Genomic DNA, 121,896 nt, shown 5'->3' on the forward strand with positions numbered 1-121,896 from the left:
CAACCACATGGTGGCTCACAACCACCTGTAATGTGGTCTGATGCCCTCTTCTGATACGTCTGAGGACAGCCATAGTGTACTTACATATAATAAATAAATAAATCTTTTAAAAAAAAGAAATATCTCACAGTCAGCTATTGGATGGATCACAGGGCCCCCAATGGAGGAGCTAGAGAAAGTACCCAAGGAGCTGGGGGGATCTGCAACCCTATAGGTGGAACAACAATATGAACTAACCAGTACCCCGAGAGCTCGAGTCTCTAGCTGCATATGTAGCAGAAGATGGCCTAGTCGGCCATCAGTGTAAAGAGAGGTCCATTGGTATCCTGTCCCACGGGATTCAGTTATTCATGGGTGTGAGGGGGACCGCAAACCTGGAAGAAAATGAGATTGGAAGGGGAAGAAAAGCCGGAAACCAAGTAGAGTGCACCTATCAAGGTCTCTGTTTATTAGGCTGAGATGCCTGGTTTTAAAGCATACATCGCAGGGAATAGGGAGGGGTCGAGGGGGAATTTAACAAAGAACAAAGAAGTAGGCATCAGGAGACAAGAGGGCAGAAGTCAGGCACCAGGTGGTGGGCACTCTGTGTCTTATCTCCGGAACATAGATCCTCCTTAACAGCCTTGAGGTGTCAGGCCGGGCTCAGGCGTAACTCATGTCCTTGGAAGTCATGGGAGTTCAGGAAGAGATAAGGAAGAGGGAACTATAACTCAGCTTTTACAGCCTCAGGTGCCAGGAAGGGAACAGGGAGGAGGGAGTGCTCCTAGCACGAGGCCATTTGGCTTGTCAGGGTGGGAGATTGTGAAGGGCTCGCTTTCTCACGGTATGGTCTCTGACACATCAGTTGTGCAAACTTTATATTCCTCAGTACAGGGGAATGCCAGGGCCAAGAAGTGGGAGTGGGTGGGTGGGAGAGGGGGTGGGGAGCATGTGAGGGACTTTTGGGATAGCATTGGAAATGTAAATGAAATAAATACCTAATTTAAAAAGAAGAATATCTAAAAAAAAAAAAGAAAGAAAAGAAATAGACTGAAAAAAAAGGTTGAATCTTAATTTGCTATACATAATTCAACTCTTATTTAGAAAAATAGATCTACTTACCGTATATGTGACTTGAATTTAACTCTTGTTTAGGAAAGTAGGTATTTTTAAATAGTAACCATGTGAATTCCCTCCATCTTGGCCAATGACTTCATTAGAATAGAAGCAGCCATATGGCTAGCAGCCATCCTTACCAAGGTTAAAAGGTGCTGTGCCATGTAACTTTAAGATGACCATATGGTTTAAACCAACTGTAATGGTTTGTATATTCTTAGACTATCGAGTGGCACCGTTTGGAGGTGTGGCTTAGTTGGGATAGGTGTGACCTGGTTGGAATAGGTGTGTCTCTGTGGGTGTGAGCCTAATACTCTTACCCTAGGTGCCTAGAAATCAGTCTTCCACTAGTAGCCTTTGGATGAAGACATAGAACTCATGCTTGATGATAATGGGCTGAACCTCTGAACCTGTAAGCCAGCCCCCAATTAAATGTTGTTTTTTATAAGACTTGCCTTGGTCATGGTGTCTGTTCACAGCAGTAAAACCCTAACTAACATACCAACTAACTATAGAGCAACTATAAAACTTTTTGTCCAGGTGAACCCCCTTTTTATCATTATGTCTCCTTTTGGACAAAGAAAGCAATAGCAGGTCTCCAAAATATTTTGAATTAAGTTTCATTTTTATATTATAAATTCTTAAGGTTATAAAGACATACTCAGGTTAACAGAAGCCTTTTAGATATGTATATCTAACTACTTATGTCTTTGATAACTGTGTCTAATACCAGGCTTATGAAAACTTTAAATAAGTAACAACATGTGTCTGGTGACTAGAGGGCTTTTGAAAAATAAGTTTTATAAACTCCTAAGGTTTTAAACATCTACTCAGATGGTCTTTGCTAACTGCTCAACACTAGGCTTCTAGAACATTTAAAATAAGTAACAACTCATGTGTGATGAGTAAGGTATGTGTCTTACTTAGGGTTACTGTGCTGTGATGAAACACTATGACCACAGTAATTTGGAGAGAAGAGGGTTTATTTGGCTTACACTTCCACATCACAGTTTATCATCAAAGGATGTCAGCACAGGAATCAAACAGCAGGAACGTGGAGGCAGGAGCCAAGGCAGAGGCCATGGAGGAGTGCTGCTTTCTGGCTTGCTCCTCATGGGTTTGCTCAACTTACTTTTTTATAGAACCCAGGACCATGACCCCAACCATAGCACCAACCCAATGGGCTGGACCCTCCCCCATCAACCTCTAATTGAAAAAAATGTCCTACAGCCAGATCTTATGGGTTTCCACAAACTGAGGGTCTCTCCTTTCAGATAACTCAGCTGGTGTCAAGTTGACATAAGACTCACCAGCACAGTATGTTTAGTAATTAAGACTTATAAATTCCTAAGGTCTACTCAGGTTAACAGTAACTGCTGCTGCCAGGACCCTGCCCAAACTGTGGACACTATTAGGTTGGCTGCTCTACTCTATCTGGAAAGGTGGATCCATTTTTTTCTAGTTCCTCCTCTATAGGAAGATTTCTGAGACCTTCTAGGTCTGGCAGCCGAAACCTAAGGCTACCCTGTGTGACAACCAAAGACCTATGACCTTTGCCCCCCAGTGAAGCCATTGAGATCATGGGAGCCCAGGGTAACTAACTGTCCAGGCAGCGGTAGGTCTCTGTCACTTTTCCTGATAAGAGGCTATTGGCATGATAGCTTCTGCTATCATTCATCCTCTCGGATCTCTGATGGCCTTGATGGCTTGCTGCAGCTCTGCCAGTTCAGCAGCAGCAGGAACAGGAACCCAGCTCTTTCTCTAAGGATCCTCCTCTCACAGGCAAAACGGACTCCAGATAAGTACTCCAGACAATCAACATTCTGAGTTAGGACGGAACCTCTCTCTCTCCCTTGGTCTTGGGACTTCCCCCTAACTATCAGGACCATAGGCCTGGAAGCCCATGATAAAAAGTTTGCCCTATGTTCCTTAAATTTACCTTCTGTCCCCAGTCTATCTTTGTTTCAACAGATTTCCAATCAATGCAGACTGCAAGCTGCGCCAAAATGTCCTGCCACGTGCTAGCTGCAGGTGTGTAGCCGCAATCTGGGCCACACCACTTTGTGCTCCTGATGGGCTGGCCCTTCCAGCCATCCTCTCAAGAACTCTTTGGATTTGAGAATAAAACATATGCACACACACACACACACACACACACACACACACACACACACACACATCAGCTTATTTTTGGAATGCCTTGGCTAGCTCAAGGTTGGGCAGTTCAAATCCTTCCTTCAGCTATCACAGATTTCCCTCTGGTACTACCGACTCAACACCCTCTAAATCTATGATCTGTCTGCTGCCCTGCTCCTCCTGGGTGGCCCCCTAGTCTTTGCTGCCCAGGGTGCTTCTGGGCAGCCCCTCTGTGGGCCGCATTCCTTCTCACCTACATTTGGGATGATTTTCCTTCTGCAGCTCTAAGTCTGATCCATCTCCCTTCAAAATCTGGCAAGTCTCCCTTCTTCTCTTCCAGTTCCTAGCCCGAATAATCTAACATCATTATAGGACAAACTAGTTTGTTTTGTTTTTTTGGTTTTTTTTTTTTTTTTTTTTTTTGGTTTTTTCAAGACAGGGTTTCTCTGTGTAGCCCTGGCTGTCCTGGCGCTCACTTTGTAGACCAGGCTGGCCTCAAACTTAGAAATCCGCCTGCCTCTGCCTCCCAAGTGCTGGGATTAAAGGCGTGTGCCACCACCACCCGGCTTGTTTTTTAATTAAGAAAAATGAAAGTACTGATTTAGCACTAAAAAAGAAGGAATGAGGAAAAGAAAGCAAGCTAGAAAGGAAGGAAGGGAACGATGGTTCGATGGTGCCAGAAGCAGTAGTGAGAGGAGAGTAAGCGGTGCTGGATAAACAAAAATGGCAGAGAAGGGGAGGGAAGAGACAGGAAGGGAGATGGGGGTGGAGCAGGAGAGAGAGAGGGGAGGTAGAGAGGGAAAGAGAGAAGGAGGGAGGGGAGGGGGAGAGAGGAGAGGGAGAGAGGGGGGAAAGGGAGAGGGAGAAAAGGGAAGAGGGAGAGGAGAAAGGAGGAAAGGGAGAGGGAGAGGGAGAGAGAGAGAGAGAGAGAGAGAGAGAGAGAGAGAAGAGGAGAGGGGAGAGGGAGAGAGAGGGAGCTGGAGGGGGAGTTTCTTAGCAGCAAGGGCACTTTTGTCTTGGGGGTTGTTAACTTGGATGGGATGGGAGAACTGGGAGGTAATAAGTCATTCTCTGAGGTGCAAACAGGTCAGACCAGAAAGTGCTGTTTGCAGGCTGGGTCCTGCCTGACTTCCTCACCCTGGCACACAGGCCTCTACAACTGCTGCAGAGTTGAATTCTTTCCAGGATTCTCTGTGTACGCAGGTTTAGCCATACAGTGAACATAGGAGCCCCTGTCTTTATGTTTCTCCTGCCAACGAAGTCTAGGAACTGCCTGCTTGGCTGTCCCTCCACCCCTGGCACTCTGCCAGTGCATGTGTGGGAAATGCATGGAGCATGTCACTGCATGTCTGCATGCATGGTTCCTGTGTTTCCACCCAGAGCCTCCTAGAAAGCCATTGAACCAGAGTGAAATTTTCAGTCAGGAGGGAAAGGCACTCCCAATACTGGCTTAACTGCACAGGTCCCAGCCTCTATTTAATGCACACACCTCAAGCCTCATTCCATCCTTTTCTCCACAGGTCAGGTTGTAGTTCCCAAATGGAGATGGCCTCTGCTTCCCACAGCAGCCAGCTAACACAAGACCTGTGACCAGGGTCTGTTTGTAAGTTGCAACCAGTTTCTTGGTCTCACACTCATTCCCACAGTGGAAGCTTAGTTAGCCAAGGCAGAGACTTCCGCAGCACCAAAAGGTTCAATGAATGGTAAGACCTCTCTTAAGATGTCCCCACACCATAGCACCGATGCGGAAGCTACAGAGTGCAGGGGCTCTTCTTAGGGCCAGTTTTCTGTTCAGGTCACAGGTCTGCTGACTGCATTTCTGCAGGCTGTTATTTGTGCCTCTGTGGAACTCCTCTGAGGCTCCCCTTAGTTCTTTGGCTCAAAGCTCCAGGGAGGGGAACTCTGCCTTCCCTATCCTGTTGCCTGGACTCTGATACGTTTGGTTTGGATGGTCTCTGATATATTTTGTTATTTGGTGGCATGATGCAGTGGGAGGTGGTCCCTTAGCGGGCCGATACTGAGGCACCCGACCCCAGGTACCACCAAGGCCTAAGGATCTCAGACCCTGGACAGCAAGGACGCAGCCAGCTCTCCTAGGACTTGACCACCATCCCCATCCTAATTTTCTTAGGTTACCATCACCCCAAAGTCAGCAGGAAGTAGGTAAAGATCGCCAAGACCCCTTCCTGCCCCACTGTCACCTCTTTCATTCCTGCCCCACTGTCACCTCTTTCATTCCTGCCCCACTGTTACCTCTTCCTAGTTTCTCATCCCCCCCCCCAAAGATTTATTTATTGTATGTAAACCCACTGTTGCTGTCTTCAGACACCTCAGAAGAGGGCATCAGATCTCATTAAGGATGGCTGTGAGCCACCATGTGGTTGCTGGGATTTGAACTCAGGACCTTCAGAAAAGCAGTCAGTGTTCTTATCTGCTGAGCCATCTCTCCGGCCCACCCTTTTTTTTAATTAAACCAAAATGGAGGAATTTTAGCATTTCTTCTAGGCTCTGCCCAACAGTTACCTAACAACAACCTGGCTTGCTATAAAGTACTATTTGGCCTCTCACCCCTCTATTCTCCCTGTCTTCTCTCTTTCTCAGTCCCCCTCCTCACCCCGTCCGTGTGTTTCTGACCTGTCTCTTCCCTTTCTTTGTTTCTTTCTTTTATTTTTTTATTTATTTAATTTTTTTTTGAGCTTCTTTTTTGTTTTTTTGTTTTTTAATGGTTTTTCGAGACAAGGTTTCTCTATGTAGCCCTGGCTGTCCTGGAACTAACTCTGTAGACCAGGCTGGCCTCAAACTCAGAAATCCACCTGCCTCTGCCTCCCAAGTGCTGGGGTTAAAGGCGTGTGCCACCAACACCCAGCTTGCCTCTCCCCTTTCTTCTCTCTTCTCCCCTCCTGTGCTTCTCTGTCCTCTTTCTTTCTCTACCTGCACACTTCCTGTGCCCCATATAAACCTCATTTTATACTAGACCCATTGTACAGCTGACACCTCGGGGCGGGGGGTGGAGGAAGGGGGTGCCTCAGCCTGGGCCCATGCATCTCCCTTCTGCTGAATCACGCCACCGTACTGCAAAAACATATGGGAACCTCATGTAGCCCAGGGGAGCTCTGAACTTGTTATGTAGCTGAGAATAGCCTTGAACTAGTGATCCTCCTGCTTCTACCTCCCAAGTCCGGGGATTACAGGTGTGTGCTACTGAGCTTTGGTTCTGGTAGTGTTGAGAACCACGGCTTTAGGCAGGGTAGGTAAAGCACCTTCTCAGTGGAGTTGCATGCCCAGCCCTCTGTTAATTCCACTCATTCCCAGCTTTTCTCCTTTGCTTGGTGTCTCTGTTCTCTTTTAGCTCACGGAAATCGTTTGGTGGTCATTTTTGAAATGTTTGTCAGATAACCCGAAGGTCTTTCTAGTCCTCTAAGAGAAGTTCCTAGAAACTTGTTGCACCAAGTGAGCCCTTCCCTGGTGTTCTAATGCCTGATGGTCTTTTGTGGAAATTTGAACACCTAAGAAACTGCAACAGCAACAGTGTAGTAGCTTCTCCCAGTCTCCATGTCATGGCGCTGTTCAGGGAAAGACTGTTATCAGTCAGCCTGGATAGAAACTGTGTGCCCCTCAAACCTGCTCTGGCTTCTGTGTGTAGTTTTCCACTTCAGTTTTGCCTAAGCTCTTCTTTGTGGCCTATAATGTCACCCTCACCAATGGCCTGGTGACTGTTGACTATACAGCCATGCCTTTGGAGCTGGAAGAAAACCTAACCCTACCTTGTGAAGTTTGGTTGGCTCTACAGTGATCATCTACCGAATGCTGTTTGTCTCTCTACCCAGTCCCTTGCATTATTACAGACATAGTCTCCTCCATGGGTACCCATCGTCTCCATCTCTTTCCTCCACAGGGAAGAGCCTGGAGAGCTCAGAGTTTGTTCAGTCAGGATGTTCCCTCCTGATTATAGAGCACGATCCAGCATGGCAGGAGCTTTGGGTGCAGGCTCTGGCATGCTGGGACCCTCTAATCAATTCCTAGAGGTTCCACAAAGACAAGTCTATATTATTATTGAGTTTGTCCCTGTAATAATGAGCAAGAAAGGCCACGGGGCTTCCTGTCCACCATCACACTGATAGAACCACCTCCAAGCCTGAGCTTTGGCTCCTTAACTTGTTTCTGGGTTCACTTCCTTCCTACTGAGTGTGCTGAGGGTCTGCAGTTCCTGTAGTAGAGGCACCACAGGTACCCAGGAGCAGCCATGCTCACTGAATCCATACAGAATCGTGTCTGTGAGAAGCACAAGCTACTCCTGTGCATTGCTCCTTCTTCAGCATCCTGTGCAGGCTGCCCAACAGGACAGAGCCCTCTCAAAGCACAAGAATATGGAATGTAGGGCTGGAGGGATGGCTCAAAGGTTAAGAGCACTGACTACTCTTCTAGAGGTCCTGAGTTCAATTCACAGCAACCACATGGTGACTCACAACCATCTGTAATTGGATATAATGCCCTCTTCTGGTGGGTCTGTAATGGGATCTGATACAATCTTCTGGTGTGTGTCTGAAGACAGCTACAGTGTACTCGTATAAATAATAAATAAATAAATAAAATTTTATAAAAAAGAATATGGAATGTAATTTTCTGGCTGGTAAGATAGAGAAGCAAATCTGAGCTGGGCAGTGGTGACACATGCTTTTAATCCCAGCACTCGGGAGGCAGAGGCAGGTGGATTTCTGAGTTCGAGGCCAGCCTGGTCTACAGAGTGAGTTCCAGGACAGTCAGGGTTGCACAGAGAAACCCTGGCTCGAAAAACCAAAAAAAAAAAAAAAAAAGAAAGAAAGAAAGGAAGGAAGAAAGAAAGAAAGAAAGAAAGAGGAAAGAAAAGAAAAGAAAAGAAAAGAAAAGAAAAGAAAAGAAAGAAAAACTGAATTCAGGATAATGTGCAGGAATTCCTGGGATACCTATGAGAACGAGAAATTGCTTCCCTGTAGCCCTGAGATCTGAATTGGGGGTTAGGACCTACATCATAGTTCTTCTAAAAAAATCATCTAAATTAAGTTTATGTTTCTGACATCCTTGCCTATTAATGTAGCTTCTCCATTTATTAAAAACACAAAGGAAGTTATGCCAGGTGAGGTGATATATGCCTTTAATTCTAACATTTAGGAGGAACAGGCAGGTAGATCTCCATGAGTTTGAAGCCAGCCTAGTCTCTATAGTGAGTTATGGGTTGGCTGGGGCTGCATATCAAGACTCTTGGCTCAAACCAAAACCCAAACCAACCAACCAATAAACACAAAACCCAAAACAGATGGGGCATGGTGGGCTATACTTTTAACTTTAGCACACAGAGAAAGAGACTGACTTCCAGGCAACTAGGGTGAGGGTCTTAAGTCCACACCCACAGAGGCACACCTATTCCAACCAGGTCACACCTATTCCAACAAAGCCAAAACTCCAAATGGAGCCACTCTATAGTCCAAGAATATACAAACCATCACAGGGGGGTACACCTGTGAGAGATTTTTTTGCTTGGTTGGAAGTGGGTGTATCCACTTCTAGTCTGGACTTTTGAGGCATGATAGACACACACCTTTGATCAGGTTTTTGAGGCCAGAAGACACACCTTTAATCTGGGCCATACCTTCTATTGGAAGCCTATATAAGAACATGGAAGAAGGAACATTTTGCTCTCTGCCTGCTTTCTCTTGCCTTTATAAAGGACAATTCCTTCACTGGCATCAGAGCCTACTTCTCTGGTATTCCAGCATCTACCTAAAACAAGCTAAGACATCTAGCCCGTGGTCTGAGCAACTTCTGGATTCTTAGCCTGTCGTTGTTGCAGTTAGACTGTAGTCTTTTTTATTTTAAGATTTATTTATTTCATGTATATATGAGTATACACACACACACACACACACACACACACACACACACACACACGTTGTCTTCATGAACACCAGAAGAGGGTATCAGATCCCATCACAGATGGTTGTGAGCCACCATGTGGTTGCTGGGAATTGAACTCAGGACCTCTGGAAGAGCAACCACTGTTCTTAACCTCTGAACCATCTCTCTAGCCCCTGGACTGTTGTCTTTAAGTCATTCTAATAAATATATGTGTGTGTACATTCTATAAGTTCTGCTACTCTAGAGAACTAACCCTAACACACATCTGAAAAGACAGCTCACCTGACAGCTCTCTTCGGTGTAGGGTCCCAGGAAAGTACTTTGGAAGAAAAAGGTTCAGAGATCTGGAGACCATTGGTTCCAGGCTGACCATGGGCTGGTTCCTTTTGACAGGGACTGTCAGGGTAAGTAGAAAGGTGAGGCAGGGCTTTCATAAAGCTCTATGGTGTAAGAATTATAGTCTTTCCTCTTGCCTGCCTCTTCTCTGCCCTTCTTATGTTCTTCTTAAATTTTTTTTTTTTTCAAAACAACTGGCTTGCAGGGTGAGTGCTTACTCTTTTTTTTTTTTTTTTTTTTAAATATTTATTTATTATATGTAAGTACACTGTAGCTGTCTTCAGACTCTCCAGAAGAGGGAGTCAGATCACGTTACGGATGGTTGTGAGCCACCATGTGGTTGCTGGGATTTGAACTCCGGACCTTCGGAAGAGCAGTCGGGTGCTCTTACCCACTGAGCCATCTCACCAGCCCCCTTTTTTTTTTTTTTTAAAGATTTATTTATTATTACATGTAAGTACACTGAAGCTGTCTTCAGACACAACAGAAGAGGGAGTCAGATCTTATTACAGATGGTTGTGAGCCACCATGTGGTTTCTGGGATTTGAACTCTGGACTTTCAGAAGAGCAGTCGGGTGCTCTTACCCACTGAGCCATCTCACCAGCCCCTCTTATGTTCTTCTAATGGATGTTGTCCCCAAAGCTAGCAGTGCCACCTTTTCAAGAGTATGCAAATTGTCACAGGTGGCTCCAGACCAGGCAATTTGACTTTTGTTTGTTGGTTATATGGTTATGGTTCACCATAGTAATACTCTGCAACATGTTCTTCCTACGACTCTGTGCTTTGTGTGTTTGGATTTTGGTGTGATTTTGTATCTGTCTCTGTCTCTCTGTGTGTGTGTGTGTACCCATGTGTCTTCCTATTCATGACGCTTCTCCATAGCCCAAGCTGACCTCTTACTTGCCACTACTCTGCCCTCAGCCTCCTGATTCCAGGTTTGGTCTATTATATGTTTTCTGGGAATGCTTGCTTTTGATGTTTGATGGCTCAACTGGACTGACCCAGAGTGTGTGTGGTTCCAGCCAGACCGGTGAACAGCTCACTACAACTGCACTAACAGCCTCAGGGTTAGAGTGAGCTCAGCTGGGGTCCTGGGGAAAATATCCATCACTATGTATGTGATTTCTCTTTGTTTTGACTTCCCCAAGCTGTAACCATCCAAGAATTTTTCCCTAGGTGCTTGTTCACTCCAGTGGCTCCTTTCCTCCTCCTCTTCCTCCTGACCTAATTTCTCAGCATCCTTTATTTCTCAGCATATTAAGTATGGATCTCAAGGAGAGAAAGAGCCATTTTGAGCAGTGTGTGAAGCAAGCCTTCAGTTCCCCACAGATGAAAGGTTTCTAATGAGTCAGAGAGCTGTATTTCTGGCTTCGAAGGGAAGGGATGTTGAAGGGATTCCCCTATGACTCAGGAGAGACTCCTAGAATGGACACCTTGGCTTCAAGTCAACTTGGGATGAGGTAGTTAGCAGGGAGGCAAGGGCTGTACCATGTGACACCAGCCATCCCTTTCCTGGCCATTCTATTGTATCCTGGAGAGCCCTGGCATCCCTTATGATGTCACCTGTGTTGTGGAGATACCAACTGCCACCGTGTGGGGTTTACTCAGTACTTTTACAGTTCACCCATAGACATGTTGGCAAGAATGATGAGCAGGCTACTTGGGCTAGAGAACCGAAGCATAGAGACACCACAGAGAGGCAGAGGACGCTGGCCTTTGGTCTCAGTGTAAAACAGGAAGGTGGATAAGGTGCCGTGAGTCTGCGCAGTGGATGGGAAAAGGTGCCGTGAGTCTGTGCAGTGGATGGGAAAAGGTGCCGTGAGTCTGTGCAGTGGATGGGAAAAGGTGCAGTGAGTCTGCGCAGTGAATGGGGAGCTTCCTGGAGAAGGTGGGCTTGAGTTGGGTCTTCTAGTGGTGGGACTCTGCAGCTGGGAGCATCTGGGAAGCAAAGGGTTTATCCTGCTTCTCTGCATCCCTAAAGAGCAGACCCAGAGTCAAGAATTTTTGACCAGTTTTGCTGAGTCAGGAATTGACATGGCAAAGCTGCAGCTATTTTTCTGAGAGATCCTTAATTTCTTTTTTAAAAAAAGATTTATACATACACACACACACACACACACACACACTTCAGACACACCAAAAGAGGGCATTAGATCCCATTATAGATGGTTGTGAGCTACCATGTGGGTTTTGGGAATTGAACTCTGGACCTCTGGAAGAACAGTCAGTACTCTTAACTGCCGAGCCATCTCTCCAGCCCTGGGGTCCTTAATTTTATCGAGTGGCACAGGAGGCACAGAGTAACTAGTGAGATGCCTCCTCTCTGGGTAGGGTGTGGATGTGCTTCATTCTCAGCTGTAGGCTCCTTACAACAACAGGGAGGAACGCTCCTTGAGTTTGCATGAAGGTCTCAGACATTTAGGTCCTTTGGTCTTAAACACACATGATCAGGGATTGGGTGGTGCTAGGCACTAGGGACTCCACGACTTACCTGTGTCACATCAGATCTGAGCTGAAATTGTCCTCCAAATCTTCATGTCTGAGTCAGCTTATGCCTTTCAGGGCTAGGAGGACGGGCAGTAGGTGTCAAGAACCAGCCTCGTCTTGGAAGGGGTGTTTGGAAGAGGCAAAAGTATGACTCAAAGTCAAAGTGTGGGTTCAAGCTGGCAGCCTGTGTTCAGCTCGAGACAGCTTTCTAGACAGTTCTCTCTTGTTCAAAAAAAAAAATTCTAAAATACTCTCTGGATAGCTCATCTTTTACAGATAAAAAAGCCCAGTCTTTTATTTACATATCAATTCATTCGTTCACCCCAGGTTTCCCCTTGGATTATTCCATGGATTAGTATCCCCTAACACCAGCACCCTGGTTCTTAGAAAAAGGCAGCAAGTATGTTTTCTACTTTTTTCCCTTAACATTGCAAATGAACTCTGAGATCTGCCTACCTTTGTAAGCACAGATATTAAGCTAGCTGAGTGGATCTGGATGTGAGATTGCCATGCCTGCCACGCCTAGGCCCAACCTAGGCTGATCAGTCCCAGGCTGATCTTGAACTCAGGGAGGCTGGTGAGATGGCTCAGTGGGTAAGAGCACCCGACTGCTCTTCCGAAGGTCCAGAGTTCAAATCCCAGCAACCACATGGTGGCTCACAACCATCCCTCTTCTGGAGTGTCTGAAGACAATGTACTTCCATATAATAAATATAATAAATAAATAAATCTTTAAAAAAAAAAGAAATCTGATAGACTTTGTAAGCACAAACACGTTACTTGGCAATTAGGGAGTTAGCCATCAATAGAGATATAATAGGGGCCAATGACTTCCAGGTTCTCACAGCAGTCAGTAGAATTCATCATCCTTCAGAGGGAGGGAGAGCCACCAGCCATGGGAGATCTTGGGTGCTTCTTGGACTGGGGCTGAGGGAGCAGGCAGGAGATTAGAAGCTAACTAAGCTGAGGGCAGACTTAGCTGTGTTAAGCAAGGACTAAGCTAAGTGAGCAACTAGGTTAAGGGAAGAATTAGAGGTGCTGAGCTGGGAGCAAAAGGAGGGAGGGTATGCTAGGCACACGAGGCTTAGAAGTGTCTGCCATTGAACTAAAAGCATATTAAAAATGAGATAATATGTGTGTGTCTTTCATCTGCAGATTGAAGGGAACCTGGGAGGGGCTGGTAGGTGGTAGTAGGAACTACATGCTTCAGACATTTGAGAAGGGTGACTGTATTAGTCAGGGTTCTCTAGAGTCACAGAACTTATATAGTCTCTAGATAGTAAAGGAGTTTATTGATGACTTACAGTCGGCAGTCCAATTCCCAACAATTGTTCAGTCGCAGCTGTGAATGGAAGTCCAAGGATCTAGCAGTTACTCAGTCTCACACAGCAAGCAGGCGAAGGAGCAAGAGCTAGACTCCCAATGTCCTTATATTGTCTCCAGCAGAAGGTGTAGCCCAGATTAAAGGTGTGTTCCACCACACCCTTAATCCCAGATGAAAAGGTGTAGCCCAGATTAAAGGTGTGTTCCTTAAACTCGGAGACTTAATCTTCTAGACCACTATGGCTCAAGATCTCCATACCAAGATCCAGATAAGGATTTCCAAGGGTCAACTGGTGAGCCTTCCAATTCTGGGTTGTAGTTCATTCCAAATATAGTCAAATATAGCCACTACAGTGACCAATGTTTTATCCTGGCCCATTAAACAAACAAGGTTATGAACAACAGGTAGTCATTATGCCAAGCACATTCTTGGCTATGTTGTCTCCACGATGTCAAGCCCAGCTGTCCTCAGAGACAGGATGCTGAACCTCCAGGGCGTCCTCATGCTAAAGGTAATTTTCCTGAGTGTGTGTGAGAGGCAGATCTTGAAGCCTGGGTAGGAGTGATTTAGGGACACAGAGTGTATCCTCAGTCACAGTCTGGGGACAAGGACCGTAGTTGTGTGAGCTGCCAACATGCACTTTAAGATGCATTGGCTGGCATTGATTTGTGTGAGATGCTAGGTCCTATGACTTTATGATAAATCTTTGTATTTAACCAGCAGGTGCTTGGGTCCTGGGTGCTTTTGGCAACAGCAGGAGACACCTGGCTCCATTTGGTCCATCTCAGTGTATGACCAGAAGGCCTAGAGCTCAACACTGCTCCTCTCTGATCTTGTTCCTTGTACTCGGAAACGACACTACCTTCCTCCATTTCTTTGACATCCTAATTGTGTGTGTGGTGTGTGTGTGTGTGTGTGTGTGTGTGTGTGTGTGTGTGTATGTCCCTGTCACTCTAGATTTTGAGAGTTGAGAGTGGGAGGTGGGGTCTTCAAAGTTGCCAGTCTCACAATTTCCAGGTGTCAGTGCTGACATCTAGAAACCCAACTTTGAGCAGCAATAGACTTCGCCCCTGTACTCACTTGGTGGCACATTGGGATCTCCTGGGTGATTTATATAATCATCATGATGTTGGGTCTCCACCCTGAAAATACTGATTATGTACTCTGGGCATTTTTGTAGCAATAAGAACCCAGAATCAAGGGTCTCTGTCTGGAGATAGGAGAAATCTCAAATTTTTGGTGGGCCCAGACCTGTGGCACAGACTCCAGGGAACTTGTTAGAGAGCGAGTCTGCCCGCCAGGCCCACTAAGGGAGGTCATGCAGGCCTGGCCCCCTACCTTTGGACTTCCACCTCTGCTGGCCTGGGGCCAGGAGAAGAGATTAGCAAGCGTCAGGGCATCCTAGTATGTAGGATCCAGGGTGTGTCATCCACTGGACTGGGAAAGTCCAGGGCACAACTTGAAATCATGTGATCCTTATGGCTGCTCTGTTCGAGGGGTTCTTTGTTCCTGGAGCCAGACTCTACCACAGGGTGAACTTTGAGCCTGAGATGCAGAGGATGGGGCATGAACAGGTGAGGTCAGACTTGAAGAAACTGCCCAAGGAGATAAGAGAGGCCTTGGGCAAGTGCAAGGGGCTGACTGGGGAAACTGTCTCCTGCTGGTGAGTGACTGACTTGCCTGGGACCCCAGCACCTGGCAGGAGCTGCTTCTGCCCTTCTTGTCTTTGAACCAAAGCGAGGGCTCTGGTTCTCCCTTGTCTTCCTCTCAGCAAGCAGCCTGCCACGTGGCTCTTCACCTTGTGCCTCTTGGACTCAGTTTTGCTAAGCGTGAAAGAGACTGTGAGTCAAACAATACTGTTTGACCATCCTCAGGTGTCTGTAGATAGGGAACAGTTTGTACCCTGAGGGGAACGTCAGGCTGCCTTGGACCTGTGAAGCTCTGGCAGGGGCTTTGCAGAGCTGATTTCCAGGGGACCTGTATATTCCTGTTGAGTCTTCTGTTTTCTTTTAAAGAATATTTACCACGTACCTGCTGATGTTTTCCAATACCGTGGCCCGATAAGCATAGGTCAGGGCCATTTCCTGTTCTGGGAGGTACATGGATCCCTTTTGATGTTGGGGATTTCAGATAGTACTTTGAGTCTTTCTGGAATTCAGCTGTTCCCTGACTTTAGCCTGTGTATTAGGATTCTCCAGAGTCACAGAGCTTATGGAATGCCTCTGTATTGCTCTACATTGAGGGAATCTATTGAGATGACTTATAGTTTCTCGGCCAACTAACCCAAAAATTGGCAGCTGTAGATGGGAAGTCCAAGAATCTAGTAGTGGCCCAGTCCCACGAGGCTAGTTGTTTTGACTGGTCTTCTGTATAACTGGCATCCTGAAGAAGCAGGTTCCAGCAGATGTGCCGTCAAGTAAGTGAAAGCAGGCAAACAAAGAGTGAATTTTCCTTCTTCCAATGTCTTCATGTAGTCCTCCAGGAGAAGGTGTGACCCAGATTAAAGGTGTATACCACTATGCCTAGATCTGGGACATGCTTTGTCCCAGGCTGACCTTGAACTCAGAGATCTCCTTGTCTCGGTTTCCTGGGATTAAAAGTGTGTAGTACCTTTCCTGGGCCTAAGCTTTTCATGTCTACTATGTCTCAAGATCTCCATGTCATGATCTGGGTCAGAAACTTGTGTCTTCCAGCCTCAAGATCTGGATCACATAGGTGAATCCTCCAATTCTGGATTGTAGTTCATTCCAGATATAGTCAAGTTGACAACCAGCAATAGCCATTACAGCCTGCCTTTAGGTGATGCTGGTATGGCTACAGTGGGTTCCGGTCTTTGGCTCTCTGGGGACCAGGGACCTTGCAGGGATGGTGGTACTTTGAGGTGGGGAGGCAGATAAAGCCTGGCTGGGGATCACCATTTTTGGTTGTGGTTTAGCATTCTCCACAGCTGGCTCCTGAGTGAGGAGACTCAGCTGAAGAAGAGAATGTACATGCTGAGGCAGGAGAGCAGAAAGCTGCCGGGAAGCTGACTGTGTGCCAAGAAGCCCAAGAGGAGGCAGAAGAGGATCTACAATCTCTTGGCTAAGCAGCAGTAGGTAGGTTTAGGCGGCAGGGGCAGGCTGTTTGCCTGTCTAAGCATACACATGCACACACACCCATTAAACTATCTACCCATTATATAGTCACCCACTTATGTCCCACCCAGTTGTTCATGTCTGTGACCATTCACAAGTCTTTGTGAGAAACTGGATGATTGACAAGCAAATCTTCCTGCTCTGCTAGAAGCTGCAGTTCATTAAGGGAGATGGGTTGATCACACATCACACACCTACCTGCCATTAATGGGTGCTATGTGGGAAGTCACCTAGGAAGTAGCACAGAGCTTTGGGTGACTGAGGGCAGTGGCCTGTGGCTCATTTTCTTTGCAGGAGTCACAAGGGATCACAGGTGGGAAAGCAGCTTGCAAGGAGGACACCCCTGTGCAAATGTAAAATGAATGGTTCTCATTGTCATTGTTTGGGAGTGGGGGGAGGGATGTGGCCTTCTCCTTTCTTCCTGCATCCTAATGCGGTCTTTTCACTATACTCAGCTCTTGGTCACACTGAGAGAAGCCCAGGTAGCAGCTTGCCAGCCTTGGTTTCTGTGAGTGGTGCTGGAGTGCTCTTCTCTTGGAGCTTACAGTCTGGAGCTGACTAGATGATCAGGGATATGGGAAGGGCTTTGACAGGCTGGGGGCTGGGGTGGGAGACTTGGAGCTTCAGGAGAAAAAATTCTCTAACCACTGGAACATAGTCTGGCCAAGCTCAGTGTGCTCCCCACAGCACTTTTATTTCTCAAGGGATGGATAGCAGAGTTCTGAACCTCTTCGGAAAGAGCTGGCATGCTTACGATAAACTCCCAATGCTTGGCCCACATGAGGCTGTCTTCTGTTCAATTTGTGTGTGTGTGTGTGTGTGTGTGTGTGTGTGTGTGTATTGTAGGCATGTGGGTGGGGTGACGCATCATTTATATGTTTAATGGCTAAAGGAGATGACCAGCCCAACTTTCTTTGTCATTTTCTGCATTGAAACATGGCTTCTTACTTCCCCAGAAGCTTGCTGTTTTGGTTAGCCTGGCTGACCAGCAAGCTCTTGGATGAACATCTGTGCATGCCCATGTCCAACCCTCCACCAAGAACGCCATCTTCTAATGAACAGGATCTGGAAAGAATGGAGGAATTGATGCAGGACAGACACACGCAGAAGGAGCTGGGCATCCAGGAGAAGAATTTAGCAGAAAAGCTGCAGTATTGCTTTGAGGTCCTCCAGAAGAGGTAGAGCCCAGGATGGGAGGAGAGGATAGACCTACCTGGGTCCACTGTACCTGGGTCTCTGTCTTTAATAAGCTTCTGCTCATCAGCAAAGCTAAGAGCATCTGCGAGGTAAAGAACACCTAAGAGTTTTGTGCTGGTCTAGCCGACAAGGACTTCTGTCCAGGAAATCATATGTTTGATACTCTGTGTGTCTGAGACATTGTGGCTTCCTTCTGTGCTCTCTAGTATGTTCCAAGCAAGCTGTCCTTGAACTCACAGAGCTCTGCTGGCGTCTACCTCCTGAGAGGTAGGATTTAAAAGTATACACTACCACACCTGGCTGATAATACATTTTTAATATGGAACACTTCCTGTAGAGATGAGATTCTACTCCTTGAACACTGCTTTCTGCAGTATTTACCCATTTTTGCATGAAACGTGTTCCCTGGATAGAATAGGTTCAGGAGTTTCCAGGATAATCCAGGCAGATGTCTCTGCTGCAGGGGTGACCAGATCCTTCCGGGGTGTATTCTGTAACAGACTCCTGTAGACAGGCAGGATGGGGTTTTCCAACTAAGGAAATTCGGGTTTGTGTTGCCAGAGCCTGTGCAGGGCCATTGTTCTGACACATCAGTGGAGAAACGGCTCTCTAGACTGACAGGCTCTGTCTTACATATTGCCTGGTGTGATGGTTTGTATATCCTTGGACCAGAGAGTGGCACCATCTGGAGGTGTGGCCTTGTTGGAATAGGTGTAGCCCAGATTAAAGGTATGTTCCACCACACCTTTAATCCCAGATGACTTTGAACTCAGAGATTTAATCTTCTGGAATCCATAGCCACTATGCCTCAAAATCTCCATACCAAGATCCAACTACTATCTCCAAGCCTCCAGATAACGGTCACTGGTGAGCCTTCCAAGTCTGGATTGTAATTCATTCCAAATATAGTCAAGTTGACAACCAGGAATAGCCACTACACCTGGGTACAAGGTGTATCCTTCCTGAGCAGGAGGACTGAGCTGGCCTCATGACCTTGATCAGGTGGCCAGGTTGCAAGGTTGCATTAAGTCTCTCTATAGGATGAGGTGGTTGAGTGTTCATGACTTGTCATGAACAATGTGTGCATCTCTCCTGTGTTGTTGATTATGGTAGTAATATGCTGTTATGTTTTACAAAATGATGTCCCTGGAGTTTAGGAGAAAGTCCTATTCTTTCTAGTAGAACAGAGAACATTTAGTATTCAGGTCAAATTCTGATACTTCTAGGCCCAGCTACTGCATGACTCTGATTCGTTGGGGGTACAAACAATGACTTCAGTCTAAAGATCAGCGTTGATCATCCAGAAGGATTGAGGTGGTGAGAGGTAGCGGCTTGACAGGGGACATGGCAAGTCCCCACCAGGCCTGTGTCCTTTTTTTGTTTTGTTAACTTTATATTGATTCTTTGTGGGTTTCACATGGTGTGCTCCAGTCCCGTTCATTGGAATGAGTCATTGGTCTGGTTTGAGGTCTCTGGCTTCTGTGACACCATCAATATTGGATCCTCACCAGGACTCCTGGTTATCCTATTGTTTCTCTGTGTCATAGATCCTATCTATGGCTTTGAATCGGCAGGACTGTCTCTTTCACACATCCCAACTTTTCACGGATGATATAGATTTTGTGGTGGGCAAACCCAGAGCCCTGGATCTGGGCCTGGGTAATAGCTGAGCTCTCTCCCTTATCAGCACCACCAAGGCGAGTTCTCCAGCACTGCTCTGGCTAGACCATCCAATGCTTCCAGGAGGCAGAGTCAACTCTCTTGTCCTCATTCATGCCCTTGAGGCCAGTCCACCTCCACCCCCACCTCCACAGTGCTGCCCAGTCAAGGCATGGGGCCCAATTTCCCAAGTGATGCAGCCATTGAGGGAGCAGGGTTAGCTTTCCCTGGTCTCATGACTGCTTCTGTTGGTGAAAGGCAAGGAGGCAGAGGGCATCTCACCCCGCTCAGGTGACTTCATCACAAAGGGATGGCAGGGTCAGCTCTTCCTAGTTCACACCCTATGGGAGGGGTCACCTGCCAGGCCTTTGCCTTAACTGTTTTCTTCTCCCAGGTTTGAAAGACTTCAGCATGAGCTGGAAAAGGCCCCAGCCCAGGAGGAGAGCCTCCTAGAAAAGGGGCTACTGCATAAGGAGCCACCTGCTGAGCCCCACTCCCAGCAACCACAGAATTCATGGGATGGGGTTTTCTTCCTCAAATTTGGTTTCCTTATAGGTGAATAGGCCCTGATTTTATCTAGCCAATGAGCCTGTCAGCCTGCTTCTGGGTCTGATTTCCTTTCCTTCTCTGACAACACCCCTCGAGAGAACTGAGGAGACCAAAGGAAGCCATAGATCACTTGAATTGCATGATACTCTAGAACCAAGGCACCAGGAAAAGAGCATCCTTGTAGCTGTGAACTGACCAGTGAGGCAAATACCAACAGACCTCCGGGTGGTCCAGCTCTAATCTGATCCATAGGTCTGATGGCTCACTATTCCATGAGAAAAGAAAGCATCAAAAATAAGCTTGAGATATAGAAAATCCAAGATAACAATCACTCAGAACCATGCCATACACCAGCAAGTGGTCCTGATGAGGGTACAACATGGGGGGAGTATATATTGGTGAGCAAGAGTTTCTCTGTCAGTTCACTGTTCAGGGCTTTGGGAAGCTGACTGAGTCCTCAGCCCTTCACATGAGGTGGAAAACCTGTCATGGAAGACCTGTTGATGCCACAGTCTTCCAGGTAGATCACACCCCAAAGCATAGGATTCTCTCCAAGGCAGTGCTGAAGCTCTCAGGCTCCGTGACACACACACACGTGTTGTTGAAGATCATTGCTACAGAGATGATATGATGGCAGTCCCCTTTCCTCTCATCATGTTTTTCCACAGGAAAAGGAACAGGGAATCAGTTACACACCCGGAGAGAAGTGACCCTTCCTGAGAAAGGATTTGTAGAGAATATGTCAGAGTCATCTTCCGCATGTATGGGAATAAGATGCTCACCCTGGATTTCTAAGCTCTCAAATAAATGCACACAGGCATACAATGACTGTAGGAATCACACAGTAGCAAACACGTTATAGGATCAGCCTGCTGTAGAACTTATTCTAGCCAAGGCTGTGAGTATTTAACCAGCAGAGGGCAGTAACTCACCATGAAACCATCCCATAGTGTCTCAAAAAACATGCTCCATGAAGTGGCAATTCTGGCTGGTAGAGGCCAGCAGTCTTTTAGCTGGGAAACCTCAGATGATGTAGAGAGCTGTGTTAGGTATTGCTGGATCATGTGAACATCAGTTGAAAGGCATGTGTACAGAAGGCAACATTCTAAAATTATCCAGGCAGAGTGGAACCTAACCCAGGGCAAAGGTGTCTACTCCTAGCCCCTTGCTTATGATGAGATTCAGCTGAGTGTAAATGAAATATACCTGGGAAACTCGTGTCCATTGTGTGACATCCCCTGCAGGGAGCATGGCCTGAGCTTAGCAGCAGTGTTGTTCAGGCATGACCCTCAGATAATTGAGGTCAATGATAAATATGATTTTCAGCTCAACTATCACTTGATGAATTTTGGGGAAAAACAGAACCCAAGGACCCTACAAATTATTTACCATGTAGCCTTGAATCCCAGCAGAGAGACTCATAATACATAACAAGGTTTATCTTAGCTCCAGCGGTGACTACAAATGGTCTGATTTGGGGGTCATGAAGTGTGCAAAAGAAATGTGTTTGATAAAGAGGCTACCTGACGTTATCTTCATAAGTGTGTGCTTCTAAAACATGGAGAATGAGTTAGTGTGAAGAAATGTGGATGCCCACACACATCTGATCAATGCGTGACTTGCTAACTATGTGGGTGACCGAGCAGGATTTATCCAGGATCTGAGGTGTATCTTTCATGATTAAGTTAAACCCATTTCAACAAAGAGGACTCAGGATTCATACTCCTCTCTGGATAAAACCCTTGGTTTACAGAGGGATGGTGGCATTTTAGAGTCCCAGAGCGATGACCTTGGAAACAGTAACAGTGAATCCTACTGCGAAGGTCATTGCAGAGACTTCTGCTGCCTCAACATGGACCCCATCTGGCTTTCCAGTCTCGTGGTTGTAGATTAGGACCTGGTGGTTATTTGTACATCACTGTGTAGAGACGGTGAGAGTTTCTATAAGTCTTCAAGCCGAGAACCTAAGAACCTTCACTATCAACAGCTTAAGTCAAAAGCAGAGAGTTGTGAACTCACCAAGTGGTAAGTGCTTCAGGCTCAGAAGCCAGTCAGAGCTGAGGCTAGGTACAGACCTGCATGACTGTGTGCAGGATGCGACAGAAAAATGAACACTGCTGTGCAGTTCAGGGACAAAGCACCAGGGTGACTTTGGCTGCTAGAAATTGTATCCAACAAAAGTATGGTGCAATTAAGATGAACTTTCGTATGTTCATCCCCTTAGGAATGGAATAATTTGAGCCAGGGAAGTGCCTTGGCTCAGGTAGATGTGGGGGATGCACTTCCTCACAGAAACTGGGATTCTCCTCTTGCTGGGGATGCACTGGGGAGGACTTCAGAGCATTGCTGAGGCTCATCCAGAGCTGCTGGCATCCAGGAGGAGGCTGAGAGTGTAAATTAGCGCTGTCCTGGTGGACCGTAAAGGATACGTTAGTGTAGACTAAAGAGAATTCAAAAGACTTTGAACAAAAGCCTGTAACATATCTCATCTTTGGCCTTGGGAGGGCTTGACCTACAAAGCCCCATAGAGGAATGGCTATATTTGCCTTGATAGGAATATTACAGTCTGTGACTGCCTTCCTACCCTGTGCCCCCAGGCCAGTCACAGAGTGTAGGTCAGTGTCTCTAAGTCTTCAGTGAGAGAATGCTGCTTAATTTTCAGTTGGTTTGTGTTTTTGGTTTTGTGGTTTTTGTGGTTTTTGTCTTTGTTATTGTTTTTGACATTTTGCAAAGGCTATTCACTGTTTATGTTGATCGCCTTCTTAAAGTTTTTCTTGAAAAAAAAAATGACTGTAGTTTTTATGAATAAAAAGCAGTTTTCAACTCTTTACCCTTAAGACCAGCTTTTTTATTTAGGTATGGTGTCACAGTCCTGTAACCCCAGAACTCACAAGCAGAGGTGAATGCCTGCAAGTTCCCGGTAGCCCGGGCTACAGAGTTCCCAGCCAGGGATCTTAGGACTACACAGGAGGATTGGGTGTGGATAGTGAGGCTGACTGCATGGATACACACTTTATGATGAAGTACCATACTGTATGCATGTCATCATGTATTTAGCTGTCCCTAAAATGTGGTACTTTTTATTTAAAGAAATTAGGAAACCCAAAGCTATCTGCCTCTGTTTTTCTTGCAATATGGCACCAGTGATAGCCACACAATAGAGATAACTAGTTTCCAAAATTTGTTGGGAAATAGCTTTTTTAGATGCTGCTGGCCTTAACCATGCATTTCATTTGACGACTCCTTCTCCTTCTCTCTCCTTCTCCTTCTCCTTCTCCTTCTCCTTCTCCTTCTCCTTCTCCTTCTCCTCCTCCTCCTCCTCCTCTTCCTCCTCCTCCTCCTCTTCCTCCTTCTCCTTCTCCTCCTTCCTTCTCCTTCTCCTTCTCCTCCTCCTCCTCCTCCTCCTCCTCCTCCTTCTCTGTCTCCTTCTCCTCCTCCTCCTCCGTCTCCTTCTCCTCCTCCTCCGTCTCCTTCTTCTCCTCCTTTCTTCTTCTTTCTTCTTTCTTCTTCTTCTCCTCCTTCTTCTTCTTCCTTCTTGTTCTTGTTCTTCTTCCTCCTCCTCCTTCTTCTTCTTTCTTTCTTCCTTCCTTTCTTTCTTTCTTTCTTTCTTTCTTTCTTCCTTCCTTCCTTCCTTCCTTCTTCCTCTTCCTCTTCTTCTTCTTTTCTTCTCCTCCTACTCCTCCTTCTCCTCCTCCTTTTCCTCCTCCTTCTCTTCCTTCTCCTCATCCTCCTTTTTTTGAGGTTTATTATTTTTATTTTATATATATGGGTGTATTGCCTGCTGTGTGTCTGCCAGTGCCCCATATGCATGTAGTTCCCTCAGACACCAGAAGAGGTCATCAGACACCTCCTGTAACTAGAGTTACAGATAGTTGTTAGGACCCATGTGGGTCCTCTGAGCGAGCAGCAAATGTTCTTGACCTATGAACCATCTCTCCAGTTCCTGCACTTGGCTCTTGTCCTTCTAATCCCATACGCTGCACTAGTTGAACTTGATCATACCCAGTCAATGGAGATAGGTCCATGAGGTTTGCTGGCTAACTTTCTTAGGATGCCAGGCATCTACTCAGGGCTCAGAACTCTCTACTGTTCTCTGTGGGTTCAGGATCCTGCTCCAGCATCACTTATAGTCAGGGTTGGAGCAGATCTGTCACCTCTCATCTAGGATGACAATGCAGATTAGGCCCAGCATCTGAAAAGTAGAGTTGAGAAACTCTCCTGAGGGTGGAGGTGTGGGAGGGAATTCATGTTGGTGCACCAGCTAAGCAGTGTTAAGAGGAAGCTGCAGACTAACTAGTCTGAGTGGATGCAGCCTGCAGCAGAGGCCACATGGCTCTGGAGGAGAGCTTGTGTGCTCAAGGCTAGGAAGGGGGAGGGATGGTTGATGCTGCTCTTGTACCACAGCAGAGCTCAGAGGATATTAGGAAGTGTTTCTTCCAGATGACGGTGCTATTCTTGTAAGGCTACCCTGTAATGCATCTGCCTTCCTAGACTGACAGAGTCAGAAAGTTAGTGTGTGAAGAAAGTAGTCCTGGGGGTCCCCAGACTGGTGCTGTCAGACCAAGGGTAAAAAAAAAAAATCTACTCTTTATAAGTGCAAGACAGATATACACAGAGAACATAAATATAGATATATAGCTTATTAAATTTGTGGTTGAGGTGATTGGTTGGCGAGATGTTTCAGTAGCTAAATGTAATAATTCCAAACCTAAAGAAATTGGTTCCTTCCCTGGGACCTATGAGGTTGATGGAAAGACCAAACCTGCCACAAATTGTCTTCTGAGCTTCATGTGGATGAGGGTGCCAGGTCTTGACCCACAAAAACTAAGACATCTGGTTTCCCATTCCTCACTTAATGCTAGAATCTCTCCATATGATGCTCTCATGTAAATATGTTAACGGGTGCTCCATTTGAGGGATTTTGTTGGAGGTTGGTCTGGTCCTGTGTATGCAAATGCTAAATTTTGTACCCCAAGATATGGCTGCCCCCAGATGAGAGAATTCTCACATATACAGACCAGCTTTTGCGCATCCTGGCTCCCAGTTTAAAGTTAATTGGTTAATAAAGTCTGTTATTGAGCAGTAGAAAGAGAAAGGTGACTCTTTGTGGTCTCTTTTCTCCCAGCCTGAAACCTGTTTGTTTAGGGGTGGAGCTTTTTGCTCATTTGTTTTGTCACGCCCACTGCTGGAACTTGTCGCTTTGCTGTTCGGAGCCACACACGTGCTCACCTTTCTACTAGATTCGAGATTATTCGGCGGAAATCGGGTCCCCTCCCCCTTCCTTCATAACTAGTGTCGCAACAATAAAATTTGAGCTTTGATCAGAATGAATTTGTCTTAACTCTGTTTCTTCTTTCGCCCCGTCTAGATTCCTCTCTTACAGCTCCAGTAGCCTTCTCAGTCAAACCGTTCATGTTGCGAGCTGCTGGCCGGCCACAACAACTCTTGAGGGGGGTCTCAGGAGAGACCAGAGAGAAAAAGAGAAAGGAGACAGGGAGAGAAAGAAGCCACCTCGTGAGGAGAAGGACCAGGAGCATGTGGCGGAGAACTGTCCCCTGAGGACAGACTGATGGAGCAGAAGTAACCTGGGTGAGACTCAGACAGCCAGTAACAAGGGAAATATGGCTGGGATGTAAGTTAGACTAGCTCACAACCTGCCCAATCTAGGCTTACAGCCTGTAAATAAAATACCAGGATTTTGTGTCTTTTGTACGGGCTAGCTGGAATAAATGATTCATTTGCAGGAGTTGGCATGTTTGTTACTTAGCTTTTGTTACGGAGAAGCTATGGAAACAAAGAAGGCCAACATCATTTTCAGACGAAGGCAAAGCATCACCTGCAAAACAGATTGAGGGAATGTGGTCATCTGGAATTTGTAACGGAGCTGAGACCTCCGTGAGGGGCAAACTGCTTTCAAAGATCGTCTACACATGCCTGGTGTCTGCCCAGTCTTAGGCCAACCTGACAAACTAGAGTTATCTGAAAGGAGGGAACCTTAATTGAGAAAATGATTTCATAAGGTCTAGCTGTAAGGTGTTTTCTTTATTTGCTATTGGGTGGTGCTGTCCCTGGGTTGGTGGTCCTGGGTTCTCTAAGAAAGCAGGCTGAGCAAGCCACAGGGAGCAAGCCCTCCATGACCTCCGCATCAGCTTTTGCCTACCAGTTCCTGCTGCTTGAGTTTTTGTCCTGACATCCTTCAGTGATAAATATCCATATGGAAGTGTAAGCTAAATAAACATTTGTTCTGCAACTTGCTTTTTGGCTATGATATTTCATCGCATCAACAGAAACCCTAACACCTAAACACCTGGCTAAACATTTTCTGGGTTTTTGTTTTGTTTTTTTAATTATCTACTTTGATTGTCTTGAAGAGTTGAATGCTGTGATGGAGTAACTCAAGTCATTCCCCATGGTTTGATGAAGCCTCACTGGAGCTTGGAGCTTACTTTAGATGGCCTGAATGATGCACAGCTGCTACAGGTCAGCTGCGCTGCCTTACACTGTCATCCATATTCCTCAGGTGTGAGCAGTTTTTCCCACCACTCAGAGCCAAAGAATGCACAGTGCTAGCACGCCTAGGCTCAGGCAGACACCAGCAAAATTGAAGGAAGAGATGTGAAGATGTAGGTGTTTGCCCAAGCTGGCAATCGTCGACTTTTCTAAGAGTAATCCGTAAAATATAGCCTTTGAGGGGGCTGGCAGAAGATAGGCATGAATTATTCAATGGCTTCTCAGGCTTCTAACAATGACTGCCCATTGCCAGGAGCTCTTTGGATCTGGGATCGTAAGTGAAGACTTCTCATTGGTTTGAAAGTCAGTTATGTCAAATGCTGGTTTGCTGGGGCACACAGGTGAAAGGATGTCTTGCTAAAGCAGACACATGAAAGAATGTTTTCCTGAAGTGACATAGGTGAAAGGATGTTCTGCTAAAGCAGACACTTGAAAGGATGTGTGATAAAGGAGTATAAGTATGATCCCACAGGTTTGGTTTGCTCCACCTCTTTCTAACAATACACATGTACTGGTTCACCTTACATAGCATTGTTGAGCTTCACTTGTGGTAACGCCGCCATTGAGAGAAACTGGCCAAAGAACTGCTTGAGAGGTTCCTGTAGCAACTCGCTGCTCCCCTGGCCTTGCCTTGGGCCAGTTTGCAAGTCTTGCAGTTTGTTCAGGATTGAACTACGGCTGCTGGTTCACATGTGGTGTGTGCCTGCTGAGAGGACTGGACTGAAGCTGCTGATTTGTATTTGGTTTTTGCTATGGGACTGAACTGCTGCCCAAGAATACTGAGCTCAGCCCCAAAGAACTATTGCCAAACAGGTCCACTTCCCCCATATCCTAATAACTTTTCCACTTCCTCTTCTGAGTGATGGGGGAGAGGAGAGGGTAAATGCTTATTTAAGTTGGTTGCAAAAAAAAATTTATGCCTACAGGAGTCCATGCAGCACAGGAGAGCAATGAAGGCTTCTTGGAGGTTTTGTTCTTGAGACAATGTGCACTTTATGGCAGATGTGCTCAGCAGGGCTGGCTGGGACCACAAAGAAATGGCCATGGCCACAGCTTCCCCTCTGGTGAGTACTCCTGAGGGCCTTCCCTACCCAGCCCACACTGATTGCTCTTGTTCCTCCTTCCTTTCTGGGAATCTATATGACAAGACATAGTAATCTGATCTCACCTGGTTGTTCTGTGTACTCCAGGTTCAGTTCTGTTGCAGCCCAGGTGGTCTAATTCTTTTGATCCTTGCAAGAAACGATAGTCTAGTGGGATGTGGTGGCACACGCCTTTAATACCACAGGAGGCAGAGGTAGGCAGATCTCTATGAGGTCAATGCCAGCCTGGTCTACATAGCAAGTTCCAGGATATGAAAGCCACACAGTGAGTCTGTCTCATAAAAACAAAATAAAGTAAAAGCAATCAACTACACAAAATGTTTTTTTTTTCTTCTATGTTATCTTCAGGGTCTCATTCTCTAGCCCAGGCTAGCTTAAGTCCCAGCTTTTAACTGTCCATTTGGTCACTAGAAATGACATCTCCCAGTGTTTCTTGAAATGACTTAACTCAGCAAGATTAAGATTTTGAAGATGTAAGAAGTCCTGATAATCAAATGTGGCATGCAGCTTCAGTTATAGTACTTGGGAGACTGAGGCAGGGACAACTTGAGTTTGAGAAAAGGCATACACTATATAGTTATTCTTTCTTCTCAATAAGCAAACAAACCAAAAAATGGTAGACAGGAGAAAGAAAAGAGAAGGGAGAAGAAGGGGAGGAGAAAGAGGTGAAAGGAGAGATGGGGGGAAGGAGAAATGGGGGGGGGGAGAGGGGAAAACATCCTTGTGTTAACCTTTTAAAAATGTATACAAAGACAAAACTTTTATTTGTTTTATTATATATCCAGGGTGTTTTGGCTGTGTGTATGTGTGTGCATCACCTCTGTGCCTGGTGCCTGCAGAAGTCTGAAAAGGATGTGTGTCTGTTAGAACTGGAGTTACTGGAGGTTGTGAGTCTCCCTGTGGGTGCTGGAAACTTAACACAGATAGATCCTCTGGGAGAACAATCTTAACCATTAAGCTGTCTCTGCAGCCTCAACAACAACAACAATGTGGGGCATTGGGCTATGCACAGACAGCCTAGTTTCTAGTTGAGGCTAAATGTTGAACCCCAGGACCCACTGGTGATAATTCACCTACATAGGATGGAAGGAGTTTTCTCATGTCTCCTGGAATCCTGGCTCCTGTCGAAGTTACTGTCTCCTCAGCCCCCACAAGAGAAGCATAGTTAGTAGTCATGTAGACAATGTCCCAAGCTTCTGACCTTCAGGCTAGATTCCTCCCCGGTTACCTAGCAACAGTAAAGATAACAACATACCAAAAGGGGCTGATTGGCCCCACCTCATTCTCTTACTCCTCTTACTCTCCTCTCTCCTCTCACTCTCTTCCTCTCTCTCCCTCTTCCTCTCTAGCCTTTCTTCTCTCCCTCTCCTTTCCCCCTTCTCTCCTCTTGGCCATGGCAGGTCTCTCTCTCTCTCTCTCTCTCTCTTACCTTTACTCTTTCCCCCTGTCTTTCTACAATAAAGCTTTAAAACCTTAGACTGTCTCTGTTCATCAAGGCCCGCTGTGCTTGCTCTCACCTGTGTGGGAACCTCTCTCCCTCAGCCCTCTCTCCCATAACCCCGAGGCTACAGGGTGTCACCCCAGGGCCCTCAGTCAGGGGCTGCCCCTTGTCCACCCCCTGTCGAGTGGAGTCAGTGGCTTAGATGCCCACCCAGGGCCAAGTGGAAAGTCCTCCCGCACCTGCCTGCCCAGAGCATAAGAACAACTCTGGCCAGACATGGGCTATCCTCCCTCCCCCCTTCTTTCCCCTATACCCCCTTTTAGTTCCCACACAACAACAAAAAACAAATTAAAAAAAATTATTTTTCTCTCCATCTTCCTTTTGGCCCAGTGTTTCCCTTTATAGCCTAGGCTAGCCCAGACTTTTTCCTCCTTCTCTAAACTTCTGAGTGCAGGCGTGTGCCAGACTGTGGTCCCATCTTGTGAGCCAGACTCTAGCTCTGTTGCCTGGAGCTGAGGCAGCTCAACTGGTGTACAGAAGACAATGGAGGAAGACCAAGGAAGTTGACACAGGAGTAGGCTTCTAGGCTTCGCTTATGTAGGGGAAGACTCTACTTGTATTTTGTTATTTGAGAATTCTGTCACTCAAACAAAACATAATTTAGTACTCACAGTAGCCACCAGACTTTGAACTTAATCACTCTGGAGCCATTATCGCTCCTCCTTTCAACATCACTTACATTCACCCTGATGAAGGTGAGGGAGTCCAGGCTATTACAGTCCTGTAAAAACAGAAGGCTCTGGTGCCACAGAGTAAGATGAACTTCAGATGAGAGCGCCCAGAAGCAGAGATGACAGATTCCCTCAGAAAACAATGAGACTTCACTTGGAAAGTGAAACCCACAAATGTCCTGACCTGGGAATTTCTCTAAAACACCCTAGAGCTGTGAGCCTGGGCTTCCCTGAGAGCAGCACAGTTTCCACAAGAGATGGTGGAGGGTCAATCAACTGTCAGCAGGAGAACTAACTGCTACGGAACTTGTGCTGTGCCTGTACAAGAGAATGGGTGTGCTGCAGGTCACCAGACGCAGCCACACAGGTAAAGCAGGTTCTAAAACCAGGCAATTTAAAACACCATATTGTCTACTGTTGTAGATGTGGAGGCTAATATTATGTTGATGGCTAAATTTATTTTTAAAAATTTAAAATCACTGTATTTGAGAACTACAAAGCAAAATTGGTCTTCCAGACATTAAGGGTTGTTTTTTTGTGTTTGCATGGTCGTATATATGATTTTAACAAAACTGTTGTTTATGTAAGATACTAGGTTATAAGGTTAACCGCTGCTTTTACTTGTTTTGCTTGAGATAGCCTTCTGCTTGCACATAAGCAGAATGTTCTTTGCCTTTATACACCCCTGACTGGTGTGGCTGGGCACTAAATTGGGCCTGACTCCTAGGTGGACCTGTTGCCAGTATCTGAATATAAGTCTCCTCTTTGTTAAAATTTATTAATGATCAGACTGGTTTTTGATCCCAGACCTAGAACATTCGGGGGCTCCTGCTTGTCTTCACATATTTTCAAATATTATTTATTTAATGTATATGAGTACACTGTAGCTGTCCTCAGACACACCAGAAGAGGGCATCACATTCCATTACAGATGCTTGTGAGCCACTATGTGGTTGCTGGGAATTGAACTCAGACCTCTGGAAGAGCAGTCAGTGCTCTTAACCATTGAGCCATCTCTCCAGGCCCCCTGCTTATCTTTATTGATTTTATTATGTATATTGATTTACTATACACAAGACACAAATGCTGTTTCCAGGCTCTGAATATGTTTTTAAAAAGCAATAGACAATAACTCAGAACTCTTAGCATTCAATCTTTCCTGAGCATTTTGACCACTTAAAGCTACCCTTTTATCTCTGGCAAAGCAAGAATATTGGACAGTTCACATGCTTTTAACAGCGATTAAATGTGATAAGGTAGAGTTCCTGCCACAACAGACACCATACATGCCAGCCCTCATCCTTTCTCTGTACTATGCCTTCTTCCTTGTCGAGGAGGCTGGCTTCTCTCTCCACAGCCCAGTCAGGACAAGCCTACCACTAGTCGCAAACTCCAGCAGCACCCTCCCCCTACACACACTTACAAATCAGTCACTACCAAGAGCAAGAACACAGGGGTTCCAAAGGTCTCAGCTCTCCTTCACCAGGAACTCAGAACTCTCCAGGAGGGAACCGAGCCACAGCAACCACTACTAAGATTTTCCCATGGTGCAATGCAACTTCCTCGACTTTTCTAAACCACCATTTTCTAAAGAAATCCAGGAAAGGTGTTGTGCATGATTCACAGCAAATCTGGGCCAACTAGAAGACGAACAGGAAACAAACAGAAAAGAGCCACAAAGAGAAGAGGCACTAGTGATCTAACCTGGGTGGCAGGCAGGGATCAGAACTTAGGGGATCTGCCACTGGCCTAGAGGCTCCAGAGGGCTAGCAAATGGTGAGGAGCTTAGAAAAGGGGGATGAATCACAGCCGTTCAAGGTGCCCCAGCCATTACACATGAAGACCCCTGAGAACTCAGCGGCTGTAACAACCACATTAGGAAAGGCAAGGAACAGAGACCCTGAGGACAGACAGGAAATGTGAATTCAAGTAGAGGCATTTGTCCCTCCCCTGATTGGCTAGGAGAAAAGTGTCATCCTTGTCATACAGGCAGAGCAATGGCCTTAATAAGATTCTAGCCCTGATTAGTGAGGGGCTGAGAGAAGGGTGGCTGTAGGGGCCGAGCAGGAGTACCATTCACTCGCGCCCTCTGCCCCTCTGCGACAGTGGCAGTAGAGAGTGAGCAGCAGGTGAGGCTGCATCTTCATCAGTGACAGCTCAGGTCCTGTTCCCTGGCCAGAAGCTGGAGCAGCAGCTCTGCCTTGGCGCTTCCTGCCTCCTCATCCAGTAGCTGTTGCCCCAGGCTCAGTGCCCTCGGGGCCACGACCTAGGTTTCATGCTGAGGTTCCATAATGGCTAGCCTGCCCCATCCCACCTAGTTCTGTGGGATAATAGCCAAAACTCTCTGAGACATCCTGCATACTGAGCTTGGCAGCAGCCTAGGACACTGTAGTCAAGAGGTGGCAGGGCTCACAATGAGAGCAACAGAGGGAGATATTCTAGTTTATATGAGGAATGAGAAACCTGATGCTCTGCTTCTGTGGACGAAAACCTAGCAGCCCCATCCACATGAAAAATAGAGGACAATTTGTGGGAAGTTTGTTTTCTCCTTCAAGTCAGTGAATCCCAGGGAAGAAAATCAGGTTTGTAGGCCTGTATGCAAGTTCCAAAACCTGCTGAGCCATCTTGAAAGCTGAACACACTAGCCATGGAATTGAATGAACTATATATGTATGTTGATGCTCTCTGTGTGTAGATATAGCCTTTATTCATAAAGAACAGATTCTTTTTACCATTGGTTTGACAGCATGATTCTGGTGACCAATAGGATTACATCCTCTAGACATTAACTCTCTGACCCAGGTTTGTTACAGAAGTCATTCCACACAGATCCATTTCAGGGTTGTTTTACAGGAATAAAGCACTCATTGGAAGAAACACTTCCTTAAAACTCTCAATGTACACTGAGCATTCATTGGGTAGCATCAATCATCCCCCTCCCCTAAAAAGGGGGGCTACCTAAAAAGGGGGGCTAGAAATGAAAAAGGACGGGTGCAAGAGAAGAATGAAGCCAAGACAAAGTTTCTGATCAAGGCTCAAAGTTTAATATTTAGCACTGGGATATATAGGGAAAGCCCACAGACCCATCCTTTGTTTCAGCTGGATTGAGTTGCAAAGCAAGCTCAGCAGGTCAACTCCTCAAAGATCCTGTAGGAAATTACAAATGCTGTGAGGCCAAATGACTCCAGCAAGGTTGTAAAACCATCCTGGTTTTGTTCAGCCTACTCAAGGCTCAGGGAAAGGCACAATCACCCCTCCCTTTTTGTTTATTAAAGATGAACAGTTATCAATAGCTGGACAGGGGCACAAGATTCATTTGTTTTCCATAATCCTGTCTAGGGAATAGACTGGCTAGGCGACCATGCCTGTCTTAGGTGTCTATATTGCTCCTTCTTCCCTGTCATGGATGACAAACATAGCTTTTTGACATATGTCTGTCTTAGGTTGATAGGAGCTAAAGAACACTCTTACCCAACTCTGACTACTGGCCTTCAATAGCACACTCTTTCCCATTCAGACCGAAGCCACGAAGGACATATGACTATGCACCCAATGCATTTCTTCATAGCGATGAATGACTGCCATGGTGAATATCTGAGCTTCCTGAAAGTGATCCTGTGTGAAGGCAACCAATTTGTTTAAGACACAAGGTCCAAAAGTTAAAAGCAACAAAATTATAATTAATGGTCCAAGCAGTGTAGAAATTAAAGTTGTAAGCCATGGGAAAGTGGAGAATCAGGATTCAAACCATCCTTGATGCTATCCTTTTTCTCTTTTCCTTTTGGCTAGTCCTTCTCAAACTTTAGCCGTAGAATCCTTTACTACTCCTGAATGATTGATGTAAAAGTAACAATTCTTCATGGAGGGCTGTACATAGTCTTCCCTGTTGAAGGAATAAAAGGTTAGGAACTTAAACACATGCACTAACTCTCCAGCACCATTCAGGGAAACAGGCCCAAGAAGATGCTCTTCAGGTGTCTCCAGTGTGAACCAAGAGCTGGGCCAGGTGCAGAGAAAGAGAGCTGCTGCTCTGTCCTCCTCATCTCACAGATCTTCTCGTGGCCTCCTCACAGAGCCTCTCTGCCTCCTCACAGGACTCTTGCACCATGCTCTGCTTCCTCTGCACCTCTGTTTTCCTGCCTCAACGTCTTCACTTCATCTTCAGCTGAGTCCACTCACTCAGGAGCTGGGGGTGGAGGATGCTGAACCACAATGAGAAATAATGAAGCCCAGCCAGCCTTTAAATTCCTTCCCATCTCCAACTACCACCATCCCTGCCAGGTCCCTTGTCCTCAGACAGCCTCAGACTGGAGTCCACAGTAACTATGCCAGCATCACCTAGAGGCAGGCCAAATCCAGAGAACAGCCACATTCCAGAAAGACTCAAAGTACTTCTGAAAACCCTGACACCCAAAGGGATCCATGTACGTCCCAGAACAGGAAGTAGCCCTGACTTATGCTTATCTATCCATGGTACTGGCAAACATCAGCAGGGAAAGGTCATACACCTTCTGAGAGAGGACAGGAGACCCAACAAGAATACAATCCATCTACGTGTCTCATGGAAACCAGCTGTGGAAATCTCCAACCAGAGCCCCAGACACCCAGGGCTGATTGACATGCCCCTCATGGCACAAACCTTTCTCTCTAGATGCTCCGACATTTGCAGGACAATGTTTGGAGGAGGCTGACAGACGCTTCACACTTAGGAAACCTGAGTCCAAGAGGCACAAGGTGAAGCCACAAGGCAGGCTGCTTGCTGAGAGGAAGACAAGGGAGAACCAGAGCCCTCGCTTTGGTTCAAAGACAAGAAGGGCAGAAGCAGCCCCTGCCAGGTGCTGGGGTCCCAGGCAAGTCAGTCACTCACCAGCAGGAGACAGTTTCCCCAGTCAGCCCCTTGCACTTGCCCAAGGCCTCTCTTATCCCCTTGGGCAGTTTCTTCATGTTTGACCTCACCTGTTCATGCCCCATCCTCTGCATCTCAGGCTCAAAGTTCACCCTGTGGTAGGGTGTAGGGCCTTGAAAGGCAGCCTGGTTCCTGGTTGAGCTAAGGTTGGAGACCCTGGTGACCCTGAGGGATGGCAGGTGTTTCACCTGGTTCCCAGACATTAGGCTCCTGGCAGGAGGCCACAACCCTCCATAGATTTGTGGCCATCAGTCATGTAAGGGCAATGCCCCAAGCCCTTCACAGGTAGAGGATGTGACCTGTGGCCTCAAGACAGATCTCCATTTTAATGAGGTACCTAAAGGTTGGAAGGGCTTAGCCAATAAGCTTTCCTTCCCTGACACTCCTCCCTGCAGAAGGTGTTTAACCTCAGGCCCACAGCTGAGAAGTAGGGTACGGTTTTACTCATCCACTTTCTGCCATGACAATAAATGCCTTAAAACTGGGATCCACCGTGCGGAGCCATAGAGAAGGCCTTTGCCTTTAGAGCCTTGTCTAATCTCTCGTACAAGGCCTCTCTGTGCTCCCAGCCATGACCACCAAGCCAAGCCAGCTGCTCACTGACAAGCCAAGGACTCCTCCTTGTGGGACCCAGCTAGAGTTCCCCCCTTTCCCCTTGGGCCCTGGGCTAGATCCAGCCCACGTGTCCCCACTTTGTTCTCAGCTCTTCGGATCTCAGTGCCACCTGGGTGCCCAAGAGCCTGAGAACCATGTGGCCCTGGCCTCCCTGCAGGACTGGGGACCCTCGAGCCAGCTCCAGTGGACCCCGGATCCTCAGACTGCTCTTCCCCAGCCTCAGAGTGGTGTCCAGCAGCTTCCCATAGCCCGACACCTGCCCGGTGCTGGCATGGGGTAAGAGCAGTCAAAACTCCCTTGTTCCACCTCTCCAAGCAGCCCAAGCCCTATGGCAAAGCAGATGAGGGACCATATCTAACCATACACTAGGGCCTGGCCCCAGGAGCAAAGAACCCCATGAACAGAGAGGCCACAAGAATCATATGATTTCAAGCTGTGTCCTGGACTACAACAGTTACGTTCTGGCACATATACACACCAGGGGACATCCTGGTGCTTGTTTATTAACCTTGCTATTCTGGTCCAAGGGCAGCAGAGACAGTGGTTAAAATTGGTGCAAGCTAGGTTTCATGAGCTTAGAGAAATAGACTAGCTCTCTAAGAGAGCCCCAGGATTCTATGTGACAGGTCTATTGTCAGCACCCTACCACCACCACCACCACTACCTAAAACTGTGATGATGTGTCTGTCTCCTGACTTTACAACACAGATTCTCCATCCTAGGTTTCTAATTTACATGGATGCCAAAGTGCATGATCCAGGAAGCAGACCAAAAGTAAGAATGCCTTATATACTCTCCAGCTGATTCTATTGTTCCACCAAGGAGATCACAAAGCTCAAAGGCACAGCAGCTCACAGTGGGATCCCAGACTACACACATATACACACACAACCACACACACACACACACAATTAGAATTACAATGAAATGCGAGGTGGCATTGTCTCACAGTATAAGGAACAGGATCAGAGAGGCACACTGATGAGGTCCAGGCCTTTCCTTCTTCTTCTTTTTTTTTTCTGAGACAGGGTCTCTCTGTGTAGCCCTGGCTGTCCTGGAACTCACTCTGTAGACCAGGCTGGCCTTGAATTCAGAAATCCACCTGCCTCTGCCTCCTGAGTGCTGGGAGGGATGCCCGGCAACTCCAGGCCTTTCAATTACACAGTGACATGAGCCAAATGGGGCCAGGTATCTCCAGTTGTTGCCAAAACAACCAGGACCCAAGCATTAGCTGGTTAAATATGAAGGTTCATCATAAACTCATGGGACCTAGAATCTCCCACAAGCCATTGCCCATCAAGGCATCTTAAGGTGCATCTTGAGAGCACACACAACTTCGGTCCCTATCCCCAGACTGTTATTCGGGATACAGGCTCTGCTTTTAATTTGGAAGAAGTAAAACAGCCTGTGTTCCCATTTTATTCCTAACCTGGCTTCAAGTTCCACTTCTTAGACACAGGAAAATTAGCTTGCGTATAAGGACACCCTGGAGGTTCAGCCTCCTGTCCCTGAAGAAAGCAGGGCTTGACATCGTGGAGACAACATAGCCAAGAGTGTGCTGGGCATAATGACTACCTGTTGTTCAAATCTTTGTATAATGGGCCAGGAAACCACACAGCTCATTCCTCTCACAGGTCGTCTTCTGTAGCTGAGGGATCATTTCTCTACCTTCTTCATGTGCCGCTGCCCTTCAGTGAGGGGGGGAGGTACAGATGACTTCTGAGGAACCCCTGTAGGGAGGTAAGCACAAGAGAACTTATAAAGTTGAATGGCACAGGGCCAGAAGAAACCCTGCAGAGCCCTAAAGAAGCCTGAGGGAGAGGGAATACTGGGACCCAATGATGCCAGGAAAGAGCAGGGAGGGAAACTTGAGCTGGAACCCTAAGCCATGCCCCTGTCCCCAACCACCATGGGGTACATGTGCCTCACTCCCTACTGTAGTTGCCTTAGCCACGGAGAGCAGAGGCGGACCAATCAGGAAGATCTGGTGGACAATGTCAAGTCATATCTGATATGATGGAGGTTGTAAGACTGTGGCAAGTCTTAGTTTACTGGGGACTCCCTGAGCGAATGACACAGAACCAGGAATCAATGCAAAAAGCAAGAGGAATTTACTGTTCTAACATGTTGGGGTCTTCCTGCACATGGGGAGAGAGAGAGAGAGAGAGAGAGAGAGAGAGAGAGAGAGAGAGAGAGAGAGAGAGAGAGCGAATGACCACACACAGCCCGTCCTGTGAGCCTTTATACAGTTCTCCAGGCAGCAGCCATTAGGCACAATGTGATTGGCAGAACAGTGTGACTTCTAAACTGATTGATCTAAAGGGATTGAGGTGGGTGGCCAATGATCTCAGAATGTGTCTATGAGCTCTAGGGGTCAGTCCCTCCTCCCTGTGGTCTGAGGAATGTCATTAGCCCCTCCCTTCCACAGGGGAGGGGTGCCTGAGTTCTTTATGACCATTTGCTTCCAGGAGGGGAGGGGTCTGGTAGGATTTCTAAAGTTCCTGAGCTGACCTTTTCAGAGGTAAGTCCTGAAGTCCCTTAGTATATTGAAACCCCAGCCTTAGAGAGACATATCCTTAATTTCTCCCAGCCTCCTGCTGGCCTGTTTGCACTCAGAATGAAATTAAGGGGGTCCTAGAACAGCAGTGGCAGATTCCTGACAGATCCAAAAGAACCATCCGAAGTCTGTGACCTGGGTCTGCACTCTAGGAAGCCAGACAAGCAGGGTAGGCCTGTACCTTCCCAGAGTCTCTCAGCTGCTGAGCCCTACCACAGGAAGACCAGCTCAAGCCCCTCCTCCTTCAGCAAGTTCCTCTCTCCCACCCCACACCTTCTCCCTCTCTCCCTCCCTTCCAGGACTCACCATGCCTTTCCAGAACCATTTGTTTCTTCCTGTTATACACTGAGAGTGAAGGACAGCTTCCTTCTGCTTCTCTCTGGTCTCTCTAGGCCCTCCAATATCTATCCCAACTAGAGTCCTCAGTCTTGCCAACATGTTTATAGGTAAAACCTGTAAGCACTAACTGAGAAGGCTTAAGGCAGGTGCTGTTGCCACAACACAGATGACATCACAGAGAAGTCCAAGGCATCTCCAGGATACAATAGAATGTCCAGAGGGTGGATTGCTAGGGTCGCCTCCACCAGCCCATACCTATCTACCTAACTAAACCACCAGAAGCCAAGATGCCTTTTCCAGGACACTTCCCTGAGATCCAGTCTTCTACCCCACTCCAAAGCCAGAGATCCCTCCCCTCACTAAGCTACTTGCACTGCTTCGCAGATGACTCACTTGCCAAGCACAGTCCAAGGAATGACTCCTCTTCATGTCCTTGATTTAATAACATGGGAAATGCATTGGTAGGAAAGTAAGTCAAGATGACAGAGAGGAAATATCAGTCCCCCGAAGCCAACAAGCAGCTTGGGGAGATCCACAGGGCTGTGTGTGGATGGTTGGTGACTGAGGGTGTCCTGTCATAACAAAGATGAGTTCTATAGGCAATGAGGAAACTTTCCTAAAGAGCTCTAGCAGAAAACATTCCAGCCATCATGATGTTAGCAAAGGTGTGATCAACTACCCACAGGAGAGCCTGCAGGACACACTAGATGATGTTAGCTATCTCAGGAATGCCCAATTCCAGAGGCAAGGGACAATGCATGGCACACAGAGCTTCATCTCAGCCCAAACCTGGCACACAGAACGGTGTGCACACAGTAAAACAACACAGGAGGCTTTGTGCTAGCTCATTCTGAGAGTCCAGAATTGAGTGTCCCATTCTGGATGTCAACTCTCCCACCTCTCTAGAGCGAGGTGAGTTTCTCAGAAGAAAACCCTGCCTGGTATTTCAACACAGTCTAACCAGAGCACACAACATTTAAGAAGTCCTTCTCTTCCTAGTGACAGTCCCTGTAGATGAAACGGTTGCCCGTGATCAGCCTAGAATACAAATACTCCACAGAGCTAACATACTCTACCCTACACATGCCTCCTGTGCCCTTCCTGAACTTTGTACTCTGTGATGGATGCTTGGACTGTGCTTTTCCCGTGTTGAAGCCCCAATCCAGTAAAAGGGAATGTGACCCTGGTTTGTGAATAGGATCTTTAGAGGCCAGGGTGAGGCCACAGTGCAGTTTGTTGACCTTCCCTGTGACCAGTCAGGCTAAGACTCTGCCGATCAAGGGACATTCTAAAGACTCACATGGGATAGCAGGGAACTCAGGGCTTTTGAGATGAAGACCAATGAAAACAAACACTTCTCATTTTTATCACTCAAGTAGCCTGTGATGGCAAGTCTTGGTTGTCTAGTTGTCTACTTCAGGAATTTACGACAACACAAATACTGGGCACACCTCAGAGGGCTTTTTCCTTAATTAAACCATGTGAAGTGAGACAATCCAATTCTAACCTGGATCTTTGAGGTGGGAAGATAAACCTTTAATCTCTATCTTGAGTGAAGAGCCAACTTTAATCTGGGCCACACCTGGTGCTGGCAGCATATATAAAGAACATGGAAGAAGAAAGCTCTCTCTCCTCTGCTTGCCACCTCTTCACTATTATTAGAGCCAACATCTTCAACATTCTGAATTATAGGCATATACTGAAGACCTGATGAGACATCCAGCCACGTCGGGAACTGCAATACAATAGATTCTTGGATCTTCCTTGATAGGTAACCATTGTTTGATTATACAGCCTATTATTCATTCTAATAAACTCTTGTATCTTTGGGTTCGAGTCTGACCTTTAAAGGCTGAGGCATCTTGTCAGCCCTAAAATGTGTACCTAGGCTGGCCTTGAACTCATTGTCCTCATGCCGCTGGCTCCTTTAGCAAATCTGATTGGCACATGGCACCACAATTAGCCAGATAGATTCTAATACCCCATATACATATACATGGGGTATTATATATGGAGAGAGAAAGAGAGAGAGAGAGAGGGGGAGGGAGAGAGAGAGAAGAGAGAGAAGAGAGCAAGAGAGAGAGGAGAGCAAGAGAGAGACCTAGAGAGAACAAGGGAGGGAATGTGAGACTATTTCTCTAAGTTGTTACTCTAGAAAACCTACACTAACACATAGCAAAACGTGAGGTGAACTCAAGCTACCTCAAGCATATCCAAATACACTGAGGGAATAGGCCAGGCTTATGGTTAAATCTGCTTGGTTATGTAAGAAAATCAAAAGATGCTTCTCCCAGCTCTCTTCTTTTCCCACAGAGGTAAAAACAGTCACATTTGCTTCATGTCCTTGCTTTCAAATACAAATAATGACATCACGGTTTTTGCAGCTCTTTCTAGAAGGCCATCTATTGGGAAGAACATTCTGACACTGACCCACGGGGAGTCATAGCTTGCCCACACAGGCTTCCACAGGAGTTTAGCAGCAAGGTGTCCCTAAAGTGGCATAAAACTCAGTCAGCAAGTGGCATAAAACTCAATCTCTAGTGGAGGAAGAACTGTTCCAGCCAGTCTGATTGTCTGTGCTGGGAGTCAGGTGACTTGAATCCAGTAACTGTGTCAACACACCAAACACACACACACAAACACACACACACAAACAGACACACACGAGTGTGCACACATGCACAGAAACAATATAAGGGAGAGAAGATAAAGTAGGATAGACTAGTGAATCGAGAAGGCAAGGTGTGGAGGATGCCTGCAGAGATGAGAATTAAAGAGGGAGGCTTGGAAACCATCGTGTCCTGGTAGTTTGAGCTAACTTGCCAATGTGAACAATGAAGTGTGTGACAACACAACTCTATGTGCTAAGCCCCTGCTACACAACAAAGAATCCATTGCATGTGATTGTTTCTCAGCTCTTTGGCCTGTCATGAAGACTTGAAGCGTCTTCCCTAGAAACAGAGATGCAACAGCCGAGGGACAGCACCTTCTCTACACTCCACTTCTTCACAGTCTAACCTGAACACAGTGAGGTATGATGAGGAGTAAACTAACAGATGAGACCTACCTGGATGCTTCTGAAAACTCAGGCTGTGGAGGTCAATTTTCATATAGGTCTGTAGAGAGGTGGACATGGTTTCCTCTGGCTCCCATAGCACATGCTTCAAGAGACCAAGGCCGCAGCCTCCTCAGACATATTCACAGCTGCATCGGCTCTAACTTGGCTTCAGAACATTGAAGAATGTGCTTTCAGAGAAACACATGGCAAAGTCTACATGTGTTCACATGATATAGATGCCCTGATTCCTGTCTAGGCCACACTGCACATGGTTGTAGACAGAGCAGCCATGTAGAGGTATACCATGGTCACTACACTCATGAGTCATTCACAGCCCAGAGATCCAGAGGTGACAGCTAAGAGCAAGTCTTTGTGCTGGCCACTGGCTCACCCAGTGCTTTCTGCACTCAAGAACTGTCTGCCACCCAAATCTGGTGACTCAGAAACCTAAGGTCATAAGACTTGGACAGAGCAGTTGTCTTGTCCTCTTATTAGTGTCAGATAGCCACTGCTCCTAAAGGAATCCACTGGGCAGGAAGTACAGTGATTTCCTGCCCTGAGTTGAGGCCACTTCACTAACCTGTCCCTTCTTCATGGCTTCTTCGCCCAACAATAAGGATAAAAGCCAGGAGCTCTCAGCAAACATCTGTGCCCTTCCCAGCTCTTGATTTCTGAGATAAATGAACTCATGTTCTGGATAAGTTGACTTTCTGCAACTATGGCAAGGACAGAAGTCCAGTTGCTTCTCAGAGGACCCAGCTCCTGATTCCCATTTCTGGAAAGCCCAGCTCCAGCCCACCTCCTCCAGGAAGCTCCCAGGTTTTGCCCAGAGCTCACTGCACCCTGCCACCATCACGTATCTCTTGCTGTTTATCATGCGTCTGAAGGCCAGCACCCGTCTGCTCCTCTCTGGTGTCTCTGTGCTCTCTGTCCTCTCTCCCAAGTAACCTGCTCAGTGTTGCCAACGTGTCCATGGCACTGAACAAACACACCAAGAGCAGTTGTCACTACTACACTGTGACATCACAGAGTACAACAGGGCCCCACAGGATACAGTAGAATCATCAGGACCTCAAATTCCTAGGTGCTTTCCCAGTAATGCTTCAGGCAGGTTTCCTTGGTTCTATAGCTCCTGGTTTCAAATACAAAATAACAACAAACACTGAAAAATCTCTCAAATTGAGTAAAGAAATAACAGCAATGTATTCCATGACTACATCAGTGGAGAGTTCAACATAACTGAGCAATGGGAAACCAGGACTGTGTCCTGGCCTCTGTAGTCTAGACCTGTCTCACAGGCAGGTGTAGGCACACCTTGGAATCCTCCATAGAAACAGAGTGAGGAAGAATGTCTGCTGAGGAGCCCACACAGCGCTGTTGAGGCCTCTCAGTGCAGGTAGCAATGGACTCCAAATTCCCCATCCAGGGAGTTCCTGCTGAGGACATTGGTCCTGTCTTACTGTGGAATCCGCAAGTTCCTGCAGGCATCTGTCTAAGGGACAAAGACTCATTCTTCTCAGCACCAGAAGGACAGGAGGACAAGGTCAGGAATGCTGCCCTCCTGCAGTGAGCTATGTGACAAAGGCCATATGGAATAAGTTTGTGTTGAAACCAGGGTCGTCCTGTTGTTGGGTCCCTGCTGGCCTTGTGCAACATCTTGAGGAGCTCAATTTTGATCTTTATTGGGATTCCCATGATAATGTCCTGGGACATACCTGGAACCAGCCGGACCTAGGTCGGAGAGCTGGATTCACAGAGTGGAGGGATCACTACTGATTCAGGATTGCAGCCTTGGGACCTGAGGCCCTGCTCTATCACGTGTCAACTGGATGCATTCCTTTCATCATTTTCCTTCCATGCATACTAGGTTGATGTCCAAGGAGCCATGTTTCTGGATGAGCAGTGTCTGTATAGCCCATTTGATCACTGCACGCAAATTCAGCTCAGTCATCTCCCATGGGAGTCAAAAGCAGAGATAGATTCATGCCGCAGACCCTCTGGGTCCCTGTGTCTGCGTGGAACGGGTCTCCTGGGTAGGTGGGCAAAGCTTAGGAATTGACAAACAGACGCACACAGGAGAGGTGTTGAATCTGAATGTAATGTCAGGTCGAGCATCAGACTATTTTATTATCCTGAGCTTTTGTTCCTGCCGGCAAGAACACACTCAGTGACAACCGGAATCTTCTGCGGCAAAAAGCTTTATTGCTTACTTATCAGGAGGGAAGACCCCAAACCGGGAAAATGGCGCTGCTTATATAGCCCGCAGCATGACGTTTCAGCACCTGATGTGGCGTGACAGCTCCTGATTCGTTGCTCGCCCATCACCCCATTACTACGCTGTGAGATGGGCAGTGACTAGGCGTGAGTTCACTCTTGCACTTGCGCATAAGGCTTGTTTACTAGTTAGGCGCAGTGGAAGCCAGAGCCATCTTATAATGGCGATTGCTCACGGCACTCACGCGATTGCTCACGGCACAGCTCTCCACATTTTGTAATATAGAGAATATCAGGGATTGCAAGTCACATCAGGCAAGGTACATTGAAGTTTTCCAGATACAGGGGAATTACTGTGAAAGGAATTTCAGGAACCAGATAAATGTTTACAATAGAGATTAGCAGCTCTGTCTAGGATCAGCCTAGTGACAGGCAAGAATTTCATACTTTAGTGTTAATAGCACCAGGGCGTTTTTACTCTTGGCAGGCCTCAAGAATAATGTAGTGTCACAGACCCCTAAATTCCTAGGCCTTGCTAATTCTTGTCTGGAGAATCTCCATTCATCAGGAGAGTATATCAACTTGCTCTAGGCATGGAATGTAGCCTGTGCTAAAGATTTCTATCTCAGTGAGATTCCCAGGCTCTTTCTGCAGACCAGTTGAGTTAATGGCCTCGTGTATTATAATGCTTAATTAGTTACTGAATAGGTTAAACTCTTTGCTGTTATCTGGGATCTTGGAACACTGGGGGAGGCTTTAGCTATGTCAGAATTCAATCTTAAAAGGCACTTATAATAGGGTAATACTAAATAGAGAGCACATGGATCCATACACTAGACTAACGCGGGAGTGGAAAATTAATGTATGGGTTAGAACGCCAGACTCCAGGAGGAGAGCTTCCTTGAAACTCTTTTTTCCTCATGAGCAGCTTTTAGGCATCCCTGCCTGACAGGCTGACTTGACCAGAGTGCGTGGCAGATTCAGTCTTTGAGAAACCTTAGGCAGCAGGAACCCTGCCTGTGATCATAAAGAACCTTGCTTAGCTTAGTCCTAGAAGACAACAAATCAATCAGGCTGGAAATGCAGGTTCAGAGCTACCAATGTCCCTATCAGAACCCTCAGAGGCAGGCTGCCACCCCTTAGAAGGGATGTGTGCATATCCCCTTTCCTGACTTCTGTCCACCTCTTAGAAGTTCTAAGGATTGATTGTGCTAGGGCTTTGAATGTCTAGAAAGCAAGCAAGAGCCCACTATGTTCTAAGTAAAGGACACAGATTACAACAGACTCAGAAAGGCAAAGACCAAAATAATTCCAATGATCAGTGAGAGCTCATGTTGGCCTAGATGTGTGCTTCATGCCTAGATGCAGGGATATTTCCAAACAGAGTGGGAACACACGGTGTGCCGAGACTGTAAAGGTGTCAGCAGTGGAGAAGCATGGGGAAGTGAATGCTGCAGAGTTTGAGCAAGGACCCAGTGTCCTGTGACAGAGGTGGGTGCTGATCTCAGCCCTAGGCTGACAGCTCTGCTGTGCCTTGTGTCAGGGCTTCTCCCATGCTAAGCCTCCTCACCCTAGGTTCTGCTCACCTCTCTTTAACTTCACCTGGATGTAACCTGTAAGTTTTATTGTGGTAGTGGTAGAAGTTGTGTTTTCAACTTAGGGTCTTACTCTGTAGCCTCGAGTGGCCTGGCACTTCTGTGTAGAACAGCCTTGAATGCACAGAGATCTGCCTGCCTCTGCCTGTTGAGCGCTGGGGTTAAAGGTGTGTCCTGTGCATCAGGCTTCCATTCACTTCTTTATCTCTCCATTGCACATGTGTTCCCACATTTTCTTGGTACTTAGTCCTTAAACTTCTTGCTAAGTATCTTACCATGTGGCAGGACAGTAGGCCACCCTGCTGCTACCTGGTGGTTTCTCTTGTCAACCTCAGTGTTATCCAAGTGCAGCTTTGGGACTTAGCAACCAACTTTCCTTTCTTAACACAAAGTGTCTATTTTGAAAGTAACACACAGTTGGAGGGGGCAGGGGCCTTAGTAGAGCTTTGGAGACAAAAGATCCATTGGTTCTTTAAGCAATAGGCCTTTGACACTGCAAACCTATATCATCGGAAGTCTCTCTGTATTGGACTGTGAAAGGCAGTCTGTGTTCTGGTTGAATGAGGCTTACTCCAGAGACCCAATAGAAAGTTCTACAAGGGACAGAACCATGAGCTACGCTCCCAGACATTAGGCTACTGACACCACGAACTCTCAACTCCATAATCCTGTGGCCATCAGTCACTTAGGCAATGCCCCAAGCTCCTGGTATTCTGGCTAGACTCCACCCCTACAGTCACCTGGCTACAGCCAGGTATGCCCGGCCCCACATTACCTGGCAACAGCAAGGTAGCTCAGCTTACTATAAAAGGGGCTACTTGGCCCCTCCTCTCTCTCTCTCTTTTTTTTTTTAAATGTTTTTTTTTAAGATTTATTTATTTATTATATGTAACTGTTGTTGTCTTCAGACACACCAGAAGAGGGCGTCAGATCTCGTTACGGATGGTTGTGAGCCACCATGTGGTTGCTGGGATTTGAACTCCGGACCTTTGGAAGAGCAGTCGGGTGCTCTTACCCACTGAGCCATCTCACCAGCCCCCTCTCTCTCTCTTTAGCTCTTGTTTCCTTACCTCTTATACTCTTGTTCCCTTATTCCCTCTCTCTTCCCCTTTCTTCCCCCCTCTCTCCACGTGGCCATGGCTGCCCTCTGCTTCTTTACTCTTCTCTCTCTCTGCTTTTCTATAATAAAGCTCTAAAACCATGGACCATCTTTGCTCATCAGCATCTGCCATGCTGGAGCAATGGAGCAGGTTTCCCTCTAATGAGCCATGTGCATTTAATTCCCCGCCGGGCAGCTGCCAGCCAAATCAAGCATCCTGCCAAGCCAGCCACCTAAGCTAGCCAGACTCTTTCATCCCACGGTAATCTGCCAGAACTACTCTTCAGCTCCCAGGCCAGAGTCTGACCAATGGTCTGTTCTCGGCTCTTCCACACACACAGTGGCATCTGAGATGTCTGATAGAGAAAGCCTGTTTACCTAGCCTCCGTGCAGCCCAGGGACCCCAAAACTGGCCATGGTACCCAGTGGTCTGTGGTGCCCGAGAGTCAGAGCTGAGACTGTGTCTTACCCATCCCACTCCCCCGAGCAGGGTTCCGCGGCCTCACACGGCTTGACACCCATCTTGAGGTGGTTCTGTGGGGTCATGTGCAGTCTCCCTGAGCTCTGGTGGGACATGGGTCTCTCCCATCCCTTTATTTCCTCATGTCCAGCGCCCACCATTTCTGCTCATAGTGGATACCATCACAAAGACAGTCATCAGTCTCCTCAAAGCAGCAACATGTTCTCCATCTTTGTCCAGGCCGAATTTCGTAATACCCAGGATTTCATCCTGTGCCAAGGGAGATGCTCAAAAGGGGATAAAGTCACTTCTAGAAGTTCCAAGCCACAGCAGCAGACATCCTAACACCAGAACAAACAGGACCAGCCAAGCAGCTATATATGGTACCACTAAAGGAAGATAGTTATCAGTGCAGCCTCAGAGCCAATGAGGCAGTGGGGCCATGGAGGAATGGAATATTTTACTTGTATCAAGATTTTGTGCCTTCAAGAATTGGGAATCTGGGTGTTAAAAAGGAGAGTGTTTCTCCTTTACGATGCTCAAGAAGAGAATACTAGGAATAGTTTAGGTACTTCCTGCCAAGGAAGCATCCTGCCAAACCTGCATAAAACCCACACAAGACTTCTTCTGGGGCTGGCGAGATGGCTCAGCGGGTAAGAGCACTGACTGCTCTTCCAAAGGTCCTGAGTTCAAATCTCAGCAACCACATGGTGGCTCACAACCACCCGTAATGAGATCTGACGCCCTCTTCTGGTGCATCTGAAGCCAGCTACAGTGTACTTACATATAATAAATAAATAAATAAATAAATAAATACTTCTGTCAGCATCTCATCACCCCTTCAAGAGGATTGATGCCAGATAGTGGCTGATGGAGGCATGAACAGGTATGCCGTGAAAGGCAGCCTATTTTAGTTGAATGAGGCTTGCTCAGGAGACCCAGTAGACAGAACAGTGAGCCACGTTCCCAGAGACAGGTGACACCACAGAGCCCCCTACTCCATAATTCTGTGACTATAAGTCACACAAGCTTTTGGCATTCTGGCTAGACTCCACCCCCACAGTTACATGACTATAGGCAGGTATGCTCTGCCCCACAGTTACCTGGCAACAACAAAGCTGCCAGCCCACTATCAAGGGGGATGCTTGGCCTCTCTTCTCTCTCTTTAAGCTCTCACCTTTCTTACCCTCATCTCTAGCCCTCCTTCTCTCTCTCCCTTTCCCCCTCTCTCCAAGTGGCATGGCCAGTCTCTCTTTCTTTCTACCTTCCCTCTTTCTCCCTGTCTTTCTACAATAAAGCTCTAAAACCACAGACTGTCTCTGCTCATCAAGGCCTGACATGCTTGAACAATGGGATAGGCTTTCCCCTAAAGAGCCATGTCTAACTTCCTGCCGGAAGGCCTACCTACACTCTAGCCACAGACCGGACCAAGTACTCTCACCCATGTGGGAACCACCCAGCATCCCCTCTCTCCCTGCTCTCTCCTCCCTTCGGCCCTGGGTCTGACCAAGTTGTCGCCAGGGCCCCCACTTTGTTCTCAGCTCTTCTGCGGTGTCCAGCGGTGTCTGGGATGCTCGAGACTGAGACCGAGAACCTGTTATCTCTGGCCTCCGTGAGGCACAGAGACCTCGGACTGCCCCTTGTCCTCCCCTGATGGCTGGGTCCATCCGTAGCTTCCCACAGCCAGACACCCACCCGGGGCCATGTGGAAAGCTTGCGGCAGTCCTCCCATGTCTGCCTGCCTAGAGCACCAGAACTCTGGTGGGACTCAGGTTTTCTCCCAATCCCTTTATTCCCCCACACCCACTGCCCCGCAGACAGGCATTTTCTTCAATGGTACAAACACTGGTAAGGCTCCCATACTCATAACTGATCACTCTCTCACCCTGTAGCCCTAATTAGAGCCACTAGGTCATTAAAAAAGATGAAAACAGAGGGACTTGGCTGTCATATGGCAATCACAAGAATGTGGCACATGAGTGCGACTTTAGGAGTTTCCCAAGGCTAAGGTAGGTTAACTATCCAAGGGCTAGAGAAAGGTGACAGTCTTCAGTCTGCAAGCCCTGCCCACCTCAGTTTATCCCTAGAAAAGCTGTTGTGGTTCAACTGTTTGTCTACCTCCACAATTAGAAAACATTACCAAACCAGCCAAGGGCTGTAATGAGGACCCACAGGTGAGTGAAGAGAGCTGCCCCAGGCTCCTCCCAATATATTACTCAATCTTACAGCTTGACCTTCCACAATGTATATATGATACTTACTAATAACTTACTTCCTGAGGAATGTAGGTTTGGGAGCAAGCAAGAGCACATGCAGGCAAAATTCATCAAACAGATAGAGCGTATCCAATCAGATCAGAGACAGTGCCTGACCAGGATTCTCAATGGGATTATAACTCTGCAGGTGGTATTTTAGCCAGAGATAGGTTTATTACATGCCTTTTGGCGGGCCTTAGAAAGGCAGCCTTAAAGCCAGTAAATTTTGAAAAACTCCAAGAGGTTGTCCAAGAAAAGCAGGAAAATCCATCTCAATTTTTAGAGTGCCTCACAAAGGCTTTATTGCAGCATACCAATCTGGATCCTGAAAACCCAGAAGGTAAGCAACTTCTGATGACCTACTTCTTTTTCCAGAGCTACCCTGAAATAAAAGCTAAAGTTAAAAAGCTAGAGAGAGAACCCCTAACTCCACAGGCAGAAGTCTTAGTGTTGGCCTTCAAAGTGTACCATGGGAGAGATGAGAAAGTCTGCAAACAAAAATACTATATGCTGGCGAAGGCTGTCTGACCAGCCCCAGCCACTGCCCCAAACTCACGATCTTCTAAGACTCAGAGACTACCAGGTACCCGCTACAAAAGTGGTCAGCAAGGTCATTGGGCAAAAGCCTGCCCTAACTTCCACAAGCCAAGAGGGCCATGCCCTAGGTGCCATCAAGAGGGACATTGGGCTGTCAATTGCCCTCATGTTACACAGAACAGAGGTACATCACCCCCAGACAATCCTCCAACTGATCTCCTAGGTTTGGCTGTGGAGGCCCAAGCTCCCCTGACCCAACCACTGCCATTACTAACAGGGAGCCCCGGGTAGATATCACGGTATGTGGGAGGCCCATCTCTTTCCTTTTGGACACTGGAGCCACTTACTTGGTCCTGATGGAGTTTTGGGGACCCACTTCTTATTGCTTTCCTATTGTCAGGGTAGGAGGACAGCCTTACTTCCCTCACCAGACCCCACTACTTAGTTGCATTTTTAGGGGTGTACCTCTCTCCCATTCCTTTTTGGTAGTGCCAGCATGTCCTGTTCCCCTTTTGGGAAGGGATCTTCTAGCTAGGCTGGAAGCCTCTATTTCCTTTGCTCCCCCCATTCGCCTAAACCAAGCTCACCAACAGTTCCTCTGCTCCTCCTTCTAGCCAGCCAACCTACTAACACTACCATGGTATTTTCTTTACCAGCTTCTCAGGTAGATCCCCGAGTCTGGGACGTCCAGAACCCCTCTGTTGCTAAACACCATTCTCCTGTGGTCATCCAATTACTGGACTCTACCAGGTACATAACCCAAACTCAATACCCTCTCTCTCTCTCTCTCTCTCTCTCTCTCTCTCTCTCTCTCTCTCTCTCTCTCTCCCTCTCTCTCTCCAGAGTCTCAGGGGACTTAAGCCTATCATTTTGGACATCTGAGAAAAAAACTCCTTCGCCCCACCTCTTCCCCCTTTAACATCCCTATACTAGCAGTTAAGAAACCTAATGGTACCTATCACTTGGTTCAAGACCTAGGCACATTAATTCTGCAGTGGTACCTCTCCATCCTGTTGTGGCTAACCCTTATATACTTCTTTCCACTATCCCCTTGGGGACTAGTCCTAGATCTCAAGGATGCATTTTTCTCTATCCTTCTAGATGCCCAGTCACAGAACATATTTGCCTTTACCTGGACAGATCCTGATACCCACTTTTCTACCCAACTTACCTGGACTGTTCTACTTCAGGGATTCCGGGACAGCCCACACCTATTTAGTCAGACCCTGGCTTCTGATTTATTATCTCTGTCTCTCCCTAAATCAAAGATCATGCTTTATGTAGATGATGTCCTTCTCTGTAGCCCCTCTCTAGAAATTAGCCAAGCAGACACCTCTGCTCTTCTGAGTTTCCTCTCCAGTCGAGGCTACAGGGTTTCACCTTCTAAAGTCCAACTGTCCGCCCCTCAACTGGTACGGGGACAATCCCTCAACATCTACACAGATTCCAAATATGCTTTTCATTTTCTCCTGTCTCACGCTGCTATCTGGAAGGAGCGTGGGTTACTTAGCACAAAAGGAGGATCAGTAACTAATGCAAACCACATTATGGCCATGCTAAAGGCCTCCCATCTCCCCATAGCTATTGGGATTGTCCACTTTGCTGACCACCATCTACCACAGCCACACTGTCTCCTGTCCACTGCCTGTCAACATTGGAGACTAAGTCCTTCTATCTCCTCCAGATCATCAACCCTCAACCATCACTCCCAAGTGGCAGGGCCCTTTTAATGTAATCCTCATGACCCCCCCCCCCATAGCTGCTAAACTTGAAGAACTCTCTCATTGGGTCCATCTGTCTCACCTCGAACCTATCATTCCTCCACTTAAAGATGACTCTTCTTCATACACATTGCCCCTAACAGGACCAGGCTCTGTTAAGTTCTAGAGGACATCAAGACCACCCATCTTGTCCCCTATCCCAGAAAATGAGACTCCACTTCAGCAGCTGAGCTCGACCTCACTGGATTAGACATGGGTTTCTCGTCCTCCCGCTGCTGTTCATTTCCATCCAGGGTAGCCCTTACATCTGGAGATTCGAAGTCTAAGAAACCCCCACAGATAACAGTCTTTCCAAATAGGGTCAGGAAACTGCTCCATAGCCAGATGCTAGGAACCGATCCAAATTGCTATCATCCCTGTATCTGCTATCCCATCTAAATATTATGATCTCTATACTTGCTTTCTCTTTGACCAGACAAAAGATTATTGTAGAATATGGCCAGATGAATATGAGGGCTGCCCATATTGGTCTTGTCAAATACATATGCTAAGATCATGGACCAATCATTTCTTTTATCAATACCTCAAGACACTCTTTTTCTACATACAAGACCCATGGAATTCCAGGTGGGAGACAGGAGTTGTTGGTAAACTTTACCGAAAAAATCAGCCCAGGTCCCCAGTAAGTACCATCCATACCTAGAGAAAATATGTCTCAATTGCCCAACCCCTAGATATAGGAAAAGTAGGAGAGATGATCAAACACTCCTCCGAGGTCCTTACCTCTTTGACATCTCCTCTCATATAAATAGTACTAACTTGTCATTTTGCCTTTGCTTCAGATCTTGACCTCGTCCTATCAAGTCCTTAATGTCACCAGGCCTGGATGCTTTAAAGATTGCTGGTTATGTGTACCCCCTGGAACTAACTCACAATTGTCACTTACAGGTCTCCGGGGATACTGCCAAGTAACCTTACCTCACCCTTTGTCAGCTGCCCTGACTCCAATGTTGCCATGACTCCATACTTTACCTCAATCCCTCTCTTTGGCATGGCAAACTGTTTTAAGACCTCTGGGACACATCCTGTAGGAACACTAAGCTCCCTAGACTGCAATAGAACCATAACCCTCGATATCATCTCTGCCACAATGCCCTGCAGTCCAGAACACATCAATTCTCTGTGGCACTCAGGCATATCATCGCCTCCCCGCCAGCTGGTCAGGAGTTTACACACTGGTTCTCCTTTTCCCTGAACTGGGAGTAATCCAGGGGAATGAGCCCCTACCAATTCCAGTTGTAGATATGATAGCTGCTCAACATAAGAAGGCAGTTCAAGTCGTGCCACTCTTGGTTGCTACGGGAATAGCCATGGGTGCTGGTATTGGAATTGCAGGGATAACGACTTCTATGACCCAATATTTACATTTACTTCCCAGTTTAAAAGTGATCTTCAGGAAATGACTGAAACTGTGCTTGCTATCCAGAAACAGATTGATTCTTTGGCAGCTGTGGTGCTTCAAAACCAACAGGGGCTAGATGTCCTTACAGCTAAAGAAGGTGGTCTTTGCCTGTTCCTCCAAGAAGAATGCTGTTTCTACGTCAATCAATCTGGGATAATGAGAAATAAAATCCAGAAGTTACATACAGTCAGACATCAAGAACTTCAGAGACCGAAGGATCTCCAGTTCTGGGATTTTTGAAAATCCTATATGGAAGTGGATACTCCCTTTTGTAACTCCTTTCCTAGTCATCTTCCTGGCGTTATTATTTGCTCCTTGCCTCATTAATCTTGTTTCTATATTCCTTCAATGATAAATATAAAAAATTTCTAACCAAACTATTAATAGTAACCAGCTCCTGTTACAGGATCACCAGCCCACAGACGTGCCACTGTCCACAGCGGAACCTGGTGGTTACCAAGTGGATCCCGATGGTGAAAGCCAGCTACACCCAAAATTGACGACGCCTCTAGACAGCAGGAAGCAACTTAAAAGATGCGATGCCCTCGTTCCCTTTTCACCATTGGCTTCCCCCTCCCTTTTTCTTCCCTTCTCTTTATAATAACAAGAAGGGAGAACTTCTGTATTAGTCAGGGTTCTCTAGAGTCACAGAACTTATGGATAGTCTCTATATAGTAAAGAAATTTATTGATGACTTACAGTCTGCAGCCCAATTCCCAACAATGGTTCAGTAGTAGCTGTGAATGAAAGTCCAAGGATCTAGCAGTTACTCAGTCTCACAAAGCAAGCAGGCGAAGGAGCAAGAGCAAGACTCCCTTCTTCCAATGTCTTTATATTGCCTCCAGCAGAAGGTGTAGCCCAGATTAAAGGTGTGTTCTACCACACCTTTAATCCCGGATGACCTTGAACTCGGAGATTTAATCTGGAATCCATAGCCACTAAGCCTCAAGATCTCCATACCAAGATCCAGATCAGAAACTTCTATCTCCAAGCCTCCAGATAAGGGTGACTGGTGAGCCTTCCAATTCTGGATTGTAGTTCATTCCAAATATAGTCAAATTGACAACTAGGAATAGCCATTACAGGAGGTATGTTGGCATCAGGACATTCCAAACCTATGACATCACATAGGCAATAGTGCAACCTTCAACCTGCAGACTGGTTGCCAAGACAAAAGGCACCATATTCCCAGCATTCACTTGGCTCATCTCCCACCTTTACCTGCGTTACATCATTTTCCATATAAATAAGAACACCCCCTTTTCACTCTCTCTCCCCCTCTTCTCTCTCTGACACTACTTTGTCTCTCCCTTCCAATAAAACCTCTGCCACGTGGAACTGCTTTGGCCGAGTGTGCTGTTGAGACGCGACCCGGCGTTCTAACACATCGCTAACACCCTTTGGTGATATATGAACAGATGCAGATCACAGTGGGTCTCAAATAGTTTCTTGTGTATTTTCAGATGGCCACGTCTTGTCTCCATTCTAGCCAACTCAGAAGGAGGTGATCTTTCAACAAGTGAACAACATGAAAATCCAGCCAATATCTGCTGCTGTGCCTGTTGAGATGTAGAATCCCTGCTTTGTCAGCGCCTGTCTCAGGACTATCATTTCTTCAATGAGGATATTCAATGACTCACCTCCAGTCTCAGAAGTCCAATGGGTTCCAGGGAGAGCTTGACAACAATATCAGTCATCAGGAAGATACTCATCCTCCTTACACTCTGAGGTCCGCCATGGAAAAGGAGCAAAGCATTACCTCCACTCTCATGCCGCTCTCCCATCCCAGGCCTGCACAGACACACTCTCCAGCGAGGCACATGGCTTCAGCTGCACGGGACATTCACAGCAGCTGCTCCACCACTTCCTCCACACGGCTGAGAGGAAACCCATTCTCCTGTTTTCAAAAGGCATCCTGTACCCTTCCTAGGAGGGTTTCCTCAATTCTTTCAGCAGGGAGCAAAGTCCACATTTCCCTCCTTGTCTAGCTGTGCTGGGAGAACTGGATGCTGCAAGGGAAAAGGATCAGCCCAGAAGGAAGGACGGGGACCGTGTGCAGTGCACTGCTTTAGAAGAGCTCAGTGCTACTGGCTGCCATGAGGAGTTGACTAGACCTGCCTTCAGGGAGGCCTGCATAGAGGACTTCACAGACCCATCACTGAGGCTTACTAGTTTCAAGAGACCCCAGGTACCATTCTATCCAGGCCAAGATTTACAAAAATATCTCCTGACACAGGGGGCCCTATTCTCCTTTGGAGACAAGCAGCAGCTTTTGACATCTGTTCCTCGGGGAACAGCCCTATATGACTCGCACCTCCTCCCACCCCTCTCCAGCATTAACTGTGCTTCTCTGACAACCAGTATCATCTTCTGTTTCCACAGGGAGCTGCATACCCTCAACACTGGCCCTGGGGACTCCTCTGACCATCCTGGAGGGGGCACACAGACCTCCAATCACCTGAGTGCTCAGAGCTGATGGTCTACAACCAGGGGCAGTGTTTTTCACTTGATTTCTTTGTTCTGCAAGAAATGGTAAAATAGCATTTATACCTAAAGCAATATAATACAACTGTATTTCCTCTGTCTCATGTCTCTTGAAAAGCTGACAGAATCACTAGAGACTTACAGAGAATAGCCACAAACCAAGCAGGAGAACAAACCAAGCAGGAGAAACATCAATCAGGGCAGTTCAGGCAAGGATTAATGCCACCAATGAGATGAACTGTTTATTGACACAGTGATCAATATTGCTAGCTAGTTTAAAGTTTTATCTTTCATAAATATCATAGCCAATTAAAAAATGGCTTTTTCTCTTCTTAGAATTGGGAACAAAACACCCATGGAAGGAGTTACAGAGACAAAGTTTGGAGCTGAGACGAAAGATGGGCCATCTAGAGACTGCCACACCCGGGGATCCATCCCACAATCAGCCTCCAAATGCTGACACCATTGCATATGCCAGCAAGATTTTGCTGAAAGGACCCTGATATAGCTGTCTCTTGTGAGGCTATGCCAGTGCCTGGCAAACACAGAAGTGGATGCTCAGTCAGCTATTGGATTGAACACAGGGCCCCCAATGGAGGAGCAAGAGAAAGTACCCAAGGAGCTAAAGGGATCTGCAACCCTATAGGTGGAACAACAATATGAACTAACCGGTACCCCCGGAGCTCATGTCTCTAGCTGCATATGTAGCAGAAGACGGCCTAGTCGGCCATCATCGGGAAGAGAAGCCCCTTGATCTTGCAAACTTTATATGCCTCAGTACAGGGGAACGCCAGGGCCAAGAAATGGGAGTGGGTGGGTAGGGGAGTGTGTGTGGGGGTAGGGTATGGGGGACTTTTGGGACAGCATTTGAAATGTAAATGAAGAAAATACCTAATTAAAAAATGGCTTTTTTTTTTTTTAAAGATGGCTTTTAAAAAAAAGTATATCTAGCTCTGACTTGAATGGCTTTCTAAAAATCCAAACACTGATCAACTCAGCTAACCTGTGCTCTGGACACCAGGTTCTGTCCAGTTGACAAATTATTGACATTCGTGAGAACAAGTCAAGGCCAAACCTACTCTATCTTAGAGAAAAGGAAACAAGCCTGAGAACTTGACCTACAGCAGAACCTGAGCTGCACCCTCTAACATCAACTCTAAGTCCACAGAGTCACACTCGGATGCATGCACTATTAGCCCAGCCACTGAAGAAATGGGGAAACTGAGTCATGGGGAAGGCAACTAATGTGGCTAAGGAGAAGAGGATAAAGTTCTAGTCCACAACAGAGATATTGTCTAGCATGCTCAAGGCCCTGCTTCTATTCCACCTGTCAGAACAGGAAAAGAAAATCAAGCCAAACTGAAACATACATACATACATACATACATACATACATACACACACACACACACACACAATCTCTCTCTCTCTCTCTCTCTCTCTCTCTCTCTCACACACACACACACACACACACACACACACACACACACATTTGACCTCACCCCTTACAGGAATGTTTCCACAGGAATACGCAAAGTGAGACTTTTGGGTTCTCCAGAGTGGAAACATTCTTTTACATTTCAGAGAAATGAGAGTTTGCCACTGATCTACTCTGGATCCATCTTTGGTATCAGAAACAGGGGATTCCCAGACAATGGGACACACCCTTCTTCAGCACAAAATGGATGTATCCCTAGATTGTGCCTGTGACACTAGAACAGTGTTCTCAACTGGGGGGTCCCGACCCCTTTGTGGGTCAAAGACTCACAGAGTCACCTAAGACTATCTGCATATCAAACGTTTACTTTCAAATTCACAACAGAAGCAAAGTTATATTTATAAAGTAGTAATGAGTATTATTTTTTTGGCTGGGGTTGGGTCACAGCATTTGGAAAGCCGGGAACCACTGCGTTAGAGGGTCTTGTATTCAGATTCCTGGGTTTTGGCTTTGAAGCTCTTGGCCAGACCCACTAGGATAATAAGCCTGCTTCTGCCCACTGTTCAAGTTACCAGTAAGAATTCAGTGAGCCAGGACCCCTCTAGGAATTGGCAAAGATGCCCAAGACTGTTCCCTTTTAAGCTAAGAGGATATCCCCTGACTTAGACCAAGCCCTTCATGTTCCTAAGCCAAGCAATTGTCTCTACAGCCCTGACCATGTGCGGGCAGTGAGGGAATAGTCTGCCCACTATAGGAAATCCAGGCTGGTCTATCAAACAGAAGACACTGTCATCTCCCCAGCTGCTACATCTGGGAGTCAGGTCCTGAGAGCACACAGGGCCAAGTCAGGCCATGTTTTTCACAGATCGCTCTACCAACCCTCCCACCACTGTGAAGATGGGGTCTTCTTTATTTTTATCTACATTAATGTTTTATATCAGGTCTCAGATAGCCGAGGCTTTCCTTAGACTCCCAATCCTTCGGCCTGCCAAAGTTCTGGGATCAGTGGCATGTCACCACACGACTCTGCCTGGTATCTCAGCTTTATTGGGTCTTCCTTTCAGTGCTGTTCCTGCTAATACTTTAGGGACCTTCCATAATTGTCATCTAAGTAAACACATTAAGAGTAGATGGAGACAGACTTGATAACAGCTAAGAGTGATCCAGTGGAATGTAGTAAGTGTTAAATGGTAGTGGAATGTGCCGCTGCCAGTAGGGAAGGGAGCAGAGACAGACATTCTGTCCCCTCTGTTGTCACAACAGTGTCAGTGTTCCTTCACTTTGGTTCTCTGTCCATTCAGAAGACATCAGAGAGTGACTTCAGGGTGTATCTAATGTAGAGCACAGATCCAACTTTCCCACTTCCCATTGGCACAGGATACCTTGAGAATATCTGAACCCCTACATCCCCTACCTAGCAGTATGCTAGCAGCCTCTCCTTTCATTCAACTTCTGTTCTGAATCTGGAAGGAACCTTGAATTTCCTCTGTCATTTGGCCATGAATGTCTGTCACTTGATATTGCCTAAGTAAAATATGATTGCATTTTGCTATTGAATTTGTTTGTGTACTTACATGAGTGTATGGGCATGCTGTGGCCATAGCATGTTTTGGGGGCAATGGACAACTTGCAGTGAAAGGAAATAAAACTTGAGACCTGAGATTCATGTAATATATGTCAAATAGCCCAAAGAGTTGTTTGTGAGCTTTAAAACCTGGGGCTGAGAAAATAGCAGAACAGGCCGGGACATGCCCGGGCAGGCCCATCGTTACCTGTCCTGACTGGCCTAGTGCCTCCCTATCTCCTGCCCTTCTGACAGTCTGTTGATGTTTAAATGGACCAATCATGTGAAACCGCGCCAATTCCTCCCCCAGCCCCACCCCTTTTCTATAAAAACCCCTAGCTTCCAAGCCTCGGGTCGAAACCACTGTCTCCTGTGTGAGATATGTTTCGAACCAGAGCTCCGCCATTATGGCTCCACCATGTGGTCGACACCTCTGTCTCCTGCGGGAGATATGTGTCGGCCTGGAGCTCTGTCATTAAACTACCTCATGCTTTTACATCAAGATGGTCGTCTGTTCGTGATTCTTGGGTGCATGCCGAATCGAAAATTGAGTGGGGGTTTCCCCACTAGGTTCTTTCAACAGGAGTCGATTTTCTCCTCCCACCATGTCTCCACCCCCCCCCCCCACCACCACTGCCGCCCACAGGGATCTAACTCAGGAGTGCTAACACTGGACATTCCTTAACTCTGGATGGTGGAATAGACTACTCATAGCTCAGAAAATGTGGATGACTGTAGCCTCCAACAAGCCTGAAGCAGGCTGAGCCAGACCTTGACTTTGTTGCCACTAAGGAGATTACTTAGGGTGGAGCCTGACTCCCTGGATCACTCTATTGTTCAGCCACTGCGGCTGCTGCTATCTGCTGAGAGTCAGCCTAGCTGTTCCAGAGACTACACGTGGTCACCTGCACCTGGGCTCCAAGGATGATTTGGCGGGAATGGGCTTCTCCCCTCCTTTATAAAGTGTGTCCGCCATTAAAAATTTGAGCCTTGATCAGAATACTGTCTCTCTCTTCCCGCCTAGTTTCCCTCTTTTTCAGCTCCAGGCTGCCTCCCAGGCTGGAACCTGGACATGAGAGCCACAGGCCAGCCCCAACAGATGACAGCAGAAGGCAGTTTAGGTGACCTGGACCAATTGTGTATCACTCGGGCTACCTGATGCTCATTCTGGAACTCTAAGCTCCAGCGAGACATCAACAAGTCATAGGGAATGGTAGACTTTCATCACAAGGCACGGGTTCTTCAAGACAGTCCAAGGTAGACAATAAAAAACAGACAGGCATCTATAGAAGACATTTTAGAGCCATTTGAGCCTAACAACGGTCTCAGTGCAGTTACAAGTTCTAGATGCCCACGTTCCCTTAACCTGCGTTTCAGGTGAATGTGTGGTGGTCTTCTTTGTATCTATAGCTTCTCTGTATCCAAAGTAAAATAACAAGCATACCAAATCAGTCAAGTGGAACACACAGTAATTAATATATTTACACGAGTGTATCTGTTGGAGAGATTCTGGCATAAATGAGGAATTGGAAACCAGATGTTTTGGTTTCTTTGGGACAAGACCCACCACACATATAAACACCCATGAAGCTCAGGGGACAATTTGCAGCAGATTTTTTTTTTTCTTTCTTCAATCACATGTGTCCCAGGGGGAGAAAAACTCAGGTCTGTAGATTTGCCAACATTACCATTAACTGCTTATCTGTCCTTCCAGTCGACCACAGAAAGCCCAGATTTTAATAAGCTATGGATCTATATTTATGATCTGTGTATCTGTCCTTTAATGTCCTTTAATAACATTTTCATCTCAAAATTCAATGTTTGCTGCATTCCACCGAAGGCAAGAAGTGGAAGTTGGAGGATTTAAAAAGTTTCTATGAAACCTCCTGCTTTTCTGTCTGCTACTCTCTAGGATGTAAGAGGGTGAGCTTTCTGTCCCCTTTCACCCAGATGTACTAAGATTAAACCCACGACATTGCACAAGCTTGGCAAGTGCTCTATCTCAGAGTTACAAACCTGGCCGATAACTTGGTTCATCTGTTACAATTACTACAAAGCCGACTTCAACAAGAGATTGAGCTGTTAGTTCAGGCACCATACTGCTCCTTGAGAATGGCTGTCAGAATCCTTTCAAGACTGGGAATATTTCTCTGAAAGAAAAGATGAAGGGCCCCAGTCCACATAGCATACTCAGGACAAGCTGAAATTAAGCTGTTTTAGATCTGCATAAATTCAAGGAGAAAAAGAGATCTTACTCTACCTACCTTTTTGCAATTATCAAAATAGCCAAGAGCGGTGATGAGGACCCACAGGGACCTAAGGTATGCCCTGCCCCAGATCGTTCCAGATAACAGAAAGATAGACAAGGAGCCCCTGCCGCATGGTGGTGATTGGTCATTTAGTACAAATGAAGTCACGCTAGTTTGCAGTATAGCTACAGGAATGCCACAGTGTAAGAGCTCAGAAAGAGCAGGTGACTGATGTCGGAGATGAGCTGAACATCCCCCTCCTTTTGAGCTGCAGAGCTCTTAAAAGCCTTGGGTTCACAGCAGGAGATTGGGCTTGCACAGGACTACTTTCTTCACACACTAACTTTCTGATGCTGTCTGTCAGTCTAGGAAGGCAGATGCATTACAGGGGAGCCTCACAAGAATAGCGCAGTCATCTGGAAGAAACACTTCCTAATATCCTCTGAGCTCTGCTGTGGTACAAGAGCAGCATCGACCATCCCTCTCCCTTCCTAGCCTTGAGCACACAAGCTCTCCTCCAGAGCCATGTGGCCTCTGCTGCAGGCTGCATCCACTCAGACTAGTTAGTCTGCAGCTTCCTCTTAACACTGCTTAGCTGGTGCACCAACATGAATTCCCTCCCACACCTCCACCCTCAGGAGAGTTTCTCAACTCTACTTTTCAGATGCTGGGCCTAATCTGCATTGTCATCCTAGATGAAAGAGGACAGAACTTCTCCAACCCTGACAATGAGAGATGCTGAGGCCCTGCATTGATGCCTGGCAGCCCAAAGCAATCTTCCATGCCTACCTCATGTACCAGTCCCTTCGGGTCTCCACAAACACCTTTCTTTGTTTTGGAGTTAACCAGTCCAACTAATAAAGTATACAAGGAAGCAGACATGGAAGGGCAAAAGCCAAGAGCAGGGGCTGGGGATGGCTCATCCATTAAGAAGATCTGTTGCTCTTCCAGAGGATCCAGAGAACATGGCAATCCTCTGTAACTCCAGTTCGAGGTGGAATTCATTACCCTCTTCTGATCCCTTTGGAAACTGCATGCATGTTAATCATCAACAGCTGCCAAAATATCTATACATGTGAATATACATTAATCTCAAAAATTATGTGTGAAATGCATAGTGGACTCCAACAGCTCCTTAAAAACACCATGTCCCCAAGTCTTAGAAGGTTATACTCTCTGCATTGTGACTTCGACAGATTCTGTATTTCAAGGAAACCGGAGGCTGAGAGCTCTGTGATCCCCTGAGTTCTTTCTACTCCCTTAATGAATGTTCCCAGTTCCTGAGAAGAACTAGAGAATGCCGGTGTACTTCTCAATGATTTGACACGCATGATCATTTCGGGAATATGTGCATACGTTTTAGGAGTAGCTGAATATATGGCATGACGTCATGAAGAGACTATCCATGGAGTAAGCCACTATGTAGCTCAAGCCGCTGAGAACTTGGAGATATCCATGCCACCTGTGAGTTCTGGGGTTACAGCTGTATAACAGCACACCTGGTTTAAAAAGCTGGTTTCAGAGTTAGTAGTTGGATACTGTATATGTTCATAGAAACAGTCATTTGACTCAATAGGAGCTTTAAAAGGGCATTCAGTATATAGCCTTACAAAATAGCAAAGAACAAAAGAAAGATCCAAAATATAACAAAAGCTCAAAACAATACAAAGAAAGCCAAAACCTCAAACAAAACCCAAACCAATCAACAAACAGTTTAGCTCAGCCCCAGTCGCTCTGTTTTTAAAGATTTATTTATTTTATGTATGTGAGTACACTGTAGCTATCTTCAGACACACCAGAAGAGGGTATCAGATCCCATTACAGATGGTTGTGAGGCACCATGTAGTTGGTGGGAATTGAACTCAGGACCTCTGGAAGAGCAAGCAGTGCTCTTAACCACTGAGCCATCTCTCCAGCCCAGCATCGGTCTCTTGATGCAGGTTGTGTGGCATTGATCTACACCTTGTAGCTGGTCATGGGCACACAGTAGGAAAGCAGTCACTGATTCTAACAACCTTATCAGCACAAGTGTAGAGATGCCTGTCTGGGGCTTTGTAGGTCAAGCCTTTGCTAAGGATGATTCAATAATTGTTGGCCACTGTAAGATCTTTGAACTGACATACATGTGTACTTATTCAAGACCAGAAAAGTACATGGGGAGCCACCCACTGTCCAAAGACATCAAGAGTCACTCTGACATCCTCTCTAAATCCTTCTTCAGGATTTCAGTCCAGGGTGCGAAGCTGGAGAATCCTCAGCCAATCTCCTTTCACATGCCAACCATGACCTGGCAGGAACTGAATCCTCTCTGTACAGCAGTAACTTCAGCCCTGCGCTGGGATGAGAAGACAATGGTTTTGCTGTGATTTTATCAGTAACATAGGCTCCCTTGACAAGTTTCCTGCAGATGAAGGGCTGAGGACTCCGATGGCTTACAAAAGATCTGAGCAATGAGCTAACAAAGTGACTATGAGCAGAAATGCATCCTCCCTGCACCCAGTGCCCCAGAGCTTGCTGGGGGTAGATTTCAAAGCTCTAGTATTTCTGGTTGGGGCTTTTTTTCTTTCTCTTTCTTCCAAAACCAGTGAGCCAACAGGCACACGGATCAGAATCAGACTGAATCATCTGCAGCAAGGGTGCCATTTGCCTCACTGGTGAATTTATAGCAAGTAACTGTCTTGTTCCAAGGAGGGAGGCCTTGATCCCAGAGGCTGACAAATTTAGTTGGTCTCCTCCAGCCAAGGCACACACAGGATGCCCTGCACCCCCACATGCCTAGCCTCCTGAACTCCAGACAAATTCACACACAGAGATAGAAGAAAGAGAAAGGGTAAGCAGAAAGCAACCTCCAGCAATCAGATCAGGCAAAGTTTCCACTGAGCACACCAGCTCTTCAGAAGAGTCTCACAGCTCTGCTATCTACTCATTAAGGACTAAGACTGCTGTGGGGAAGGAGCGTAACCTACTTGGCCAGACTATGTTGAGGTAGTTAGAGAATCCCCACCCCCCCACACACACACCCAAAGCTCCAAATCTCCTACCCCTGATTCCAGCCTTCAAAAGTCCTTCCCACATCCCTGGCCATCCAGTCAGCACCCAACTGTGAGCTTCAGAAAGGGAGACCTCTTCAGCAACACTCACAGATAACAGGGCTGACACGCTGCTACTCAGGCTTCTGTCAGTGTGAACCAAAAACTGAGCAATGGGAAGAGACTTAACTGGGTTGCAGGATAAAGAAGAAGGCCGCATGCCACCCAAATGGATGACAATAAGAAGCACTCGTTTGACAGTTGCACTGGGCTCTCTTCCTTACAATCAGCTTCTAGTCCATGATCCTCACGTGAGCCCTGCCATATGCCACAGTTACCTGGACCTCACTTGCTCAAAGCTCTGTGCATAGCACCCCACCTATCATGAGGACATGTAGGTATGTGACATGTTATTCACCTCTCTCATTAGACTGAAGCTTCAAGAAGATTGGCTTGCCAATAATATACTTTCTCTCGAGAAGATAACTTCCCAGAAATACTTGGGCATTGATAAATGGCCAGTTGGATGGCATGAATGGGCAGATGGATGAGTAAGGTGATAGGTGAAAACACAGATGTGTGGATGAGCAGACAGACAATGGGCAAATGGTACCAGACCTTAGCCTGATCCAGCTGCCTACTCTACCTGCTGTTGCTGGGTCTGGAGCTCACTGGTTTCCTCCTGTTGGTCCTTACAGAGCAGGGTCAAGTTCCCCAAGTGCTGCTAAAGCAGGGACCAATCCCCCTGAACGTCCTTGTTGCCCCCCTCAGCATGTCCACCTTCTTCAGCTGGGTCTGTTCCATCAGGCGCCAGCTGTGGAGGTTGCTGGACACACTCACTACATAGTAAGCTTCTGTCAGTCTCCCCTTACTCTTTCTGCTTCCCGGCACCATCAACCCCACCAGGACCCATGAAAACCTAGACAAGCACCTACTACAGACATAACAGCTGTACTCAGAAGGCCCAAACCAGAGAGTTCCAATAAGAATCAAACTACTTCTAAAAAAAAAACAAAAAAAAAACCACCCCCCCAAAAAAAAACCCACAATCTATGTACTTCCAAGAACAAGAGGAGTCTCCCACCTCTGCTTATGTGTCCATGGTAATGGGGAAACATGGGCAAGTAGAGGACAAGTACCCTCTGAGGGTGGACAAGAGACCCCGTGGGAGTACATTCTATTTACTGGTCCCAGGCAACCTGCTCTGTAAAGCCCTGTCTGAGCCCCAGAGGCCCAGAGCTGACTGGCACCCCTCTCATGATGTGAATTGCCTCTATGTAGAGGCTCCTGAGGATGACAGGACAATACTGAGGAGGACTAACAGTCTCGTTCACACTCAGCAAAGCCGAGTCCAGGAGGTGTAAGTTCGAGAGCCACGAGGCACATTGGTTGCTAAGAGGCAGAAAGTCTAGAACCAGAGCTGGGGACTCTCCAGTCCAGAAACAAAGAAAGGCAGAAATGACCATTCCACAACTGGTGGGCTCCCTGCCAACACAGGCACTTACCGATAGAAGCCAGTCTCCTTGTTGAGCGCCTTGAACTTCTCCAGGCCTCAGTGCTCTCATTCTCTGAGGTCTGAAGGTCCAACATGAACAACTTATGCTCCATCTTCAGCTTTTCATAGAAAGGATTTGGCCTGTGATAGGGCCTGGCCCAGGAGCAAAGAATGCCATGAACACAGACCTGAAATGATCATCACACGAGCGCAGGCTGTGTCCTGGCCTACCCCAGCCCAGTGGATGCCGTATCCTGGCTCCTACCTGGAGATCCTGGTGCTTGTTAAACTTGCTGTCTTGGACCAGCAGGGGCTGGATGCCCAGATGGACAGAGCCAAGGCTGTATGAACTCCCTCCCTCATAAGCCTGGTGGAGCAGACTAGCTCTCTAACTTCCCAAGAGTTTATGCTACATCCCGGGGCCTACTAGAGATGATGTTTCTCCTGTCTTTAAAACAGGAATTCTTTTTAGTTTTTAATGCATATTTTCTTTATTTACATTTCAAATGTTATCTCCTTTCCTGGTTTCCCCTCTGAAAAACACCTTCCTTCAATTCCCTTCCCCTACCCCTGCTCACCAACCCACCCACTCCCGCTTCCTGGCCCTGTCATTCCCCCACACTGGGGCATAGAGCCTTCATAGGACAAAGCCCCCTCCCTCCCCATTGAAGTCCGACTAGGCCATCCTCTACTGCATATGCAGCTGGAGCCATGAGTCCCACCATATGTGCTCTTTGGTTGGTGGTTTAGTTCCTGGGAGTTCTGGGGCTACTGGGTAGTTCATATTATTGTTCCTCCTATGGGGCTGCAAATCCCTTCAGCTCCTTAGGTCCTTTCTCTAACTCCTTCATTGGGGAACCTGTGCTCTGTCCAATGGATGGCTGTGAGCATCTACTTCTGTATTTGTCAGGCACTGGCAGAGCCTCTCAGGAGACAGCTATATCAGGCTCCTAGAACAGGAAATCTTGATCCTGGGTAACTATTACTATACAGATGGCCAGAGCACATAATCTGCATTTCTGGAGATGAGACTCAACATTGGGACAGCTTTATAAACTCCCCAAGAGTGTTTCGTGTGACAGCAAGGTAAGTACTAGACCACGTAACTATGCTGCTTAAAGTGAGGCTCCCTCACCTTAGCACTGGCATCGCCTAGAAATGGTGAGACTGGCAAATCTTCAGGCCCCACCTCAGAGCTCCTGACTCCTAGAGTCACACACACACACACACAGGAAAGTGAAGAAAGGGGGAAAGAGAGACTGAGAGAGACAGAGAGCAAGCAATGGGATGCTGAAGAGATGCTTGGAGCAATATTGCCTCAGAATATAAGGCACAAGACCAGAGAAGAGCAGTGATGAGCTCCAGGCCTTCATGAGATGGACCAAGTAGGACCAGGCCCCTCCAGCTGCTACCAGGAGCTTCAGGCACACAGTCAACTGCCAGGCAGTACAAAGACTTATCACAAACTCACAGCAGCTAGAATCTCACACACGTCACCACCTGTCAAGGCCTTTCCAAATGCACACTGGAAACTCACACACTACTGCCTCACTAACTGAATTGTGTTTGACTTAAACCACAGGCTCTGGTTTTCATTTGGAAGAAGCAGAATAATCTGTGTCCCCATCTTACTCCTGCCCAGGTTTGGGGTTCTGCCTCTGGGAAGCATTTAGAGAGATGATGTGGGACAAATGGACACCCTGGAGGTGCAGCCTCCTAGAATCTAAGACTTTTGAAGGTGAGTGTGAAACTGTGGACCCAAGACAGCCACCATAGAGTTTGAGACAATGAATACCTATTGTCCAAGACTAGCAGTTCATTGCTCTCACTGGTCATCAGCTGAAGCTGTGTGGTCAGCCTCTCCACCTTCTCCTTCACCTGCTTCTAGGTGAGGAGGGTTGGGGAGGGGCAGTGACTCCCCAATGCTCCATGTAGACAGATGAGCACAAATGAATTTGCACAGTGACCACGCATAAAGGATGGGCAGACCACCCTGATTTCCAAACAGAAAGAGAGCACGTCTGGAACCCAGTAGCATTCCGTTTTGGCCCAGGCTTGCGATGTCTCCTGTGTGGATCTCAGCTCTTCCATCACTCTGTAGAGGGGAGTACCAAAGCATCTAGGTGTTTCCTCTGCCTCCCTACACATGCTCATAGTGACCACAGAGTGTCCTCTTCTGGCTTATTGACAGCTGCACAGGATGCAATTAGGCTTTGGAGCCCTCAAGCCTCTGCTCTCAGAAGCCAGGAGAAAAATGTCACAGTCCACAAGAACTCAGATGCTCTGGAGATGCTCAGATATCCTGACTGGTCAGTCACTTCAGTCCCATGGCTGTGGATGGAAAAGTCACGCAGAAGCAGAACATGGTCACGAGAGTCACCAAGTCTTCCCACTGACAGCCCAGAACACCCAGAGCTGGCACGAAGGATCCAGTCGGTCTTGGTCCACTGCCTCTGACATTGCCGTGGTCCACGGCTGCCTGCCACCCACAATAGCTGATTCAGGAGGCAAAGGGGAGCACTGCCAGGGAGAGGTGGTCAGAGGAGCTCTTCTGCACAGCCTGAGGCCATAAGGTCTTGGCCAGAAGTACTTTTCTTGCCCTGTTACTAGTGTCAGAAAGCCACTGTACCTAAAGGAATACACTGAGGGTTAAGTGCAGTGACATCCTGCCTTAAACTGGGGACACCTTCCTGGATCCTGCTGGTCTCCCTTTATCCCCCACTACACTTCCATCCCCCAGTAAGAGTAAAAGCTAGTTGTTTTCAACACAATAGCTTTGGCCTTGCCTGCTAATGGCTTTTGAGGTGGACAAACTAATGCTCTGGAATCGTTAACTTTCCAGCAGGAAAGTCTAGTTGCTTCCCAGAGGCTCCAGTTCCTGTACCCCATCACTGAAAGGTCCAGCTCAGGCCTCCGAGAAGCTCCCCATCTCTGCCCAGGACTCACTGCCCCTCCTAGGAACATTTGTTTCTTGCTGTTTCACATTGAAACCAAAGGCCAGCCCTCTCTGCCTCTTTCTCTCTGGTCTCTCTAGGCTCTCTGTTCTCTCTCCCAGGTAACCTCCTCAGTCCCACCAGCATGTCTAAGTATGAACACAATAGGCAGGTACTAAAGGACTGCACCAAGAGCAGCTGGTGTCGCTACAGCACTGATGACATCACAAGGGATGCCAAGAGCTCACCAAGATACAATAGAATATCCGAGAAGGGACCACTGATGTCAGGAAACAGCCTTCGTATCCCTGCTAATTAGCTTTCCTGCCAGTTCACAAGAAGGCAAGGGTGCCTTTTTCAGGAGTCTCTCCTAGGACACAGGGGAAGCCCTTTAGCACTTCCTCCTTACAAAGTTGGAGATCTCTTCTCTACACTCCCTTAGCACTTTTTAATTTGTTGGGAATTGAAGACTCAGATTCCAAACACAACTCAGGAATGGCTCTTCCTCTCCCTAAAAATCCCTAGACAATAACATGGGAAATAAAAATAATACTGAAAAATTAGATCAAGATGGTGGGGAGAAGGAAAGATGAGTTCCCTTATGTAAACAAGCATACTGAGGCAGATCCATGGAGCTGTGTGTGTGTGTGTGTGTGTGTTTGCGCGTGTGCAAGTTGTAGCCAATGCTTCTCCAAGTCCTGCAGAAAAGCCAGACCCTACTGTCATCAGGACAGTGCTGTGAGCAGTACTGGCTGTGGGACACCTTTCTCTAGAGCTACCTGGGATAATGCACATTGTCTTAGGAAAGGTGACACTGTCAGCTTTGAGCACAATTCCCATTAGAGTGAGAGAGGGGCAGGCAAAGGGGCAGTGTCATAGTTAGGGTTATTATGGCTATGATGAAACACCATCACCAAAAGCAAGTCGAAGAGGGAAGGGTTTATTCAACTTGTATTTCCATATTGCTGTTCTTCACTGAAAGAAGGCAGGGCAGAAACTCAAACAGGACAGGAACTGGAGGCAGGAACTAATACAGAGGCCATAGAAGAGTGCTGCTTATTGGCTTGCTCCTCCTGACTTCCTCATCCTGCTTTCTTATAGAATACAAGACCACTACCCCAGGATGGCACCAGTCATATTGGGCTGGTTCTTCCCCATCAATCACTAATTAGGAAAATGCCTTACAGTCAGATCTTATAGAAGCATTTTCTCAACTGAGGTTCCCTCCCTTCAGGTAACTAGTTTGTGTCAAGTTGACATAAGACAGCACAACTGACCCCTTGTCAACTTGACATACAAACACATTACTAAGCCACACCCCTTCCTTTCTTATTTGTCCCCATGATCTCACATTAGAAACAAAAATAACTGTAAAAGTTCCAGAGTCTTTACAAATTCAAACATTAAAATTTCAGTCCCTTTAAAATAGCTAATCTCTCTTAAAAACCAAAGTCTTTTAAAATTCAAAGTCTCTCAACAGTGGGCTTCATATATATATATTCTTACTTCAAAAGGGAAGAACCATGGTGCAGTTCACAATCAAATCAAAGCAAAACCAAAGCAATAAGAACAACCATTACCACAACAACAACAACAACAACAAAAAAACTCTAACTGTTCAATGTCTAGGACCCACTCATGATCTGGGTTCCTCCACAGGGCTTGGGTCACTTCTCTGGCTCTGCCCTCTGTAGCACACACAGCTCATCTTCGAGGCTCTGGCTGACTCTGCTCCATAGCTGCTGTTCTTGGTGATCATGCCATGGTACTGGCATCCCAAAACTGCTGGGGTCTTCTGCTGCAACTGGATTGCACTTTCACCAAGAGGCTCTCTTCATGGCGCCACACCTCGGCTTCTCTCCATGACCCCTTCAATCTTGGGCCTTCACTAATGGCCTCTCCTTGCCTCTCACAGTGCCAAGCCTCACTCTATGACCCTTTCATGTCTTCAAAACCAGAACCACCCGTGAGACTCTTACACTACCAAGGTTGAGTGCCAGATGAGGTACGACCTTGGCTGCCTCTATAACACAGCTTCTGTGTGCTGAGTCTCAGGAAAGACTTCCCAGATTTCACCTCAGCAATTTTGATCTCTTCTTAATTACTGCCCACTTCTTAACTTCATCAAACTGGCATTGATTGTCCCAGTAACACAAAGGTTTCACTTCGGTGGTGCTAGTCTTTTGTTAATTGTGGCTGACTCTTAAGCCCCAGCTGACCAGAATGACAGAATCTTAGTTGCAAATAGCAAATGGCCCTGACAGACTCTTTAAATATCCCTCTGAAACTTCACAAGCCTGGCCTCCATCTTCAGCACTGATCTCAATACTCTTACCTTCCAAGCTCCCACAAGAGAGTCAACTGAGCCCTTAACACTCAATGGCTTTTCTAGCTCAAAGTTCCAAAGCCCTTCCACAGTCCTCAAAATAACATGGTCAGGCCTTTCGCAGCAACATCTCAACTATGGTGGTACCGACTTGTTTTAGGGTTACTATTGCTATGATGAGACACTATGACCAAAAGCAAGTTGAGGAGGAAAGGGTTTATTTGGCTTAAACTTTCATATCATTGTCCATCACTGAAGGAAGTCAGGAAAGGAACTCAAACAGGGTAGCATAAGAGATCAATACCTGCTCAAGACACCCAAGACCAACTTCTCAGCGCGAACATTAATTTGCCCCATAAAGACAAAGGTCAGGAAATAAGAGACAACGACAGGAAATGGAGGGCAAGGGAGAAAGGGAAGGGAACAAGAGAGAAGGGAAAAGAGGTATTTGCCCCAGAGGGACAAAAGACTGCCTCTGGATAGAGAGCCAGGTGTGGCCCACAGGACAATGGCAGTTTATAAAGGGAAAGGGAAACCCCTGGGTTAGGATGAGGCGTTTATTTTTAATCAGGCATGTTAATTAGGTGAGTCAAAGGGGACTTTGATAAGGACCTCAGTAGTCAGCCTCAGGAAGAGGAAGTGGTCAAATAATGGAATAGACCTTGGTGACTAGCTTTAAGAGTGTAACCAATTTTTTTTTTTTTAGCAAGGCAGAGGGCATAGGGGAGAAGGGCAAGGCCTGCCAGAGCCAAGTTCACCATGCTTGCCATGCTCAAGCTGGCCAGAGTCCCTGCAGGTAGAAATCTGGAGGCTGGAGCTGATGCAGAGGACATGAAGGGGCGCTGCTTACTACCTTACTCCCCCTGGCTTGCTCAACTTGCTTTCTAATGGACCCTGGCCTGATGAACGTGTCCATCAATCACTAAGAAAATGCCTTATTATTATGCTTTTATTAGGGTATTTTCTCAATTGAGGTTCCCTCCTTTCAAGTCAACAGCTTGTGTCAGGTTGATGTAAGCCTAGTCAAGACAGGCAAGAAAGAGGTGATTCTGAGGGTTCTGATTGCCACTTGACAGGACCCCAAGAAGTTCTACATCTGACTGACCCTGGATATAAAAAGGTTACCCATGATCAGTGGGGGATGCAAAAACTCCCGAGTACGGACATATACTCCCCAAAGTATGTCCACTGTATCCTCCCTGTACCCCAGAAACGATGAGGGCTGGTTGGACTTTGTTTTTCAGATGTTGAAGTCCAAATCTGCTAAAAGGAATGTGAACCTGATCTGGAAATAGAATCTTGTAGAGATATGAATTTGGTTACACACACACACACACACAGAGTTTAGGAGCAAGGTGTCCCTAAACCTGTGTCTCAGAACTCTCACATTTGTGAGAAAGAAAATGCTCTTGAGATGAAGCTTTTGAGGTCTGTCTTGTCTTTATTTCCTGGCGTGGTCCCCAGTCTCACTGTACCCCAGCAGTGTTCTACTCCTTGGGGGTCTAGGGGCATATTCTGACCTTTGTCAAACCCAGAGTGAAAAATGTCCTTGGGGGATGGAGAGATGGCTCAGCGGTTAAGAGCTCTGACTGCTCTTCCGAAGGTCCTGAGTTCAAATCCCAGCAACCACATGGTGGCTCACAACCATCCATAATGAGATCTGACTCCTTCTGGAGTGTCTGAAGACAGCTACAGTGTACTTACATATAATAAATAAATAAGTCTTTTTAAAAAATGTCCTTGGAAACCAGGGGCTCAGATATAACTGCTTCCCGTTTCTCGTCCCATTGTCTCTTTGCTAACAACAGGGCACCCTGTTGATAGCCAGGCACAGGGCCACCCATCGGTGAAACATTCTCCAGCCTTCTCCTACCAGGCCTGGCTACCTAAGGACTGGCTGAGGGATGTAAACACAAGTGTCAGGTGACTCTGGGGACTCTCCTTAAAGGGCAAGGCCTCCTCTCTGTTTCTCTGGCTGCAAGACTTGGCACTCAAGTGGCTTCTTAGGCCCCAATGAATGAGGAGGCCCCTACCCCATAGGTGGTGGACAGTGCTGGTCAGCCACAGTACCACCCCTAAATGGCCACTGGAGGGTTTTAGTTTAATTTTTTTGTTTTTTGTTTTGTTTTGTTGTTTGTTTGTTTGTGGTAGAGATGTGGAACCCCAGGCCTTGCGCATTCTTGGCATGTGCTCTATCACTGAGCCACTGACCTCTGACCCTGCAGGGACCTTTAGCCAGAAAACAACAACAACAACAAAAACCCAAAAAAACAAAAACCAAAAAAAAAAACCCCTTATGTATTTAGGGATGTGTCAACTAGAAATTTGGTTATCTTGCGACCTGAGGATTGGTGTCTATATGCTTTCCCCTGCTGTCTCCAAAAGGGACAACTCAAGTATTTTCAGGAAAGAACACACAAGAACTTTCTAATTTTTGACATGAATTATACATGTATGCATTTGTTTGTCTCTGTGTGTGTGTGTATGTGAGCGCACACACACATACACACACACACACACACACACACACACACACACACGCCATGGCTCTGGAAGGAAGGCAGAGGACTTGTAGCTGTTGGTTCTCTCCTTTCCCTCAGGGCATCAGGCTTGGCAACACACACTCTTATAGGACGCGCCATCTCACCATTTAGTACATTCTAGGAGGAGGTCAGTACCAAGGTGACTTGACTTCTTTACCATCTGCTATGGACTTTAAAATATAATTAGCAAGGCCTTCAAAAGGCACAAGTTTAGAAAGGTATGGCAGAGCAGGGTGAAAATAAAGACTTCCTCCCTCATCACCCCTACTGCTCCGTTTGTCCTCATCGGGCGCCCTCACTCCCAGCTCCCTAATATAAAACCCTTGCAGCTGACTGTGCTGACTGTCAAATGACTATGACCTGTCCCAGCTCATGCTGGGGTTTTCCAGGCCTAGGACAGTGTCTTAGTCAGGATTTCTATTCCTGCACAAACATCATGACCAAGAAGCAAGTTGGGGAGGAAAGGGTTTATTCAGCTTACACTTCCATGTTGCTGTTCATCACCAAGGAAGTCAGGACTGGAACTCAAGCAGGTCAGGAAGCAGGAGCTGATGCAGAGGCCATGAAGGGACGTTCTTTACTGGCTTGCTTCTCCTGGCTTGCTCAGCCTGCTCTCTTATAGAACCCAAGACTACCAGCCCAGAGATGGTCCCACCCACAAGGGGCTTTTCCCCCTTGATCACTAATTGAGAAAATGCCTTACAGCTGGATCTCATGGAGGCATTTCCTCAACTGAAGCTCCTTTCTTTGTGATAACTCCAGCTGTGTCAAGTTGACACACAAAACCAGCTAGTAAAGACAGGAAGGCCGTTCTTCCTTGACTTCTCTCAGCTAAGGAACTGTGATCTGGAATTAAAAGATGAAATATACCCTTTCTTTTCCCAAATTGCTTTTGGTTGTATATGTGCCTCAGCAATAGAATAAAACTAGGGCACCTTGTTGAGTCGCAGAAGTCCAGGCTATCTGAACAGAGAAGGATCTTCAAATAGTTTTACTCCACCATATTGGAATCCATGTTGGGTTATAAGAGCCTTAAGAAACTGATAAAGTAGGGCTGGGGAGATGGCTCAGCAGTTATGAGCACTGGCTGCTCTCCCAGAGGACCAGGCTCAATTCCCAGTACCTATATGGCAGCCACAACTGTCTGAAACTCCAATTCCTGGGTACCTGACACCCTCACACAGACTTATATGCAGGCAAAACACCAATGCACATAAAATAAAAATAAATGATACGAAATTGATAGAGCTATCAAGCCCAGCCCAGAAAACACATGTTCACAGTAGTGTTGAGATTGTTTCAGGGCTGCACTGACCCTGCTGAAGTTGCTCATGAAGCTACAGCTGAGAACCTCTGGTCTGATGTCTTTCCATCCCGTTTCTCCTGAGGAAATACCTGAGGAGCAAAGGTAGTTGGTTCTCTTCCACCTGAACATCATCATTAGAGGCACAGAGCAACCTAAGGGCAAAGCCTGGTCCTCTTGTTCTACTAACTATTCAGAGTTTGTTTCCTAGTAACAAACATGGTTTCTATCGGAGAAGGAGGACGTTTGAGATGCCTTTGCTTTGAGACAGTGCCATAGAAAGATTTCTTGGCCGGCCTTAGAAAGTAAGCCAGCGGTTGCAATGCAGAACTTTGCAGTCTTCCCTGGGATGCAGATTCCGTTCCAGGTAAGCAGTTGTGCAAAGAGAGAGAGGGTTGTCAGAGAAGGTCTTGAGCTGAAGTCATTATGGAAAGCAAGGTAACTCTGTGATTTGCTTGTGATCTCTGATTTGTGATCTTGGGGCGACACCAAGGAGCACTTTTCTTTCCAGAAATCTCCAAGAGCCCACAGCAAACACTCCTTATGCACATCCAGGTCCTGCAAACATCCACTGCCTTTGACTCTGGAGCTCTGATACAGGTGTGCAGGATGCCATTAAGTGTGCAACAGGTTGGGAGGATTTGTTGGATGTGTGTGTGTGTGTGAAATTCTTGGAATGGGTACTGATTCCATAGAGGTCTTAAATTGGGGATGTCTTAGTTTGGGTGAGAGGCCTTTCCATTGAATCAACGGTTTATTTTAGAATTCTAGGGAAACCCTTGATAATGGGCAGTAGGTGATCAGGTGTGTGTGTGGGGGGGGGTCTTCAAATAGCTTGGGGGCTGGCCTAACTCCTCTCAGCACCTGCTCCTTCAACCAGTGAACTCTGGCCTCCTGAGGCTCCGGAGCGGAGCTGATAGGTCAGGTTCAGGGGCCATGACCCTTCTGAATCTGATGCCTTAGCCTCCAGCCAGAAGGCAGGACAGAGGCAGTGAATGCTGGCAGGAAGTTGTGTTGGCTGAGGTGGTGAGTTCGCATAGCCTTGGGCTCTCAGCCAAATTCCTTTAGCAGCAAATGCAGTTTGCAGGACAGCAAGAAGCCTAGAGGCAGAGTGGGAGTGCCTTTAGGCCAGCCATGCAGCCATCCCCAGCTCCACCCCCTCCTCCTCCACCTCTTCCTTCAGACTCCTTGGGGCAGCAGCCCACTGGGCTACACCCGGGAAGGCAGGATGGAGCCTCTAAGAGTCACCCAAACGTTTCAGCCCCAGGCCTGCTGGCCCTGGCTGGTGGGCCTTCCCGCCTCACAGCTGCCCTCCCCCGAAGACACCGCAAAGGTAGGAAGAAAACAGCTAGGTTGTTACTGGTATCTCTGGAGCCATCTGTCAGCACTGAGCCCCACCAAACGGGACAGGGAGAGAAGTAGTTGAAGGCCACTCTGAAACCACACAGCCGGGAGCTGCTCGCTCGTCCTATGGCAGCAGAGTCTGGCCCAGGCCATGATGGAGGTAGAAACCATGCTCAGATGCAGAGGGAGAGCTGTGCCTAGGCAAATGGCAACAGCTGGAGAAGACAGGGGGGCTCACGGGGAAGCTGCTGCTTCAGGTACACCTGGCCAAGGAGCAGGACCACTTCCAGGACCTGCGCTCTTCACTGAAGAAGACGAAGCGTCACTTGCTGGCCACTCTTTAACTGAAGGGTATCATCTAGCTTTGCCACAGCAAAGGACGTGGGTATCAGTCCCAAGAGGCTCCTGCAGCCTGCTGGCGACCCCTCCTCTCTGCAGTTCACTGAACTTGGCGAGGATCCAGTCCAGGCTATTGCTCTACAAGAGTCAGACCTGTCTTAGCCTACCGTGGAAGAGACCGATGGCATGCCTTGGCCTGAGTTCACACCTCCTGTCTCAGTCCAGAGTGTCTCTGGGGACAACAACACACTACCAAAAGTCTTGCTTCCTATGTTATGATCGCCACCCCTAAAGGATCCTCAGGAGGTCCTCATGTAAGGTGGCTGGGCAGAGGTTGGAGGGCATCCTGCAAGGATGTAGGTCATCCCTTTTGTAAACTCATCATTTATTAGCATTTTGGGAGCCAAAGGTTGCAGTCAGTCAGAAGGGAATCTAGGCCAAGGGCAGAAAGCTTATGTTTTGATCCCTGCTACCCTCACTTGCCTTTTAGGATCACTAGAGCCTTTTCTCTTTGTGTCTCAGTCTTTTAGCTAGCCCGGATTTGAATTATGAAAATTACTCAATTTTCTTTTAGAAACGGCTAGGTCCAGAAAAGCTAAGGAAGTTGCATTGCACCATGGGAAAATCCTGGTAGTTGGGTGAGGCTCAGTTCTCTCCCCAGGAGTCCAGGTCCCTCTCTGGAGGAGAGCTGGAGACTGATTCCTTTGTGGGGTCTCTTTGGAATCGCTGTGTTCTTGCTCTTGAATCTATTATTCCTGCTATCTCAGAACACTGTGGCTTTGAGGGCTTAAAATGCTCAGGAAGGGTTGAGTACCAAGAGTTTTGAATTATTGTTTATTGCTTTATTCGACACGTCCAGAGCCTGGCAACAGCAGCCGTGACTTTGGGCAGGTCCTGCCTGTGCCTTAAGTGTACAGAATAAAATCAATAAAGACAAGCATGTAAGAGGAGAGAGAATGAGGAGAGCAGCAGAAACAACCAACCAACTGCAGCAAAATGCCCTCAACAGCTTGGGGTCAGAGAGCGAAGAGAACCTTTCCTGTGGGGGTTAAAGGCTGTGCTTCTGAAGGAAGTGGTTTTATATGTTTTGTTTTGTTTTTTTCTGTCCACTTGCATCTCCATGAGCCATCTCAAATCTAGCTGAAGGAAACTGACAGCCTAAACAGCCAGCCACATAACAGTCTCTCCTTTGGACTTCTGGCATTCCCACTCTTCTTTCCTCAGACAAGCATCCTATCTCATTCAGTAAATGTGGTTATTAGAGTTTCCCCACAAAGCTGGCAGTCTCCTCAGACAGCCCTCTGAAGTTGCTCAGAAGGGGCTGTCCCATGCCCTAGGAGAAGGACCCCATCAGAGTGAGTTTTCCCTTCTCATCACGTCTATGTATTTTTGAAGAAGGACGTTTGTCAAAGATCTGCTTGCAGGTCTCTCTGAGGAAGTACAGAATTTAGAGGGCAGCTAAGAAGTCCTCACAGGGTTGTACATACATCAGCCCTAGTGTTAATCTCTGGTCTAAAGTTACTAATGGACAGATTCCCACTTATTATGTGCACTCTCTGTACCTGGCATTACGGGGTGCTTCTCTGGTTTGACCTCTAAGGAGATTTTCTTGACCTCCAAGGAAGGGTATAGTATAAGGTTGAGATTCACCCTTAGGGCTGTGATTTCAGATCCATTTCCTCAAATTTCAAAATTCTAAGGGTCAGGAAATCCATAGAAAAATTCTTTCCAATGAAGTTAGGCTTGTTTTGTTTAATGGATTAGCAGAAATTAGGATAGCATTTGATACAGCAAGACATTTATCTGGAGCTATTTGTGGACAGGGGGACATGGTGTGTGAGTTAATGGTTGTGTCTTTGTAATACTGGGACTGGAAAATCACAAGGGTTGGTTTGGGGGAGGCAGAGCTCTTGTCCTGTGTCTGATGTGCTGCTATTGAGCGTATCATACTAACTTTAATGCCTTACTTTAATTTCTAACTGGCTTGTTCCAACCCCAGTGCCACAGAGGGACACCTTAGCTTCTTCATTACATCCAGATCCCACGTCCAGCAGATTAGCAGGGAGAAGACTAGCTCACAGTTCACAGTTAGAATCATTTTGGGAAGTCGAGGCAGGCACTCAGTCAGCTGTCACATTGCACCCGCAGTCAGGAGCAGAGGGGAAGGGGAGTGGCCTTGCTGCCTGCTTGTCTCTGCTTATGCTGTAGCTTGCTTCATGTTACACAGTTCGGGTCCCAGATGATGAAGTGATTCTGACCTCTGAGGTTGGATCCTTCCAACTCAATTAACAATCTATAAAATCCTTCTCAGACATGCCCACAGTCAACCTGATCTACCTAATTCCCCATTGAGCCACCGTCTTCCCAGGTGACTCTAGATCAGGTCAGGCTGATAATAACAACTAACAAGCACACTGCCCAGCATCAGTACCAGCCTTTGAGCCTTACATCTAGAGTCTCCAGTTGGACCATAGGCTGCATGCTCCTAAATATAAAAAGACTTTAAAGGAATTTCCTGAATGTCTTTTGCCCATAAGGAAAATCACAGTATGTGTGGTAGATTCAAGCTCTCTGACCAACTCCATTACCCAGGAGGCACTTCCAACTACCAACTTCCAATACAGTGGACGTTACCCCAGGACACACATGCTGACCAAACAAAATTTAGTCACACTGTGAGCTCCTCTGACCATCTCATACCCCTGTTGATACTTTTTCCTAAGCTGTACCTGGGTATACATCACCAGGATTTCAGCTGGACATTTGTAACAAGATTGGTACACTAGCTAGCTCTCTGGCTTGAGTTATAAAGACTTCCCCTTCCAGTGAAGACCTGCCCTGAAGTTAGTCCTCCTCGGAATTAGAACACTAAATGAGGTGGGGAATTACTCAGTGATTACCACCAGTCTCTACTCTCCTAAGATAAAACCCAAACCTTATCAATGCAAGGCAATTACTCAGCTACTAAGCTATAGACAGGCCTTTAAGTCAAGTCTATCAACAGAGTCATAAGGCACACAGCAAGACAGACTTGACTGTCATTGGGGAAACACAAGATTCATGGCACTTGAGAATGATTTTTAGAGCCAAACCCATCCAGGAGGCCTCTGGTCTTTGACACAAATAACTCTTACGTTGCTGTGTCACATCACATAGTTCATGGGAGGAGGGCACCACTCCTGAATTGACTCCGCGTCCTGTCTGTTGCTGAATGAAAGGACTTTGTGTCACTCAAACAGAAGCTTGTATGATCTTACCAGTGCCCGTGGTCAGAACAAGGCTCATGGCCTCAACAGGAGCTCCTTGGATAGGGAACTGGATAGAGTGTGCTTATTACCTGACCAGTGCAGGTTTTATATTGCTGCCCACCCTGCCTCTGTGTCCATTCTATGTCACTTTGTCCCTGCAGAGGCTCCACAGAGACCAGGACACAACCATGGCTTCCCACTCTTTGGTTATGCTGTCCTTTCCACTGATGGACTCATGTAAATACAGCATTGTTATTTTTTGTTCTATTTGAGAGAATTGCAGTGCTTGTTGTTAAGTTACTTTTCCAACCATGAATATGTAGAACCAAGAAAATCCGCCTCAACGCATTACTAGGGAAGCACCTTGGAATGAATGTAAGGTACAATATGGGAAGACTGGGCCCTGGCTAGGCGCACTGTCTATTTGAACTTAAATGCTGTACAGAGAAACTTTCCAGTCTGTCCTCAACCCGGCTTTGCCAGTTAAGCTTGAGTTTAGCACCATCCTGCTTCCACTTCCCAATTGCTGGGATTCCAAGTGGGGCCATCAGAGCCTGTGAAAGTAGCAGGATTTATGGTGCCCTGGCCGTCCTACCTGCCAGGCCATCACAATGCATGATCTCTGGCTGCTTTTGCTTTGCCTTTGCCCCACCCCACCCCCACCCCCCAGCACATAATCTCAGTCTGAAACCTGCAAGGCCTACAATCTATCTGCCTTCGGTGGCTGTAGTGCAGACTGGAGGGCACCGCACTCAGCCTGAGGGCGTTTTTGTCTTGGTGGGTGTTCCTCTGCTAGCCGCTCATCACACTTTACCGGAACCTGATGGAGTAATGTGTCTTACCTACTGAGGCATTGTGGGAATGTTTCCAACATGTAGGCACATGGCTTCTCTGAGTGTACCCCTAACCCAAGTCCCACATTGTAATCAGCCCTGGAGGTTCCTTCTGGGTGTATTTCCAAGTGCCTATACTTGAAGCAGGTGGTCTTTCCTCCTCCCCATTATTACTGATGTAATTTCTCAGTAGTATTTTATTTCTCAACATCATGAAAAGGATGATTCAATGAAGGAATGAGACCTTCCTAAGCAGTGTTGGAAAATAAACTGTCAGCTTCCCACATAGGAAGTACTAAGGGGTGTCTAATCAATCAGAGAGATTTCTTACTTTGGAGGAAGGTGGTGAGTTTACCCTGTATTCCAGGAAAGGCTCTTGGAAAGCGTATCTTAGCTTTTGGTCAATTTGGAGCAAGCTAGTTACCAGGGTGTGGAGTGAGGGTAGTTTCCCCTTGACATCAGCAGTTTCTTTCCTGGATGTTCTACTGTTACTGGAAGCCCCTATCATACTCTGTGATGTCACCAGTGTTGTGATGACACCAAGAGCTCTTGGTAGGTTCAGTGCCTAAAGGGTTCACCCATAGATCTTGGTAGGTTCAGTTCCTAGAAGGTTCACCCATAGATCTTGTTAAGTTCAATGCCTAGATGGTTCACCCATAGATCCTGGTAGGTTCAGTGCCTAGAGGGTTCACTCATAGACATGTTGGCAAGACCAAATCAGTTATTTAGGAGAGAGAATGGAGAAGATAGAAGGTCCAGAGAGGAGCAGAATGGCATTGGCCTTCAGAATTGGGAAGAGATAAATGACCCTGGGGAAGGCACAGTAAGTCCTGGGCAAGGATTGGAGGTTCCCAGATGAGATGAGCTTGAGCTGGGCTTCCCAAGAATGGGAATTTCCCAGGAGCTGGGATCCCCTGAGAAGCAAGTGGACTGCCCTGCTTGTCACAGTTCCTGAAAGTCAAGTTTCCCAGAACATTAGTTTGTTCATCTCAGAAGCCAGGAATTAGGCAGGATACCACTGTTTTACTGAGAACTACTGGATTTCACTCTTACTTTACTGTCAGGGGTGCGAAAGTTGGCAGAGGAAGCCTTGAAGAAGGAGGGATGGACGAGGGAAGTGTCCCCAGTTTCAAGCAGGGCATCACTACACTTCATTGCCGGTGGTTTCCTTTGGGTCTAGTGAATATCTGATACTAGTAAGAGGGCAAGAAAGATGCTCCTGGTCAAAACCTCTTGTCTCAAGCTTTACAACAGAATTACTGAGACCACCTCTCCCTGATAGTGGCCCCTTAGGTTTCTGAGTGAGCAGGTGTGGGTGGCAAACAGTTCTCTATTGCAGCAAAAACTAGAACCTGCGGACCAGGATAAAGACTGGCTTTTACCTACAGGATCTGGGTGTTCTGGGCTGTGAGTAAGGAGACTTCATGAGTCTAGGGACCAAGTTCTACCCCTACATGGCTTTTCTATCTACAGCCATGTGCTGAAGTGACCTAGCAGGGAAGCTGGGCAGCTCCACAGCACCTGAGTGCTTTGTGGACTTTGCCATTTTTTCCCCTGGCTTCTGAAAACACAACCCTTCAGTGTTCTGAAGCCAAGTTGACTCCTGTGCAGCTGTGAATATGCCTGAGGAGGCTACGGCCTTGGTCTCTTGAAGCCTGTGCTACGGGAGCCCGAGGACACCAGCACCCACCTCTCTACAGACCTATATGAACACTGACATCCACAGCCGGCGCTTTCAGAACCGACTAAAGCAAAATCTCATAAGGTAGCTCATGTCCCGATCATACTAAGTGTGCTAGTATTGGACCAACAGTGTGTAGGGTAGATGCTGCCCCTCCGCTGCTGCACCTCAGTGTTTGTTGAAGACACCTGAACTCTTCTGTGACAGGACAGTGTCATGAACAGCAGTCACATGCAGTAGACTCGCCATGTGTTTCCTAGGCTCAGGCTCCTGACATGGAGGTGTGTTGTCTCACATGTTCATCTAGCCAAGTTCTCCCAAAGTACCAGGACACAATCAGTTGTCTCCCAGCCTCCCTCCTAGGTTTGTAGGCAATCAATCCTTCATACCTTGCCTTCTAGATCCACTGCATCATGCAAACCCTACCTTGGATTGGTTGTTTTAGTGTCTTCATGAGAACAACTTTTATGCCAGTCTAGGGAAACCTTGCTACTAAACTCCTGTGCGAGTCTGTGTAAGAAGGCTTTGAACTTGGATGGGGCAGAGTCAGAATGTTCTTCCCACAGGACGGCCTTCCAGGAAGAATTATATGAACTACAAATGAAGGCATTGAAAGCAAGGGCATACAGGAAATATGATGGTATGTATCTCTGTGGAAAAGGCAAAGAGCTGGGGGGATATTGTTTGATTTTTCTTACATGATCAAGTAGGTTAAGACACAAGACTAGTATATTCCCTCACTGTAAATGAATATGTTTAAGATAATGAATTTAATTTATGTTTTTTGTACATTAGTTGAGCTTCTCTGGAGTAACAGAACTTATAGAATGAAACGCTCTCTATATCTCTATTTAATAAATATATATTTATACATATATTTAAATGTAAACATATATGTGTAATAAATATATATGCATATGATTTATTAGGATGAATTATAGGCTGTGGTCCATCTAATCCAGCAATATTGAAGAATCTACTTGTAAGGTAGCTGGCTGTCTTAGCTGGTCCTCAGTATATGCCTATAAGTTAGAATCGTGAAGAAGTTGGTTCTAATACTACTAAAGAAATGGACTTGCTAGGAAAGGCGGGGGCAAGCAGGCAAAAGAGAACTGCCTTCCTTCACGTCCTTTACATGTGCTGACAGCAGAAGGTGTGGCCCAGATTAAGGTTAGGTCTTCCCATCTCTAAAGATTTAGATGAAGGTTTTAGCTTCCTACCTCAAAGATCCATGTTAGAATTACATCATCCCAAGTCACATGATTTAATTAAGAAAAACTCCCTCACAGACGATAGAGAAGTAGCATAAGGTGATTGCTAGCTTCGAGGTGGCTTAAGGATATCCCAGCCCACTGGGACACTGAGAAAGCATACTTTCTCAGCAGAGAATCCTGATGTTCTGCTATGTAAACAGCATGCCTGAGGAGTGGCCTTCACGATTGTCTTCTCATGAGAAAAAGCTTTTGTTTTAATTAAACTAAGCAACACTTAAAAGAGTTGGATGAAGTCAGATTTCTCGGTCTGTGAGGAGGTTTGGGTCCCCTTGAACCCAGGTAAACTACTGTTTGAGAAACAGAAGCTGTTGAGAATTAGAAGTGAGAAGTCTTTATTCTGCTTGTCTATAAAGATGCTGGAGAGAATTCAATAACGTATGCAGTGGTTCACAGCTGCTCTGCATCTCCTGTGTCCACACCCTACCCAGGGATCCCAACGCACTCGATGTTGACAACCAATATGCCCAGACTTTGTGTTAGTAAATTCCAGATGTCAGCTGAACAACCAAGACTTGCCATCACAGGCTACTTCTTTTTTTTTTTTTTTTTTCAATTTAAGTAGATTTTAATTATTCCATTATGCACATTATGAAACAAATTCTCTTGTTACAGCTTTTGCAAAAATATTTTTTCTTTTTTTCTCGGTTATTTTATTTGTTTACATTTCAAATGTTGTTCCCCTTCCCAGTTTCCCCTCTGCAAGTCCCCTACCTCATCCCCCTCTTCTTTTTAAATTAATTAATTTTTATTTATTTAAATTTATTTACATTTCAATTGTTATCCCCTTACCCAGTTCCCCCCTCCCGGAAAACCCCTATGCCAGCCTCCCTCCCCTGCTTCTATGAGGGTGCTCCTCCATCCACCCACCCACTCCCACCTCCCCACTCACAATTCCCCTACACTATGGCATCTGTCGAGCCTTCATAGGACCAAGGACCTCTCTTCCCATTTATGCCTGACAAGACTGTCCTCTGCTACATATGCAGCTGGAGCCATGTGTACTCCTTGGTTGGTGGCTTAGTCCCTGGGAGCTCTGGGGGGTCTGGTTGGTTGATATTGTTGTTCTTCCTATGGGGTTGCAACCCCCTTCAGTTCCTTCAGTCTTTAACTCCTCCATTGGGGACCCCACACTCAGTGCAATGGTTGACTGCGAGCATCCAACTCTGTATTTGTCAGGCTCTGGCAGGGCCTCTCAGGAGACAGCTATATCAGGCTCCTTTCAGCAAGCTTTTCTTAGCATCCACAATAGTGTCGGAGTTTGGTGACTGTATCTGAGATGAGTCCCCAGGTGGCCTTTCCTTCAGTCTCTTCTCTGTGCTTTGTCTCCATATTTGCTCCCATGAGTATTTTGTTCCCCTTTCTAAGAAATGATCGAAGTACCCACACTGTGGTCTTCCTTCTTCTTGAGCTTCATATTCTCTGTGAATTGTATCTTGGGTATTCTGATCTTTTGGGCTAATACCCACTTATCAGTTAGTGCATACCTGTGTGTTCTTTTGTGATTTAGTTACCTCAGTCAGGATGATATTTTCTAGGTCCATCCATTTGCCTTAGAATTTTTTTTTTTTTGATGTATGATGGTTTTTATTTACAACTTCACTGGCAAAAAAAAAAAAAAAAAAAAAAAGGAGAGAACTTCAAACATACCTCCTCCTCTTCTTCCTCCTCCTCCTCCTTCTTTTTAGGTTTTTTTTTTTTCTTGGATATTGTCTTTATTTACATTTCAAATGTTTTCCCCTTTTCAGGTCTCCCCTTCAGAAACCCCTATCCCATCGCCTCTCCCCCTGCCTCTATGAGAGTTCTCCCCCACCCAACCACTCCCATCCTCCCACCCAAGCATTCCCCTACACTGGGGCATTGAACACCCTCAGGCCCAAGGGTCTCTTCTCCTACTGATGTCCAACAAGGCCATCTTCTGCCACATATTTGGCCAGCACCATGGGTCACTCCATGTATATTCTTTGGTTAGTGGTCCAATCCCCAGGAGTTCGGGGGGGGGGGGTCTGGCTGGTTGACACTGTTGCTCCCTCCATGGGGCTGCAAACCCCCTCAGCTCCTTCAGCCCTTTCTCTAACTCCTCCATCGGGAATCCCCCCAAGCTCAGTCCAATGGTTGGCTGAGAGCTTCCTCCTCTGTATTTGTCAGGCTCTGGCAGAGACTCTCAGGAGACAGCCATATCAGGCATCCATCAGCAAGCACTTCCCAGCATCCACAATAATGTCTGTATTTGTTTTGGTGGCTGTATATGGAATAGATCCTCAGCAGTCTCTGGATAGCCTTTCCTTCAGTCTCTGCGCCATACTTTGTCTCCAAATTTCCTCCTGTGAGTATTATGTTCACCCTTCTAAAAACACTGAAGCATCCACATTTTGGTCTTCTTTCTTCTTAGGCTTCATATGGTCTGTGAATTGAATCTTGGGTATTCCAAACTTTTGGGCTAATATCTACTTATCAGTGAATACATACCATGATTGTTCCTTTGTGATGGAGTCACCTCACTCAGGATGATATTCTCAAGTTCCATCCATTTACCTGCAAATTTCATGAAGTTATTGTTTTTAATGGCTGAGTAGTACTCCATTGTGTAAATGTACCACACTTTCTGTATCCATTCCTTTGTTGAGGGGCATCTGGGTTCTTTCCAGCTTTGGGCTATTATAAATAAGGCTGCTATGAACATAATGAAGCATGTGTCCTTATTACATGTTGGAGCATTTTCTGGGTATATGCCCAGGAGTGGTATAGCTGGGTCCTCAGTTAGTATTGTCCAATTTTCTGAGGAACCGCCAGACTGATTTCCAGAGTGGTTGTACCAGCTTGCAATCCCACCAGCAATGGAGGAGTGTTTCTCTTTCTCCACATCCTCGATAGCATCTGCTGTCACCTGAGTTTTTGATCTTAGACATTCTGACTGGTGTGAGGTGGAATCTTAGGGTTGTTTTGATTTGTGTTTCCCTGATGACTAAGGATGTTGAACATTTCTTTAGGTGCTTCTCAGCCATTCAAGTTTCCTCAGTTGAGAATTATCTGTTTAGCTCTGTTCCCCATTTTTAATAGGGTTATTTGGTTCTCTGGAGCCTAACTTCTTGAGTTCTTTGTATATATTGGATATTAGCCCTCTATCTAGGATTGGTAAAGATCTTTTACCAGTCTGTTGGTTGCCATTTTGTCTTATTGAAAGGGTCCTTAACCTTACAGAAGCTTTGCAATTTTATGAGGTTCCATTTGTTGATTCTTGATCTTAGAGCATAAGCCATTGGTGTTCTGTTCAGGAACTTTTCCCCTGTGCCCATGTGTTCGAGACTTTTCACCACTTTCTCTTTTATTAGATTCAGTGTAACTGGTTTTATGTGGAGTTCCTTGATCCATTTGTACTTGAGCTTTGTACAGGGAGATAAGAATGGATCAATTTGCATTCTTCAGCATATTGACCGACAATTGAACCAGCACCATTTGTTTAAAATGCTGTCTTTTTTCCACTGGGTAGTTTTAGCTCCTTTGTCAAAGATCAAGTGACCATAGGTGGATGGGTTCATTTCTGGGTCTTCAGTTCCATTCCATTGATCTACCTGTCTGTTGCTATACCAGTACCATGCAGTTTTTATCATAATTGCTCTTTAGTACAGCTTGAGGTCAGGCATGGTGATTCCACCAGAGGTTCTTTTATTGTTGAGAACAGTTTTCCCTATCCTGGGTTTTTTGTTATTCCAGATGAATTTACAAATTGCTCTTTCTAACTCTATGAAGAATTGAGTTGGAATTTTGATGGGGATTGCATTGAATCTGTATATTGCTTTTGGCAAGATGGCCATTTTTACTATATTAGTCTTGCCAATCCATGAGCCTGGGAGATCTTTCCATCTTCTGAGGTCCTCGATTTCTTTCTTCAGAGACTTCAAGTTCTTGTCATACAAAGCTTTCACTTCCTTAGAATCACGCCAAGATATTTTATATTATTTGTGACTATTGTGAAGGATATTGTTTCCCTAATTTCTTTTTCAGTCCTTTATCCTTTGTGTGGAGAAAGGCTACTGATTTGTTTTAGTTAATTTTATATCCAGCCACTTTGCTGAAGTTGCTTATCAGGTTTAGGAGTTCTCTGGTGGAGTTTTGGGGGTCACTTAAGTATTCTATCATATCATCTGCAAATAGTGATACTTCGACTTCTTCCTTTCCAATTTGTAACCCTTTGATCTCCTTTTGTTGTCTAATTGCTCTAGTTAGAACTTCAAGTACTATATTGCACAGATAGGGAGAGAGAGGACAGCCTTGTCTAGTCCCTAATTCTAGTGGGATTGCTTCAAGTTTCTCTCCATTTAGTTTGATGTTGGCTACTGGTTTGCTGTATATTGTCTTTACTATGTTAAAGTATGGGCCTTGAAGTCCTGATCTTTCTAAGACTTTTAACATGAAGGGATGTTGAATTTTGTCACATGCTTTTTCATCATCTAATGAAATGATCATGTGGTTTTTTCTTTGAGTTTGTTTATGTAGTGGTTTACATTGATGGATTTCAGTAACCATCCATCCCTGCATCCCTGGAATGAATCCTATTTGATCGTGGTGAATGATAGTTTTGATGTGTTCTTGGATTTGGTTTCCAAGAATCTTATTGAGTATTTTTACATTGATATTCATAAGGGAAATTGGTCTGAAGTTCTCTTTCTTTGTTGGGTTTTTGTCAGGTCTTGGTATCAGCATAACTGGGACTTCATAGAGTGAATTGGGTAGTGTTCCTTCTGTTTCTATTTTGTGGAATAGTTTGAAGAGTATTGGTATTAGGTTTTCTTTGAAGGTCTGATAGAATTCTGCACTAAACCCATCTGGTCCTGGGCTTTTTTGGTTGGAAGACTTTTAATGACTGCTTCTATTTCTTTAGGGGTTATGGGACTGTTTAGATGGTTTATCTGATCCTGATTTAACTTTGGTATTTGGTATCTATCTAGAAAATTGTCCATTTCATCCAGATTTTCAGTTGTGTTGAGTATAGGTTTTTGTAGTAGGATCTGATGATTTTTTAATTTCCTCAGCATCTGTTGTTATGTCTCCCTTTTCATTTCTGATTTTGTTAATTTGGTTACTGTCTTTGTGCCCTCTGGTTAGTCTAGCTAAGGGTTTATCTATCTTGTTGATTTTCTCAAAGAACCAGCTCCTGGTTTTGTTGATTCTTTGTGTAGTTCCTTTTGTTTCTACTTGGTTGATTTTAGCTCTGAGTTTGATTATTTCCTGCTGTCTACTCCCCTTGGGTGTATTTGCTTCTTTTTTGTTCTAAAGATTTTAGGTGTGCTGTTAAACTGCTAGTGTATGCTCTCTCCAGTTTCTTTTTGAAGGCACTCAGAGCTATGAGTTTTCCTCTTACCACTGCTTTCATTGTGTCCCATAAGTTTGGGTATGTCATACCTTCACTTTCATTAAATTCTAAAAAGTCTTTAATTTCTTTCTTTACTTCTTCCTCGACCAAGTTATCATTGAATAGAGTGTTGTTCAGCTTCCATGTGTATGTGGGCTTTCTGTTGTTTTTGTTGCTATTGAAGATCAGCCTTAATCCACAGTGATCTGTTAGGAGGCATGAGATTATTTCAATCTTCTTCTATCTGTTGAGGTCTGACTTGTTACTGATTATATTGTCAGTTTTGGAGAAGGTACCATGAGATGCTGAGAAGAAGGTATATTCTTTTTTTGCTTTAGGATGAAATGTTCTATAGATATCTGTTAAATCCATTTGGTCTATAACTTCTGTTAGTTTTACTGTGTCTCTGTTTAGTTTCTGTTTCCATGATCTGTCCATTGATGAGAGTGGGGTGTTGAAGTCTTCCACTATTACTGTGTGGGGTGCAATGTGTGCTTTGAGTTTTAGTGAAGTTTCTTTTATGAATGCAGGTTCCCTTGTATTTGGAGCATAGATGTTCAGAATTGAGAGTTCATCTTGGTAGATTTTTCCTTTGATGTGTATGAAGTGTCCTTCCTTATCTTTTTTGATGACTTTTGTTTGAAAGTTGATTTTATTCAATATTAGAATGGCTACTCCAGCTTGTTTCTTGGAACCATTTGCTTGGAGAATTGTTTTCCAGCCTTTTACTCTGAGGTAGTGTCTGTCTTTGTCACTGAGGTGCATTTCCTGTATGCAGCAAAATGCTGGGTCCTGTTTACATATTCAATCTGTTTATGTCTTTTTATTGGTGAATTGATTCCATTGATGTTAAGAGATATTAAGGAATAGTGATTGTTGCTTCCTGTTATTTTTTATGCTATTTTTATGTTTGTGTGGCTATCTTCTTTTGAGTTTTTTGAAAGAAGATTACTTTCTTGCTTTTTCTAGGGTGTAATTTCCCTCGTGTTGGCACTTTCCATCTATTATCCTTTGTAGGGCTGGATTTATGGAAAGATATTGTGTAAATTTGGTTTTGTCATGAATATCTTGCTTTCTCCATCTATGGTAATTGAGAGTTTTGCTGGGTATAGAAGCCTGAACTGGCATTTGTGTTCTCTTAAGGTCTGTATGACATCTGCCCAGGATCTTCTAGCTTTCATAGTCTCTGGTGAGAAGTCTGGTGTAATTCTAATAGGCCTGCCTTTATATGTTACTTGACCTTTTTCTCTTACTGCTTTTAATATTCTTTCTTTGTTTTGTACATTTGGTGTTTTGACTATTATGTGACAGGAGGAATTTCTTTTCTGGTCAATCTATTTGAAGTTCTGTAGGCTTCTTATATGTTCATGGTTATCTCTTTCTTTAGGTTAGGGAAGTTTCTAATATAATTTTGTTGAAGATATTTACTGGCCCTTCAAGTTGGGAGTCTTCACTCTCTTCTATACCTATTATCCTTAGACTTGGTCTTCTCATTGTGTCCTTGATTTCCTGGATGTTTTGGGTTAAAAGCATTTTGCATTTTCTTTGACTGCTATGTCAATGTTTTCTATGGTATCCTCTGCACCTCAGAGTCTCTCTTCTATCTCTTGTATTCTGTTGGTGCTGCTTGCTTTTATGACACCTGATCTCTTTCCTAGGTTTTCTATCTTCAGGGTTGTCTCCCTTTGTGGTTCTTTATTGTTTTTATTTCCACTTTTAGATTTAGGTTTGTTCAATTCCTTCACCGGTTTGGTTGTGTTTTCTAGTAATTCTTTAAGTGATTTTTGTGTTTCCTCTTTAGGGGCTTCTACCTGTTTACTTGTGTTCTCCTGTATTTCTTTGAGGGAGTTACTTATGTCCTTCTTAGAGTCCTCTGTCATCATCATCAGATGTGCTTTTAAATCAGAGTCTTGCTTTTCTGTTGTGTTGAGGTATCCAGGGCTCACTGTAGTGGGAGAACTGGGTTCTGATGATGCCAAGTAGCCTTAGTTTCTGTTCCTTATGTTCTTGCCCTTGCCTTTCACCATCTGGCTATCTTTGGTGTTAGCTGGTCTTGCTGTTTCTGACTGTGAGTTGTCCCTCCTGCAAGCCTCTGTGTCAGTATTCCTAGGAGACCAGTTCTCTCGGGATGAATTTGGGTATGAAGAGCTGTGGTACAGGATCAGCTCTGGGATGCAGACAGAAACCAGCAGGATCCTATCCCCAGCTGTGCCTTGATTCCTGTCGCCTGATGGCTCTGGGAGGGTCCCTCTTGGGCCATAAATTTGAAGAGATGTGATGGTCTTAACTGTGTTCACAGGTGTGTTGGCTCTCCTGAGAGACCAACTCTCTCCTGGTGATTCTTGTGTATGTAGCATTGTGGCATAGGATCAGTGGTCATTTTAAAGGCTGAGGAAAAAAATCTCTGCCCAGGTCTTTTGACCCTTCTCCCCTGGGGATGCCCAGAATGAACTCTGAAAGGTCATGGTGCATTGTTCAGTTGAGTAGAGCTGGTGGAGGCTCAACAGTCAACATGGCAGGTCCCCAAAGGCCTGTGTCCCAGCTACCTTCCTCCTCTAGGTGTGAAAAAGTCCAGCATGAACTCAGACAGGACACAGACCAGGACCAGAGCCTCATGTAGACAGAGCTGCTGCAGAAGGAGCAATGAGCATGCCTGGTAAGTGAACCACCATTGAGCTATCCTTAGCAACCAGGCATCCATGGGGTGGGTTTTTGTCCTTGACCTTGGTTTCCTTTGTGGGAATGGGCACTGATTTTGTGTAGCCAGTGTCCCAGCCAGGATGCTTCTGAGTCTGATTGCCTTTCCTTGTCTTACAGCACCCTTGAGAGACCTGAGGAGGATGAAGGAAAATACGGACAACTTGAATCCATGACAGTCTTCAGTCTAGGATCAAGGCCTCCTCACAAAAGCCATCTCCTTGTAGCTGAGAACTCAACAGTGAGTCAGATATCAACCACACCAGGAGCATAGGGTCCTCTCTCAGTCAGGCAGAAGCTGACTCTGTGTCAGACACAAGAGTTGCTGAAGAGAGTTCATTGCAGTGAGGCTGACCATCTGTCTCTCGTGACAGCCACTTGACTGTCAATAATAATATAATAAAGACTGGATTTTACTGTTTCACTTCCTGGACTGGGAAAAGATCTATAGAGAATGTCTGAGTCACCTTCAGTGTCCTTGGGCAGGTATATGTTCCATATCAATCAGAGGAACTTTCAGGGATTTATCTCCTTTGGAGGAAAAGGTTTGAGCAGAGGAAATGCTGTGGTCCAAGTAGCAGTAGGAGATTATTCCTCACAGAGACTGAGACACCCCTCTTGCTGAGGATGTATGAGGGAGGGCTTCAGAGAAGTGCTGAGGCACAACTGCTGGCATCCAGGAGTCTGCGAGTGTAAGTTAGCATGTGTCCTGATGGACTGTCAGGGATCTTTTAGTAGAGATGAATAAATGAATTAGGAAGACTTTGAACAAAGGCCTGAGACTGTCTCATCCTTGGCCTTTGGAGAGCTTGATCTTCAAAACCCCTAGAGGCATGGCCACCCTTGTCTTGATAGGCTATTACAGTCTGTACCCAAGGCCAGACAGACAGTATAGGTCTTACTACAATCAAAGAATTTTTTTTATCAGTTTTTAAAATCAATTTTCTAGCTTGAATATTGTTTTCTTTGGAGTTTTCATTCGTTTTGTCTCAAGGTTTTAATTAATGTCATTGCTTTTGTTCTTAGTCGTTGATTGGCTGTTTTGCTAAGGCTATACACTGTATATAATTGCTGTGTGTGAGCCCCTGTCGAGTGAGATGACTATTTTTTTTTTTTTTTGAGACAGGGTTTCTCTGTGTAAGTCTGGCTGTCCTGGAACTCACTCTGTAGACCAGGCTGGCCTCGAACTCAGAAATCCTCCTGCCTCTGCCTCCCGAGTGCTGGGATTAAAGGTGTATGCCACCACGCCTGGCGAGATGACTATTTTTATGAATAAAATATCCATGTCCCACTCTTCTTTATTTCCCATTAGTTTATTTATACAATTTACGTCTGGATCACAACCTCCCCTCCTCCCAGTACCCCCTCACATAGGGTCTTCTCCCACCCCTCCTCTTCACTTCTGAGAAGGGGGAACACCCCCTAGGTATCCACCCACCCTGGCAGATCACACCACCGCAGGACCTGACATATCCTCTCCCACTGAGGCCAGACAATACAGCCCAGTTAGGGGAACAGGATCTATAGGCAGGTGAGAGGCTGGATAAGCCCCTGCTCCAGTTATTGGGAGACCCACATGAAAACCAAGCTACAACACACCTGCTACATATGTGTTGGGGGCATAGGTCCAGCCCTTATATGCTCTTTGGTTAGAGGTTCAGTCTCTGGGAGCCCCCAAGGGTCCAAGTTAGTTGACTCTGTTGTCTTCTTGTGGAGTCCCTCCATGTTCCTCAGTCCTTTCCACAGCTCCTTCAAAGGCTTCTGGAGCTCAATCTAATGTTTGGCTCTGGGTTTCTGCATCTGTTCCCTCTAGGAGGACAGTTCTGCTAGGCTCCATTTTTTGCTTTTTGTTTTTAAAGATTTATTTATTTATTTTCATGCATATGAGTATCTATACAGATGGTTGTGAGCCTTCATGTGGTTGCTCACTCCGACACCGCTCATTCCAGCCAGCCCCACTTGCTCCAAACCTGTTCGCTCCGTATTATGTCTAAGTACAAACACACCAGAAGAGGGCATCAGATCTCATTATGGATGGTTGTGAGCCATCATGTGGTTGCTGGGATTTGAACTCAGGACCTTTGGGAGAGCAGTCAGTGCTCTTACCTGAGTAAGAGTACTTATAGAGAGAGCCATCTTTCTAGCCTGGTTCCTGTTTTTTAATCTAGCCTGACAGATACAAGCATAGCCTGAGGCTCCCAGTAGTTGAAGGAGGAAGGCAGGCCTGCAATGTGTCCGGTCAGCCACATCATCAAAGTTGAGCTCACAGTGGTCTTCATGGAATCCATGTGCACAGTCACAGAAGTGAGCCCTAGAGCATCCTGACACATGGCACCACTTTCATCACCTTCTAACTAAGTTCACACAGAATAGTCTTGAGGACAGACACACATATATCTTCCTATCTCACTGCAACATACAGCCTCATTCATGCTGCGATCAGAAACACATTCATCAGCCGGGAGGCAGAGGCAGGCGGATCTCTGAGTTCGAGTGAGTTCTAGGACAGCCAGGGCTACACAGAGAAACCCTGTCTTGTAAAACCAAAGAGAGAGAGAGAGAGAGAGAGAGAGAGAGAGAGAGAGAGAGAGAGAGAGAGAGAGAGAGAGAGAAAGAAAGAAAGAAAGAAAGAAAGAAAGAAAGAAAGAAAGAAAGAAAGAAAGAAAGAAAGAAAGAAAGAATCCACTTCCAGGTCACTATGCCCACCTTGGTATCCAGGCACACATAACCAGGAGTAGCCATTGATTCCATCCTGGTACACGGCCACATTGTGGCAGGGGCTGGAAGCACACTCATTGTCCTCTGTCTGACTTGCAGAACCTTCCAGCATATCCAGCAGGGCTGATACAGATGGGTGCTCCAGGTCTTTATGGCAAGTGCCCCATGCTGGCAAATGTTTCCTCTGCAGGAATTAGTGGCAGTGTCACAGGTCAGCCCTCTGAACCCAGAAGAAGGACATTGGCATAGGAAGCCCCTCTCCTGGGGTGGTCACACAAGTGGCAATTCCTTGGCAGGCATTGGAGAAGCAAGGGTCTTGTCATTGATTTGCTATTTTGGTAAGGTTGTATATAATGGCTGCTGTTTTTAAGCCCCCATTGGGTAAAATTACTGTTTTATGAATGAAAAAGCAATTTCCCACTCTTCTCTCTTAAGGACTGTCTGGAATCAGTTGCGGCATCACAGTCCTGTAACACCAGAACTCCCAGGCAGAGATGGATGTCTGCAAGTGCCAAGTGGCTTGGTCTACACAGTGAGTTCCTAGCTGGGGTTCATAATGCTACACAGAGGGGTGATGTCTTGCGTGTAGATGGTCTCTGTGGATACTCCCTTGTGAGAGCAAAACTATCTCTACTATATCTCTGAGGTCATATTAGCTAAATATACTAAATGTTACTAAAATACAATACTCTATATACTCAGGTTCATAAAATGATCAAAAAGACCAAATTAATAGAAGACATAACTGTACTCCTCTAATACCTTAAGAGATGAAAAATTTAAGTGTGTATAGAAGAAATCAGAAAACCCTGAGCTATCTGCCTCTGGTTTTCATGAAATATAGCATTAGTGATAGATGCATTGCAGAGACAATGACTTCCTCGACATGTAGGGATATAGTTTTGTTTTTCTGCTTTTGTTTGTTTGTGTTTGAGATTTATTTCATTCATTTATGTGTATGGGTGTTTTGCATGCTAAGGGCCTGTGTACCACATGCATGCAATTCCCACATGCGCCAGAAGAGGGCAATAGATTCCATCTGGAACTGAAGTTACAGAGGCTTGTTAGCTGCTCCTTGGGCCCTCAGGGAGAGCAACAACTCCTCTTAAAGGGTGCTCATCCAGTCCCTGCACTTGGCTTTTGTCCTTCCAGCCATTTGTTTTATAGTAGATGGTCTAGATCACTTGCAACAAATGAGGGAGGTTTCTGGAGATCTGCAGGGACAGGGGCATGAGGTGTGCATGCTAATTGCCTTTGGCTACCAGATACCTAAGCAGGGTATTCATGTGTTCAGGATCCTGCTCCAGCATCACTTACTGTCGGGGTTGGAGCAGGTCTGTCATGTCTCATCTAGGATGACAATGTAGATTAGGCCCATCAGATGAGATGCAGAACTAAGAAAACCCTGCTGGTGTGGTGCAGGGTAAGGAACCCCTTTAGATGCTCCAACCAGGCAGTGTTGAGAGGAAGCTTCAGGAAAGCCTGTGTGGACATAATCTGGGGCAGAGGCCACGTGCCTGAGCTGGGGGCTTCTCTGTGCAGGGCTAAGAAGAGAGAGTAGTGGTTGATGCTGCTTTTTACCACAGCAGCCCTCAGGGTATATCAAGGAAGTGTTTGTTCAGATGACTGATTTATTCTTGGGGGGATTTCTGGGTTAGTGTATGAAGAAAGTAATCCTGGGGGTCCCAAGACTGGTGCTGTCAAACCAAAGATACAAAAATCTACTCTTTATAAATAAAGGGCATATATACACACAAGGAACACCAATATAGATACATAGTTCTTTCAATTCTATGGCTGGTGTAGTCAGCTGGCCAGATGGCTCAGCACAGAATAGTACTTGTTTCCAGGCCTACAAACTTGATTTTCTTCCCTGGGATTCACAGGGTTGACAGAGAGAACAAACTTCCCACAAGTTTGTCCTCTGTTCTTCATGTGGATGGGGCCACCAGGTCTTTGTCACAGAAACGGAGCATCGGGAATTACATAGCATTCCTCATATGAACTGGAATGTCTCCGTCTGATGCCCTCAGGAAGTTACATCACAGTGTGTTCCAACTTTTAGTAAAATTGCCTTGTAGAGAAGTTATAGAAACCAAGACTGCTGCCATCATCAGTGCATCCCCTGAGAAACAGGTGAAGGGGAGGTGGCCATTGGAAATCTGTAGCTGAGCTGGGACTGTTATGAGACCACAAGGTCTTCTCTACATGCCTGGTGTAGTAGCCCGGGTTCTCTAGTGTTCTCTAGTGGAACAGAACTTACAAAACGACTCTCTCCATATATAGGAAAGGCATTTATTAGAAAGACTTACAGGCTGTGGTGCAGGTAATCCAACAATGGCTGTCCATGAATGGAGAGTCCAATAGGAGAGTCCACAAGGCTGGATGTCTCAGCTGGTCTTCAGTATATGCTGGAATCCTGAAGAAGCAGGCTCTAATGCCAGTGAAGGAATGGACTTGTTAGCAAGGTGAGAGCAGGTAGGCAAAGAGCAACTACTTCCTCCTCTGGGTCCTAATATAGGCTTTCAACAGAAATGGCCCACATTTGAGGTGGGGTTTCCCAGCTCAAAAGATCTGGTTTGAAGGTCTTGACTTCCTACCTTCAAGGTCAGGATTCGATATAGGTCTTCCCACTTTAACTCAGCACCAAATTCCCTCCCAGGTGTACCCCTCTATTGCTGGGTTTGACTTAATTCCAGATGTAATCAAGTTAATAACCAATCATAGCCATCCCAAATTCACCCAGTGTCATCTTGACACACAATCATATCTCCTGTGCCATTATTAATTTCCAAATGAAGACAATTACCAGGTCATAATTACACCTAACATGATTCATCTATCCTTTCTCCAACCAAAAACGTAAGATAATCAAGTTGACAATCAAAAATTGCCATCCATCACATCTGGCTAACCATTTTTATTGTCTATCTCTGATTGTCTAGCAGTGACCTGTGATGAAAATCTAGTTCCTGTGGCCTGGTGAGCTTCAGTGTACCTTAGAGGCTACCTTAGTGAGGATGAGGTGGCCTGGTGGATAGACAGCTGGCTGGACCTGATCACTTGACATGCCTTATGCTGTTACCCAAACTCTTCCAAATTGACAATTGTCTCTACCTCCACTCAGAGTCAAGAATGCTAACACTTGTAGGTTCAGGCAGACACCATCTTCAAAACAGAAGGGACCTGAAGATGTAAGCATTTGTTGAGGCTGAGAAGTACATTTTTGCAACAATCAGTCCCCCTGACAGTAAATGATGGACAGTGAAGAGGCAGGTAGAGGATAACTACACACTGTCCCGTGGCTTCTTAGGTTTTCTCATGGTTTTCCCATTACCAGGGAGTCTTTGGATCTGGAGTCCATACAGCACAGGCGAGCAAAGAAAACAGCTGCGTTCTTGGAGGCTGTTCTCTTGAGACAATGCACCCTTTATGCTGAATCTGCTGAGTCAGATTGCCCCAGGGTCAGGAAGAAAAGTCCAAGGCCACATTCCCCTCAATCTAGAGAACATTCCTGAGGCCATTTTCTCTTCCCTCCATAGCCTGCATGGATTACTCTGCTTCTCTTTGTTCCAAGACAATAAAGTGACAAGAAGTAATGATCTAATCTCTCTCTCTCTCTCTCTCTCTCTCTCTCTCTCTCTCTCTCCCTCCCTCTCTCTCTCTCTCATCTGTGTACCTCAGGTTCACATCTTTAATGGCCCAAGTGCTCTAAGTCTCTCAATAACTGCAAGTAACAGTAGTTTAACCTGGCATTGTGGCACATGCCTTTTATACCAGGGGAGGCAAAGGAAGGTACAGCTCTATGAAATCTCTATGTAAACCAAGGCCAGCCTTGTTTACATAGCAAGTTCCAGGACATTAAAGCTATATAGTAGGACCCTGCCTCAAAGAAAGGTGGGGGGGAGAAAGAAAGAAAGAAAGAAACAAACAAACAAACAAACAAACAAAAGGCCAACTAGCCTGAAAAGATAAATTTTACTGTTAAACATGAAAGTGGGTTTCTCTAGAATTAGATATGGCAAAAGAAAAAGAAAAATAAGAAGATGCCAACATATTGGAACAATATTTTCTACAATACTTAAATAGTTCAGACTTTCATTATTTGATTTCCGTCAGGTTGCTAAGAAGCTCAGAGTGTCCACAGAACTCATATCTAGAGTGACTATGAACTGTTTTCCTTCTATGCTGACAAAGTTTCACTTTATAGCCCAGGCTAGATCTCCAAGTCCCAACATTTAACCATGCACTTTGCTCCTAGGAAGGTCAGTATCTCCCAGGGTTTCATATAATTATTTATGTTTGTAAGATTAAATTATGATAGTGAGATATAAAGTGTGGCTGGTAGCTGGGTATGGTATACACACTCAGTCCCAGTCCTTGGGAGGGAGACTGAAGCAGGAAGACCCTGACCTTAAGACTAACCTGCATATACTACATAAAAAGATTCTGTCTTCTCTGTAAACAAACAAACAAAAATAGTAGGAGACAGAAGGAAAGAAAAGGCGGGTGAGGAGGTGAAAGGAAAGAGAGATGGTTGAGGGACAGACTGGATAGAAGGAAAGAGAGACAGGAGAAAGAAAGGCAGAAAGGGGGAAAGGAGAGGAGAGAGCAGAGAGCAGAGAGGAGAGAGCAGAGAAAAGACAAAGAGGAAAGAGACAGAGCGGAGAGGAAGAAATAGAAGAGAGGGGAAAGTGGGAGGAAAGGAGAGAAAAGAAAGCTTGCAAGAGAGATCCTTGTGTTAATCACCGAAAATGTGAAAAAAAAAAAACTCACAAAACTTTGTTTTTAAAATTTTATTTATTTGCTTCATATAAATATGAAGTTTATCCTGCATGTGCAAAACCAGGAATTTTAACTATCAGCATCCAGAGCAGAGCAGCAGGTGTTGCCTGTTGCTTCATGTTGTTCAACTGTTGAACTGTCACCTTCTTCTGAGTTGTCCCAGACGCAAACAAGCCACAAGCCATGGCCATCTGAAGGTCCACAAGAACCTATTTGAGACTCACTGTGATCTACATTCATTTGTTTATCACCACAGGGTGTTAGGATATTTGATCTCTTTGTCTATCTTAACTTCCTGTGGGAGGAGCCTGGGGCAGCTCTCTTCACTCACCTGTGGGTCCTCATTACAGCCCTTGGCTGGTTTGGTAATGTTTTCTAATTGTGGAGGTAGACAAACAGTTGAACCACAACAGCTTTTCTAGGGATATACTGAGGTGGGTAGGGCTTGCAGACTGAAGACTGTCACCTTTCTCTAGCCCTTGGATAGTTAACCTACCTTAGCCTTGGGAAACTACTGAAAGTGATACTCATGTCTTGTGATTATGTCTTGTGATTGCCATGTGACAGCCAAGTCTCTCGTTTTCATGGTTTTTTTTTTTTAATTAGAGCCAGTGGCTCTAATTAGGGCTGCAGGGTGAGGGAGGGGTTATTTACAGGAGTATGGAAGCCTTACCAGTGTTTATACCTTTGATGAAAATTCCTGTCCATTCCCCTATCAGCCATTAACTGGCATCGATTCTCTTGGAGGGGTGATGCTGCCTGATTCCATCCTTCACAATATAAGATGCCGACAGAACTGGTCTTGTGCAGGTTTAGCACAATGATTCCTTGGCTGGAAGAACCTAAACATTTCCTAGTATTCTCTTCTTGAGCACAGTAAAGGAGAAGCACTCTCCTTATTAACACCAAGATTTCTAATTCTTTGTGGCACAGAATCTTGAAACAGTAAAATGCTCAATGATCTTGGTATCCATTGCTTTACTGGCTCTGAGGCTGCACTGATAACCATCTTCCTTTACCATAAATAGCTGCTTGGCTGGTCTGGTTTGTTCTTGTGTTAGGATGTTTGCTGCTGTGGTTTGGAACTTCTAGGAGTGGCTTTATTCCCCTTCTGAGCATCTCCCTTGACACAGATAAAGTCCTGGGTATTACAAAATTTGGCCTGGACAAAGATGGAGAACATGTTACTGCTTTGAGATGACAGACGACTGTCTTTTTGATACAGTTGAGCAGAAAGGCTTCTGATGCTGTAGGTTTGCAGTGTCAAAGGCCTGGTTAAAGAAGCAATGGGACTTTTGTCTCCAAAGCTCTACTAAGGCCTCTGCCCATTCCATCTGTGTGTTACTTTCATAATAGACATTTTGTGTTAAGAAAGGAAAATTGGATGCTAAGTCCCAAAGCTGCACTTGGATAACACTAAGGTTGACAAGAGAAGTCACCAGGTAGCAGCAGGGTGGCCTACTGTCCTGCCACATGGTAAAATATTTAGCAAGAAGTTTAAGGACTAAGTATCAAGAAAATGTGGGAACACATGTGCAATGGAGAGATAAAGAAGTGAATGGAGCAGGGTATGGTGGCGCATGCCTTTAATCCCAGCACTTGGGAGGTAGAGGCAGGCAGATTTCTGAGTTCGAGGCCAGCCTGGTCTACAGAGTGAGTTCCAGGACAGCCAGGGCTACACAGAGAAACCCTGTCTCGAAAAACCAAAAAAAAAAAAAAAAAAAAAGTGAATGGAAGCCTGATGCACAGGACGCACCTTTAACCCCAGCGCTCAACAGGCAGAGGCAGGCAGATCTCTGTGTATTCAAGGCTGTTCTACACAGAAATGCCGGGCCACTCGAGGCTACAGAGTAAGACCCTAACTTGAAAACACAACTTCTACCACTACCACAACAAAACTTACAGATTACATCCAGGTGAAGTTAAAGAGAGGTGAGCAGAACCTAGGGTGAGGAGGCTTAGCATGGGAGAAGCCCTGACACAAGGCACAGCAGAGCTGTCAGCCTAGGGCTGAGATCAGCACCCACCTGTCACAGGACGCTGGGTCCTTGCTCAAACTCTGCAGCATTCACTTCCCCATGCTTCTCCACTGCTGACACCTTTACAGTCTCGGCACACCGTGTGTCCCCACTCTGCTTGGAAGTATGGCCTGCATCTAGGCATGAAGCACACTAGGCTAACATGAGCTCTCACTGAACATTGGAATTATTTTGGTCTTTGCCTTTCTGAGTCTGTTGTTCTCTGTGTCCTTTACTTAGAACATAGTGGACTCTTGCTTGCTTTCTAGACATTCAAAGCCCTAGCACAATCAATCCCTAGAACTTCTAAGAGGTGGACAAGTCAGGAAGGGGATATGCACACATCCCTTCTAAGGGGTGGCAGCCTGCCTCTGAGGGTTCTGATAGGGACATTGGTAGCTCTGAACCTGCATTTCCAGCCTGATTGTTTTGTCGTCTTCTAGGACTAAGCTAAGCAAGGTTCTTTATGATCACATGCAGGGTTCCTAAGGTTTCTCAAAGACTGAATCTATCTCTGCTTTTGACTCCCATGGGAGATGACAGAGCTGAATTTGTGTGCAGTGATCAGCTGGGCTATACAGACACTGCTCATCCAGAAACATGGCTCCTTGGACATCAACCTAGTATGGAGGGAAGGAAAATGATGAAAGGAATGCATCCAGTTGACACGTGATAGAGCAGGGCCTCAGGTCCCAAGGCTGCAATCCTGAATCCATAGTGATCCCTCCACGCTGTGAACCCAGCTCTCCGACCTAGGTCCGGCTGGTTCCAGGTGTGTCCCAGGACATTATCATGGGAATCCCAATAAAGATCAAAATTGAGCTCCTCAAGATGTTGCACAAGGCCAGCAGGGACCCAACAACAGGACGACCCTGGTTTCAACACAAACGTATTCCATATGGCCTTTGTCACATAGCTCACTGCAGGAGGGCAGCATTCCTGACCTTGTCCTCCTGTCCTTCTGGTGCTGAGAAGAATGAGTCTTTGTCCCTTAGACAGATGCCTGCAGGAACTTGCGGGTTCCACAGTAAGACAGGACCAATGTCCTCAGCAGGAACTCCCTGGATGGGGAACTTGGAGTCCATTGCTACCTGCACTGAGAGGCCTCAACAGCGCTGTGTGGGCTCCTCAGCAGACATTCTTCCTCACTCTGTTTCTATGGAGGATCCCAAGGTGTGCCTACACCTGCCTGTGAGACAGGTCTAGACTACAGAGGCCAGGACACAGTCCTGGTTTCCCATTGCTCAGTTATGTTGAACTCTCCACTGATGTAGTCATGGAAATACATTGCTGTTATTTCTTTACTCAATTTGAGAGATTTTTTTCAGTGTTTGTTGTTATTTTGTATTTGAAACCAGGAGCTATAGAACCAAGGAAACCTGCCTGAAGCATTACTGGGAAAGCACCTAGGAATGTGCGGTCCTGATGATTCTACTGTATCCTGTGGGGCCCTGTTGTACTCTGTGATGTCACAGTGTAGTAGTGACAACTGCTCTTGGTGTGTTTGTTCAGTGCCATGCACGTTGGCAACACTGAGCAGGTTACTTGGGAGAGAGGACAGAGAGCACAGAGACACCAGAGAGGAGCAGACGGGTGCTGGCCTTCAGACGCATGATAAAACAGCAAGAGATACGTGATGGTGGCAGGGTGCAGTGAGCTCTGGGCAAAACCTGGGAGCTTCCTGGAGGAGGTGGGCTGGAGCTGGGCTTTCCAGAAAAGGGAATCAGGAGCCAGGTTCTCTGAGAAGCAACTGGACTTCTGTACTTGCCATAGTTGCAGAAAGTCAAGTTATCCAGAACATGGACGTCCTTCCCAGTGGATTCCTTTAGGAACAGTGGCTATCTGACCCTAATAAGAGGACAATGCAAATGCTCTGTCCAAGTCTTATGTTAGGTTTCTGAGACAGCAGATTTTGGTGGCAGACAGTTTCCTACTGCAGGAAGCACTGTGTGAGCCAGTAGAACAGCAGAAAGACTTGCTCTTAGCTGCCACCTCTGGATCTCTGGGCTGTGAATGACTCATGAGTGTAGTGACCATGGTATACGTCTACATGGCTGCTCTGTCTACAACCATTTGCAGTGTGGCCTAGACCGGAATCAGGGCATCTATAACATGTGAACACATGTAGACTTTGCCATGTGTTTCTCTGAAAGCACATTCTTCAATGTTCTGAAGCCAAGTTGGAGCCGAAGCAGCTGTGAATATGCCTGAGGAGGCCGTGGCCTTGGTCTCTCGAAGCATGTACTACGGGAGCCAGAGGAAACCATGTCCACCTCTCTACAGACCTATATGAAAGTTGACCTCCACAGCCTGAATTTTCAGAAGCATCCAGGCAGGTCTCATCTGCTAGTTTACTCCTGATCATGCCTCACTGTGTTCAGGTTAGACTGTGAAGAAGTGGAGTGTAGAGAAGGTGCTGTCCCTCAGCTGCTACATCTCAGTTTCTAGGGAAGACGCTTCAAGTCTTCATACAGGCCAAAGAGCTGAGCAACAATCACATGCAATGGATTCTTTGTTGTGTAGCAGGGGCTCAGCACATCAAGCTTTGTTGTCTCACACTTCATTGTTCACATTAGCAACTTCTCTCAAACCACCAGGACACAATGGTTTCCAAGCCTCCCTCTTTAGTTCTCATCTCTGCAGGCAGCCTCCACACCTTGCCTTCTCAATTCACTAATCATCCTTCTTCATTCATCTCTCTCTTGTATTGATTCTATGCATGTGTGCACACTCGTGTGTGTGTTTGTATGTGTGTTTTTGGTGTGTTCACACAGTTACTGGATTCATGAAGTCACCTGACTCCCAACACAGACAGTCAAACTGGCTGGAACAGTTCTTCCTCCACTAGAGATTGAGTTTTATGCCACTTGCTGACTGAGTTTTATGCCACTTTAGGGACACCTTGCTGCTAAACTCCTGTGGAAGCCTGTGTGGGCAAGCTGTGACTCCCTGTGGGTCAGTGTCAGAATGTTCTTCCCAATAGATGGCCTTCTAGAAAGAGTTGCTGTAGCTGCCTGCAGCCATGTGAACTGGGTTCCCCTGAAAGGCAGGCTGGGGTTAAAAAAGATCAGAAGGCAAGAAAAGAAGGAGGCTAAGACAAACCTTTCTGTTCAAAGCCTCTCAAGTTTACTGAGAGCCTGTGCTTATAAAGTGGGTAGGCACATCCCCCGCCAGCCCATTCTTGGTGCCTGGAGCCAGCCCATAGGTGATCTACAGGGTGTGTCTCCAGAACTTCTCAAGGATCTTTCAGCAGGAAGCAGAGTCTTGGAGGAGAGCAAATAGAGCCATCAAGGTCAGAAGGCTCTACCCTAGGTAATCTCCTTCTTAGTGGCAGCAAGGTCAAAGTCTGGATCAGCCCGATTCAAGGCTGAGGGAGGCTACAAGTTGCAAAAACTTTGATTTTGTTATTTGTATTTGAAAGCAAGGACATGAAGGAAATGTGATTGTTTTTATCTCTGTGGGAAAGGAACAGAGCTGGGAGATTTTTTATTTTTCTTACATAACCAGATTTAACCATAACCCTGGCCTATTCCCTCACTGTAGTTGGATATGCTTAAGGTAGCTTGAGTTCACCTTATGTTTTGCTGTGGGTTAGTGAAGGTTTTCTAGAGTAACAACTTAGAGAAATAGTCTCACATTCCCTTCCTTGTTCTCTCTCTCTCTCTCTCTCTCTCTCTCTCCATATATAATACCCCATGTATTTGGGGGTATTAGAATCTATCTGGCCAATTGTGGTGCCACATGCCAATCACATTTGCTAAAGGAGCCAGAGGCATGAGGACAATGAGTTCAAGGCCAGCCTAGGTACACATTTTAGGGCTGACAAGATGCCTCCGCCTTTAAATGTCAGACTTGAACCCAAAGATACAAGAGTTTATTAGAATGGATAATAGGCTGTATAATCAAACAATGGTTACCTATCAAGGAAGATCCAAGAATCTATTGTAGTGCAGTTCCCGAAGTGGCTGGATGTCTCATCAGGTCTTCAGTATATGCCTGTAATTCAGAACATTGAAGATATTGGCTCTAATAATAGTGAAAACGTGGCAAGCAGAGGAGAGAGAGCTTCCTTCTTCCATGTTCTTTATATATGCTGCCAGCACCAGGTGTGGCCCAGATTAAAGTTGGCTCTTCACTCAAGATAGAGATTAAAGGTTTATCTTCCCACCTCAAAGATCCAGGTTAGAATTAGATTGTCTCACTTCACATGGTTTAATTAAGGAAAAAGCCCTCTGAGGTGTGCCCAGTATTTGTGTTGTCATAAATTCCTGAAGTAGACAACTAGACAACCAAGACTTGCCATCACAAGCTACTTGAGTGATAAAAATGAGAAGTGTTTGTTTTCATTGGCCTTCATTTCAAAAGCCCTGAGTTCCCTGCTATCCCATGTGGGTCTTTGGAATGTTCCTTGATCGGCAGAGTCTTAGCCTGACTGGTCACAGGGAAGGTCAACAAACTGCACTGTGGGCTCACCCTGGCCTCTAAAGATCCTATTCACAAACCAGGGTCACATTCCCTTTTACTGGATTGGGGCTTCAACACGGGAAAAGCACAGTCCAAGCATCCATCACAGAGTACAAAGTTCAGGAAGGGCACAGGAGGCACGTGTAGGGTAGAGTATGTTAGCTCTGTGGAGTATTTGTATTCTAGGCTGATCACGGGCAACCGTTTCATCTACAGGGACTGTCACTAGGAAGAGAAGGACTTCTTAAATGTTGTGTGCTCTGGTTAGACTGTGTTGAAATACCAGGCAGGGCTTTCTTCTGAGAAACTCAGCTCGCTCTAGAGAGGTGGGAGAGTTGACATCCACTATGGGACACTCAATTCTGGACTCTCAGAATGAGGTAGCACAAAGCCTCCTGTGTTGATTTACTGTGTGCACACCCTTCTGTGTGCCAGGTTTGGGCTGAGATGAAGCTCTGTGTGCCATGCATTGTCCCTGCCTCTGGAATTGGGCATTCCTGAGATAGCTAACATCATCTAGCGTGTCCTGCTGGTATGCTACAGTCCCTGAAAGACACACTACACACCACATCACTCACTTGTTCTGGGGTACACGAGTAGATGGAAGCAGCCACGGTCCAGATTTCTGGATGATTGTCAATCCAGCTTAATGTGCTCCAGCTCTTTATTTCAGGGCTACCAGTAAGTTTAAACAGGTGAACTGGGTGCTGATAAAGCCCCGGGGAAAGGCACCTTACTAACCTGGTCTTTTGTGCCCTCTCCCTTCCCTTCTCATGTTCAAGTGGATATTGTCTATAAAGCCGGTTGTGTCACCTTTCCTTGTACGGGTCTGTGATTCATGAAGAATGATACCCCAGACTCAAACAGTACGCTACAGCAAAGAGCATCCATCCATCAGAGAACCTACATGCAGGGGTCCACCTTACATCAGGATGGAAGACGGGGGTGTGGGCTTTGCAGGGTCAATTTAAAGCCTTTTAGGGTAGGGGTAGGGGAATTTATACCTTTCTTTCTCTTGATTGGTTCACTCTGCCTCCAAGGATCTAGGGACCTTTGTGATTTGTTAAAGCTCGCGGAATTTGGGCTACTTTTGCTGATTATACTTGGCTCAAGCTAGGTGGTAGGGCAGCGTCTATAGCTCCTGATTTGCTGCCCTTGAGGTTGTCTCAGGCTAGGTGATGGGACAGCTTCCTGAGGGGTGATTTTTTTCCTGGAATTGACTTGTTTTGGACTTTTCCAGTTCTGGGAAACAGAAATGTAGGCTTAGTCTCCTAAACTGCAGTTTGCAGATTGTCATAAAGTCAGCGTGGCTCTGGCTGGTTAGTCCTTTCATCCTAAGGGCATGTGCATTGTCACAGGTGGCTCTGGGTAAAGCAGCAGTGACATGCTGCATAGTCTCTCCATGGTGGAGACATGTTAGATTGTCCCACTGAGAATACCCTTACATAGCCATGTCTTCTCACTAGCCATTCAACTTTTCTCAAACTTGTGTTCAGGAATGGGCCATGACTCCTCCTGTGAGTGTTTGCTCTTAGTGTCTGTGGCTGACCTGGGGAGCCCCAGTCCTTACTACCTCAGGTGTCCTGTGGATAGTTGATCACACCTTTGCTAACATCATGATGGCTGGAATGTGTTCTGCTGGAGCCATTTGGGAAAGGTTCCTCATCGCCCATGGAACTCATCTTTGTTCTGGTAGGACACCCACAGTCACCCACCACCCACACACAGCCCTGTGGATCTCCCCAAGCTGCTTGTTCAGTTCAGGTGACTGATATTTCCTCCCTGTTATCCTGACTTACTTTCCTACCGATTTTCATTTCCCATGTTTTTGAATAAAGGACATGAAGAGGAGTCATTCCTGGACTGTGCTTGGCAAGTGAGTTGTCTTCGAAGCAGTACAAGTAGCTTAGTGAAGGGAGGGGTCTCTGACTTTGGAGTGGGTCTCAGGGAAGTGTCCTGGAAAAGGCATCTTGGCTTCTGGTGGTTTAGTTAGGTAGATAGGTGTGGTTGGTGGAGGCGACCCTAGCAATCCACCCTCTGGACATTCTATTGTATCCTGGAGATGCCTTGGACTTCTCTGTGATGTCATCTGTGTTGTGGCAACAGCACCTGCCTTAAGCCTTCAGTCAGTGCTTACAGGTTTTACCCATAAACATGTTGGCAAGACTGAGGACTCTAGTTGGGATAGAGATTGGAGGGCCTAGAGAGACCAGAGAGAAGCAGAAGGAAGCTGTCCTTTACTCTCAGTGTATAACAGGAAGAAACAAATGGTTCTGGAAAGGCATGGTGAGTCCCAGGAGGGAGGGAGGAAGATGGTGTGGGGTGGGAGAGAGGAACTTGCTGAATGAGGTTGAAAGATACTGACAGAATGTAAAAAAACACAGAAGCCCTGAAATTGGCAAGATAGATGTCAGTGTTAGCAGAACTAGCTTCACTGATTTAGAAAAATAGAGGTGCACAATGCTCTGACCACTCCTTGAACCTGTGTGTCTGCCAATGTTTTGACCGTTCCTTGACCCATGTGTGTGCCCACTGATGAAGCCCATTGCCAGGTGTTTGTGATATTGGTTGCTGAGAAAGAGTCAGAAAATCTCCCCAGCAACCACAGCCGGGCCAATCCTGAGTTGCTACACTTGCACCAGACTCTTTCCTTGTACCCCTCCCATACCCATTTCTTGAGAATAGACATTGTTTAGATCTGGAAATCCCCTACTCTCCCCCTTCTCCTTTCCCCCCTGAGGGCCTATAAAAACTGGGACCTCTTTCCCCTCGAGGTCGACTCCTCTACCCCTGTGTGGGATATGAGTCGTCCCCAGAGCTCTGGCTTTCCCCAAATAAAGCCTCATGTGGTTTGCAACAAGCTCGATCTATTGTGAGTTCTTGGGTGGCCGCTATTGTCCTGAGGCCTGAGCGAGGGGCTCCTCTCGGAGTCTTTCAAGGTGAGGCTTGAGCTGGTCTTCCTGTGGTAGGGCTCAGCAGCTGAGACTCTGGGAAGGGAAAGTCTATCCTGCTTGTCTGGCTTCCTAGAGCTCAGACCCAGGTCACAGACTTCGGATGGTTCTTTTGGATCTGTCGGGAATCTGCCACTGCTGTTCTAGGACCCCCTTAATTTCATTCTGAGTGCCAACAGGCCAGCAGGAGGCTCGGAGAAATTGAGGATGTGTCTCTCTAAGGTTGGGGTTTCCATATACTAAGGGACTTCAGGATTTACCTCTGAAAAGGTCAGCTCAGGAACTTTAGAAATCCTACCAGACCCCTCCCCTCCTGGAAGCAAATGGTCATAAAGAACTCAGGCACCCCTCCCCTGTGGAAGGGAGGGGCTAATGACATTCCTCAGACCACAGGGAGGAGGGACTGACCCCTGGAGCTCATAGACACATTCTGACACATCATTCCCTATATATCAATTCCCTATATATCAATCAGTTTAGAAGTCACACTGTTCTGCCAATCACATTGTGCCTAATGGCTGCTGCCTGGGGAACTATATAAAGGCTCATAGGATGGGCTACATGTGGTTGTTTTCTCTCCCTCCCTCCCTCCCTCCATGTGCAGGACGACTCCAACATGTAGGAACAATAAATTCCTCTTGCTTTTTGCATCAATTTCCGGCTCTGTGTCATTCACTCAGAGAGTCCCCAGTAAGCTAAGGCTCCCCAGAGTCTTACAACGTCCATCATGTCAGATACGACCTGACATTGTCCACTAGATCATCCTGACTGGTCAGCCTCTGCTCTCCGTGGCTAAGGTGACTACAGTAAGGAGTGAGGCACATGTACCCCATGATGGTTGGGGACAGGGGCATGGCTTAGGGGCCCCAGCTCGAGTTTCCCTCCCTGCTCTTTCCTGGCATCACTGGGTCCCAGCATTCCTTCTCCCTCAGGCTTCTTGGGGCTCTGTAGGGTTTCTTCTAGCCCTGTGTCATTCAACTTTGTGAGTTCTTGTGTTTACCTCTCTGCAGGAGTTCCTCAGGAGACATCATCACACGCACGCACACACACACACACACACACACACACACACACACACACACTGAGGTGCAGCAGCACATGAAGAAGGTAGAGAAATGATCCCTCAGCTACAGAAGACGACCTGTGAGAGGGATGAGCTGTGTGGTTTCCTGGCCCGTTATACAGACAAGGATTTGAACAACAGGCAGTCATTAGGCCCAGCTCACTCTTGGCTATGTTGTCTCCACTGTGTCAAGCCCTGCTGTCCTCAGAGACAGGAGGCTGAACTTCCAGGATGTCTTCATGCCCAAGCTAATTTTCCTGAGTGTGTGTGAGAGGCTGATCTTGAAGCCTGGGTAGGAGTGATCTGTGGACACAGTCTGTTTTACATCCTTGAAATGAGAGACAGAGCCTGTAGCCTGAATTAGAGTCTGGGCATAAGGACCATAGTGTGTGAGCTCTCAACATGAACTCTAAGATGCCTTCACTGGCATTGGCTTGTGGGAGATTCTAGTTTATGATGAACCACCTTTGTATTTAACCCGCAGGTGCTTGGGTCCTGGTTGTTTTGGCAACAGCAGGAGGCACCTGGCTCCATTTAGTTCATGTCAGTGTGTCACTGAAAAGCCTGGAGCTCATCACTGCTCCTGTATGTCCTGTTCCTTATAATGTGAGACAATGCCACCTCCCTGCATCTCATGGGGATTCTAATTGTGTATGTCTGTGTGTCTGTGTGTGTGTGTGTGTCTGTGTCTATGTCTGTGTGTGCATGCTGGTATCCCACCAGATCCTGGAAGTGCAGAGTCTGTGGTGGACCATTGTGGGAAGCCAACTCTAAGATGGCGCCGGTTTCCCGTTGCCATTGTCATAACACCACTGCACAGGTGTCAATTCGAATTTGGTGCCAACCCCTCTCGAGCGGGTGCATGCAAATTGGGTGCCGGAAGATTGACCAATCCCAGGGGGTCATGGAGCCTTCTCCTGTGCTGGGGTGCATATAAGCAGGGCTCCCTGGGCGACCAGGGTCCCCGTAGAAGCATTGAGGCGTTCATGCAATAAAGGCTGTTGAGAAGAATCCGACTGTGTCATGTCGTTCTTGCTGGTCAAGAGCAGACGGTTGAGAAAGAGGTCTGGGATGGCCACTGTGAGCAGCACTCCCTGGGGACCTTGTGATGATCACCTTGGTGGCACATTGGAATCTGCTGGAGAGTATATAAAACATTCTTGTTTTGTGCCTACTCCTTAAAATATTGATTATATATGTTCTGGGCATTCATGTATTTCCCAGGATGGAGAATCTGTCTTGTGAAGACAGGAGACATATCCTCACAGTTTTATAAGGGTGGGGGATGGGAGCTTGGTGCACACCAGCCAGCCAGAATCCTGTGTCCTTTTTAGAGAGCTAGTCTATTTCTGCAGGCCCACTGAGGCAGCTCATGTAACTTTGTTCCCACCAATTGTAATTTCTGTCTCTGCTGGCCTTGGCTAAGATAGCAAGTTTAAAAAGCACCAGGATGTCACTAAGTATGTATGTATAGGTGCCAGAATGTGATACCCACTGATCTGTTGTAGTCCAGGACATAGCTTGAAATCATGTGACCTCGAGCCATGGTTCTTTGCTCCTGGTGCCACACCCAACCACAGGCTGAATTTTGAGCTTGAGATGCAGAAGAGGGAGTGTGGGGCAGTGGACAGTGCCACCAGACAGAAAACCTGATAAGGCTGAGTGGATTCAGAAACCCTGGCAATTTTCATAGCTGAGAACGGTAGGCATTTAAATCTACTCCTGACCAGGTTCCTGTCCTAAAACACATGACCACCACACCCCATGGGGAGGACTGTGACAATCTGAGTATCCGCAATCCCTGGAGCCCCTCCTTGTGCAGAGGAGGCATCCCTAACATCTCAGATAAAGCCAATAGAAAACATCTGCCTTTAGACCCCAATCCACCCCAAAATGTATATAAAACCCTATCCATAAGGAATCAAGTATGCAAGTTATGTCACCAAAGACCGTCTGAGAGTACCTGTTATCTAGCTGTAACATGCTAAGGGAAGAATATTCTCTCCCAAAGATTTCTTCTCTGGAAGCTGCTCTAGCCTACCTCTTCCTGCCTGGTGGCTCTGACCTTGCTCCTAGCCACACTCCAAGTTGTCCTCTCTCAGAAGGTGTATGACCTTTCCCTGCTGATGTTTGCCAATACCACGGACAGATAAGCATAGGTCAGGGCCACTTCCTGTTCTGGGAGGTACATGGATCCCTTGGGTGTCAGGGTTTTCAGAAGCACTTTGAGTCTTTCTGGAATGTAGCTGTTCTCTGGATTTGGCCTGCCTCTAGGCGATGCTGACATAGTTACTGTGGACTCCAGTCTGAGGCTGTCTGCGGACAAGGGACCTGGCAGGGATGGTGGTAGTTGGAGATAGGAAGGAATTTAAAGGCTGGCTGGGCTTCATTATTTCTCAAGGTGGTTCAGCATCCTCCACCCCCAGCTCCTGAGTGAGTGGACTCAGCTGAAGAAGAAGTGAAGACGTTGAGGCAGGAGAACAGAGGTGCAGAGGAAGCAGAGCGTGTTGCAAGAGTCCTGTGAGGAGGCAGAGATGCTCTGTGAGGAAGCCACGAGAAGATCTGTGAGATGAGTGCAGAGTAGCAGTGCTCTCTCTTTGCACCTGGCCCAGCTCTTGGTTCATGCTGTAGGCGTCTGAGGAGCAGCTTCTCGTGCCTGTTTCCCTGAATGGTGCTGGAGAGTTCTCCCTTCCTGGATCTATGTCCTTCTTGGTTGTCTGGCAATCCACATAGCTCTCAGCCCCATCCATGGACAGGTTAAAGGTAAGCAGAAGGTGGGGACAGCAGTGCAGTGGTGGACAGAAAGTAAGTGATCTAGGCCAGCAGCCTCCCTGAAGGGACTTTGGCCCAGAAAGCCAAACTTGTGGCTTTGATACAAGCTCTATAAATGGCAAAAGGAAAGTCTACACTGACAGCAGGTATGCTTTTGCCACTGTATGGAACAATATACAGACTAAGAGGGCTGTTGATATCTGCAGAGAAAGACCTAAGATGCTATGGCTAAATAGAATCAGATGGCAGATCTAACCACCAAACAGGCATCCCAAAGAGCAATGATCCTGGCAGTCAAAGAGCCTAAAGATTATTATGATGTCAGAGAGACCAGCTTTAGATACACCCTTGAAGACTATCAAGTTATGGTCAAGTTAGGACTGGTAAAAGAAATCCTGTATAGGGTAGTAAAAAAAGAAGAAAGAAAACTAGTCTTCTCATGGGAAGAAGGACACAAGTATGTTACCAGCTTACATTACTTGACCCACTTGGGGGCCAAGAAATTAAAAGGTGTGGTTAACGGACCTGCCCTTGTTGCCCAGGTAAGTCAGGGACTGGCCAAGATATTGGAGATTAATTAGAAGTTACATTGTACATACAGGCCCCAAAGCTCAGGACAGGTAGAGAGGATGAATAGAGCTCTAAAAGAGACCTTGACAAAATTAACCATAGAGACTGGCGCAGACTTGGTGCTCCTTCCCCAGGCCCTATTTAGAACTTGATTCAGCCTTACTCTTTTTAAGATTCTTTATGGGGCTCCCATGCCCATCACTGTCTTAAATGATGTGTTTAAACCTACATGTTGTTGTAATAATAATCTGTATGCTAAGTTAAAAGGCTTGCAGGTGGTGCAGAAAGAAGTCTGGTCACAACTGGCTACAGCAAATGAGCCGGGTACCCCAAAGACATCTCACCAGTTCCAGTCAGAGATCTGATCTACGTGGACCTGCATCATGCTCAGACCCTCAAGCCTCACTAGAAGGGTCCCTGCCTAGTCCTGTTTACTCTTCTTTCTTATTCTGTTTTTGTTCCCATGTTAAAGATAGAGTAAATGTAGTACAGCTTATGGTCCTCCAGTGTCAATACCAACCTATAGTTAAGATAGAAAAAGAATATGATTTCTATTCTCCACATAGAGATATAGATTTGTGAAATTCTAAGATTAGAATTACTTAGTAGAAGAAGAGAGGAATGAAAGAAAATTAAAATTCAAGGTCTATGACATATGTGGCTTGCAAGTTAGGAAGGCTTTTTGGGCCTAGAGCAAAGAACAAAGGTTGTAAAGTCATCCCAGGAACTGGCTAGCCATAAAGATAGAGAAGACATACAAGAATGTCCAGACTGGCCCGGCACCTCCCTATCTCCCACCCTTCTGACCTGGGTTAAATGTTAACCAGATGCTCTGCCGACTTAGATAAGCACCCAGCCCTCAGAATTCCTGATGCCCTGACCTGCACATACTCTTTTTCTGATGTTTAAATGAACCAATCGTGTGAAACCGCACCAATTCCTCCCCCAGCCCCAGATCCTTTTCTATAAAACCCCCTAGCTTTTGAGCCTTGTGGTCGACAACCTCTGTCTCCTGTGTGAGATACGTGTTAGCCCGGAGCGCCGTCATTAAACTACCTCTTGTGTTTGCATCAAGACGGTCTCTCGTGATTCCTTGGGTGTGCGCCGATTAGGGAATTGAGTGGGGGGTTTTCCCACTAGGTTCTTTCAATCCCATGCAGGGATCTGAGCTGTAGGAATAATCCGAGCCTTCACTGTAGTCCTGTGTAGGTTCTCTAGAGGCCTGCAGAGAGGACCCCTTCCCGGGTTGTCCACATTCACCTGGCATCTAATCAAGGCCTTGCCTATCTCTTCTGAACTATGACTCATGATACCTATGCTGCTATTTTTCAAAAATAAGGTTTCTACATATCAGACGAATGCTCTATTTTTTTAGTCCAGCATGATGGGTATGTCTCAGTTCAAATGTTTTTAAGGCTGAGGAAAAAAATCTCTGCCCAGGTCTTCTGATCCTTCTCCCCTGGGGATGCCCAGAATGACCTCTGAAAGATCATGGTGCATTTTCCAGTTGAGTAGAGGTGGTGGAGGCTCAACAGCCGACATGGCAGGTCCCCAAAGGCCTGTGTCCCAGCTACCTTCCTCCTCTAGGTGTGAAAAAGTCCAGCATGAACTCAGACAGGCCACAGACCAGGACCAGAGCCTCCTGTAGATCAAGCTGCTGCAGAAGGAGCAATGAGCATGCCTGGTAAGTGAGCCACCATTGAGCCATTCTTAGCAATCAGGCATCCATGGGGTGGGTTTTTGTCCTTGACCTTGGTTTCCTTTGTGGGAATGGGCACTGATTTTGTGTAGCCAGTGTCCCAGCCAGAATGCTTCTGATTCTGATTGCCTTCCCTTGTCTTACAGCACCCTTGAGAGACCTGAGGAGGATGAAGGAAAATACGGACAACTTGAATCCATGACAGTCTTCAGTCTAGGATCAAGGCCTCCTCACAAAAGCCATCTCCTTGTAGATGAGAACTCAACGGTGAGTCAGATATCAGCCACACCCAGTGCATAGGGTCCTCTCTCAGTCAGTGCTGAAGCTGACTCTGTGTCAGACACAAGAGTTGCTGAAGAGAGTTCACTGCAGTGAGGATGACCATCTTACTTTCAGGGCAGCCACTTGACCGTCAACAACAACAACAACAACAACAACAACAATAATAAAGACTGTGGATGTTGCTGCTGATCTTGTGCACTGTGGATTCAGATGCTGAGTTCTGTACCCCAAGATCAAGTTGCAGTCTGGACATGGGTACTGTACTGACCAATGTGCTGTAAATAATGTTCCTCAATAATCTCTGATTGGGTAACAAAAGGCCAGAGCCTGTGACTGGGCAGGGGAGAGAGGAAGGTGAGACTTGGGATCGAGTATGGGGTCTCAGAATAGGGACCACGAGGAAAAGGGACAGGGAAGAGAAAGGAGATCACCATAAAGCAAGATGGACAATGTGGATGGACCATGAGCACATGACCAAGAGAAGCTTACTCTGAGAGCATCTATGCAATAGAGCAAGACCCAACTGTCAAGTGATGGGCCATTTATCTGGGTATTAATAGACAATGCAGGTCATAATAGTCTCAGAACCTGATCAGTTTAGGCTTGCAGGTTTCTGTGTCTTTTATTCAAAAGCTGACTGGGATAGAGTGAGGCAGAAAGCCCCCATAAAAGTTACTAGTACGTGTGGATTGTATAGGTTCACAGCCTGGACTGAAGTGACCAGTCATGAGAAAGGATTTATAGAGAATGTCTGAGCTGTCTCCGACTTCTTTGGGCAGGCCGATGTCCCATATCAAGCAGATGGACTTGTAGATATTTATCTCCTTTGGAAGGAAAGGTTTGAGCAGAGGAAATGCTGTGTAGTACTGGGGGCTGCTCTTCCCCACAGAGACTGGGGTTCCACACTTGCCGAGGATGCACCGGGGAGGGCCTCAGAGCGTTGCTGAGGCACATCCAACACTGCATCTGGGAGGAGGCTGAGAGTATAAATTAGCGCTGTCCTGGTGGATTATAAAAGACACTTTAGAGTAGACTAAAAAGAACTCAAAAGACTTTGAACAAAAGCCTGTAACATATCTCATCCTTGGCCTTGGGAGGGCTGCACTACAAAGTCCCACAGAGGCATGGCTACACTTGTCTTGATAGAAATATTACAGTCTGTGACTGCCTTCCTACTATGTGCCCAAGGCCAGCCACAGAGTGTTTGTAGGTCAGTGTCTCTAAGTCTGCAGTGAAAGAATACTAAATAGCTTTATTTTTTGGCCTGGTTTTTGGCTTGTATTTAATTGCTTTGGAGGCTTTTGGGGGGTGGGGGTGGGGTAGGTTTCTTTGTTTTGGTTTGAGGTTTTACAACTGCCGTTTCTCAGCCCCTATTGAGTAAAATGTATTTTTAAGGAATAAGACAGCAATTTCCCACTATTCTCTCTTATATCTTCACTTAGGTGTGCTGTCCCAGTCCTGTAACCTCATAATGCACAAGCAAGTTCCAGGCACTTTGGCCTACACCGTGAGTTCTCAGCCAGGGATGTCAGTGCTCTGCAGCCGGGGATGTCAGTGCTCCGCAGCCGGGGATGTCAGTGCTCCGCAGCCGGGGATGTCAGTGCTCCGCAGCCGGGGATGTCAGTGCTCCGCAGCCGGGGATGTCAGTGCTCCGCAGCCGGGGATGTCAGTGCTCTGCAGCCGGGGATGTCAGTGCTCCGCAGCCAAGGATGTCAGTGCTCCGCAGCCGGGGATGTCAGTGCTCCGCAGCCAGGGATGTCAGTGTGCCACAGGGGATGGGGTCCTGGAAGTACATAGCACCACCGGCTCTGTGGATGCCCACTTCATGGTGGGAACACTTTCTATATTGCATCCTTGAGGTCATATGTTTAGCTGCCACTATAATACAGTCCTGTTTGCAGATGCCTGTGAATGATCATGCAGACCAAATTAATGAGAAACACAACCTTACTGCCGTAACAATTTAGGAAATGAAACCATTCAAAATAAATCACAAAACCCAGAGCCTTCTGCCTCCAGTTTTCTAGAAAATAGCACCAGTGATAACCACACTGCACAGATAATGACCTCCAAGACAGGCTGGGTCATATTTTTGTTGTGGTGGTCGTGGTGGTGGTAGTTGTGGTTTTTGATGTTGTTGGCCTTGACTATGCATTTGGTGCCATCAACCCTTTTTTTTCATCCAAGTTTTATTTTTTTCATTTCTATGTACAGGTATTTTGTCTACTGGATACATGTGCACCACGTGCATGCAGTTCCATCAGGGACCAGAAGAGGGCAACAGATTCCATGTGGACTGAGTTACAGAGGACTGTTAGCTGCTCCTTGGGTCCTCTGGGAGAAAAACAAATCTTCTGAAGGGATGAGCCATCTCTCCAGTCCCTACACTTGACTTTGTCCTTATAGCTGTGTGTGCCCATTAGTTAGACTGAATCCCCCACAAGAGAGAGAAGTGTTTGGAGACCTAGAAGGACGAGTGCATGAGGTAAGCATACTGGTTGTCTTAGGCTGCCAAGTACCCATATAGGGCATTTGTGTGTTCAAGATCTAAGTAGGATCATGGCTGCGGCAACCTCTGGAGGACGATGTGGGAATCACAGCCCTAGCACCCTGTGTGAAATTTGCCCATGGTCCCAAAGTTCTGCAGCTTCTAGTCAAAGGTTAGTGTCAACGGAGGAAGTCCTAGGAGGTATCTGGAAACTGTGGTCCGGGCCCTCATCACTAGCTTCAGGAGGACCTGTATCTTTCTTACGTATTTATTTGTGTGTGATGCTGGGCCCTGAACCCAGAGCTCCACCCACGCTAGGTCAACTTCCTATCACTAACCAGGTGCCCAGCCCAAGAACTGGGTTTATATATGTGGATGCAGATATACATGGCTTGCATTTCTTTATTTTTCTTTCCCTCTTTCACACATCTATATATACATATATTACTAATGACTGAAAAGAAATGCCACACTATGTCCCCTCTCCCTCTTATTTGGACCCCTTTCTCCCTCTACATTGTCACTTTTCTGCTTTCACATCTCATATGCACTTCTATACACCTATCTATATACATAATATATATATGTATATATATGCACACACATACACATGGAGATATATATATATATTTTGAATTTATTTATGGAAGATTACTCACTTCTGTGATTAGCGTGTATGTGGAGGTCAGAAGACAACTTGTAGGAGTTGGTTCTCTCCTTCCACTTTGCAGGTCCCAAGGGTAGAACTCAGGAGGTCAGGCTTAGCTACAAGCACCTTTACCTGCTGAGCCATTTCACAGGCCCCATATTAAATTTAGATTCCAGAAAACAAACAGTAGCAAGTGCTGGTGGTACAGGGAAAGCGGGACTCTTATCCACTGTTGGCAGAAATAGAAGCTAGTGCCACTGTTTTGAAAATCAATGTAGAGGCTTTTCAAAAACTAAAAATACAGCATGACCCAGCTATACCAAACTCTTTGGCATATACACATTCATGTAATAAACAGTAAGTTGCTCTTTCTGCTGTCATTCCTGGGATATCCACCGGCAAGACAGCAATATCCATGTGCTAGTAAAGGGGACAGAGACAAATCACTTCAGAGACAGTTTCAGAGGACAGCACTTACTGTATTGCATGTGAGCAACCTCTTATATAGTGGAAACCTGTGATTGGTTAGCACATTACCTCGGATTGAATACTGAGTGTTCATACCGCCACTCTAGGCAGAAGAGGCTCATTAAAGCAGACTTGGAGAGCATCGCAGAGTCCTCAGCAGGCCAGCTGCTTCAAGATTCTATATGCTGCCTTCAGGAACATGGTGCGCCATGCTTATTTAGAAGCCCAGGGTGCTAGGTAGGCTGGTCACCAGGTCACGCCAGCATTCTCTCCAACACTTTTCACAGGAACAAGGAAAAAGAGTTGATCTGCTTGCCCATCAATAAATGGATAATGAAAATGTGGTGCACACACAGTAGAATTATATTCAGCTGGGAAAGAAAGTAAAATTTGCAAAATAAAAAAGGAACTAATAAACACTAAGTGGATCCTAGCTTCTTTTAAATACATGTATCCAAGAAGAGTAAATGCTGGGACAGTAGAGAAAATAAAAACAAACCAGTGAGGTTGGAGAAGAAGAGGCTTTAAGGCAAAGGGTTGGGCAAGAGTGAAGACAAACTAGAGAGAGGTACCCTGGGGGTCAAAGAGCATATAGGGATGTGGGAGGTGAAAGGGCACATGGGGATGTGGGAGCAAGGTGGGGGAATCAGACAGAAGATGAGCATAAAAGTCCCACGTGGCACTCTGTCACCTTAAAGACTAACTAAAACCATTCAAGTAGCATGTAGATTCTAGCAGGGAAAGTGTGCTATTTGTCACCTTGAGCCTGTTTACCTTGCTGCCTGACACGATACCCAGTACCATCCATTCTCCTGTTAAAAGGCATACTTTTCTTCTTCTTTTATTTTGTTACGGAAAGTGCTATTGGACAGCAGCCTACATGGAAGAAATTATTTAACATTTAAGCACTAGTAACTTTAGATTTGAGAGCTAATATTCAGGGATGTGTGGGCTTATGGCTTAGTCAGATATGGCACAGTAATACAAGAGATGAACAGCAACATCTTTAAAGCAGTTCATTTGCAACTCAACCTTCACCCATAGAAATGCACACACACTACCGTAAACAACTCACCTCCATTGTGAAGGCAAGTGACCCTGCAGTTTTGTTTCTCAGAATCCTTTATTCCTGTTCTTAAAATTTAAGTTACCATCAAATGCGCCTAGTCCATCAGGAGCCTTTTTCAGTCACATGACCTGCGGCTGTTCCAGACTCCTATTGAAGACAACACCCAAAATTTGAAAGAAAAAAATGTAATGCAGATTGAAGACTCATTAGTGGTGATTTAGGCGGGGATTTAGCCAATACTGTGGTGACAGGAGTCTAGGAAGGATTAAACATCAGGGCTGTCACAAATGTCAGTTTAGCCAAGTTGGGAGCAGAGCATCTTGGGAGTCCCTACCCCATCATTCTACCAGGGATGATCTGAAAGTTTGTATCCACATGTTTCAATACTAACCTCCATGTGATGGCATCTGAACTTCTGCAGAGGTGACTGGGTCCTGATGATGGAACCCTCGTGGAGGGAGTAAAAAGACTCATGGGAGCATGGATGCTCTTTCTACTTTTGAGGGGTACAATAAGACAGCCCTCCATAAGCCCTTACCAAAAAATAATACTGTGGTGTGTGTGTGTGAACTACCAGTCTGAACTACATCAACAAAGTAGACTGGGTGATTTATAAAAAATTGAAGGTCAAGGCATCGGCAGATTGTAAGGGCCTCTTCCCAGGCTTTTATTCTTCCTTATAGCTAAATAAAACTCCTTTGAACATATATATCACATTCTTTTTATCATTCATCTGTTGATTGACAGAGGCTGGTTCTTCGCCTTGGCTACTGTGAACATGTTCCAATTAGGATCGATGTATAAGTATTCCTGTGGTGGTGTAACTTCTTAGCCTCCTTCAGATAGACCCCAGGACAGTAAGTTGGATCATACGGTTGTCCTATTTTTAGGTTCTTGTATGTGTTTGTGCATTGTGAATGTGAAGACCAGAGGCCAGTGTCTGGTGACTTCTTCGATCCACCTTATATTTTGAGAAAGTGTTTTTTCACTGAACCCGGAGTTCACAAATTTCAATAGCCTGCTTGGCTAGCAACCCCCCCCCCCCCCCCGCGATCCCTCTGTCTCTGCTCCCTGGTCACGGTTATAGATGTGCAGCTGCTGAGCCTGGCTTTTTTGCATGGTGCTGGGATCTAAATCAGTCCTTTTGCTTGCATGACAAGCAGTTTTTACTTTATTGTTTAAGCCACCTCTCCAGCTACCTACTTTTAATTTTCTGAAGAACTTTCAGGGTGATTTAATAAAGGCTACATCTGTTCACATTCCTAGTGATACTGTCTAAAAGGCTCCTCTTTCCTCAAATTCTCGCCAGCATTTTTTGTTCTCTTAGTTAGCTTTTGAGAGCTTTGTACATGTTCTGATCTTTGTCACCACCCCTCAACTCTTCCAGGATCCACCCTGCATTTCCTACCTACCCAAATCTTGTATACTTTTAAAAAACCTTTTAAGACCAATTTGTGCTGCCCAGATATTCTTGGATGTGTGGTATTCTAGTGGTGCACGAAATAGCAATTGTGAGCTTCTGGGAGAGGGTTTTCCCTAAGAATGTATCCCCTGATACACCATATTCTGTGGCTTTCCTCTATGCAGGGCTCTGCACTCTCGAGTCTCCCTGAAGATTTTGATGTCAGGGAATCACGTTACTGATTCTATAAATTATTCCTATTTGGAAGCCTTTTCAGGAAGTCCCTGCTTATGCCTATATTTTTAAGTGTCCCCTAGCAATTTCAGGTCTTATCCTAAGGACTTTGACCAATCTTAATTTGATACAAGGTACAAGATAGGGATCACAGTGCATTTTTACCTGTATAGATATTGCTGGCTACCCCAGCAATAATTGCTGAGGTTGTCATTTCTCTAATGCTTGTATTTGTGTGAGTTTATTTCTAGGCAGTCTATTCTTTTGGCTGAAGTCTTTCTGTACCAGTACATTTCGTTCTGTAGTTTGCTGTGAAATCAGACACTAAGATATCTTCAGCATTGCTCTTTCTATCTAGGATGGCTTTAGACAAAAACTATTATCCTGTTTTATACATGATAAAACTGGGTAGGTTTTGTTTGATTTGGTTGGGGGCGGCTTATTCTGCATATGGGTGTTTTGCCTGCATGTATGTCTGTGTACCATGTGTACGCCTGGTGCCCGTGGAGGCCAAAGAGGGTATTGGATCCCTGTAGTTGAAGTTACAGGTAGTTGTGAGCCACTGTGTGGATCCTGGAAATCAAATATAGCTCCTCTGGAAAAACATCCAGTGCTGTAACTACTGGGGCCATCTCTCCAGTCCCAACATTTTTTGTTTGTTTGTTTGTTTGTTTGTTTTTGTTCTGAGACAGGGCCTCCATAAATAAATAGTCCAGGCTCACCTTGAACTGAAAAACCTGCTTTGTCCTCTCATGTAGGGATTATAGGTGTGCACCATTATGCTATCAAAGCATGTATTAATTTCATATTCATAAAAGTTAAGTTTCTTTCTCTACCAGACATCAGTTTTCAAAACTGGGGAGTTTGCCTATAAGAGAATTTGCCCACGGCTCTTCTGGGAGCCCCTACATTTTAGAGTCTTTGGGAATATGGTGATGGGCAGGAGAGTGAGGTTACCAGGGTACAACATTCAGGCACATGCAGGCAACATTTCTAATGCAACTGTTACCATAGGCATCCAGGCTGGTGGGCAAGTGTGTAACCTCTCCTTTCCGTTCTGCAGTTGTAGACAGTAAGACTGTTTCAAGCCCGTGATTAGATTTGATTGACTGGGTTTACTTGGGGTCGCCTTCCTTAAATCCTGTTTGGCTTTGAGGGTAGAACAATGCTCACACTCCACCTAGAAATAAACAGGAAGGTGGTTCCACTTTTTTTCTTTCATTACTGCAATTTTATTGACTGAGGATAACTGTATAGATATTCCAACTTGGTTTTGTTTTTTTCCCCACAATTCTTAAGTGTGGGTTTCCATCCATGACAGGGCCTAGTGGTGAGAAAAAGAACACTGTAAAGTCTTCTCTTTTTTTCTTTTCTTTCTTTCTTTCTTTCTTTCTTTCTTTCTTTCTTTCTTTCTTTCTTTCTTTTTCTTTCTCTCTCTCTCTCTCTCTCTCTCTCTCTCTCTCTCTCTCTCTCTCTCTCTCTCTCTCTCTTTCTTTCTTTCTTTCTTTCTTTTTTTCAAGACAGGGTTTCTCTGTATAGCCCTGGCTGTTCTGGAACTCACTTTGTAGACCAGGCTGGCCTCGAACTCAGAAATCCGCCTGCCTCTTCCTCCCGAGTGCTGAGATTAAAGGCGTGCGCCACCACGCCTATTAAATATTATATATATATATATATATATATATGTTTATATATATATATAAAATAAAAAGTAACCCTAGCAC

At 46.2% G+C, this 121,896-nt stretch overlaps 5 long non-coding RNA genes and 1 pseudogene across 16 annotated transcripts; 3 read left to right on the forward strand and 3 right to left on the reverse strand.

Annotated features, from left to right (window-relative positions):
* Positions 20,229-22,359, forward strand: Gm18578 (predicted gene, 18578; annotated as a pseudogene).
* On the forward strand, positions 29,930-54,762 carry Gm46445. Its single transcript, XR_001781205.1, has 2 exons — positions 29,930-29,962; positions 53,877-54,762. It is a non-coding gene; the product is annotated as a predicted gene, 46445 (long non-coding RNA).
* Gm34059 lies at positions 32,623-42,111 on the reverse strand. 4 transcript variants are annotated; one of them, XR_001781203.1, is made up of 5 exons: positions 41,651-42,111; positions 41,080-41,236; positions 36,692-36,846; positions 33,067-33,210; positions 32,623-32,742 (listed from the first exon to the last, which is right to left on the reverse strand). It is a non-coding gene; the product is annotated as a predicted gene, 34059 (long non-coding RNA). The 4 variants fall into 4 exon arrangements; XR_001781202.1 differs by having other exon boundaries at positions 41,080-41,258; XR_874469.1 differs by having other exon boundaries at positions 41,080-42,111.
* A 20,219-nt stretch (positions 54,763-74,981) lies between the features above and the next one.
* On the forward strand, positions 74,982-117,891 carry 4933413J09Rik (RIKEN cDNA 4933413J09 gene). Its single transcript, NR_038005.1, has 8 exons — positions 74,982-75,110; positions 90,406-90,502; positions 90,664-90,784; positions 93,697-93,793; positions 113,472-113,568; positions 113,730-113,850; positions 113,980-114,120; positions 115,308-117,891. It is a non-coding gene; the product is annotated as an RIKEN cDNA 4933413J09 gene (long non-coding RNA).
* Gm52114 lies at positions 95,549-108,127 on the reverse strand. 3 transcript variants are annotated; one of them, XR_003951124.1, is made up of 4 exons: positions 106,328-108,127; positions 105,107-105,203; positions 103,982-104,060; positions 95,549-95,695 (listed from the first exon to the last, which is right to left on the reverse strand). It is a non-coding gene; the product is annotated as a predicted gene, 52114 (long non-coding RNA). The 3 variants fall into 3 exon arrangements; XR_003951123.1 differs by having other exon boundaries at positions 105,107-105,235; XR_003951122.1 differs by lacking the exon at positions 105,107-105,203.
* Positions 114,473-121,592, reverse strand: Gm34223. 7 transcript variants are annotated; one of them, XR_874471.3, is made up of 3 exons: positions 121,185-121,592; positions 117,013-118,686; positions 114,473-115,770 (listed from the first exon to the last, which is right to left on the reverse strand). It is a non-coding gene; the product is annotated as a predicted gene, 34223 (long non-coding RNA). The 7 variants fall into 7 exon arrangements; XR_874473.3 differs by having other exon boundaries at positions 117,013-118,346; positions 118,546-121,592; XR_001781206.2 differs by having other exon boundaries at positions 117,013-117,747; positions 118,245-121,592.
* Positions 121,593-121,896: the final 304 nt, after the last annotated feature.

The sequence above is a fragment of the Mus musculus genome, chromosome 14, assembly GCF_000001635.26.
Source record: "Mus musculus strain C57BL/6J chromosome 14, GRCm38.p6 C57BL/6J".
Classification (NCBI taxonomy): Eukaryota; Metazoa; Chordata; class Mammalia; order Rodentia; family Muridae; genus Mus; species Mus musculus.